Source organism: Physella acuta, unplaced genomic scaffold (assembly GCF_028476545.2).
Source record: "Physella acuta isolate Inbredline_101_S28 unplaced genomic scaffold, ASM2847654v3 ptg002446l, whole genome shotgun sequence".
Lineage (NCBI taxonomy): Eukaryota > Metazoa > Mollusca > Gastropoda > Physidae > Physella > Physella acuta.
In genome coordinates, this window is record NW_026733931.1 from 1 (window position 1) to 138,066 (window position 138,066).

The 138,066-nt window shown below is 38.6% G+C and overlaps 4 protein-coding genes across 7 annotated transcripts; 3 read left to right on the plus strand and 1 right to left on the minus strand.

Moving 5' to 3' along the window:
• Nucleotides 1-2,339: 2,339 nt before the first annotated feature.
• On the plus strand, nt 2,340-28,394 carry LOC131933306 (uncharacterized). 2 transcript variants are annotated; one of them, XM_059290085.1, is made up of 11 exons: nt 2,340-2,592; nt 4,004-4,187; nt 5,206-5,365; nt 9,386-9,413; nt 9,536-9,609; nt 15,347-15,439; nt 24,292-24,461; nt 25,990-26,184; nt 26,635-26,832; nt 27,196-27,357; nt 27,611-28,394. In XM_059290085.1, the coding sequence occupies exons 1-11, from the start codon at nt 2,381-2,383 to the stop codon at nt 27,791-27,793; spliced, it is 1,659 nt and encodes a 552-aa protein (XP_059146068.1). In that variant the 5' UTR covers nt 2,340-2,380; the 3' UTR covers nt 27,794-28,394. The 2 variants fall into 2 exon arrangements, with proteins under 2 accessions (XP_059146068.1, XP_059146067.1); XM_059290084.1 differs by lacking the exon at nt 9,386-9,413 and having other exon boundaries at nt 9,508-9,609.
• A 2,960-nt stretch (nt 28,395-31,354) lies between these two features.
• LOC131933307 (serine/threonine-protein kinase unc-51) lies at nt 31,355-66,586 on the minus strand. Of its 2 annotated transcripts, XM_059290086.1 has the most exons (27): nt 66,429-66,586; nt 64,603-64,723; nt 62,945-63,037; nt 62,657-62,707; nt 47,031-47,063; nt 46,865-46,901; nt 46,706-46,756; nt 46,041-46,163; nt 45,372-45,445; nt 44,630-44,790; nt 43,994-44,076; nt 43,795-43,839; nt 43,490-43,635; nt 41,106-41,216; nt 40,858-40,897; nt 40,560-40,623; nt 39,913-40,153; nt 39,406-39,505; nt 38,974-39,090; nt 38,002-38,250; nt 37,221-37,310; nt 36,055-36,290; nt 35,784-35,906; nt 35,180-35,348; nt 34,501-34,652; nt 33,851-34,001; nt 31,355-33,307 (listed from the first exon to the last, which is right to left on the minus strand). In XM_059290086.1, exons 2-27 carry the CDS (start codon nt 64,699-64,701, stop codon nt 33,195-33,197), a joined length of 2,952 nt encoding a protein of 983 aa, XP_059146069.1. In that variant the 5' UTR covers nt 64,702-64,723; nt 66,429-66,586; the 3' UTR covers nt 31,355-33,194. The 2 variants fall into 2 exon arrangements, with proteins under 2 accessions (XP_059146069.1, XP_059146070.1); XM_059290087.1 differs by lacking the exon at nt 38,002-38,250 and having other exon boundaries at nt 66,429-66,585.
• Nucleotides 66,587-72,983: 6,397 nt separating this feature from the next.
• LOC131933310 (A-kinase anchor protein 1, mitochondrial) lies at nt 72,984-88,428 on the plus strand. 2 transcript variants are annotated; one of them, XM_059290089.1, is made up of 9 exons: nt 72,984-73,134; nt 77,442-78,949; nt 81,435-81,654; nt 82,038-82,183; nt 82,635-82,815; nt 83,233-83,380; nt 83,841-83,908; nt 84,107-84,249; nt 84,998-88,428. In XM_059290089.1, exons 2-9 carry the CDS (start codon nt 77,480-77,482, stop codon nt 85,058-85,060), a joined length of 2,439 nt encoding a protein of 812 aa, XP_059146072.1. In that variant the 5' UTR covers nt 72,984-73,134; nt 77,442-77,479; the 3' UTR covers nt 85,061-88,428. The 2 variants fall into 2 exon arrangements, with proteins under 2 accessions (XP_059146072.1, XP_059146073.1); XM_059290090.1 differs by lacking the exon at nt 72,984-73,134 and adding an exon at nt 73,183-73,247.
• Nucleotides 88,429-89,540: 1,112 nt separating this feature from the next.
• On the plus strand, nt 89,541-102,461 carry LOC131933308 (uncharacterized). The gene is made up of 12 exons (XM_059290088.1): nt 89,541-89,638; nt 90,641-91,008; nt 91,618-91,818; nt 92,726-92,901; nt 93,766-93,822; nt 94,407-94,528; nt 94,938-95,074; nt 95,725-95,904; nt 97,990-98,039; nt 98,594-98,688; nt 99,185-99,273; nt 100,740-102,461. Exons 2-12 carry the CDS (start codon nt 90,670-90,672, stop codon nt 100,824-100,826), a joined length of 1,533 nt encoding a protein of 510 aa, XP_059146071.1. The 5' UTR covers nt 89,541-89,638; nt 90,641-90,669; the 3' UTR covers nt 100,827-102,461.
• The last annotated feature ends 35,605 nt before the right edge of the window (nt 102,462-138,066 follow it).

Here is a 138,066-nt window from a genome sequence, read left to right on the forward strand (position 1 = left end):
TATAGAATTTATATAGAAAATATATAATTTTACCAGTGTCCGCCCCCTTCCCCCCCCCCCCTTTAATGAAAATATCAAGTACCCTCCGGAGAAAAAAGTCTGGAGAGACAAAAAATCAGCGTCAACGAATTTACATCTTAAAAATAAAGCTTCATAAATTCCACTAAAGTGCGTTTATTGTTGTTGAAAAAAATAGGCTACATAAAAAAAGTATCGTTCCTATAATTTATTATTGAGCCTTATTACTATTAATTCCAATAATAATATAATTATATCGTAGATCTGTTTAATATGGGCCTATGTCTCACAGTGAAGTTACAAAAACGAACTATATTTTCCCTCGGAAGCGAGAGGCGATGTGGTTTGTTTACATTCACCTCAGCTGGTGGGCGAGTACTTCTTTATCCGAGCAGTGACTGGACGTGTAGATCTATGTGCCAGTTCGCATTTTGAACTTTTCAGTTTCTTTTCCACTGGAGAGTAAATTCAAAACGTGTTGTGCATTTTTTTTATGTGAACAAATTTAAATACATTCGTCCTTTGTGATTTTTAAAAATTAAGCGTAGACATGTAAGGGGAAAAAAACTTGTTTTTAAAGTACAATAAGTAGTGTATCTATTGAGTAATTGATTTTAAATCTAGGCTATTACAAGACTAAGTCTAGAATCTATATTCTTATAACTACGCCTTTGACCTTTGAAAGGAGCAATCGAGTATTTACTAATGTATATCGAAATATACTAGCAAATGATAGTTATAAGGCCTATTAATTGTGGTGTGTGCATTTTAAATCATTGTAGCTTTACCTTTTGTATACGTTTTTGGTGGTTTCCGATTTCAATTGATAAAAATATAACCCAATCACAACCCAATGACCTAATTCTTTTGGGCGTTGGTCCAAACCAACTGAATCATTGACATTTATCTTGCTCTTGCTGAATAGACAACAATTCAGCGATATTACACGGCTTACACGCATTTTAATTGAATAAAAAAATTGTTTTTTAAAGAGGTGTGGATCCCTATAGTGTGGGGTAATGTGAGTTGTAGGGGTTCATCATTAGATGACATCATGCTCTCTTTTTTTGACAATTTTTACCACCCCCCCCCCCCACTCCCCACCGTCACATGTCGTCACCAAAAGCCAGACCAAAGCCAGATGTCACACCTCAGCCTACAACCCCTTCCCATCAAAATAGAATAGCAGTTTGGCCTAATTATTTTTTTTTAAAACATCCACTTTTTTCAATAAGTTATTGATTGAGCTCAACCAAGAGTAAATAAATCAAATATTTTTTATTACAATTTAAAAAAAAATTAAAACACGAAATAACGGCTAAAATTCAATTTCTAGCATTAATTTTTAAAAATGAAAAAACATGTGACGTCACACTATTTGAACCTTCCCCCCTCCCCCTCATCATCTCTTTTTGTCACAAAATTACGCACCCCCTCCCTTATGAGTGTGACGTCATTTATGGACGACACCTAGGGTTTTATGTTATCTAATACTAAAGGACAGTTAAACTAATTTTCAACCCATTTAATGGGGATGGCACCTGCTTAGTTAAGCTTGATTGACATATAGACTTAAAGGCTTATAAAACCCAGGTAGTTCAACCTACTATGCCACTTAAACACACGTCAATCAATTGAGTATATGAGGCGGGGGTGGAGAGAGAAAGAAATAATTTTTATAGACTTAATACCATCACCATTAGGGAGGCAGAGTTTCTTCCAGGCATCTCTTTCGCTCCCCTCCCCCCCCCCCCCACTTGAACGAAATAGAATTTATAAAGAAAAAAATCCCCCCCCCCCCTCCCGGAGAAAAAAGTCTGGAAGAATCACTGGGGGGAAGGGGGGATATGTCGATAGAGTGACGCTCCTAGAAGGAAATGGGATTTCGACTTTCTAGACCGAGTCACAAATTTGGAGGGGGGGGGATTAAAACTACTTATATGTGACAGTGGCATAGCGAGGTCGGGTGTCACCCGGTGCGGCACTTAATGGTGTTACCCCCCCCCCCCCCCCAGAGGCCTAGAGACCCTTCCCGGGGACAAACTTTCAAGTTTTCGATTTGCAAACTTTCGATTTGCACCCCCCTCAAGTTTTTTCTCTATATATTTTGCTATTTTTTGCCTTGGTGTTACCCCCCTGAATGGTGTCACCCGGTGCGGTCCGCACCTCCCGCCCCCCCCCCCCCCTCGCTACGCCCCTGATATGTGATGGAACATGTTTTCTATTTATATATGTACCATCCTTTAGCCCATATCTCAGAATATTTAACAAAACGATACTGAAAACATAATCGCAGATAATGCGTCTGTTTTTATAAAAAAAATAAAATAAAAAAAAAAACATATTTAACAACAACGCCACAATGGCAATGACGGACTCGATGGACGAGGTGGATTACGTCACCGTGGACTTCAACCAGCTGGAAGACAACAACTTCGACAGCTACGCCGCCAGCATCAGACGGCACCCACCCTGGCTGACCGAGGGTCATTTTATCTACCACCTGTGTAGGGACGCTGAGGGCAAACTCGGCTTCGTCAAGGACCGTCAGGGGGAGCCACTGTGTTCTCCGCGGTGAGTTGTCAGTTTTGGTCCTCGTTGAAAAATACACACGGATAACCCGGTGAGTTGTCAGTTTTTGGTCCTCGTTGAAAAAATATACAGTGATAACCCGGTGTGATGTCAGCTTTGGTCCTCGTTAAAAAAAATATTCTTGCTTGACCCGGTGAATTATCAGCTTTATTCACGTCATAAACCACATATGTCCACCCACTTTCTGAAATTTTTGAGTTAGTACCAGTGGCGTAGCCAGGATCGTCTCAAGGGGGGGGGGGGGGGAATTCCAATTTTTACCCGGGGACAAGCTTTCGATTTGCACCTCCCCCCCCCCCTCAGACTTTTGATTTGCACCCCCCCCCCCCTCAAACTTTCGATTTCCACCCCCCCTCATACTTTATATATATATAGAGGGGTCTATGGGGGGGGGTTATGACCCCCCAACCCCCCCCCCTGCCTACGCCACTGGTTAGTACTACTGTATATATATCACGTACAACTATATGAAAGCGTAAAACCATCTCAATCCCCTCAATATTTAGCGTTTTAAAATCATGTCACAATGTAACAACAAAGGATCTCAAAAAAAAAATCAAATCTTTCTCAAAAGTAGAAAACTGTGGTTTATCCTCCGTGGTTACATAAATTACCCCGGTGAGTCGTCAATTTAGTTCACGTTATATAATATACATGTACAACTCAGTAAGTTGTCAATTTTGACATTTGTGTTCACGTTATCTACTTGCATGATCGGTGTGCTGGCAGTTTGCATAGCCTACATTTTAAAACGAACATAAAATGTATGCAAGCATTTACCCTGCCTTTTCAATGATTCAAATATCAGGTTAGTCATTACAAATCTACAGACGCGATTTGAATACAGACAATCCATTTGTTAACAGTATAACATAGACTTTACAATTTATTCTTTTTATATATACCACCTCTTAGCCTATTTCTCCTTCGCTCCTACCCACTCCCTCCCTTCAACCCCCCCCCCCCCCCCCACACACACACTCATTCCTCCCTACCCCCCCCCCCCCGATCTAATCATTTTTTTTTCTCCAATCGAAGCCCATCATCTCAATGTATACTGCTTGACACCCAACTCCTCCTCCCCCGCCCCAATTTAACCAACCCCTTTCTCCAACCTGACCCCCATCTCCACCCTCTCTCCCTTTCTACCCCTCTCTCCCTTCTACCCCTCTCTCCCTTCTACCCCTCTCTCTCCCTTCTACCCCTCTCTCCCTTCTACCCCTCTCTCCCTTCTACCCCTCTCTCCCTTCTACCCCTCTCTCCCTTCTACCCCTCTCTCCCTTCTACCCCTCTCTCCCTTCTACCCCTCTCTCCCTTCTACCCCTCTCTCCCTTCCATCCCCTCCACACAACATTTTGACTACCAGTCCACAAGAACACCTATTCTCCCCCAGAAAGCTCCAAGATTTGTGCCAGTGTGAGATGGTCTCCCAGCACCAGAGGTTAGAGAGCCTGAAGCTGAACTCCCTGCCCTCTGACCTCTACCCCTGCCTCATGACCGAAGCCATCCTACAGAGGCAGCTCAAATCTATCGCCTACCTCGTCTCCACCTGGCCTTTTCCCCTACTTCACGTGCAGGTAACTCACGCGCGATCTCACTGCGCATGCGTTGTTTCGGTAGTTCTGTACTATCTCGTCGGACTAAACAGTATCGTAAGAACAGATTCGTCTAGAGACGGTATCTTAAAAATAGATTTGTATGAGTACAGTATCGTAAGATGCAAATGTGTCTAAATAAAGTATTGTAAGGAGACGATTGTATGAATAAAGTATCGTAAGAACAGATTCGTCTTAAGACTGTATCGTAAAAAGTAAATTTGTATGAATACAGTATCATCAGAAGCAGAGCATCGTAAGAACAGGTTCGTCTGAATACAGTATCGTCAGAGTTTCTTCTCCCCCCCCCCCCCCCCCCCCGAAACTTTTTTACCGCCCCCCCCCCCCCCCGCCCCGAACGAAATGAAATTTATATAATTTATATAAAAAATATATACTTTTAACAGTGTCCGCCCCCCTCCCCGAAAATTTCAAGTACCCCCCCCCCCCCCCCGGAGAAAAAAGTCTGGAAGAAACACTGAGTATCGTAAGAAGCAAATTTGTCTCAATACAGTATCATAAGAAGTAGATATGTCTGAACACAGTATCATAAATAAACAGATTCGTCTAAATACAGTATCGTAAGAACAGATTTGTATGAATAGGCCTACAGTATCATAAGAACAGATTTGTATGAATAGGCCTACAGTATCGTAAGAAGCAGCTAAACTCGAGTTTAGACAGAATCAGGTCTAAGAATAACACAGCTCGGATCATTGTTATATCTCCAGAATAGAGAGAAAGAGTGAGAGAGGGGGGGGGGGGGAAGGGCAATTTTTTGTCTTCAGACGGTACTGGAATCACGAAATATTGTATCCATTTCACAATTGATCTATTCGGGTAAAAAATCGTCCCAAAAAGCGTGACGTCATTTATGGATGACCCCCCCCCCCCATTAGTCACATTTTCGCCTTCCAATCTAAAGCCTAAACCTGTCAATAGTTAAGCTTAATCCCAACCTCCTAAGACTTGACTGAATCACCAATCGCCCCTCCTACAGAGCCTGATCCCCAAGGAGGAACTGATCTGTAACGACTTCCTGACGGTGCCACTGGAGAGTGGGGAGTGCATGTCTCTGATGGACAGCCTCTCCCTCGGGCTGCTCAACCTCAAGCCCCACTCCCGGCTCAAGTGTGTCAACTTCACGGGCTTCAGGCACGGTGAGCTTAACGGTGGGGGGGGGGGGGGAAGAAGGACGGGACTGGGAGCTTAAGGGTGGGGGACAGGGAGTTTAACGTTGGGGGTACTTAGAGTTTAACTTTGGGGTTACGGGGAGCTTAAGGGTTAGGTACTGGGAGCTTAATGGTGGGGGTAACTGGGAGCTTAAAGGTGGGGGTACTGGGAGCTAAAATGTGGGGGCACGGTGAGTTTAACGGTGGGGGTAACTGGAGCTTAAGGGTGGGGGTACGATGAGCTTAACGGTGAGGTACTGGGGGTTTAATGGTGGAGGCACTGGGAGCTTAAGTGTGGGCGTAATAGGGGGAGCTTAACGGTGGGGGTTTAACTATGGGTTTAAAAGGTTTGTTGAAGATGTGAGTTTACGATTTTAACATTCTCCATGTTGTATCTGACAGACCGTTATGTTAGCCTGACATTCTGTATGTTGTATGTGACAGACCGTTATGTTAGCCTAACATTCTCCATGTTGTATCTGACAGACCGTTGTGTTAGTCTAACATTCTCCATGTTGTATCTAACAGACCGTATGTTGTATCTGACAGACCGTTATGTTAGCCTGACATTCTGTATGTTGTATCTGACAGACCGCATGTTGTATCTGACAGACCGTTATGTTAGCCTAACATTCTGACAGACCGTTATGTTAGCCTAACATTCTCCCTGTTGTACCTGACAGACCGTTATGTTAGCCTAACATTCTGCATGTTGTATCTGACAGACTGTTATGTTAGCCTAACATTTTCCATGTTGTATCTAACAGACCGCAGGTTGTATCTAACAGACCGCAGGTTGTGCCGTGAGCTACTAAGGCTACCTATTGTGTGGATGTTAGTCTAACATTCTCCATGTTGTATCTGACAGACCGTTATGTTAGCCAAACATTCTCCATGTTGTATCTAACAGACCGTTATGTTAGCCTAACATTTTCCATGTTGTATCTAACAGACCGCAGGTTGTATCTGACAGACCGTTATGTTAGTCTAACATTCTCCATGTTGTATGTAACAGACCGTTATGTTAGCCTAACATTCTGCATGTTGTATCTGACAGACCGTTATGTTAGCCTAACATTCTGTATCTTGTATTTGACAGACCGTTATGTTAGCCTAACATTCTCCATGTTGTATCTGACAGACCGTTATGTTAGCCAAACATTCTCCATGTTGTATCTGACAGACCGTTATGTTAGCCTGACATTCTCCATGTTGTATCTGACAGACCGTTATGTTAGCCTAACATTCTCCAATGTTGTATCTAACAGACCGCAGGTTGTGCCGTGAGCTACTAAGGCTACCTATTGTGTGGATGTTAGTCTAACATTCTCCATGTTGTATCTGACAGACCGTTATGTTAGTCTAACACTCCCCATGTTGTATCTGACAGACCGTTATGTTAGCCTAACATTTTCCATGTTGTATCTGACAGACCGTATGTTGTATCTGACAGACCGTTATGTTAGCCTAACATTCTCTATGTTGTATCTAACAGACCGTATGTTGTATCTGACAGACCGTTATGCTAGTCTAACACTCCCCATGTTGTATCTGACAGACCGTTATGTTAGTCTAACACTCCCCATGTTGTATCTGACAGACCGTTATGTTAGCCTAACATTCTCCATGTTGTATCTGACAGACCGTATGTTGTATCTGACAGACCGTTATGTTAGCCTAACATTCTCTATGTTGTATCTAACAGACCGTATGTTGTATCTGACAGACCGTTATGCTAGTCTAACACTCCCCATGTTGTATCTGACAGACCGTTATGTTAGTCTAACATTCTCCATGTTGTATCTGACAGACCGTTATGTTAGCCTAACATTCTCCATGTTGTATCTGACAGACCGTTATGTTAGCCTAACATTCTCCCTGTTGTATCTAACAGACCGCAGGTTGTGCCGTGAGCTACTAAGGCTACCTATTGTGTGGATGTTAGTCTAACATTCTCCATGTTGTATCTGACAGACCGTTATGTTAGTCTAACATTCTCCCTGTTGTATCTGACAGACCGTTATGTTAGCCTGACATTCTCCATGTTGTATCTGACAGACCGTTATGTTAGCCTAACATTCTCTATGTTGTATCTGACAGACCGTATGTTGTATCTGACAGACCGTTATGTTAGCCTGACATTCTCCATGTTGTATCTGACAGACCGTTATGTTAGCCTAACATTCTCTATGTTGTATCTAACAGACCGTATGTTGTATCTGACAGACCGTTATGTTAGTCTAACATTCTCCCTGTTGTATCTGACAGACCGTTATGTTAGTCTAACATTCTCCATGTTGTATCTAACAGACCGCAGGTTGTGCCGTGAGCTACTCAGGCTACCTATTGTGTGGATGTTAGCCTAACATTCTCCATGTTGTATCTGACAGACCGTTATGTTAGCCTGACTTTCTGTATGTTGTATCTAACAGACCGTTATGTTAGCCTAACATTCTCCATGTTGTATCTAACAGACCGCAGGTTGTGCCGTGAGCTACTAAGGTTACCTATTGTGTGGATGTTAGTCTAACATTCTCCATGTTGTATCTGACAGACCGTTATGTTAGCCTAACATTCTGTATTATGTATCTGACAGACCGTTATGTTAGTCTAACATTCTCCATGTTGTATCTAACAGACCGCAGGTTGTGCCGTGAGCTACTCAGGCTACCTATTGTGTGGATGTTAGTCTAACATTCTCCATGTTGTATCTGACAGACCGTTATGTTAGCCTAACATTCTGTATTATGTATCTGACAGACCGTTATGTTAGTCTAACATTCTCCATGTTGTATCTAACAGACCGCAGGTTGTGCCGTGAGCTACTCAGGCTACCTATTGTGTGGATGTTAGTCTAACATTCTCCATGTTGTATCTGACAGACCGTTATGTTAGCCTAACATTCTGTATTATGTATCTGACAGACCGTTATGTTAGTCTAACATTCTCAATGTTGTATCTAACAGACCGCAGGTTGTGCCGTGAGCTACTAAGGCTACCTATTGTGTGGATGTTAGTCTAACATTCTCCATGTTGTATCTGACAGACCGTTATGTTAGCCTAACATTTTCCATGTTGTATCTGACAGACCGTATGTTGTATCTGACAGACCGTTATGTTAGCCTAACATTCTCTATGTTGTATCTAACAGACCGTATGTTGTATCTGACAGACCGTTATGCTAGTCTAACACTCCCCATGTTGTATCTGACAGACCGTTATGTTAGTCTAACACTCCCCATGTTGTATCTGACAGACCGTTATGTTAGCCTAACATTCTCCATGTTGTATCTGACAGACCGTATGTTGTATCTGACAGACCGTTATGTTAGCCTAACATTCTCCATGTTGTATCTGACAGACCGTATGTTGTATCTAACAGACCGTTATGTTAGCCTAACATTCTCCATGTTGTATCTAACAGACCGTTATGTTAGCCTAACATTCTCCATGTTGTATCTGACAGACCGTTATGTTAGTCTAACATTCTCCATGTTGTATCTAACAGACCGTTATGTTAGCCTAACATTCTCCATGTTGTATCTAACAGACCGTTATGTTAGCCTAACATTCTCCATGTTGTATCTGACAGACCGTTATGTTAGTCTAACATTCTCCATGTTGTATCTGACAGACCGTTATGTTAGTCTAACATTCTCCATGTTGTATCTAACAGACCGTTATGTTAGCCTAACATTCTCCATGTTGTATCTGACAGACCGTTATGTTAGCCTAACATTCTCCATGTTGTATCTGACAGACCGCAGGTTGTGCCGTGAGCTACTCAGGTTACCTATTGTGTGGATGTTAGTCTAACATTCTCCATGTTGTATCTGACAGACCGTTATGTTAGTCTAACATTCTCCATGTTGTATCTGACAGACCGTTATGTTAGTCTAACATTCTCCATGTTGTATCTAACAGACCGTTATGTTAGCCTAACATTCTCCATGTTGTATCTGACAGACCGTTATGTTAGCCTAACATTCTCCATGTTGTATCTGACAGACCGCAGGTTGTGCCGTGAGCTACTCAGGTTACCTATTGTGTGGATGTTAGTCTAACATTCTCCATGTTGTATCTGACAGACTGTTATGTTAGCCTAACATTCTCCATGTTGTATCTAACAGACCGCAGGTTGTGCCGTGAGCTACTAAGGCTACCTATTGTGTGGATGAAGCCAGGAGACAGACAGTCGGGGTACCTGCACAGTTTGTTACGTAAGATACTAGGTGAGTTGTTAGCTCAGTGGCTAAGATACTAGGTGAGTTGTTAGCTCAGTGGCTAAGATACTAGGTGAGTTGTTAGCTCAGTGGCTAAGATACTAGGTGAGTTGTTAGCTCAGTGGCTAAGATACTAGGTGAGTTGTTAGCTCAGTGGCTAAGATACTAGGTGAGTTGTTAGCTCAGTGGCTAAGATACTAGGTGAGTTGTAAGGTCAGTGGCTAAGATACTAGGTGAGTTGTTAGCTCAGTGGCTAAGATACTAGGTGAGTTGTTAGCTCAGTGGCTAAGATACTAGGTGAGTTGTTAGCTCAGTGGCTAAGATACTAGGTGAGTTGTAAGGTCAGTGGCTAAGATACTTGGTGAGTTGTTAGGTCAGCTTGGTCATTTACTGGGTCAATTGTTAAAATACTTGGTCAGTGGCTAAGATACTAGGTAAGTAGTTAGGTCAGTGGCTAAGATACTAGGTGAGTTGTTAGGTCAGTGGCTAAGATACTAGGTGAGTTGTTAGGTCAGTGGCTAAGATACTAGGTGAGTTGTTAGGTCAGTGGCTAAGATACTAGGTGAGTTGTTAGGTCAGTGGCTAAGATACTAGGTGAGTTGTTAGGTCATCTTGGTCGTTTACTGGGTCAATTGTTAAAAAACTTGGTCAGTGGCTAAGATACTAGGTAAGTAGTTAGGGCAGCTTGGTCAGTAGCTCATTTACTGGGTTAATGGTTAAAATATTGGGCCAGTGGTTAAAATACTGGGCCAGTGGTTAAAATACTGGGTCAGTGGTTGAAATACTGGACCAGTGGTTAAAATACTGGTTCAGTCGTTGAAATACTGGCCTAGTGGTTAAAATACTGGGCCAGTGGTTAAAATACTAAACCAGTGGTTAAAATACTGGTTCAGTCGTTGAAATACTGGGCAAGTGGTTAAAATACTGGGTCAGTGGTTGAAATACTGGACCAGTGGTTAAAATACTGGTTCAGTCGTTGAAATACTGGGCAAGTGGTTAAAATACTGGGTCAGTGGTTGAAATACTGGACCAGTGGTTAAAATACTGGTTCAGTCGTTGAAATACTGGGCAAGTGGTTAAAATACTGGGTCAGTGGTTGAAATACTGGACCAGTGGTTAAAATACTGGTTCAGTCGTTGAAATACTGGGCAAGTGGTTAAAATACTGGGTCAGTGGTTGAAATACTGGACCAGTGGTTAAAATACTGGTTCAGTCGTTGAAATACTGGGCAAGTGGTTAAAATACTGGGTCAGTGGTTGAAATACTGGACCAGTGGTTAAAATACTGGTTCAGTCGTTGAAATACTGGGCAAGTGGTTAAAATACTGGGTCAGTGGTTGAAATACTGGACCAGTGGTTAAAATACTGGTTCAGTCGTTGAAATACTGGGCAAGTGGTTAAAATACTGGGTCAGTGGTTGAAATACTGGACCAGTGGTTAAAATACTGGTTCAGTCGTTGAAATACTGGGTCAGTGGTTTAAATACTGGGCCAGTTGTTAAAATACTGGGCCAGTGGTTAAAATACTAAGCCAGTGGTTAAAATACTGGGCATGTGGTTAAAATACTGGGCAAGTGGTTAAAATACTGGGCCAGGGGTTAAAATACTGGGCCAGTAGTTGAAAAACTGGGCCAGTGGTCAAAATACTGGGCTTAGGTCTAAAATACTTGACCAGGCGTTAAAATACTGGGCCAGTGGTTAAAATACTGGGCCAGTGGTTAAAATACTGGACCAGTGGTTAAAATACTGGCCAGTGGTTAAAATACTGGACCAGTGGTTAAAATACTGGGCCAGTAGTTAGAATACTGGGCCAGTGGTTAAAATTCTGGACCAGTGGTTAAGATACTAGGCTAGTGGTTAAGATACTAGTTGGGTTGTTAGGATAATTGCTCACTTGCTAAAATACTAAATGCAGAGGCGTAACTAGGGGAGGCCGCCCTCATGCGAAGACCCTGGGTGGGGGGGGGAGGGGGTGGCAAAACGGGGTATTGTTGAATTATATAGTCTACAGTGTGTTTGATGAAAATAGAATGCTACTTGGCTTTGTAGCAGTGAGTGGTAAAAGACGCCCCGACCTTACCGACTTGGAGGGGGGTTGCGATCGTGAATAACTATACATAAATAGGGGTGGGCTCAAAATTTATAGTTCGCCCCGGATACGGAATGTGTCGCTACGCCTCCGCGGTTGATTAAATAGTTGATAAGTTGCCTAATTACAATTAATTAGCTCTTATAAACTATTATATTACCTGTATCCTTCCATAGATCTTAATTACATGTGATGTACAACTAATTTACTAAGGGGCCGTGTATAAATAATGCCTTGTATTTTTTTCTTCCCTCATATTTAAATAAACCGGGAGTGATCTCCCCTAAACTTTCTCGAATATTCTTATATAAAATAACAGGGGATGGGAACTCGGGCTATAGACATGATTTTTAATCCATTTTAAATACTTAAAGTTTTAAAAATAGAATAAAATCTCGTAGACAAATTAATTGCACACCAAGTGAACGCCCAATAAAAAAGCGCATAATAGTGCGCAATATTATTAGTACTTTTAAAATTTACATTAGTTTTTTGATAAATCGGAAGTAGCGTAAATTACTACTTCCAGTCAACGGAAATTACTCAAAATTTAATAGAAGGTAGAGAATTAGATCTTTTACTTACGTATGAAATTTCATTTATCTATCTGAAATAGTACTCAAGTTATAGGCTTTTGAAAAATTCAAAGTAGAAAAAGTACCACTTCCGGTTGTCGGAAATCGCTCAAAAGTTGATACGGATCTACGATTTTGATAAAATACTTATATATGAAATTTCATCAACCTAGCTGTAACGGTACTCAAGTTATCGTGTTTACACACGGACACACACACACACACACACACAGACACACAGACATACGGACAAGATTGCAAAATTATGTTTTTCCGTATCAGTGAGATGCAAAACGTCGAGATTTGCAAAAATCTCGATTTTTTTTTTTTGCACGATTACAAGACTTTCTCTATACTTCGTATATACGAGAAAGTAAAAATGACACAAAAAAAACTATCTAGCCCTTAAAAAACCAAATGTAGCGAAAATCAACTAAAATTGTTTTTATTTTACAAAAAATAAATAAACTGTATGCTATTTTACACTTGTTGAGACTTCCCTTAAAATAAACCGGGAGTGATCTCCCCTAAACTTTCTCGAATATTCTTATATAAAACAACAGGGGATGGGAACTCGGGCTATTGACATGATTTTTAATCCATTTTAAATACTTAAAGTTTTAAAAATAGAATAAAATCTCGTAGACAAAATAATTGCACACCAAGTGAACTAGTGAACGCCAAATAAATAAACCGGTAGTGATCTCCCCTAAACTTTCTCGAATATTCTTATATAAAACAACAGGGGATGGTAACTGGGGATATAGTTATGATTTTTAATCCATTTTAAATACTTAAACTTTTAAAAATAGAATAGAATCTCATAAAAAAAACATTGCGCACCAAGCAAACGCCGAATAAAAACGCGTATAATAGTGCGCAATATTATTAGTACTTTAAAAATTTACATTAGTTTTTTGAGAAATCGGAAGTAGCGTAAATTACTACTTCCAGTCAACGGAAATTACTCAAAATTTAACAGAAGGTAGAGAATTAGATCTTTTACTTACATGTGAAATTTCATTTATCTATCTGAAATAGTACTCAAGTTATAGGCTTTTGAAAAATTCAAAGTAGGAAAAGTACCACTTCCGGTTATCGGAAATCGCTCAAAAGTTGATACGGATCTTCGATTTTGATAAACTACTTATATATGAAATTTCATCAACCTAGCAGTAACGGTACTCAAGTTATCGTGTTTACACACGGACAGACACACAGACACACACACACACAGACATACGGACAAGATTGCAAAATTATGTTTTTCCGTATCAGTGAGGTGTAAAACGTCGAGATTTGTAAAAATCTCGATTTTTTTTTTTTTGCACGATTACAATACTTTCTCTATACTACGTATATACGAGAAAGTAAAAAGTGCACAATAGCGCGCAATATTATTAGTACTTTAAAAATTTACATTAGTTTTTTGAGAAATCGGAAGTAGCGTAAATTACTACTTCCGGTCAACGGAAATTACTCAAAATTTAACAGAAGGTAGAGAATTAGATCTTTTACTTACATGTGAAATTTCATTTATCTATCTGAAATAGTACTCAAGTTATAGGCTTTTGAAAAATTCAAAGTAGGAAAAGTACCACTTCCGGTTATCGGAAATCGCTCAAAAGTTGATACGGATCCACGATTTTGATAAAATACTTATATATGAAATTTCATCAACCTAGCTATAACGGTACTCAAGTAATCGTGTTTACACACGGACACACACACACACAGACACACAGACATACGGACAGAATTGCAAAGCCCAGTTTTTCAGACTGGATTACGCATAAAACCTCTTAATTTTGATAAATCTGGATTGATAATTTTTGCCCGATTAAAATAAGTCCTCTATACTTCGGATGTGATGAAGGACTGAGGTGTAATACGGTGAAAATTGTTAAAATTTCAAGTGATTTTTGTGCACGATTACAATACTTTCTCTATACTTCGTATATACGAGAAAGTAAAAACATGTGATTTGACCTACCCAAAGAAATTCCACTTGCTACGGCAGATGGCCGACTGCTTGTCAGCAAGATAAAAAACTTGGAACCAGTTCTGCGTTAAGTAATCAAACTTTGTTGATAATCGGATGGATCAATTTGTTTAGGAGAAAGTTGATTGGTTGTTTTGTTTTTTTTTAAACACGTGGTGAGCGACGTCATGCTGCCATCGTCTGGATCTAAATATAGAAGCCGCCTACATATGAGCCTTTAAAGGAAAATGTAATAAACAATTTTGTTCTTATAAACTGCGATTAGGGTCCGGTTTTTTTTTATTTTTATTTATTAATCTTAACATTTTTTACTTTAGCGCCAGCCCTTAGCATTGAAATCAGCAAGTCATACACACATATGTATAGGTTCAAACTCAATGAAATACAAGTTTAATTAAACTCGCTTGAAAGGGGGGGGGGGGTGAGAGAGGGAGGCGTACATCGTTAGATCTGGTGACTCCGTACATCACTTGACCCGGGGGGGGGGCATAACGTGTGCCCCAGAGCAGAGTTGTAGACTTAAGTAACATTTTAATACCTGATGGTCAATGTTATCTCTACAGTAGTAGCCACAGTACCGTCAGTATCTTATCCACCCGTCCCATGGACAGGGGCGATCACGATTGACCGATACTTAAAATTTACAAGTAAAAAAGGCTATTGTCATTTGACAGCTAATACAGTCATCCTTCAGTTTTCGCGGTTTAGGGACTAAAACCGAACGTGATAAGTGGAAAACCGCGAAGTAGTGCTGCCCTATCATTTTAACCATACATAGGCCTACATTTTGTGTGTATGTATGATATCAATAAGTGTATATTACACCATATCACATTATCGTTATAACATTAAAATAGTGTCAAACATGTAAATAAACTATTATTAATATAAATAACATTCATAAAACAATGTATCAATAATATAAATATATTTTGAATTTTTTATAAATATTTTTTAACAATCCGCGATGTACTGGAGTCGCGATAAATTATCCGCGAAGTAGCGAGGGATGACTGTAATCAACCCAACAGAGACATTTCCTCACATAGACTCAAACACCTTTCTCGTTGACTTTATTTCAGCTATCAGTAAGGACAAGGTAGAAAGGTATCTGAACAGAATCTCGTGTATTTATTCTAATATCGATCCCCTAGTCCGACACGGACATATGTTTGGTGAGTACACACTTGTATCAGGTACAGTATATGAGCAGCATGTACACATTGTCTTTTAATGTACTGTTTTATATGATACAGTGGCGTCATTAGGCAGGTTTCTTTATCATTAAGATTTACACACATTGTATGAAATTATAATGAGGATTCCTCATTATAATTTGACATTTTTGTTCCTTTTTTATGTCCACTTTGATGGTGTCACCTAATGAGGTCCCCACCCCCCACCCCACCCCACTCCCTTGTGACGCCACTATGATGCACTCTGTTGTGTCAGATCATGTACTCGCTGTATTCTTGTATTGTGGGCTGTACCAATCAGAGTTTTTTTCAGACTTCTCATCGGGGGGGGGGGGGGGGGGGGGTGGCGCCTCCACACCCCCACCCCCGAAGAAGATCTTACCCCACTCCCCCCAAACGAAATATAATTTATATGCAAAGTACAAAGGCCTACTTCAACACCAGTCTGCCCCACTCCCCTCCCAAAAAAGGTCTTACCCCCCCCCCCCCCATTGATCGAAATAGGATGTATATACAAAATATATACTTCATCGCCAGTCGTCCCCCCTCCCCCTCCGAAAGTTTCACTCCCCCCACCCTCCCGGGAGAAAAATCTGAAAGAAACACCTACATCAATTTTAATTCATGTCATAACATGTTGTGTGTAGGGCTTTAAGTTATCTCGCCATGTTTTGTTTTCGTGTCATTTGTACTATCCGTGTGCACTAAAACAACTCAGAGCGCACTGTTCAGCAAATGCCAGTTCTACCGCGCGTGGACCTGGCAACCGCGATTACTTTAAGGTTAGAACTGCCGCTACATCCAGTTTAAAAAAAAGAATATCAGGCAGGGTGTAGGAAAATCGTGTATCGTTACCATGTGGTGGCGTCTTGTCAAGCTCATAATTAACCTGCGCTTTGTTGGGGGGGGGGGGGGGGATTTAGAGCCTCGATCTAGAAGAAGGGACGGGGGGGTGTACATACATTATATCAAGACATTAAAATGTGCTGAGGCATATTTAAACAAATTAGAGACTTGTTGAATGTGGTAGAATGTGGACGAAAAGTACCCGCACATATTAATACCAAACGGAGTTGTTTATCTAGGCAACCTAATTATCACTACCACACACTAAAATATGTGTTTATTTGTACATTTGTAAGTTATTTCCTTTTTTTAAAAAATCAACAATGAAATAGATTTACGTACACACAGGTCTAGTGTTATGTATGCCATATTCACGTGTATATATGTGTGTATAAGCATGTGTATATGCATTTTTATTTCGTTTTATTTTGTGGGTGTAGGACCTGTTTAAAATTTTTGATGATAAGTACTTTTGGGCTGAACTGCGACATCTATTTTTATGTGTAAGAAAATGAGTTTAATTTTAAATAACCATTAATTTAACTGGCAAAAAGAATTTTTCTTATATAAAGTTTCTTTTTTTACTTTGGTTTCACCCCCCCCCCCCTTTAATGGTGTCGCCCTGTCAGCGCCCCAGCCCCCATTTCCTCCCTCGCGACGCCTGCGTGTACATACGATTCTGATTTGATGCACCATTTGTGTTACAATAAAGAACTGGATTCTGAATGTCCTGTGTGTATTGTTTGTAGATTTGATTTGGATTAAAATCATCCTAAAATTCACAACTAGTTGATGCCGGCGAGTGCTACCCCGTCTCCTGTTTATACGAGTGGGGCGACGGACCCACCGCTCCTCCCCTGGATCCGCCTTTGTGTTGTGGGCTTGTTACGCAAGGTGTTGGTGCACACAGCAGTAGTTTGGTGCAGAAATGTTATTTGGCTTACGCCTTGCTGACGGTTTTTTAACCTAAACATTACTAGCAGACTCTGGTGACTTCATCCTGGGCATGCGCAGAGAATCTTTGCGGGAATGAGGCGTTAGTCATGTCGTCGCGTTAGGTAGACCTATCAGTAGTATCAGCAATGTTCCATCTAAGCTGCGTGCTTGCGCGGCCGCACATTAGTTTTGAACCTGCCACGCAGTCCTTTTGTGAAACACATATATCCTTGTATAAGAATTTTAGAACACTGCGCACACAAAATACTCGTTGCACACTAGCTTTTTTCCCTTAGGGGTCGTCCATAAATGACGTCACACTCTTAAGGGAATGGAGGGGTCCGTTATTTTGTGACGGTGTGTGATGAGGGGGAGGGGGGGGGGGGGTTCAGATGGTGCGACGTCACACTTTTGCATGATAAAAAGCAATTTTAGAAAACGACTTTTAGACGTTATTTTGCGTTTTAGAAAACTGTTTTAATAAATTGTAATAACAATTGATTAAAATACTCTATTTTGACAGAGTTTCGACAAGATTTTAGAAAAATATAGCTGTTTAAAAAATATTCAATTCAATTTTGAGGGGGGGTGTAGGCTGAGGTATGACGTCATTTTAGGGGGGGGGGTCTGGCTTTTTGTGACGACGTGTGACGGAGGGGAGGGGGGGGGGGGAGGTAAAAATCGTCAAAAAGCGTGACGTCATTTATGGATGACCCTTAGAGGGAACAGTGCCTATGACGGAGTGAAACGTATTCTGTCTGATCAATCTTCTTCACCCGTGGATAGCTAATCCAAGGACTAGAGACAATTTATTATTGTTTTAAAAACAATGGCGCTTAACATCTATGTTGCAATTTTCCACAACTGAATGTTGAGTACCAAAGTGGCGAGCAGAGGTTTTTTTAGGCGCCTCTCCCGTGTGCCTTTCCACTCCCTGGGAGTACATCTTCACCCCCCCCCCCCCCCCACAATGAAATATATATATATATATATATATATATATATATATATATATATATATATATATATATATATATATATATATATATATATATATCTATAATATAATCGGGCTGAGCGTGTCCTTCCGTCCGTCATCGCTATAGATTTTGGGACTATAAAAGTAAGCTACGCACCATGCTGTGCTTTTCAGTGCACCGCAGTGTCTTATTATAAGTATTAGAGTAGGGTTTGTTTATATAGCGGCATAGAGCTAATTTATAATTTCCACTGTTTGTACAATTTTGCATAACGTAAAGAGAATATTAAATACACGCACATTGCTAAAACATATTAAAAGGATCAATGTCAAATATAGTTTTCGTTAATATTCCCAGAAAAAGTCGATACATATTAATAACATAATAACAGTACGGTAGAAAAATCTAATTAAACTGCTTAGTAATTATGCCAATGGAGGTAATTCAAAGATAAATTGAACTCACGCTAAAAATGTGAATGCAAAATCTGCAAGACGGAATAATTGTTGGAATAATATAATTAGCAAAATGTGAATGCAAATTATGCAGACATGTAAGAGTAGATTATTGTTGGAATATTATTATTAGCATTGATTGATAAAAGGCTATCTTTTATTTATTTTATTCACTGAATGTACTGTTTACTAATTATAATTTTTAATCAACTATTCTCCATTACTATATTAAGTCATCACGTTCATTAGGTGCGCAATGGTTTTAGTCATGAAACTTTATTGTAAATTTTTAAAAGTACTGAAAAAAATGCATGAATTTATAAAGTGCAATATGGTCGGTAAAACACGGATATTCTAAATACTGCCTTTAATTTATTTGCGGAAAAGCTAGGGGTTTTATAACAGAGGCGTAGCAAGGGGGGGGGGGGAGGGTGGAAATCGAAACTTTGAGGGAGGTGGGAGGGTGTAAATGGAAATTTTATGTTGAGTGTTGTGTTTGTTTTTTCGTTTTTGTTTTTTCTTTGCGTTCGTTTGTGTTGTATTTAGTTTTGTTCTGTTCCCAACTTGGTACATTTAAAAAAGATTTACCGTGTGTTGTGGTTGTGGTTGTGTTGTGGTTGTTTTGTGGTTGTAATGTGGTTGTGTTGTGGTTGTGTTTTGTTTGTGTTGTGTTTTTGTTTGTTTTGTTCTGTTCCAAAGTTGGTATATTTTAAAAAGATTTACCGTGGCGGAGCACGGGATACAGCTAGTATATATATAATCAGAGGCGTAGCGAGGGGGGGGCGGGGTGCGGACCGCACCGGGTGACACCAAGGCAAAAAATAGCAAAATATATAGAGAAAAATGATAATTCCACTTAATTAAGTGATTAATTCGAATGTTAAATAGTGTTTTAAGAGGTGGAAAACGAAAATTTGAGGGGGGGGGGGTGCAAATTGATAGTTTGATTGATGGGGGGGGGGGGGGGGGTGCAAATCGAAAATGGAAAGTTTGTCCTCGGGAAGGTTCGCTACGCCTCTGGGGGGTGACACCATTAAGTGCCGCACCGGGTGACACCCGACCTCGCTACGCCACTGTAAATAATTTGTATAGAAAATATAGATCTATTCTAACCAGTGTAGTCCGCCCGCCACCCCCTCTCCGGAAATTTCAAGTGATCTCCCCCGAGAAAAATGTTTTAAAGAAACCCTGAGTGTTGTGCCACAAGTTTAGTTCAAATATGATATAATCTCATGGTAGAATGTGGACCAAAAGTACACGCACATATTAATACCAAACCGAGTTGTTTACCTAGGCAACATAATTATCACTACCACACACCAAAGTATGTGTTTATTGGTACATTTGTAAGTTATTTCCCTTTTTTTAAAAATCAACAATGAAATAGATTTATGTACATACAGGTCTAGTGTTACATATGCCATATTCACGTGTATATATGTGTGTATAGAGTCGTTTCATATGACGTCACGTCCGTTCGTGATACCTACGTCCGCCGCCACGGTGGTGTACACCAGACGTAAACACAATCAGCTGTTCACCAGCGCTGGACGCGTTCACTGTATGTAAAGAACCGCACCCGCGGAAAAGGAAAAATACGTTAAAAAACTTGAACTCTTAGGAATTGAAGATCCTTATACTGTTATTGACAGTTTCGTAGATAATATAAATATATATATATATATATATATATATATATATATATATATATATATATATATATATATATATAATCAGAGGCGTAGCGAGGGGGGGCGGGGTGCGGACCGCACCGGGTGACACCAAGGCAAAAAATAGCAAAATATATAGAGAAAAATGATAATTCCACTTAATTAAGTGATTAATTCGAATGTTAAATAGTGTTTTAAGAGGTGGAAAACGAAAATTTGAGGGGGGGGGGGGTGCAAATTGATAGTTTGATTGATGGGGGGGGGGGGTGCAAATCGAAAATGGAAAGTTTGTCCTCGGGAAGGTTCGCTACGCCTCTGGGGGGTGACACCATTAAGTGCCGCACCGGGTGACACCCGACCTCGCTACGCCACTGTAAATAATTTGTATAGAAAATATAGATCTATTCTAACCAGTGTAGTCCGCCCGCCACCCCCTCTCCGGAAATTTCAAGTGATCTCCCCAGAGAAAAATGTTTTAAAGAAACCCTGAGTGTTGTGCCACAAGTTTAGTTCAAATATGATATAATCTCATGGTAGAATGTGGACCAAAAGTACACGCACATATTAATACCAAACCGAGTTGTTTACCTAGGCAACATAATTATCACTACCACACACCAAAATATGTGTTTATTGGTACATTTGTAAGTTATTTCCCTTTTTTTAAAAATCAACAATGAAATAGATTTATGTACATACAGGTCTAGTGTTACATATGCCATATTCACGTGTATATATGTGTGTATAGAGTCGTTTCATATGACGTCACGTCCGTTCGTGATACCTACGTCCGCCGCCACGGTGGTGTACACCAGACGTAAACACAATCAGCTGTTCACCAGCGCTGGACGCGTTCACTGTATGTAAAGAACCGCACCCGCGGAAAAGGAAAAATACGTTAAAAAACTTGAACTCTTAGGAATTGAAGATCCTTATACTGTTATTGACAGTTTCGTAGATAATATATATATATATATATATATATATATATATATATATATATATATATATATATATATATATATATATATATATATATATATATATATATATATATATATATATATATAATCAGAGGCGTAGCGAGGGGGCGGGGGGTGCGGACCGCACCGGGTGTCACCATTTAGGGGGGGGGGGGTGACACCAAGGCAAAAAAATAGCAAAATATATAGAGAAAAATGATAATTCCACTTTATTAAGTGATTAATTCGAATGTTAAATAGTGCTTTAAGCGGTGGAAAACGAAAGTTAACTGAAAGTTTGTCCTCGGGAAGGGTTGCTACGCCTCTGGGGGGTGACACCATTAAGTGCCGCACCGGGTGACACCCGACCTCGCTACGCCACTGTATATAATTTGTATGGAAAATATAGATCTACACTTTAACCAGTGTAGTCAGCCCGCCACCCCCTCTACGGAAACTTCAAGTGATCTCCCCAGAGAAAAATATTTTAACCCTTAAATGCATACCGGTACAAATCTGCAACATACCAGTTACCTTCCCATAAAATATTAGCCTCAACATGTTTTATTCTGTGCATCACGTTGTTTGACTGCTACAATGTTAACCTACAGCTTGCGCATGTCTAAGTGACCTAGATTTGTTTTACCGCCAAGCCGATCTCAAATTTGTGCATGATCACAAGGTTTTTTATATCAGCATTTTTGGTTGGCGTTTCAAAGTTCATCAAAGTCAAATAAACTGGTTTTGGAATTTCAAAAAATATGTTTCTGACAACCTAAGGTATGTATTACATATTGTATGTGTTGTTTTGAAAATCAATTCATAATTTATTTTAAAATCTTCACAAAACTTAGGTTGCAGTGCTGCAACGTTATGCAAATTGACCTACTTTTGCACTATTTTTTTACTTTATACATCAGCATTGGTGATTATATAGTACCTTGTTTTTCTTCTAGTTTCAGCATAATCATTAAGAAATCAATGTGAATCAAGGTGAAGAATAATATGAAGTAGATGATCTTGGTGATCCAGAGTATCTTCCTGGATCTCCTGGACCAGTGTGGACCCTAGATATCCTGGACCAGTGTGGACCCTAGATATCCTGGACCAGTGTGGACCCTAGATATCCTGGACCAGTGTGGACCCTAGATATCCTGGACCAGTGTAAACCCTAGATATCCTGGACCAGTGTGGACCCTAGATATCCTGGACCAGTGTGGACCCTAGATATTCTGGACCAGTGTGGACCCTAGATATTCTGGACCAGTGTGGACCCTAGATATTCTGGACCAGTGTGGACCCTAGATATCGTGGACCAGTGTGGACCCTAGATATCCTGGACCAGTTTGGATCCTGGATCTCCTGGACCAGTGTGGACCCTAGATATCCTGGACCAGTGTGGACCCTAGATATCCTGGACCAGTGTGGACCCTAGATACCCTGGACCAGTGTGGACCCTAGATATCCTGGACCAGTGTGGACCCTAGATACCCTGGACCAGTGTGGACCCTAGATACCCTGGACCAGTGTGGACCCTAGATATCCTGGACCAGTGTGGACCCTAAATATCGTGGACCAGTGTGGACCCTAGATACCCTGGACCAGTGTGGACCCTAGATATTGTGGACCAGTGTGGACCCTAGATATCCTGGACCAGTGTGGACCCTAGATATCCTGGACCAGTGTGGACCCTAGATATCCTGGACCAGTGTGGACCCTAGATATCCTGGACCAGTGTGAACCCTGGATCTCATGGACCAGTGTGGACCCTGGATAAGTGTGGACCCTGGATCTCTAGGACCAGAATGGACCATGGATCTCCTGGACAAGTGTGGACACTAAGACTCGTGGAATAGTGCAATGACAGGTGCAAATTCACATCAAGCTCAAACAGTTTGCCACAAGTGCAACATATATCTTTGTTGTAACAAGAGCAACAACTGTCTTAACAAGTATCACCTTACTACATAATGTTGCAGACATGCAACATTTCGGATTTTAATTAAAGAACATGTTTAAACTAAAAATATTTTTTTACTTGACTATACTCTTCATATACCCACCAAAACAATATAAAAATATTTTTTTCAATCATTATTAAAAAGTCATGCATTTAAGGGTTAAAGAAATCCTGAGTGTTGTGCCACAAGTTTAGTTCAAATATAATATAATCTTATGGTAGAATGTGGACGAAAAGTACACGCACATATTAATACCAAACGGAGTTGTTTACCTAGGCAACATAATTATCACTACCACACACTGTAATTTGTGTTTATATGAAATCAAAGATAGCACAGCTACAGATTTACTTATTTCCATGTAGTGTTAATTTATTAAATAATGTCTGCTTTCATTTAGTGCAGTATAAAGAGAAAAAAAAAACACGCGAATAAAAGTACGCAGTAGAAAGTTGCGCTTACAAAATATTGCGCAAAGAAAGCTCAGGACAAAATATTGCGCTAAGAAAGTTCCACAGAAAAAAAATATTTTTCAAAGAAAGTTCCTGAAATAAAAGTGTTTCGCAAATGGAACTCCACTCAAAAAGTATGGCGCGAGAAAAGTTTATCGTGGAACTAAATAAAAAGTGCACGAAAACAGTAAAATTGACATTTCAGAGCGCTCACAATGCGCACACAGAAACAAGCGTGACAACAAAAAAAAGCAAAACTCGTTTTGTTAATATGCCTGTCCTGTGGTCTCACAAGTTACAATGATCATAGATTGGCTAAAATTTAGTGTTTCGTGTTGTTTTTACTGATTTGTATACTAACAAAAAATAGCAACTCTCATTTAAAAAAAAAAGGCGCAAAAAAGTCTAATCAAGGGTGCCTAAACATACTGTTATATAGATAAATTAAATATGCTACTAACTAACATTAAATTATTTTAGCTTATAACAATAAATATATAATTAACGCATTGTGCATGCATGCCTGTACTTGTCGTATATTTTAATCAACCAATCACACATCTCTCTAGGCCCAGTGACAATAGCGCTTGATTGCAAGCTAACCATAGATGACGTTCCTATTGGACTAGCTTTACAAGGCTCCTCCCCTTTCCGCTTTGTGTGTCAGAGGGCGTGGCTTGAAGTTCTGCCGGACGTTAGCCTGCCAGTTTCCCTAATCAACAAAGTTTTAAGTCCTAGAGTACGTTTTATCAAATCCCATTGAACGTTTTATCATCAACCACTACTAGAGACTGACCATCAACCAATCTAAGAGTTCGTTTCATCATTAACCAATCCAAGAATTCGTTTCATCACCAACTAATCTAAACGTCTTATCATCAACCAATCATCTAGGGTTTAATTAGTTTAAAAAAAGAGCATACAAGTTTACCCCGCAAACTACAAGACCCGTTGTTATCTAATGTTAACGACTTGAAATAAAAGGTTCTATCCTGTTTTTATGCTAGTGTTTAAAGGAGTTAAAATCTATATTAAAAAATTAACAAACTTTGTTGCAGGCAACACAGTAGTTGTGCATATAGGGACACTATTTATTATAAACCAAAAAATGTATACGGGGTCATCCATAAATGACGTCACGCTTTTTTGGACGATTTTTACCTCCCCCCTCCCCTCCAAAAAGCCAGACCCCCCCCCCCTAAAATGACGTCACACCTCAGCCTACAACCCCCCTAAAAGTTGCAGTTGAATTTTTCTTAAAACATCGATATTTTTCTAAAATCTTGTCTGAACTCTGTCAAAATAGAGTATTTTAATCAATTCCTATTGCAATTTATTAAAACGGTTTTCTAAAGCGTGAAATAACGTCTAAAATTCGTTTTCTAACATTGCTTTTTTATAATGCTAAAGTGTGACGTCGCACCATCTGAACCCCCCCCCCCCTCCCCTCATCACACACCGTCACAAAATTACGGACCCCCCTCCCCCCTACGAGTGTGACGTCATTTATGGACGACCCTGAACGCGGCCCCAGTCAAATATATTGTTATAATAACATTTCATTGAAGCACCAACCCTAATAATAATATAATATGTCACAATAGTAACACACCAGCACTGAGCACACAATTTTTTTTATGGATTACTACAACAACTGTCGTTTTTTTTTTTTTTTTTTTTTTTTTAATTAATGACATCCTACGTATCAATCATTTTAGAAAAAACATCATGGGCTACAACTCCATTCAGAGCATTTATAACAAAGCTGTATGTTGTGATCAAATGATAAAGTAATGCTAAAGTAAATACATGCGTAAGACAGCTGTGGCATCACGCTCATCCCACTTTTCTACATGGCAAAATAATATTTATAACTCCGAGGACATAAAATAAAAAAGTGTTATAGAGCATTGCCAGAGTTTCTTTCAGGCTTCTCTTCAGAGTGGCAACCCCCCCCCCCCCCCTTGAAGCAGACCCAGTTCCCCTTCCCTCTTAAATCAAGAGAAAAAAAAACATTTGAAATAGAAAATATATACTTTAACTTCCGCCCCCCCCCCCGGAAATTTAAGTGCGCACCATCTTAAAGTTTAAAGCGCCCCCCTCTGAAAAATATCTGAACGAAACACTGGACACCGCTCTATATGTAACCCCCATCCTTACCTTTATAACTCGATAATGTAATGTAACCAAACCTTCGCATTAAGCTTAGTATTTATAATACTGTGCGAGGTCTATTATACTTTAAAATGGATAATTTGTCTGCGCAGTATCTAACGCACATCGAGATCGAAGACAGCGAAGTCTGCTCAGACTCGGCTCGCTGGGAATGTCTGTTGGAGGGGATCTCCCTTCTGCCTGAGCTCCAATGTCTTTCTCTACCCAACTCCATCCACGTCAATCAGCTGCCTACAGCCATGTCTGACCTAAGTGTTGTCCTCAGGTCTCTGGGCAATCTAAGAAAGGTAGGTGTTTTTTTTTTTAAATACTTTTTGCTGTTTGCCTATTTTAACTATTTAACATCCTATAGGCTCATTTTTTTTAAATAACCGTTTAATAGGCTACTTCTGATTTTTTACATTTTTAAACTTCCAAACAGTAGGCCATATTCTTATTTTCTTGATCGTTGTAAAATAAAGGTAATTTTTTTTAAGCTGTGATTGTTTCGGAAAACTGATTCGCTCCTCAACATTTTTACTTTGTGCGGGAAAATGGAGAGATTCGTTTAATTACCGAAAGTCACATGTCTGACAAAAGCATCCTATATAAATCTAAATCTTTGGCGTAAATCTTAAAGTAAAAATAATTAGAAAAAAAAAGTTTTTCTTATAGATTAGGATTAAGTCAAATTGCTCATCAATGGAAAGAGAAGGATGGAGTAATAAATATGTCAACTAATCGAACTTTCCCCACAGCTGAACCTGGCATCATGTACACTGAGGGACACGCTGGGACATCTGTTCTCGTCTTTCGCCTGCGAGTTGACCTACCTCAACTTGAGGGACTGCAGGCTGACAGCGTCAGACATCGAGGCGCTTCTCGTCTGGTCCAACCTTTCCATGCTCAGAGAACTGAACCTGAGCAGGAATAATCTCAGCTCTCTTTCTGATCTGGTAAATTTTATAATTATTGGTATCAGAGGCGTAACTAGGGGGTGCAGTAGCTGGGGAGGGGTGCCACCAACATGAGAAGGGACAGCAACCAGATACTATTAATTTAACTCAATAGTTAATACAGCTGTAGGTAGTCTGTTTTATAAATGGGCAGTGTTACCATAGCAACAAAACCATAATGTGTTTAAAATTTAAAAACTGATAATAATAATTTAAATTATAACTTGCCTTAGTGTCATTTAGTACATAGGTGAAATAGTTACAGAAATACTTTATTGATTATAAAAAAAATTATAATAGACCATTTTTAAAAAAAAACATTTTAATGGTAAATTTGTTTTTAATTTAAAACTGCCTCAACAGATTGAAAACATGTTGACCCGAATGAACTTCATTTCCTGTTTTTCCATCTCCTACTGTTCCCTATCACTGGAAGGGATAAGAAAAGTTGTGCGTCATTGTTTGGACTGTCCATACTTGAAGGTTTTGTGTTTACAATCCTTTATTCCTCCACCGCACTATGAGGTAATTTTTTTTAAATCTTATTTTATTTATTATATGATTTTATGATTTTTATTTTTATTATATGATCTATACATCTGTTTTTACTCATTCAAATTTATTTATTAAAGCAACTTTGTTTATAATTTTAGGTTACATTTATTTATTACATTTATTCAAAGTTTTTAATGTTCTTCTATCAATTATTTTTACTGCTGCATTTAAAATTCATCTCTGAATAATAAATCACTCAAACATGTTTCTACTTATTGCACAGGTGAAAGCCATTTTAGAAGACTGTGCCAATATCACCACTCTACAAAAATGTGTTTTATTGCCAGAGGCATATGCCTTTCCTGGTACACATATCTCTCAAAGGGCAGAGAACCACAGCAGGACTGTTTTGCTTTGTTCCCAGTATTTGGATCAGCTTGGCAGGCCAGATATTGAACTTGAATGAAACAGGTGATCAAACTAGCAGTAAGCTGTTAAAGATCAGATAAAAATGCTGTGGCCAAATTCTGCTGTCACTTGTACATTTTGGCTTTTTCCAAGCCAAACCTGGGTTTTAATGTACACTTTGGTCAGCCTTTTTGTTTTTGCAGTAAAATGCAAATCTGGTGAAATTTGAAACATAAAACTATTCAAAGGAGGCAATTTTTCTGAATAAAAAGCCCCAAATTAAATGCTTGTCAACAAGTATATTATATAGATCCTGAAAATAAACTTTTCTCACATTACTGATTTAAACCCAAATACCATAAAACGAATTTTTAAAAAAACTGTGATACTATTTTTAGCTCACACTGAAGCCACAACTTATGTTGAGCTTGTTACACCGGCATGCAGATTTGCAAGCCTGAACCGCTTTAATAAAACTTTAGCGTCCTGTGTTTATTAGGCTGTTTCCATAGCTGATCAATCCTCTTTCTACACTTGCTGTATGAGCTAACTTAGCTGAGAAACTAATTCTCAATATTTGATGAAGCATGTTTCCTACTGTCAACCCTTATGTTTGCTTGGTTTACAAGGTTGATTAAAAAAAAATTCTGATTTGTATTTCTTCGTTACTTTCATTTTAGAATTATGAAGTTTTAAAAAAAAAAAACTATTAGATTTGTAGTTGTTCATGAATCTGAAATAATGGCGTTAAAGAAATAACTTCCAAAGCTGTACAACTTTTGAAATAAAATACCAGTACGACCAAAAGACTACTTGTAAGAAAACTGTTAAAGAAAATAAATGGTTTAATAGTAGATGAACCACCCAAATTCTACACAACTAGTCTTGTGTATTTAAAATTCAAAGCATTGTAAAAGGTAACTTGTAAAAATTAGTAGATTTATGTAGACAGACCATTTTTACATTTACAAACAGGAAAAAAGAAACGAAGATTTATTTTTTTGTAAACTTAAAAATTTATTTTTTTGAGAAAAACAAAATGACGATGTCTATAAACTATGGGAGAACAAATCTTGATGCTTCAATATGATGATGGAATGAGATTTAGATAAACCCACATACAAACAGACTGTCACTAGAAAAGGACAAGCAACATTCACACAAAACGTCCATCAAATCAACAATTCCCCTTCCTTAACTTTAAATAAATAATGATCTCATCTAGTTCTCTATTACATAGCTGTTTTGTCACCAAAGAATTACAATGTTCTGCCGTCACCCTAGAACTACAGTGTTCTTATCACCTTAGAATTTCAATGTCCTGACGTCACCCTACAATTACAATGTCCTGACGTCACCCTACAATTACAATGTCCTGACGTCAACCTAGAATGACACATTTCCTAACGTACTTAATATAGGTTAACTAAAATCTTATAACTTTAATCCACCTGCTAAAGTTATTAATTCATACAAAGTCTAGCAAAGTCAGGTTCAATGTTAACCCAAAAAAGGGGAAACATTTATTAAATTTTTGACAGACCTTATACCCACACTCCAAGTAATCCTTTGCTACTTTACCTTCACACGAACTTTTATATTCAAGAAAACGGGTTACAAAAAACAATTCCAAGAGTATTACATACCATAAATTTGAGACAGCATTCAGTTTAAAGTGAGACCAAACTGTGTACATTATTAACAACTAAAAATGTATTTGATAGAAAGAAAAAGTACCATGATATTTTATTTACACTAAAGAAAAAAAACAGCAGCTTTGATTAATACCATGATAATTCTGTCATGGTTTTACATACAAACCAATTTTAAGACTTCATCTCCTTAAAGCTAAAGTCAATTAGAAATGACATTTTTTTAAAAATTATTTTAAACCCTTTAGCATCATATTTTTCTGGCATTACTTGCCATTTACAAGATCTAGTAATAGACTCATTCCCATTGTTCTCATGTTCTATTTCTTCCATTTCTGTCAAGTTTGTTTTTGCCATTCTAGGCAGTTATTTAATCTTGCATATTGACACAATTGTCCTGAATGTAAATCAACACAGTGATTAGCCAGAGAGAAATGAGAATCAAGTTTAATTAGTTGAAACATCACTGGCCAGGATCTTCTCAACAACAAAAATGAATTCAAAGGAAATTATTTTTTCACAGGACAAAACTTAAACATTTTTAAAGAAGAGTTCAGTGCAGAAAATACATTTTTTTTTACTATTGGCTGGCATAAATTAAAATACAGGGGCAAGAACATGTAGCTGACTAGTGGCATGACGCTATGTGTAGTGGACTAATGCAAAGCTGCTTAGTGACCAACTCCGTGAACTAATGCAAAGCTCCATAGTGACCAACTAATTGGACTAATGCAAAGCTGCTTATTGACCAACTCTGTGGACTAATGCAAAGTTCCTTAGTGACCAACTAACTGGACTAATGCAAAGCTGCATAGTGACCAACTAATTGGACTAATGCAAAGCTGCATAGTGACCAACTAACTGGACTAATGCAAAGCTGCATAGTGACCAACTAATTGGACTAATGCAAAGCTGCATAGTGACCAACTAATTGGACTAATGCAAAGCTATATGTCACTAATGTCAATAAGCTCCAATTCAAATTTAAAAGCATTGCACCTTTAAAAAAGCATTTTGAAAGAAAACTGAAGGGCAGGTTTTAAATTTACATTTTTTTTTAAATAAATAAATGGTAAACTAGACTAGAATTCCATCGACAAAAATTTTGAACTAAATTACCTCGTAATCCGATGGAGGAATAAAGGAACTAAAATATTCGGTTTGTAGTTGCGATCTCCCAACACCCCACACCCACAACCCCATATTAAAAATTGGTGTTAAAAATTTAACTAACGTACATAATAAAAGCTGAAAGAAATAGATGAGATGTATGTTAACATATTCCTCATGACAGTAATGATTTTTGTCTTGTGGGTCTATCATCAAACTTCCTCAGTCCTACAAACTATGTCCCCCTTCATAATATGTATAAAAAAAAAATGACAACACCTTTAAAATGCTAAAAGAATGAAATATTTTTAAAATGCACAATATGGGAGAGGGGCAGCAAATAAAAACACCAGATATGTTTGAGATGACCAATGGTCAGTAATCAGAAATGGGCCAGGTGATTCACAGCACAATCACATCAAAGCCAGGTATCACAATAAATATGACGTACATATTGCACCAAAAAACTATTTACAATGTCTTCAACTAACTGCAAGAAAATAGAAACATTGGAAAATTATTGAAATTAAAAACACTGACAATGCTAAAGTGAATACACTGTTGAGGGGGGGGGGGGGGGGGGAGACAGAGTACACAAGTCAAAAATATATGAACAACATTAATTAAGGGTAATTATCTATGTGAATGAAGAAATATAAGGAAGTTGTCTATTTTTACCTTATGATGTAACGAATTTATGCATGCATTTAAAAATATAAAAGTTCTGTAAGATTTTCAAAAAAAGTATAAATAACTCAAGTTTTTGTTTTCTTTTTAAACCATTGTTAATTAAAATATTGTTTTTTTTTTTTAAATTAACTTTTCAGATGACATAAAAAAGTGTTTTTTTTTCTAGCGAAACTTATCTAGGAAAAATAGTTGCTATTGGCCAAAAGCAAAACAGTAAAACAATTATTCAATAATTACTAAGTAGATTGTTGCAAACTTTCTACTTCAAATGTACTAATGACATGGAAATAATGCAGTTATAGTTATGAAAGAACATGCATCGAAACAACACCAAAAAAGATGTGATTATTAAAAATGACTACTGTTTCTCATCAAAATTGTGATTATCAAAATACAACTTGTATATTTTACCAATAGCTTTTAATCAGACATAGCAGTAATGTTGCTACACTTAGGTTGGATGAAAGATTCTATCATTTTTAGTACTCTTAGTTTCAGATGGCAGAACAAATGGAGTACAGTAAAATATCTCTCTATACAAGTCTGACTTTATAGTTAGAACAAATGTAAGATTACAGTAAAAATGTTTTTCTCCATACATGTTTGACTATTTCATTAAAACATTTAAGAAACAAAAAACTCACTTAAAAGCTAGCTGCCAAATTGTAGCATTTCATATAATTAAGGAGAGAAAAAAAAAACTTTTTGACTAACCTTTTTAAAAATTAGTCAAAATCAGAAAAGTAATGTAATGCATGACATACGTTTACAAAAGAAAAACATTCACAGCTCCCTTCATGTATTGAAGGATAATTCACATTCACACAAATAAAAAAAAAAACAGTACAGTTGTGATACAAATAAGAAATGATATTTTGATTTGCATTGGAGTTGTACGAAGGGAAGAGGATGAAAAAATGAGATTCAGGCCCATTACGGTTAGTCAGGTCTGCCAGGGAATCATGAACTAATTTCTTCAAGCCCTGAAATGTTGATCAATGAATACATGTAATCGACAGTTGAAGAATGGCATTGATTTGGTGGTTTTAAAATGTGCACATTTAATTTCGTATTTAGCATGACATGTTTTTTTATTCAAATTTGTAACTACTTGTTACTAATTACAAACTTTATCTAAGGAAAATGTTTTGAAAAATTATTGCATTGAAATTACTTATTTACGAGTTTATAAAACAAGTTATTGAGTAAAAGATTGTTGAACCCCCACCTATACAGGGATGTTACTGAACAAGTGTCTCCTATTATACAATGTAACGCTACACAAACTTTAGCTTGATGATTCACTTAAATGCTAAATCTGTTCATGGTTAAAGCCTCCAGTAAATGAATCCAACAAACAGCATCCTGATTGGCCAAGACATTTCTATTCTCACAACAAATGTCTGCAAGGCCAGTTGTCATCTATTCTCACAAAAGGTGTCTGTACAAATTATAACCAACTAATAAAACATACAACTATTTAGTTTGTAGAGAACTGCTTTAATATTTTACAACTCAGCTGTACAAATTAAATATCCATTTTATTTTTGCTCTCAGGCATTATTCTTTAGAAGTTTGCAGATCATCTTTAATTATATACACAACCATTGTATGAATAGTGCTTCCTTAGGACACGCCTCCTGTAGAATAGATTCTTTAATGGATGGCTGGTAGCTGTTCTTCAGCAAGGTTTTGCTACACAACTAGGTGAAGTAGAATACTGAATAAATTCCTAGCCAGCAGTCTTCTGGAGCTGTGTAACACTAAATGACAGTTAGCTGTCATTTGGAACAGCTTAAAAACTGAATGACAGATGAGATTTCCAGCTGTTAATACAGTGAATAACAACCAGCTGTTGAAACAAAATGACATGCATCTGTCAGTAGGAGCTGTTGAAACAAAATGACATCCAGCTGTCATTTGGAGCTATTAAACCAAAATGACACCCAGATGTCATGTGGCGCTGTTGTTACACAAAACGCCAGCCACGGTGGATCTGCGTAGATGCTACAACTGCAGCTGGTACCTCTGGTTGTCAACATGCAGGTTCTGGTGGTGTCTGTCAAAGTGTACTCCATCTGAGGTAAGGATTGATAACCTGCTCTCCACTGATTTTCTGTCTAAAAATTCAAATAGAAAATACCATTAGATAATTATTTTAAAAATCTATTTAGTAATAATTTGTATGCAAATTTTTCACATAATAAACAGTACTAGTTATTTTTTATCAACAACTTCTTTTACTATTGGATGAATCTGACTAAAAATCATATGAATTTTATTAATTCACAAAAAAAAAATTTTTAAATTTATTTAAAATAATCATTTATAGTAGTATAATTAAAAGTTTGCAATTTAAATATGTAGACTGTTTTCAAAACTTAAAATGCATCTAAGGCTCTAATTAAATTGAGTTAAGTAGATTTTTGGAAGTGGCTAACATGGCGTGATCGGATGGTAGAGCTCACAACTGCTAATCGTAAAGTCTAGGGCTCTAATCTGTAGGATGTCAATGAGTAAGCCCAGCTCTGATATGGCTACCTAACTCACGTTAGGGAAACGAGCTCATGCTGACCATGGCTGTTGGAATAGATAAAGTCTACTTCATCTGCACCATGTGTCTTGTGGCACAAATGTGAAAAAGTGATGAAGTGTGTACTCACATTTGATTAACATGTGCTTGTCGTTCTCATTACGGGCTGTCTGGGCCAGACTGTGCAGCAGAATCTGAGCCACCTGGTAGCGCCGTACAACCTCGGATGTGTTCTCTGCTGATGGGTTCTTGGAGCACTCATCTAGAGCTGCTGTCTGACACTAGAGACAAAGGATTTACTTTATTTATTTAGTGAGGGAGTCTTACATGTTTATAGACAGGTGTAGGTAAAACAGTAAACAACCGTATTCTAAACAAACAGAAAAATGCACCAAATAATGAATATGTGTTAAAGACATTATGCTTCTAGAAGGGTCATAAATTTTATTTGGTAAAAACTATCATATAAAAACTACATATAATGTGACCTACGTTGGTGTATAAAAACAAAAAAGTACTTCACTATTAACTCTTTATTTTATTGATGATAATGTGTCATTTTTATAACTGATTTACTAAAGGTATTGCAAGGTAACACAAGGCTCAATTTATTGTTTATTTGATAGTATGAAACTTTTTCACTGAAAGACAACAAAAGTTGGTCATATACACTTATAACACAACTTGAAACTTGATTACACCCAAATTTCTCACAGATTAAGTATGTGTATGAGTGTGTATGTTTTACTTGATGTACACAAATATTTGTAAAAGACTCACCATATGTATTGCTTGATTGTATATAAGTTTATCTGCTGTGGCCATCACAAGTTTCTGAGTGAGTGGGGTCTTGCAGTTCTGTGTGAACTCCTTGTGAATGGTCTTACATTTGTCAACCACATGATGGTAGTAGGTGTTCATCTCACTCAACACTGCAGATACAAATAGGTCTGTTGATTTTTCTTAAGTAACCAGGCACATATTACTTTAAAATTTTCAACTTAAAAATATATGAAGGCAAATTCTAGAAAAATGGGGGGTTTTTTGTGCTCCAACAGCTAACATTCACATTTTTTTTTAAAATTCATTTTCAAATAAACGCAAAGAAGCAAGTATGCTCCACTTTGTTTCATAAGTGGTCAATCAGAAAGATAGAAAAATAGAGTATATCTATTTCTGTAACCACAGCATATGAAGTGAGTGTATGACCTGTACAAAACCATGCATTATCAAGCTGATGGTATCTTACAGGTTGTTACAAGATATTCTTAGACTTTCAAGTTAAGCCAGTTAGATATTCTACTCCCTAGACCACGCAACACCCTAACTTAATATGGTAGTAAAGCTACAACCTCACCACCCCCCCTTACTTAACATGACAATAAAGCTACAACTATGCCACCCCCTAACTTAACCTAACTGCATCCTAACTTAACATGATCGTAAAGTTAAAACCAACCATTTCTGAGACTGGTGGACTGTTGTAATCTGTCGTTCCTGATCTCATCCCTGGCCATGTGTAGTGCTGAGTTGAGCAGATGACAGGAGCGAGCATACAGCACCAGCTGCTCCAGGCTCCTCTGGGAGGACCTGTACTGGCTGTAGTACTCTGGTGACAGCTGCTCCACCTGGTGGGGGGGGGGGGAAATAAAATTTGGATTAGAACATTTCTAGAATATTATTAATACATCATAACAATTTTAAAAGCATTTTTTTTCATTTTATCCGCTTGTAATGAAATAATATTTAAGTTAGGCATGAGTGTTTTGACTTTTGAACAATACAAGAAAGAGAAAATGTGTATTTTTTAAGAGTAGAAACAAACAATATCAAGTAACTTAGAGATAGATACAAGGGATATTTTTAATTGAACAAATAAGGTGATATTAGCAGAAAATGAATTTTTTTTTAAATAATAAGACAATAGTTATAAGTCTGAATTAAATAATGTTTTAGTAATAAAAATGTTTTTTTTTTCAAGGAAGATGTTTTTTCTTTAATTTTAGCATTGGGACTTGAATGATTGTTAAAGCTCTACTGGATTTTTTTGTTTGGCCACTAACCTTTTTAGTTTCACCGGGATCAATACTGCGGAATGCACTGCCCAAACTTCTGGCCAGGTCCAGAATACATTCAACCAGGTCTAGGACAAATGACAACTTGCCAAGAGTCTCATTGTGGTTGTCCTGAGGAGATGGTTTGTTAAAAGGTTATTGAACTTCTAGGATTATAAAAAGTAGCCTTTTGTCATTGTAAAATTAATACATTTGGATTCAGACTTTACTATCTCAAATTACTAACAATTTATTTTATAACGAGTATTATAAAACTTACATCCATTAAAGTTTCTTCTGACAACGGCTGGGGAACAAATCTCAGGGGAGGGGCATTTGACCCTGCATTTGGAGGGGACGCCGACATTAAAATGTGGTGCGGGGGTGACATTTCAATGGCGCTGTTCCTCCGACCAAACGAGGGGGAACGATCTCTTTCCAGGGAGCCAAACCTGGCCTTGTCACTGTCCACAGAAGAGATTCTCTCCCTGCTGCCCCCATAAGCTATCATCATGCCTGGCGGAGCAAACAAAAACATACATTCAGTTTTAGCCCAACTTTGATGCATAGAAAATAACACATACATTCAGTTTTAGCCCAACTTTGATGCTTAGAAAATAACACAGACATTCAGTTTTAGCCCAACTTTGATGCTTAAAAAACAACACAAACAGACATTCAGTTTTAGCCCAACTTTGATGCTTAAAAAACAACCCATTTAACAGACATTTTAGCCCAACTTTGATGCTTAGAAAACAACAAAAACAGACATTCAGTTTTAGCCCAACTTTGATGCTTAAAAAACAACACAAACAGACATTCAGTTTTATCCCAACTTTGATGCTTAAAAAACAACCCATTTAACAGACATTTTAGCCCAACTTTGATGCTTAGAAAACAACAAAAACAGACATTCAGTTTTAGCCCAACTTTGATGTATAGAAAACAAAACAAACAGACATTGAGTTTTAGCCCAACTTTGATGCTTAGAAAACAACACACAGACATTGAGTTTTAGCCCAACTTTGATGCATAGAAAACAACACACAGACATTGAGTTTTAGCCCAACTTTGATGCATAGAAAACAACAAAAACAGACATTCAGTTTTAGTCCAACTTTAATGCTTAGAAAACAACAAAAACAGACATTGAGTTTTAGCCCAACTTTGATGCATAGAAAACAACAAAAACAGACATTCAGTTTTAGTCCAACTTTAATGCTTAGAAAACAACAAAAACAGACATTCAGTTTTAGCCCAACTTTGATGCATAGAAAACAACACAAACAGACATTCAGTTTTAGCCCAACTTTAATGCATAGAAAACAACATAGACAGTGAGTTTTAGCCCAACTTTGATGCTTAGAATCTACACATTGATAACAAAAGGGTAGAACAGAATACTGAGCTAAGAGATCAACCAACATGAGAAAGAAGATGACAAACCTGGTCTGTTTTGATTATGTAACTGCTGTGCTAACAGGTTGGAATCAGTACTGACACGATGGTACTCCATGGGCTGAATCTCACCTAGAGCTTAAAGGCAGAAAGAAATAGTTCAAATGTTAGTTAAACTTGGTTTAAGTTAACATTTAGCTAGAAAAAAAAAATCACTGATTGTTAATTAATCATACATGTAATTGAAAATAGTGTTTGAACCGAGCCAAAAAAACAAAATCTAATTGTGAAGTTATTGATGATTATTGAGCATGTAGTTCTGTTTATACATTTTTAAAATAATTATTTAGTCTGCTTTAGTTTTACTAGCAAAGTAAATTAAACTGTCAAGAAATTTCAGATTATGAGAAAAAAAATATTTTGATAAAACTATTTTTCAATCAAATAAAAAAATTAAATGAAGTTATACAAAATGTGAAAGGGGATAAAACAAAATAAATGAAATTGTTAAATGTGAAAATGTGCTTAAGATAAGAAAATGAGAAAATTCTGTTTTGATTATAAGTATAAACTAAACTCTGTATTAGCCAAATTTTAGTGTTCCTTTACTTTATTCAACAGTTAACATTTTTACAAAAAGTGCTTTAAACTATGATGTCGTGGAAAAAGAAATTTTTTAGTTCATTTCTTCAGTAGCTTATTTATTTTAAATTACTATTAAATTATTAGGTATAATAATGTGTATAAGTGTTTCACATGTTACATTTGGGTAAAAACTTAGTGAAGGATGCAATGTTAGAAAGATGCAAGCTCTTTAGTCTGGACCTACCATCTCTCTGTCTGGACATGGCTACAAGGTTGTCAGGTACGGTGCTGGACGTGTGGTAGCCAGGGTGGTAGCCCGCCGCTGCAGCAAACGGGGCATGAATGGGCTCGGGGGAGTTGTCATGGGGGGAGCCCAGGTGAAACATGGTGGGCATCTTGTTAGGGGAGCCCATGATGGTAGGCAGGGAGCCGGGGTGGGAGCCGAAGGATGGGTTTGATAACTGCAGCGGGGAGAAGTGGGGGGAGTTGAGGGCTGTGGACAGAGGATGTGGTCAGGTCAAGCAAAGCTGGCTTTAAAATGATAACATTTTCAAGTGCAACTGCCACCAAACAATTTTTAAAACATGCAATTTTTTTTAAAAGTAGTTCCTGCTTATCAGCTTTGCGTACTATATTTGTAATTTTTTAAAAGTAAACAAAAGAATCTATAACTTTGAAATCTTAAAGACCACAGATGAATTAAAATAATTTTAGTCGTTGTAATGCTTTAGAATTTAGTAGTAAAATATTTTAATTGACAGAAATTTAACCCTGGATTGAATGTTGCATTAACTACTTGTTCGTTATTTTCAATAGTAAATTTGTTTTAATTGGTGAGTAAAAAAAAAATGTTTAAATACAGATATGTAAATCTTGAAATGTTTTAATCTCTCATCAATAATAGAAACTTTTTGAATATGTAATTATGGCATCAAAAAATTCTTATCTTACAAATAAACTGATTTTTAAAGTGATGGAAATTTTTAAAACTTTTAAATGCTGTAATATTCAATTATATTAGAATAGTGTTGATGTTTATCAGATTATTTACATGTATTCAACAGGCTGTTCTTCTAGCAGATAAGCAGGCTTTCTACAATAGATAGTGCCAATAATAAAATTTTAAAATGGTTTAAAACTGCCCATGTTAGATCCCTAAGCATTAGCCTCTGGAGAAAAATAAGCAGTGCAAGGCTACAAAAGTTGAGCTACATACATGGTTTTCTGTGTGGTGACCCTGGAAGAGTTGATGAGTAAGGTGGAGGGGTGACAACACTGGACCTTTTCCAGGATGGTCCATTTGTGTTTGGTGGGGTGCCAACACAGAATTGAACTGAAAAGTACAATTTGAATTGAATATCATGCTGTGTGGAGGTTAAACTGAGTGATTTTATATGATTGCTATATTGATACATATAAGAAAAAATAACACAATTAAATAGGCAACTGAACTATCATTTAATCAATAACACAATGTTTTGAGTATTAAATGCTGTTCTTTAGATTGTGATTTAAACAAGCATGAAAAACTGTGCACATAATGCTGTCATTATCTAATTAGCATTTTTGTTATTAGTTCAGAAAATAAACTGATCTAATTTAATTAATTGTAATTAATTGTTTACTTTGTTATTTAATTAGTTCTCACCTGCAGGGGGAGAAAACGAGCCAGCATCAACAGCGTCCACACCTGACAACCTGTTCTCTGAGCTTCTCCTTACTATAGCTAGTTCCTGACTGTCGCTCTCCTGTAGGAAAACACAGTAATTTCTTCTATTCTCAATGTGTTTTATATTTTATCCTCAATGTATTTTATCTTCTATTCTTAATGTATTTTATCATTTATTCTCAATGTATTTTATCTTCTTTTCTTAATGTATTTTATCATTTATTCTCAATGTATTTTATCTTCTATTCTCAATGTATTTTATCTTCAATGTATTTTCAAAGCCCGCAAAATGGGCTGGAGTCACAAATTGCAATGAAAAAAATGCTCAAATGCAAACTCATCTTGATGGTTCCATTTAGTCATATGTCTTTGAAATATTGATTAAAAACAAATTAACATTCCGCACTGTTGCATATTTTTCTGGTCACACACAACCTACAATTCCCACATATAACAACCTACAATTTCACACATAAAACAACCTACCATTCTCACATCTGGAGATTTCACTTTCTGCTTGAGACTGGAGTTGACATCACCAGCAAACAGACCAACACCCTTCATATCAGATGGCACAGTGATGGGGTCTGACTGCCTGGGAGGCGTGGCCATGGATAAAGTGACAGGTCTGCTAGGACTCCCAGGGGTTGCCACGTTCTCTTTGTTACAGATGGCGCCAGTGTTGCTCTGAATGCGGATGGCTTTAGGGGATCGGTGGGGTGAGGAGCTGTAGAGCAAACAGAAATCAAATATTTGAAATACTACACTTGATCTTTTCTGGGTATTTACGATGTTTCAGATACAGCGTACTTTTTTTAACCTAGAAAATTAAAATTATTTTCTTAGATATTTTAGTAAAAAAAAGTAATGTTCACTTTTTTAACCTGATGGTCCATGGGGCAAATGAAGTAGAGTTCACCTGCTACTGTGAACTCGGCATATGAAGGGATAGTGTGGTCACCACTACGCCCAAGAGATATTAACCCAACTTCTAATCTCCAATATTTAAAACACAATCTGTGTTACTTATAAAATTTGTAAAAAAAATTATATTCAACTCCCATTGCTATTTGCATGTTGTGTTCAAGGATTTAAAGTACAAAATAATTAAGAAGGTAAAGCTTAATATTAACCTGAAGGATGCCATTTCTTCCTCAGCCAAGGGGGCTTTCTTTATGTGTACACTTTCTTCTCCATCTAAATATCAAAGTTAACAACATTTTATCATTTATACAAGTTTACTATTAATGAGGGTATGCAATGAAATTTTAAACATTCAATTATTTAAAACAAGTTTATGTTTCATGGTAAATGCAAGGAATTTTAACACAAAGTTGTTTGTAATAAATGTGTTGTCTAGTCAAACTAGCCATGTAAAGAAACTTCTCAGGTGAGATACATCTAACCAGGTGAGAAAAAAAGTTGACCAACCTGACTCTATACATAATGCTTCTGGTACCATAACAAAATCCTGAAACAGAAATACAAGTCTGAAATATACTATTATTAAAACTGATAATACCAGTCTGAAATATACTATTATAAAATCCTTAAATAACTATCCTTTAATACACATAAAAAATACACCATGCAAAGTGTCAGAGAATTAAAAATCATCAACACAATAATGATCAAAGTCTTTGTCCTATTAACTAGAGATGTCTTCTAGAGAGACTTACATCAGGTGTTGAGCGTCCTGACCTGCCTTTCACCTCTTCCTTCTCAACCTTCGTGAAGCCAGCAGCCTCAGTGAGTGTTGTCACCATGTCCTCCTCTTTATTCTCCCTCACCTACATTGTAAACACAAACATCTATTTATAGCTCACTATTACACCATTACGAATGTTATAAACCACGGGTTCCCAACCTGGGGGTCGCGACCCCCATGGGGGTCGCGAAGGGCTTTCTGGGGGGTCGCCAACTGGTATACTAAACCTTAGTAATTTGAAACAAAACATAAATATTTAAAAGAATTTTTGAAATTCGGCTTTACTAACATCACTGGAAAGGGAATAGAGAAGAAGCAAAGCGTACTGTACAAAGTTGTTCTCAGTCACGAGTTTATGAAATCTTCAAAAATAAACGTCATTTTAGACGAGTCATTCGAAACACACAAAAAAAAGATATGGAGTTCTTTCGTCGGTATAAAGCTAGTTGCAAACGTCAGAGACTTGATCGAACAGGAAGTTTTCACCAAGGAAACACAGCATTAGTGCAAGCATCACATGAAGTCACGACAGAAAATGCCAAACAGAAAAAAAAAAACACAATAGGAGAAAAATCTCATCAAACGCTGCATGTTGAAGATGGTGAAGTTAATTCTTACATGTCCGTAGATGTTATTAAATAACACATTTTTATTGAAATTAAGCTTTCACCATTATTTGATTTTCAAGTTGATAAATCAACAGACGTGAGTTCGTGTTCGCAGTTGCTGGTCTTTGTCTATATTCATTCAGATGATAGCAAAGAAGAGTTGCTCTTTTGTGAAGTTAGCATGGAGAAAATAAATACGTTTTTTTTTTAAATTGGATGATTAAAATGGGTTAAAACGGCTGTGAGGGTTTGTACGGATGGTGCACAATCTATGTTTAGGTCAAAATCGGGCTTTCAGAAAGCAGAAAAGATTTAGCTCCTTAACCACTGCCCTCACCAATCGCCATCAAGACTCCATTGCTAGTATAAGTCGTAAATTATGTAAAATCTGGAGCCTTCAAAGAACTGAGCAAAGACCTGAATAAAGATCACGAGGTTCTGCTCTTCTACACTACAGTTCGCTGGCTGTCAAACGAATAGTTGTGAATCGTGTTTTTGAATTGAAATCTGAAATCAAATTGTTCTTGGAAATGCAAAGGAAACAAGACCTTTTGGTATACTTAAAACGACATAGAGTGGTTGGACAGAGTATCATACCTAGCAGATGTGTTCGAACATCAACATAAGCATAACCTGAAGCTTCAAGGAAAATGAACGAATATTATCACTTTCCATGATAATCTCGGGGCATTTTTATCAACGCTGCAAAATCGGCGAAGAAAATTAATCTTGGAAATATTGTAAATTTTAGAAACTCTGCAGTGTGGTAGATAATTGAAATTTTGATAGAAGAAATTTCTGGGCATCTTGAATCTATTGAAAACGAACTGCAGCGCTATTTCTCTGAGCTGAAAAAGAAGAATCTGCATTGACGCATTATCCATTCTCTTCTTCCCTCGATGTTGCCAGCATTCCCGATGAATTACAAGATGAATTCTTTGATTTGTAGAATGATTCCGCGTAAGATGAAAAACTGCAGACACAATTTTGGTGTAGTATTCACCATTTATATCCAAACGTAAAATTGATTGAATTTTCGAGAATATATTTTGAACACTATTTTTCAATTAAAACAAAATTAAGATAATGATAATGATAATGACATAGGTTGGCGTTAACAAAAAAAAAACTTTAAAAAAATAATTAACCGCGAATGTTTAGTGAATAGTATGCAATTTTACTCATGGTATTAAAAGTTATCAAGAGTAGTTCATATTGAAAATCTACTTGAAAATCTTATTTTAGTGCTTATTAATTTCCATACTAATTTCGGCTTTTTAATTCTATGGGGGTCGCGGGTCGCTTAATTTTTATAAAAGGGGGTCGCCACTATAAAAAGGTTGGGAACCACTGTTATAAACAGATGACTGTTATACAACACACTACTACAATTTAAGGTTTTTAAAATATAAGGATTATTTTTGGCTAATGTGTGATATTTCTTAGAAACAGATGTATCTACTTTTACTATATCTGTTAGATGTTTCTTGTAAACAGGTCAATCGTATAACAGTTTTGTGTATTTTCAAACAGATCTAATAAATTACATTTTGATGTGTCTTCTGAACAGTTTACTCAATAATTTAAAGCTCACAAACTGTTAAATGTTCTGGTTTAGTTTTTTTAACAAACTATAAAATAGATTACATTCTTTAATTGAAATACTTTATTCAATGAGAACAATAAACATTCTATTTCACAGTGAACAAAGATTTCACACCAATGCCGACTATAAATATTCACTTACGGAGGCTACTTTTGGTTGCGGAGCCGGTGATGGACTTCTTTTAGTGCGGGATGGCGATGGTGATTTACCAGGTGACTTGCCTGGTGTTGAGCTGTCAGAAGAGGAACTAGACCTGCGCTTTGGTACTGACACAGGGGGGGACATGGCTGGAACAAAGATGGACACACTTAGTTAAACATGTTCAATTATGCAATCATTAATTAGGCTTGAAAATTATTTTTTTTAATCAGAAAAATTTCTTTCAACTCTCTACTTTATTAACTAAAATGTTTATATAATTATAATAATTAACATCTTGTGTTTACCTTTCGGAGTTGGCAGTTGTAAAAAACTGTGACTGAAAAACTCCTCTGCAGAAGATAAAATAGTATTAAAAATTATTAACAGTTTAAAACAGTTTAAAAATTGTTTTCATTGAACCTATTTTTAAAAAAAAAATTTAACTAAAATTAATGTTGTAATTATGAAAGATATCCTGCGAACAAGTAAAAACAGAAAATTTACCAAACGATATCCTTTCCTCTGCATCTCTCTTCAGCATTCGCATCAGTAAGTCCCTCAACTCTGGCGAGGTACTGGATGGGATGCTAAAAAAAGCAATTTCAAAATTAGCATGATTCACTCAAGGTTTAGATGACTGTAAACACTTAGTCACAATTAATTATTCACTAGGCTTGTAATTTTAGATTTTAAGAATATTGAAGAAGAAAAATCCCAACATCTTTACTGCAGAAACAACTTCTTTAATTAAGTTAAAATTTGACGACATGATTGAGCAGGTACATAAAATTCAAAACTTACTTAGGCTTCAGGCCTGGGCTCTTCTCATATTTCTTCTTCAACTCCTGGCTTCTTTAATTAAGTTAAAATTTGACGACATATAATTGCGCCCGTACATAAAATTCAAAACTTACTTAGGCTTCAGGCCTGGGCTCTTCTCATATTTCTTCTTCAACTCCTGGCTTCTTTAATTAAGTTAAAATTTGACGACATATAATTGCGCCCGTACATAAAATTCAAAACTTACTTAGGCTTCAGGCCTGGGCTCTTCTCATATTTCTTCTTCAACTCCTGGCTTCTTTAATTAAGTTAAAATTTGACGACATATAATTGCGCCCGTACATAAAATTCAAAACTTACTTAGGCTTCAGGCCTGGGCTCTTCTCATATTTCTTCTTCAACTCCTGGGGGTTCTGGGCCTGGAACGGAGCTCTACCGGTCAGACACTGGTACAAGATGGTCCCTATGCTCCACAAGTCTGCTTTAGCACTGTACTTCACTGACATGATTACCTCAGGGGCCTGGAAGTTTACAAAACACAGAATGACAATCTTGTTCCAATCACGCGTAGAGCAAAATATAAATATCAACTTACTCCAGTCAACCAGCACAACTACAATAACAATTTTAGTCACAAACATGGGATAGTGTGGTCTAGCAATAGAGCGCAAGACGACTAACCCAAAAGTATCGAGTTCGAATCCGGGTACCTGTCAGTAGAATGTCCCTGAGTCCACCTAGCTCTGATGGGTATCTAAATCGCAATATGTGGCTATGCACTATGTGGCTAGGCATAGTGCCGAGGTCACAGAAACAGGTTAACCCTATTTCACTAGCCCCATGGACCTTCCAGTTCAAAAAGGGAACTTTACTCACTAATACAACTATAATACTAATTTACTTGTAACAGGAAGAGCAATATACAACTTTATTACCAACTTATTACTGTCAACAAATACAACTACAAAAACAACTTACTTTAGCTATAGCAACACACAAGAACAGTACCAACTTCTTTAAGTCACAAACATAGAAACAATTTAAAAAACAGTATGAACATTGAGATCAAATAATACATGCATTCAATAATTTTTTAGCTTACCATATACATTGGGGAACCACATAATGTGGTGGCCATCTCAGCCCCAATTATAAATCTGGCAAAGCCAAAGTCAGCTGATGAAAAAACAAAACTGAAAGCTTAGAAAACTTCAAGAAACAAATCTTTCAACAAATACAAATCTTTCAACAAATACAAATCTTTCAACAAATACAAATCTTTCAACAAATACAAATCTTTCAACAAATACAAATCTTTCAACAAATACAAATCTTTCAACAAATACAAATCTTTCAACAAATACAAATCTTTCAACAAATACAAATCTTTCAACAAATACAAATCTTTCAACAAATACAAATCTTTCAACAAATACAAATCTTTCAACAACTACAAATCTTTTAACAAATACAAATCTTATAACAAATACAAATCTTTCAATAAATGCTAATCTTACAACAAATACAAATCTTACAACAAATACAAATCTTTCAACACATACAAATCTTTCAACAAATACAAATCTTTCAACAACTACAAATCTTTCAACAAATACAAATCTTTCAACAACTACAAATCTTTTAACAACTACAAATCTTTCAACAATTAAACATCTTTCAACAAATACAAATCTTTCAACACACACAAATCTTATAACAAATAAAGTAACCTAGTCCCTGTGTACAAACACAATGCAAACATACAACACACCTATTTTTAGCAGCATCTCTGAAGGGTGGGGATACTTTGAGCCCTCATAGCACAACAAAATATTCTGGGGCTTCAAGTCCCTGTGGACTATTCCCTTCTGCTGTAGTGCTTTCATAGCTTCAGCTGAAATAAAATACAAGTCAAATAAAGATAATATCTAATCTTAACATTAGTGATATTTCTACTAACTCTAAACAATAAGTTTATTTTAATAAACCCACTCAAATACTACAGAAGCAATAGGCATACAATTTAAAGTATTAACAGCAAATCTTCATTAAAAGTAAAGTTCCCTGTTCAAAACCTGATGGCCTATGGGCAAGTAGAGTTCACCTGTTTCTGTTACCTCTGCATATGAAGGGATATGCCCAGCCGCCTTTATTTTCTCTAACATATGTTAGGTTCCTATCAGAGTAAGGGGACGTTCTACAGACTTAAACCTAGATTCTAACTCAAGACTTTCAAGTCAGCAGTCTAGCGCTCTACCTGCTAGGCCGTGCCATCCCATTACAATTTTCATTTCAAGTTATTTGATAGTTAAATTAAGTTTTAAATAAATATAATTATATGCACATTGTCCCCCTAATAACCCAGTTACTGCAGATTATAAAAACGAATGCCTGTTAAATATTTAGTGGGTTGGCGTATTCATCATGTTGACTTACCAATCTGTTTGACATATGAACACAAGGTGTCTTCACTGAGGGTTCCATTACCTAAAAAAAGAGGTTAAAGTTCACTTTAACAAACTGTAGTGGGCAAAAATAAGCTCATCACATTCTTATATTACACAAAAGTCTGTAAATAATCCAATGTCAACTTACGATGAAGACAGTCTGCCAGATCTCCTCCATTACAGTACTGAAATCAAAATTATACGTCTATTAGAATATAGTCATATAAACCTTTCAATAGTATAGTTAAACTAGGTTTTACAGTGTTTGTTAAAGTAAGTTAACCATATCAATGTTAAGACAGTGTAAAACTTACCTCCATAACAAGACAGACATCATCTTTTAATTCCTGGGGGAGAGGAAAAAACAATTGTTTTTAAAGCAAAACAAAGCAAAGAGTGTGCAACATTCTTGAAAAGCAACTGCTGTAGATGAACAACTGAGATGCAACTGAGTAGATGAAGATATTATTCACATTTTTAACCCCAGAGAAGTAATTAGTTAGAGGAAATTGTAATTATATAATGTAATGTTATCTAAAGTTAGACAACTTGATGAACCCGGCTTTGCACATCTATAATCTATATCCAACAACTTAATCAACTTGGATCTTTCTACCCTTCCCCTCATTCAAATTAACAATGGTATAATTATTGTATGTTTGTAATTCATTTCAACTTCCAATGCTAAGCAAATAAATCTCATCCTTGGGGGTGGGGGGCGACAATATATCAAACACAACCCGGGAGGGGATGGATATAGACTTGTGTGACATAAAAAAAAAAAAGAAAAGGGGCCTTGCTCTGTCTGTGGTCGTAAATAGTCAATAAATGTTAAATTTGTTAATTTTGAATTATGCGTACGATAAAGCAGGATAGGGGTGGCTTCACCACAAAAGGGAGTGTGTTTAAGGCTAAATTAAGCCACGTCTTTTTTATGTTTTATAGCCTAAACAAGAGTGTGTGACATGACTACTTCAGATCAAAACATTCCCAGCTTAATGATTTAACTTTATCTAATACGGTGCTGAACTTTTACAGCAGCAATAAAGGATGGCCCACAAACCTCGCGTTGACAGTACACGGGCGGCGCTTTAAACGAGACGCGCGAAACACGCCTGACGACCTAAACTAGAACACAACTCTTTTTTTTTTTAAAGTGGAGCCCGCATACATTTATTTTTAGCGCTGAGCAAGGCCTCCTTTGTTGGTAAACAAATCACAGCTGATACCGCGTCCCAGCCTACATGGCAACCAAGCGTTGACTTAGCCTACAAGGCAAGGGAGGCTACTCCTATTTTAACTACATGACCTTTTCTGGTTAAAAAAAATCAGTCGCAATTTCAATTTTAATTTGTTTTTCAGGTATTATCGACAATCCTTACGGGGAGTTTTTTTCCACACCTGTAAGAAAGTACATCTAGTTTTAAATTTACTTTTAAAGTTTGTTTATAATAACTGGACGCTTCGTGTTGTGCGTGACCTTGACATGTGATTGTGGTACGTTAAATAAACAAAAGAATCTTAACAGTCATATTTTTTCAACAAACTTTAAAATATATTTGATTTAATCAATTTAATTACACAATAAATAAAGAGATCAGCTTTGTTTTTGGTCAATCTAAAAACGTCCGAAATCAAAACATCATACAAAAATTAAAATCGATTTTGATAAAGGATTTTTTAAGACGCAATAAGGTTTATCCAAAGTAGCCTCTATCTACAGCAGTGGTTCTTAAACCTTTTTTTGCAGGTACCGAACCCCACCAGTTTCATATGAACATACACCGAACCCTTTTTAACAGTTATATCGTCCGCACTGACAAAACCCGATCGTGAATAATTTGAGTCGGGTGTGTGTCTTGACCTTCGCCGAGCCCCTGAGACCGACCCACCAAACCCTTGGGGCTCGATCGAACCCAGGTTAAGAAGCACAAATCTATACAAGTAGATCTTGAGTCACTGTTCCTGTAACGGCTGGACTGTTGACTAACAAACAGGCTATATTCACAATAAACGGGGTGACAGTTGGTTAACTGCATTGTAAACAGTTGCATAACTATGACAGGGGAGGTTATCTACGCAATTCGGGCCACGATATGTGCACTGACTACAGCGTTACATAATGGCCATAAACCAGTACACTGTTGTTGTGGTTGTACTAAACTCGGTAAATGGAGTTCAAAAAACATAAAAAAGATTAAACTTCAGGGAAGGGCAATTTCGAGGCCATCGTCTGACCTTGAACTGGTAACCGACTTTCCAGAATTTTTAAACGATTTATCAACATACAATTAAATATAATACTCTTATATGTGTATATATTACATAATTCGGTTCTTAATGATTAGCCATACCCATATAATTAAGTCAGGTAGAAGAACAATACACACGAGTCTGTCTCCAAACAATGGGTTAACTTCGGATAAAAACTAAACTAGGATCATTATTTATATACCAAGTAGAGTATCATTTCCGTTATAGGGTACCAGATGGCCATTACTCAACAACTGTAGCAACTCGCCAAGCACGTAGTCATACAAGTAATAGATCTACCTGTTATCTGTCAGTGTTTGATTTAAATGCGGTTAAAGCAGTGGCGTAGCGAGGTCGGGTGTCACCCGGTGCGGCACTTAATGGTGTCACCCCCCCCCCCCCCCCAGAGGCATAGAGACCCTTCCCAGGGACAAACTTTCAAATTTTCGATTAGCACCCCCCCCCTCAAGTTTTCGATTTGCACCCCCCCCCCCTCAAACTTTCGATTTTGCTATTTTTTGCCTTGGTGTCACCCCCCTAAATGGTGTCACCCGGTGCGGTCCGCACCCCCCGCCCCCCCTCGCTACGCCCCTGGGTTAAAGTATCGGTAAATGTAAATAACAGGTAGGTGGGGAAAGACCAATATAGCACATTTATTAATAGAAAAGGCGTTTCGCCTTTCCAACGGTGAGTAAAGCGTTTACACACGCCCAACTCAAGATCGTCCAATGTAAAGTAGCTTGAAAGTAGGTCATCGTTACAAACAAAACAGAGTAGATTCCCTTTGCGTTATTTATAGATCAACGCCAGTGATCGAGCGAGCAATGGAAATTTTTTTTTGAGGTCGCTAACTAACCGCATGACGCAATGTTAACATTTTGTGGCGCGATTTTCCGTTGCAACGAAAGTAAATACTCGGGCTCCTAATCCTAACACAGACTCCTGACAAGACAGCGACTCATTTTTACCTGTTCACCAGCCATTGTTTATTTTATACGCTTGCCATTGTTTTATTTTATTTGATTTTTTTGCAATATGTAATAAGGATGTTTAAAAGCTGTTGCAATCGTCTAATAAAATATAGTTTTTTTGTGTGTTTAAAATTTTACAACTGTTTAAACCGAAGGAAATGCAAATGGACGAACCATGTTAGAATCTCACCTATTGTAACAGAAATGGACCTAATAAAACCAACATGCAATTTTTTGCCTAAGAATATAATAACAGTGATTAGTCTGTAATGTTTCGTCGTTTTGCGCCATGCTGGCGATGTACATAGAGACGAAGTTACCATTACTTAATTAAACTTTGTGAATCTGGCCTGTAACATAAGCCTGAATAAGTCTGATTCCCAATGAGGAAAGAGGGGGGGGGCAGATAAGAAAGATGTACTGGTGTGGAGGGAAAATCGATTTATTCATTTCAATTCTTTCTGCAATGGGTTGCCGTTCTTAGAATTTTAACTTGTCTGGTATATTTAGATCTCTATGCCTTTTCTGGCGGCTGAGGAGTTGACAGAAGACAATCAGTTTCTTCCAGGCATCTCTTCGCCCCCCCCCCCCCCCCCCCCCGAACGAAATGAAATTTATATAGAAAATATATACTTTTAACAGTGTCCCCCCCCCCCCCGAGAAAAAAGTCTGGAAGAAACACTGAAGACAATGAACCCACCACCATTGTGTAGGTCTTAAGTCTAATGTAGAAACAAAGACTGACGCTGAACTCCACAGTAGGAACACATTTCCTGTTGTTCTTTTTTAATGACTGTCTTCATTCGTGATGACAGAGAATTAAGTAAACAAAAATATAAAGGTAAATAAACACAAGGGCGAGAAATAAGGTGTCAATGAAGTAGATAGAGACAACAGGCAGCATTGGCCTGCATCAACAATAGGTGGCGGATTTCATTGGACGAGAAAGGAAATGGGAAATAATCCTTAGGCCTAACAAGCATTTCAAACAATTGTAGAGGTCATGCCTAGACCTGGACACTTGGTAAGAACCAGACAAGCACACACCAGTGTAGCCATGGTGTCAAACAAAGCCTTCACATTCCCCCCCCCCCTCCCCCTACAACACAACTGCCTGGACAAACAAGTCTGGACGTTGGCTACACGAAATGAGGCCCAGACATTTTTACAAAACACCTGCAAATAGCCCGTTGTTAACAACGAAGGAAGGAAAAACTCGGCAGGCTGCCTCCTCCTCCCTTCCGTATTTACTCACTCACAAGGTCACGACAACACACCCAATCGATATCCCTGTAATGTCAGTGACGTCACAAATTCGTCTACACTGGCATTTTACGACACATTTTATTTAATTATTTTGTGCACGTTTAGTTGGTTGATTTACAAGATCCATCATATCCCCACTCTCAACACATACACACCGACCCCCCCCCCAACCCCCACCAAACTGCACTAGGATAGGAACCCACAAGTGATCGACACAGCAATGGCGTGTTTCCAATATCGATCTAGCTCAAGACCTTGGTCCCGCATCCAACACAGAGCCTGCCTGCTCGTTGTAGTTCTACTGGGGTAAATGATCTCGCTCTGGTCTCATATTGTGCCACGGCACTACGGGGAAAACACGTGTGAGAGCACTACAGGGAAAACACGTGAGAGCACTCCAGGGAAAACACGTGTCAGAGCACTACAGGGACAAGGTGTCAGAGCACTACAGGGACAAGGTGTCAGAGCACTACAGGGACAAGGTGTCAGAGCACTACAGGGACAAGGTGTGTCAGAGCACTACAGGGACAAGGTGTCAGAGCACTACAGGGACAAGGTGTCAGAGCACTACAGGGACAAGGTGTCAGAGCACTACAGGGACAAGGTGTGTCAGAGCACTACAGGGACAAGGTGTCAGAGCACTACAGGGACAAGGTGTCAGAGCACTACAGGGACAAGGTGGCAGAGCACTACAGGAACAAGGTGTCAGAGCACTACAGGGACAAGGTGTGTCAGAGCACTACAGGGACAAGGTGTGTCAGAGCACTACAGGGAAAACATGTGTCAGAGCACTACAGGGACAAGGTGTGTCAGAGCACTACAGGGACAAGGTGTGTCAGAGCACTACAGGGACAAGGTGTGTCAGAGCACTACAGGGACAAGGTGTCAGAGCACTACAGGGACAAGGTGTGTCAGAGCACTACAGGGACAAGGTGTCAGAGCACTACAGGGACAAGGTGTGTCAGAGCACTACAGGGACATGGTGTCAGAGCACTACAGGGACAAGGTGGCAGAGCACTACAGGGACAAGGTGTGTCAGAGCACTACAGGGACAAGGTGTCAGAGCACTACAGGGACAAGGTGTCAGAGCACTACAGGGACAAGGTGTCAGAGCACTACAGGGACAAGGTGTGTCAGAGCACTACAGGGACAAGGTGTGTCAGAGCACTACAGGGACAAGGTGTGTCAGAGCACTACAGGAACAAGGTGTCAGAGCACTACAGGGACAAGGTGTCAGAGCACTACAGGGACAAGGTGTGTCAGAGCACTACAGGGACAAGGTGTCAGAGCACTACAGGGACAAGGTGTGTCAGAGCACTACAGGGACAAGGTGTCAGAGCACTACAGGGACAAGGTGTGTCAGAGCACTACAGGGACAAGGTGTCAGAGCACTACAGGGACAAGGTGTGTCAGAGCACTACAGGGACAAGGTGTGTCAGAGCACTACAGGGACAAGGTGTGTCAGAGCACTACAGGGACAAGGTGTCAGAGCACTACAGGGACAAGGTGTCAGAGCACTACAGGGACAAGGTGTCAGAGCACTACAGGGACAAGGTGTATCAGAGCACTACAGGGACAAGGTGTCAGAGCACTACAGGGACAAGGTGTGTCAGAGCACTACAGGGACAAGGTGTCAGAGCACTACAGGGACAAGGTGTCAGAGCACTACAGGGACAAGGTGTGTCAGAGCACTACAGGGACAAGGTGTCAGAGCACTACAGGAACAAGGTGTCAGAGCACTACAGGGACAAGGTGTGTCAGAGCACTACAGGGACAAGGTGTCAGAGCACTACAGGGACAAGGTGTCAGAGCACTACAGGGACAAGGTGTGTCAGAGCACTACAGGGACAAGGTGTGTCAGAGCACTACAGGGACAAGGTGTCAGAGCACTACAGGGACAAGGTGTGTCAGAGCACTACAGGGAAAACATGTGTCAGAGCACTACAGGGACAAGGTGTGTCAGAGCACTACAGGGACAAGGTGTGTCAGAGCACTACAGGGACAAGGTGTCAGAGCACTACAGGAACAAGGTGTCAGAGCACTACAGGGACAAGGTGTCAGAGCACTACAGGGACAAGGTGTCAGAGCACTACAGGGACAAGGTGTGTCAGAGCACTACAGGGACAAGGTGTGTCAGAGCACTACAGGGACAAGGTGTCAGAGCACTACAGGGACAAGGTGTCAGAGCACTACAGGGACAAGGTGGCAGAGCACTACAGGGACAAGGTGTCAGAGCACTACAGGGACAAGGTGTCAGAGCACTACAGGGACAAGGTGTCAGAGCACTACAGGGACAAGGTGTCAGAGCACTACAGGGACAAGGTGTCAGAGCACTACAGGAACAAGGTGTCAGAGCACTACAGGGACAAGGTGTGTCAGAGCACTACAGGGACAAGGTGTGTCAGAGCACTACAGGGACAAGGTGTCAGAGCACTACAGGGACAAGGTGTCAGAGCACTACAGGGACAAGGTGTGTCAGAGCACTACAGGGACAAGGTGTCAGAGCACTACAGGGACAAGGTGTGTCAGAGCACTACAGGGAAAACATGTGTCAGAGCACTACAGGGACAAGGTGTGTCAGAGCACTACAGGGACAAGGTGTGTCAGAGCACTACAGGGACAAGGTGTCAGAGCACTACAGGGACAAGGTGTCAGAGCACTACAGGGACAAGGTGTCAGAGCACTACAGGGACAAGGTGTGTCAGAGCACTACAGGGACAAGGTGTCAGAGCACTACAGGGACAAGGTGTGTCAGAGCACTACAGGGACAAGGTGTGTCAGAGCACTACAGGGACAAGGTGGCAGAGCACTACAGGGACAAGGTGGCAGAGCACTACAGGGACAAGGTGTGTCAGAGCACTACAGGGACAAGGTGTCAGAGCACTACAGGGACAAGGTGTCAGAGCACTACAGGGACAAGGTGTCAGAGCACTACAGGGACAAGGTGTCAGAGCACTACAGGGACAAGGTGTCAGAGGACTACAGGGACAAGGTGTGTCAGAGCACTACAGGGACAAGGTGTCAGAGCACTACAGGGACAAGGTGTCAGAGCACTACAGGGACAAGGTGTCAGAGCACTACAGGGACAAGGTGTGTCAGAGCACTACAGGGACAAGGTGTCAGAGCACTACAGGGACAAGGTGTCAGAGCACTACAGGAAAAGGTGTCAGAGCACTACAGGGACAAGGTGTGTCAGAGCACTACAGGGACAAGGTGTCAGAGCACTACAGGGACAAGGTGTGTCAGAGCACTACAGGGACAAGGTGTCAGAGCACTACAGGGACAAGGTGTGTCAGAGCACTACAGGGACAAGGTGTGTCAGAGCACTACAGGGACAAGGTGTCAGAGCACTACAGGGACAAGGTGTCAGAGCACTACAGGGACAAGGTGTCAGAGCACTACAGGGACAAGGTGTGTCAGAGCACTACAGGGACAAGGTGTCAGAGCACTACAGGGACAAGGTGTCAGAGCACTACAGGAACAAGGTGGCAGAGCACTACAGGGACAAGGTGTGTCAGAGCACTACAGGGACAAGGTGTGTCAGAGCACTACAGGGACAAGGTGTCAGAGCACTACAGGGACAAGGTGTCAGAGCACTACAGGGACAAGGTGTCAGAGCACTACAGGGACAAGGTGTGTCAGAGCACTACAGGGACAAGGTGTGTCAGAGCACTACAGGGACAAGGTGTGTCAGAGCACTACAGGGACAAGGTGTCAGAGCACTACAGGGACAAGGTGTGTCAGAGCACTACAGGGACAAGGTGTCAGAGCACTACAGGGACAAGGTGTCAGAGCACTACAGGGACAAGGTGGCAGAGCACTACAGGAACAAGGTGTGTCAGAGCACTACAGGGACAAGGTGTCAGAGCACTACAGGGACAAGGTGTCAGAGCACTACAGGGACAAGGTGTCAGAGCACTACAGGGACAAGGTGTCAGAGCACTACAGGGACAAGGTGTCAGAGCACTACAGGGACAAGGTGTGTCAGAGCACTACAGGGACAAGGTGTCAGAGCACTACAGGAACAAGGTGGCAGAGCACTACAGGGACAAGGTGTGTCAGAGAACTACAGGGACAAGGTGTCAGAGCACTACAGGGACAAGGTGTGTCAGAGCACTACAGGGACAAGGTGTGTCAGAGCACTACAGGGACAAGGTGTGTCAGAGCACTACAGGGAAAACATGTGTCAGAGCACTACAGTGACAAGGTGTCAGAGCACTACAGGGACAAGGTGTCAGAGCACTACAGGGACAAGGTGGCAGAGCACTACAGGGACAAGGTGGCAGAGCACTACAGGAACAAGGTGTGTCAGAGCACTACAGGGACAAGGTGTCAGAGCACTACAGGGACAAGGTGGCAGAGCACTACAGGGACAAGGTGTCAGAGCACTACAGGGACAAGGTGTCAGAGCACTACAGGGACAAGGTGTGTCAGAGCACTACAGGGAAAAGGTGTCAGAGCACTACAGGGACAAGGTGGCAGAGCACTACAGGGAAAAATGTGTCAGAGCACTACAGGGACAAGGTGTCAGAGCACTACAGGGACAAGGTGTCAGAGCACTACAGGGACAAGGTGTGTCAGAGCACTACAGGGAAAACATGTGTCAGAGCACTACAGGGACAAGGTGTCAGAGCACTACAGGGACAAGGTGTGTCAGAGCACTACAGGGACAAGGTGTCAGAGCACTACAGGAACAAGGTGTCAGAGCACTACAGGGACAAGGTGTGTCAGAGCACTACAGGGACAAGGTGTGTCAGAGCACTACAGGGACAAGGTGTGTCAGAGCACTACAGGGACAAGGTGTGTCAGAGCACTACAGGGACAAGGTGTGTCAGAGCACTACAGGGACAAGGTGTCAGAGCACTACAGGGACAAGGTGTGTCAGAGCACTACAGGGACAAGGTGTCAGAGCACTACAGGGACAAGGTGTGTCAGAGCACTACAGGGACAAGGTGTGTCAGAGCACTACAGGGACAAGGTGTCAGAGCACTACAGGGACAAGGTGTCAGAGCACTACAGGGACAAGGTGTGTCAGAGCACTACAGGGACAAGGTGTCAGAGCACTACAGGGACAAGGTGTGTCAGAGCACTACAGGGACAAGGTGTCAGAGCACTACAGGGACAAGGTGTCAGAGCACTACAGGGACAAGGTGTCAGAGCACTACAGGGACAAGGTGTCAGAGCACTACAGGGACAAGGTGTGTCAGAGCACTACAGGGACAAGGTGTCAGAGCACTACAGGGACAAGGTGTCAGAGCACTACAGGGACAAGGTGTGTCAGAGCACTACAGGGACAAGGTGTCAGAGCACTACAGGGACAAGGTGTCAGAGCACTACAGGGACAAGGTGTCAGAGCACTACAGGGACAAGGTGGCAGAGCACTACAGGAACAAGGTGTGTCAGAGCACTACAGGGACAAGGTGTCAGAGCACTACAGGGACAAGGTGGCAGAGCACTACAGGGACAAGGTGTCAGAGCACTACAGGGACAAGGTGGCAGAGCACTACAGGAACAAGGTGTGTCAGAGCACTACAGGGACAAGGTGTCAGAGCACTACAGGGACAAGGTGTCAGAGCACTACAGGGACAAGGTGGCAGAGCACTACAGGAACAAGGTGTGTCAGAGCACTACAGGGACAAGGTGTCAGAGCACTACAGGGACAAGGTGGCAGAGCACTACAGGGACAAGGTGTCAGAGCACTACAGGGACAAGGTGTCAGAGCACTACAGGGACAAGGTGTGTCAGAGCACTACAGGGACATGGTGTCAGAGCACTACAGGGACAAGGTGGCAGAGCACTACAGGGACAAGGTGTGTCAGAGCACTACAGGGACAAGGTGTCAGAGCACTACAGGGACAAGGTGTCAGAGCACTACAGGGACAAGGTGTCAGAGCACTACAGGGACAAGGTGTCAGAGCACTACAGGGACAAGGTGTGTCAGAGCACTACAGGGACAAGGTGTGTCAGAGCACTACAGGGACAAGGTGTCAGAGCACTACAGGAACAAGGTGGCAGAGCACTACAGGGACAAGGTGTCAGAGCACTACAGGGACAAGGTGTGTCAGAGCACTACAGGGACAAGGTGTAAGAGCACTACAGGGACAAGGTGTGTCAGAGCACTACAGGGACAAGGTGTGTCAGAGCACTACAGTGACAAGGTGTCAGAGCACTACAGGGACAAGGTGTCAGAGCACTACAGGGACAAGGTGTCAGAGCACTACAGGGACAAGGTGTGTCAGAGCACTACAGGGACAAGGTGTCAGAGCACTACAGGGACAAGGTGTGTCAGAGCACTACAGGGACAAGGTGTCAGAGCACTACAGGGACAAGGTGTCAGAGCACTACAGGGACAAGGTGTGTCAGAGCACTACAGGGACAAGGTGTCAGAGCACTACAGGGACAAGGTGTCAGAGCACTACAGGGACAAGGTGTGTCAGAGCACTACAGGGAAAACACGTCAGAGCACTACAGGGACAAGGTGTCAGAGCACTACAGGGACAAGGTGGCAGAGCACTACAGGAACAAGGTGTGTCAGAGCACTACAGGGACAAGGTGTCAGAGCACTACAGGGACAAGGTGTCAGAGCACTACAGGGACAAGGTGTCAGAGCACTACAGGGACAAGGTGTCAGAGCACTACAGGGACAAGGTGTCAGAGCACTACAGGGACAAGGTGTGTCAGAGCACTACAGGGACAAGGTGTCAGAGCACTACAGGAACAAGGTGTCAGAGCACTACAGGGACAAGGTGTGTCAGAGCACTACAGGGACAAGGTGTGTCAGAGCACTACAGGGACAAGGTGTGTCAGAGCACTACAGGGACAAGGTGTGTCAGAGCACTACAGGGACAAGGTGTGTCAGAGCACTACAGGGACAAGGTGTGTCAGAGCACTACAGGGACAAGGTGTGTCAGAGCACTACAGGGAAAACATGTGTCAGAGCACTACAGTGACAAGGTGTCAGAGCACTACAGGGACAAGGTGTCAGAGCACTACAGGGACAAGGTGGCAGAGCACTACAGGGACAAGGTGGCAGAGCACTACAGGAACAAGGTGTGTCAGAGCACTACAGGGACAAGGTGTCAGAGCACTACAGGGACAAGGTGGCAGAGCACTACAGGGACAAGGTGTCAGAGCACTACAGGGACAAGGTGTCAGAGCACTACAGGGACAAGGTGTGTCAGAGCACTACAGGGACAAGGTGTCAGAGCACTACAGGGACAAGGTGGCAGAGCACTACAGGGAAAACATGTGTCAGAGCACTACAGGGACAAGGTGTCAGAGCACTACAGGGACAAGGTGTCAGAGCACTACAGGGACAAGGTGTGTCAGAGCACTACAGGGACAAGGTGTCAGAGCACTACAGGGACAAGGTGTGTCAGAGCACTACAGGGACAAGGTGTCAGAGCACTACAGGAACAAGGTGTCAGAGCACTACAGGGACAAGGTGTGTCAGAGCACTACAGGGACAAGGTGTGTCAGAGCACTACAGGGACAAGGTGTGTCAGAGCACTACAGGGACAAGGTGTGTCAGAGCACTACAGGGACAAGGTGTCAGAGCACTACAGGGACAAGGTGTGTCAGAGCACTACAGGGACAAGGTGTCAGAGCACTACAGGGACAAGGTGTGTCAGAGCACTACAGGGACAAGGTGTGTCAGAGCACTACAGGGACAAGGTGTCAGAGCACTACAGGGACAAGGTGTCAGAGCACTACAGGGACAAGGTGTGTCAGAGCACTACAGGGACAAGGTGTCAGAGCACTACAGGGACAAGGTGTGTCAGAGCACTACAGGGACAAGGTGTCAGAGCACTACAGGGACAAGGTGTCAGAGCACTACAGGGACAAGGTGTCAGAGCACTACAGGGACAAGGTGTCAGAGCACTACAGGGACAAGGTGTGTCAGAGCACTACAGGGACAAGGTGTCAGAGCACTACAGGGACAAGGTGTCAGAGCACTACAGGGACAAGGTGGCAGAGCACTACAGGAACAAGGTGTGTCAGAGCACTACAGGGACAAGGTGTCAGAGCACTACAGGGACAAGGTGTCAGAGCACTACAGGGAAAAGGTGGCAGAGCACTACAGGAACAAGGTGTGTCAGAGCACTACAGGGACAAGGTGTCAGAGCACTACAGGGACAAGGTGGCAGAGCACTACAGGGACAAGGTGTCAGAGCACTACAGGGACAAGGTGTCAGAGCACTACAGGGACAAGGTGTGTCAGAGCACTACAGGGACATGGTGTCAGAGCACTACAGGGACAAGGTGGCAGAGCACTACAGGGACAAGGTGTGTCAGAGCACTACAGGGACAAGGTGTCAGAGCACTACAGGGACAAGGTGTCAGAGCACTACAGGGACAAGGTGTCAGAGCACTACAGGGACAAGGTGTCAGAGCACTACAGGGACAAGGTGTGTCAGAGCACTACAGGGACAAGGTGTGTCAGAGCACTACAGGGACAAGGTGTCAGAGCACTACAGGAACAAGGTGGCAGAGCACTACAGGGACAAGGTGTCAGAGCACTACAGGGACAAGGTGTGTCAGAGCACTACAGGGACAAGGTGTAAGAGCACTACAGGGACAAGGTGTGTCAGAGCACTACAGGGACAAGGTGTGTCAGAGCACTACAGTGACAAGGTGTCAGAGCACTACAGGGACAAGGTTTCAGAGCACTACAGGGACAAGGTGTCAGAGCACTACAGGGACAAGGTGTGTCAGAGCACTACAGGGACAAGGTGTCAGAGCACTACAGGGACAAGGTGTGTCAGAGCACTACAGGGACAAGGTGTCAGAGCACTACAGGGACAAGGTGTCAGAGCACTACAGGAACAAGGTGTCAGAGCACTACAGGGACAAGGTGTCAGAGCACTACAGGGACAAGGTGTCAGAGCACTACAGGGACAAGGTGTCAGAGCACTACAGGGACAAGGTGTGTCAGAGCACTACAGGGACAAGGTGTCAGAGCACTACAGGGACAAGGTGTGTCAGAGCACTACAGGGACAAGGTGTCAGAGCACTACAGGGACAAGGTGTCAGAGCACTACAGGGACAAGGTGTGTCAGAGCACTACAGGGACAAGGTGTCAGAGCACTACAGGGACAAGGTGTCAGAGCACTACAGGGACAAGGTGTGTCAGAGCACTACAGGGAAAACACGTCAGAGCACTACAGGGACAAGGTGTCAGAGCACTACAGGGAAAACACGTCAGAGCACTACAGGGACAAGGTGTCAGAGCACTACAGGGAAAACGTCGACAGCAGAACAGGAAAAATGTTCAAAGAAACAAAGAAAGGTATTTGCACGGTCCATATTTCAACGCAATGTTATTGTTAAGGTACAAGTATGGAGCACACAACTTAAACTATCTGATAGCCCACGGCTAACATCCAAGTAATAGCTGAAAGTCACAAATACCTGCTCGGTTGGCTAACTACTTGATCTAGGTCACTCATACCTAGTTCGCTGGCTAATTTTAGGTCATTACTACCTGGCCTAATCATGGTCAGCCTGACACTACCACTATCTACACACAGCAGCTTCAACTTTAAACCTACACTGATTGACACATCACACGTGTGTCTAGTGGGTTGTTGTTGTTTTTTTTTTAAACAGAGGAGCAGACTTTCATTTATCCTACGGGACAAGGGGAGGATTGAAAATTTGGGAGGGGGGGGGGGGCGGACACCATTAAGAGATGCATGAAAGAAACACTGAAGGGGACAGATTTAGCCAACATCACCACCAGCATCCAATAACAAAAAAATACTTCTTTAATTGGTGACAACCACCACGCCTGTTAAGTAGATCAACACTACTTCTTAACTAATCTTCGTGAGGAAACACCTCTGCACATATCATTATAACAGGGCGGTGTATTTTGTCCTGACTTTATAACACTTAACCGGATTTTAAAAAAAAAAAACGAACAAAGAAAATTTAGATCCTACACACCCTCCCAGTTCCCACCCGCCCCTTATTGTCATGTAGTCTCGTTGGATTTGTAATCAGGGTTGCTTCAGTGAACTAAGTGTCTGACTGATGACCCCCATACGTCACAGGGGCGACGCGTGGCCCAGACAATGACCCAACTGGCCTTCACAAGTGTACAAGCGAGGCACGCTACATTTATTGTTATTGGTTTAAAAAATAAGCAGTTGGACTACATCTGTCAGACACAGCTATCTGGCCGAGATTTAACTGGTTCACGGTGGCATGCCAGATTGCGTGAACTTGAGATGACACATTTTTCGTCACAGGTCGAGTGTGTGGTCCTCCACACACACACACTGGTTTAAACTATGCAGACAGTGAACCTTCCCTCACACACACACACTCAGGTGGATTATATGGCCCACACACACAGAGGAGGATTATATGGTTATCCATACATACACCTCAATATATCCCCCTACTAGATCCAAGACAACCCTGAAACAACATACAGGTCAAACTACACAGACATTGACACCCCCCCCCCCACATTCATGACAACCCTGCAACAACATACAGTTTAAACTACACAGACAGTGACACCCCCCTCCATCTTCATGACAACCATGCAACAACATACAGGTTGAACTATGAAAACAGTAAACTAGGTGACAAACTACCCCCCCCCCCTCCCAAGCTAATGGCAACCCTGCAACAACATAAGGATTTAACTACAGTGACACCCCCCTCCCCACCTTCAAGACAAACACTGCAACATATAGGTTAAACTATGAAAACAGTGAACTGGGTGACAACCCCCCCCCCCCATCCCCAGCCCATTAAATAACATACAGGTTCAGACTATGCAGACAGTAAACTGGGTGACAACCCCCCCCCCCCCCCCCCCCCAGCCCATGAAATAACATACAGGTTTAGACTATGCAGACAGTGAACTGGGTGACAAGGTGAAGTTACTAGGTAACTGGGTATGTAGGTCACTGTGGAATGTGCAGTAAACAATGTTCCTCTGCACTAGGGCACTCTTTAATTTTTAAAGGGGAACAAAGGTAGGGGGATGACCAAGAAGTGCTTCTAGAGGCAGGTTGTCATGAGAGCAGGTAGAATCCTTCTCATAAGGTTACCCCCCCCCCCCCAATACTAGTGTACATACAAAAACTGCACAAGGTTCTCAAAACACATATATACCTTTAATTAAATGGGCTAACATCTGTATGACCCAGAAGTATCAAAATGTGTTAAGATTAATCTTAAACAACTCTAAAGATATTGGCCTTATAAATGTCAAATATGGATATAGAAGATAGCACTCAGCAGTGCCAGATTTGAATCTAGCTCAGTATCAGAGCTGTCAGGTGACAAATAGAAAGTGAGATTACAACGCTCCAAAGTTAGGTCATTGACATTAGACCATCTTGATAAATAGAGTCAAGCTTGACTCTAAGAGCATGTCTATTAAACCGTTATAATAGCAAACATTTTACTGCAAAAATAGAAGTACTTACCACACAGTCTAATAGACCAACCACATTGCGATGATGAAGACTGGATAACTCCTAGAAATACACAATATAAATTATTTTAATTATAACTAAACTAATGATAAGTAAGAAAAAATGTTAGCATAAAAAGGATACATGGGATTGAAGATGAAAATCGACCTAGGTTTTAATAGTTTCAAGTATTATATGGCAAAGTAACTGTTTTACATACAGTTACAGTGATTTTACTGAGAAGTTAACCAAATCAGTTTTTTAAAGGTTTAAACATAAAGAACAGTAACTGTGTTTTACCTTGAGTATAGTGATCTCCTTGCTGAGCAGCTGCTGAGACTTGAGGAAATTCTTCTTTTTAATTGCTTTGATGGCTACCAGTTGTGATGGGTCCTGTGGAGGGTTTAGAGAGTGTTTAATGTAAACTTACTGGATGGTTTAGAGGTTGTTCAATGTAAATTGGATGGTATAGAGGTTGTTCAATGTAAATTGGATGGTATAGAGGTTGTTCAATGTAAATTGGATGGTTTAGAGGTTGTTCAAAGTAAATTGGATGGTATAGAGGTTGTTCAATGTAAATTGGATGGTATAGAGGTTGTTCAATGTAAATTGGATGATTTAGATGTTCAATGTAAATTGGATGGTATAGAGGTTGTTCAATGTAAATTGGATGGTTTAAATGTTGTTCAATGTAAATTGGATGGTTTAGAGGTTGTTCAATGTAAACTGGATGGTTTAGGTTTTGTTCAATGTAAATTGGATGGTTTAAAGGTTGTTCAATGTAAACTAACTGCATGATTTATTGGTTATTCAATTTAAACAAAATTGCAGGTCTAGAGGGTGAACAATACAACATAACTTGTCTAGAACTCGAGAACGAGTGAGTTTCAGTAACAACAACAAAGCTTGCAATGTCCTAGTAATGTTGCTCAAACATGTACTAAATAATGAACAAGTTTTACAGAACCAAATATAAACAGGCCACTAGTCTGAGAAATATTCTTGGCCATATAACAACATTATGTGTAAACTTTAAACATGCTTAATAATATTTAAAACTTATTACCCATTGTTTTTTTAAGAACTCAAATTGTGGAATAGTATGCTCACATAGTAGGCTCACATCTGAACTCAATTTAATTTACCAAAACTGATTTAGAACCTCATTCTGCATATAAAAGTAACTAGAATAGCCACACATGAGCAGAGTTTTGTATTTTTGTTTAAGGAGGACAGAGAAGAAAACTGAAACATTCCTTGTCATAATAATATAATGTGGTAACAGGCCTTATTTTAAGGATATAAAGATATAGTTTTAAGATGATTATTTACAATGTATAGGATATAAAGATATATATGCAAGATTATTTATGTGGTATACAGATGTGTAAAACATATGAAACAACTAGGGCCTACAGAAACATACTTATTGTTTACATTAGGTTATGATTGTAGCCAAGCTTTGTTTTGTAAAGACAGAGAGTTAAAGTATAGCTACTGCAGAACAGAGTTTACAGTGAGAACCCATATTTACACTATCATTCGTGCTACAAGAGGTAATTTTCAAGGTTTTCAGAACAAAGAAAACTACAACCAGCCCATTGCAGGGCTGTGAGGCAACACCCCAGCTACACCAGACATAAAGAGAAAAACTTTGGGGGCTGTTCCGCTTCAGCGCACTCTCATAAATCAGCTGAGATTCATAAACAAACTAGGCCAACCTGGTAACACGAGCACACCTTTCTTTGTGAAGGTTATAAATAAAGAATGATGAAATCTAAGTCAAACTTGTGCCACACCATCAATAACAACAGAATAACATCCTTAACTGAGAATTCAACAGAACTATGTACCAAATAATATAAATAGAAACTTAACAAGGATATAACTTCACAAATACAAAAATAAAAAAAAACAGATCTACTTAATTATGACAGTTTTAAACACTAAAAACTCACCTTTTTTGCACGACCTTTCCACACGGTGGCGAAGGCTCCAGTTCCCAGCACACCACCTTTAATGATTTCATATTCACCAATATCTGTCTCTGAGATCATGGTTGATGGTGTTGTGGGATGGCTACACATATAATTTTAAAATTATTTAATCCAGAATTCACACACGTGTTATGGATGATTAATTACTTTTTTTAAAGTAGTCCTATTTTTAAACTACAAATAACAGAAAAAAATTAAAAACACAACTGGTCATTTTTTAAACCCTACACTTCCTTCATATATTCATTTTAACTTAGTTAAAACCTGGGCTTTGTGTTTATCCCCCAACTAAGTGTTGTTTAAGCAATGGGGGTTAAGTAGGCACTAGTATTGTATTGAGAAGCTGTAGAGAAAGATGAAGGCACAGAAACGATACTAAACCAGTAAGTCAAATACTGAAATATATTTAATATTTAGTACAACTATAACAACATAAACATAGAAAGAATTAAATATAATTGCTGATTGAAAGAAGTAAGATATGTAAATTATAATCAAAACTGGGTATCGCCCACCCATATTCCAATGCCATAAATAATATGTTTTATGAGTGAATATTAATAGTTAATATTGATAGTTGCAGGCCTAAAATAATTTTTTTTAAATTTTCTATTCTTGTTCTCCTTGGCTCACACTAGATTAAGGTCTACATTGTCATTAGCTTTAACTAGATTTGGATGATATTTATAGAATCGACCCTTTGAATCCCGGCCAGAACGTCCCCCCGGCGTGGCCTCAACCAACCGGCGGGCTCGTTGCATTGAGTTAAATATAAATTCAAAACAATAATATAAACAATCTCCTTTTAGGTTGGTCAGGCCACATACCACGCACGCAGTGTTGTGTGTTGTGCCTTAACCAAAGTAAACTATCTCCCTTCATTATCGTTAGACATTAGGGCATTGCAATGGTAGGATTTCGGTTGGGGTTAAGATAGGGTTAGCATTGACTTTAGTGGGGGATTTCTTATACTAGTGCCTGATGATAGAATGTTCTGAAAAAAAGAGTTTTAGGTTACTGGTAGTATCTAAATTCTAAAATACACACATGGCTTGCTAATCTCAATACTCAATGCTAACCCTATCCCTAATTTCTAACCATAAAACTAGTCTAGATTAGAATACTACTAACAAGCTAACATACCTATTTTTGGATGAGTCTATTGAAATATTAGAGTATGTTTGTGAGTTTGTTATGTTAGAGATCTAGTTACAAGTAGATCAAGGACGTGTAGACAATCGAAACAAGAAAGCGAAGAAAGTATTCCATTACTAGCTAGATCTATATGGGTCATTCCATTAAGCTTGTCTTTACTAATTGACAATTGTCTAGATTTTACTTTAACTTTACTTACTATAAATAACTCCAGCCAGGACTTAGATCTAGATCTAGAACTCTACTCTAGATCTCTAGGTCCTAAGGCCTAAGGCTAAGGCCCTAAGGTCCTAGAAATTCACAAATCATCAAATGAATGTGAGTGTACCTTACTCTAAAACTAAAATTCTAGCTTATAGACTTCAGTAGAGACTTAATTTCAATAATTTGTATAGATAAGTCACTAATCTATATCTATTATCTAGATTATAACTCAGTTAAGTAAGTAGAATCTAGATTCTAAATGTACTAAAATCAGTGCTCAGTCACAGTCTCAAACTCAAGTTTACTCAACTCCAATACTCACGATATGATTCAATATGAATAAAAATATAAAAATATTTATTTAAGAATCTATTTATTCTAATCTAGATCTATAGTATTCTATAGTTACATTACATTTTAGTCTTTACCTTTAATTAATCAAAGCATGTTTCGTCAAGCCATTTATTTTAAAATAACAGTAAACCACACTGATTCATTTCGCTGTTTTATATTCCACTCATGGTCTCTCTGTTAGAGAAGAAAGTGATTATAATTTCTGAAATGTAGCTCCACCTGATTATGTTTGGGTTTGGGCCAAATCACATAGTGTCAAACTGTGCCCGAGGAAAAGTAGTGCCAAAATCTTTCAGTAAAAACAAATAAAGCAACTGAGTGAATGAAAATTATTTTTTTAATAAATTTCAATTACAATTTATTAGTGTTTAGATAAAAACAGATAAATAAGAATAAATAACACATTTATTATTTTATGTAATTGCGTCATTACTACGCTTTCCCTTTCATAATTTAGCTAGGCCCTAGCTTGAACTTTTATTGTGTGTCTTTTAAGGCTACTCATTCAACTTGAGCCCAAAAGACAAATTATTTTTGTTATTTAAAATTAAAATTGAATGGCTATTTTTATAATTATATAATCCTTTGATGTTGTTTAAAAACGTTAAAACAGTCTTAATTTAAATATATCCTACGTTTTTGTCTTATTTATTAGTCTTATTCACATAAGATCTCTCTTCTTAAACGATTTTCACCATCCCTTCCCAAAAGTCTCCTCCCTCTCACCCCCCCCCCCACACACACACACTCACCCCACTCCAAATACCGTTACATTTCAGTCTAACAGTCCCCTCGAAGTTGCCTTTTTTTCTTTTTAAACCGATATTTCTTTCTAAAACATTTATTTCGTTCAACATCGGGTGTGTGCTTGTGATGCTAGATCTAACTATTCTCAAAGAAAGTCTTTTTAAAATGTGTATTAACTTTAAAAAATGATGATTTTAAAAATTACTTTTTAAAATGCAAGTGTGTCGCAAAAATCTGTTTTAACATAGAAGTATTTTGATGTTAAATTAAGCGCAGCGCGTTGTGGAACCAAAATGTATGTCTGCACGCGTCCACTCAAGTCGATTTTTTTATGACTCCCCTTAAATGAATATCGAGCACTTAGAATCTTGATTTAAAATATTCATTTTGATATGATATGAGAATATTCTAAAACTCCGTAATTCAGCTGAGTTTTTTTTTTTTTTTTTTTTTTTTTTTTTTTTTTAATTAACAAACAAGATTAGATTATTTTTATGTAGGTAATAAAAATAATACTAGATCTAGTTAGTTTTTTTTTCTGAAGTTAGTTTTCTCTGCACTTGTTATGTTTGAACTGACTTTTCAAATTAAAAATTATGACTGTAATTGCTGTGTTTAAAAAGTAATAAAAACATAAAGCCCAAATCACAAATGGCTAGAGCAGGATTTCAATTCAAGGGAAGCGACCCGATAAAAAAAATCAGTTTTGCTGTTGCGTGTCAGATTTTTAAAAACTCGTTCATCGCGCGACCAGTGCTAAAATATGAAAACTTAATATTCTGAACGGGGCACGCTTTTGCAAATTGGTACGTGCACAAAATAAAAAAATATCTCATGGTTTTTGCACATAAAAATCGAGTTTCATTATTATTACAAAGTTAAGTGTTCTGATGTGTGCTTATATTGTGTTGTAAAAAGCCTCCAATAAATTGGCACGGAGAGGCCAACATTGCCTATTGCTATCTTTCTCTAAAAATTCATCTTTCGTCAATAGGGAAAATGGCTACCATCTATACGTCTAGCCCCCTCTAGCTACTATATTCATAAAACGCCCCCAACAAAGCGACTCACGATAATAGTGCGACTCAGGGGTCATCCATAAATGACGTCACGCTTTTTTTTTGACGATTTTTACCTACCCTCACTCCCCTTCGTCACACGTCGTCACAAAAAGCCAGACCCCCCCCCCTAAAATGACGTCACAACTCAGCCTACAACCCCCTCAAAATTGCAGTTGAATTTTTTTAAAACATCGATATTTTTCCAAAATCTTGTCTCAAATATGTCAAGATAGAGTATTTTAATCAACTCCTATTATAATTTATTAAAACTGTTTTCTAAAACGCCAAATAACGTCTAAAATTCGTTTCCTAACATTTCTTATCTATAAAGCAAAAGTGTGACGTCGCACCATCTGAACTCCCCCCTCCCCCTCATCACACATCGCCTCAAAATTACCGACCCCCCCCCCCCCCTACGAGTGTGACGTCATTTATGGACGACCCCCTAAGTAAAGACGGCTTTGCATAGTACCGACCACACTATCCAGTCTTAAGTCGTTACAGAAACAGTTTAACTCTACTTCACCTGTCCCCGTGGGCCGTTAGGTTCGATAAGGTAAGTAACCCCCTTTACATAGCGTCATTTATGTACGACCCCATGGGGATCCAGTCCCGCAAATGTTTAACCATAATCACCCAGTCACGTAAATGATTAGCCAACATCATAAAGTCACGTTTCTAGGTCGGGTGTCACCCGGTGCGGCACTTAATGGTGTCACCCCCCCCCCCCCAGAGGCGTAGCGACCCTTCCCGGGGACAAACTTTCAATTTTCGATTAGCACTTCCCCCTCAAACTTTCGATTTGCACCCCCCCCCCCCCCTCAAACTTTCTATTTGCACCTCTTAAAAGACTATTTAACGCTCGAATTAATCACTTAATTAAGCGGAATTATCATTTTTCTCTATATATTTTTTCTATTTTTTGCCTTGGTGTCACCCCCCCCCCCCTAAATGGTGTCACCCGATGCGGTCCGCACCCCCGCCCCCCCCCCCCCGCTACGCCTCTGACCAACATCACCCAGTCACGTAAATGGTTAACCAACATCACCCAGTCACGTAAATGGTTAGCCAACATTCAGCCTTGTAAATGGTTAACCAACATCATCCAGCCTTGTAAATGGTTAGCCAACATCATCCAGCCTTGTAAATGGTTAGCCAACATCATCCAGCCTTGTAAATGGTTAGCCAACATTGCCAACATCACCCATTCATGTGCGGTTAACCAATATAACTATTATCCAATGTGTGATCCAAATTGTTAGCAAACCATGTTACACCTAGGGGACTAAGGAGATATAAATATGTATGCGATCCCCACCACGTGGCGTCACAAGGCGGTGGCGGGGGTGCGGTAGAGGCGTAGCGAGGGCGGGGCGGGGGTGTGGTCCACAGCGAGTGACACCACGACTAAAAATCGTAAAATTTGCAGTCAAGCCAATGTTTTATCGAATTAAAGTAACAAAATAATGGAGGAACAGGGGTGACACCAAAACCAAAAAATTCAGTTGCCGCACCGGACGACACCAGACGTAGTGACGCCACTGTCCCCACCCAAAACAGTTATAATCAGAAAACAACTAGTCAAGTTAGGATGTCATTCAACTCTATAAATTATGGTACAGCACAAACAATTAGAGGATTCAAATTATGTAAAAGCGCATTGACATTCTTGTCCCATCAAACCAGATTAGTTAAGGCAAAGAGTTCGTTGCTATGGCGTAACTGCGCGTCAATAAAAGATTGCGTGTGGTGCGTTTATTGAAACCCATAATTTAAGACCAGGTAATGTGGTGACATGGGATTTGCCAAGACGAATAAAGCAATTGAACAGAGGCGTAGCTTTTTTTCTAAGCCCAGGGCAGTGGCGCAGCGAGGGGGGGGGGGGCAGACCGCACCGGATGACACCATTTAGGGGGGGTGACACCAAGGCAAAAAATAGCAAAATATATAGAGAAAAATGATAATTCCACTTAATTAAGTGATTAATTCGAGTGTTAAAAAGTCATTTTAGAGCAAATTTGATAAATCCCGACAAGGGTGGAGGGGGTGCAAATCGAACGTCTGACGGGGGGGGGGTGCAAATCGAAAATTGAAAGTTTGTCCCCGGGAAGGGTCGCTACGCCTCCTCTGGGGGTGACACCATTAAGTGCCGCACCGGGTGACACCCGACCTCGCTACGCCACTGACCCAGGGTGACACTATCAATGTTGCGCCCCCCCCCCCGCACATACTTTGTTATTCACGACGGCGAAAAGCCCCTCTCCCCCCTTTTTTTAGAAAGTTCTAGGGCGCTTTTACCAGTCACTCATGGACCTTTAACGTTTTTTTATGTTACACAATTGTTGTAAAACATTGATTAAGTCATCGAAACCATGTAGTAGTCACTTATGATTCGACTTTCTATAATGTAATTTAAATCAGGATTAGCTATATATATTTTCCTACTCTGTTTGGCGCCCCCCCCCCCCCGGGAAGGCGCCACCCGTCCTCTCATTGCTACGCCTCTGCTATTAAAAGTTTAGCTTGAGCTATGTAGTTTTTAAAAAGGGATTGTTTTGTTTTGCCAGTGACGGTTATAATTTTAATTAGCGTTGATTTTTCAGGGAAGAAAAAAAGTTAAATTAATAATCCAAAATGCGGTTCGTGCTTTTTTAAAGTAGTAATTTAAATAAAGATAAGTGATTTTTACAAGGGATAAAATAGTAAATGGAATCGCATATCTATTATAAAAACAGAACTGGTTTGCATTGTCTTTAATTATTACTTTAAATAGTAGGGTCAAGCTTTTAATTTATTTTATTTGTAATAAATGTTAAATATTTCTCAATTCTAATTATATTTTGGGGGTCGCACCGGGACTAAACATTTTATTTACAAAATCATGAGAGTATTTCTTGGATATGGTTTAATATCTTAATATCTTATGCCAAGGGCTGTCGTAGTGCGCTATATAGGAGGCCACCTGTTGCACTACATAGTGGCGGGTCCCGCCACTGGTTCAGTGTTTCTTTCAGACTTTTCTCTCCGGGTGGGGGCACTTGAAAATTTCGGGGGGGGGGAGGAAGGTGGACACTGATAAACAGTATAAATTTTCTATATAAAATCTATTTCGTTCAGGGGGGGGGGGGGCGGGGAAGACGTGCTTCGCCCCCTCTCAATCCGCATCCGATTTGTTTATCGACTGTAGTACTCCATTGTCCCCCTATTGTAGGGCGCTCTTTAAAACGAATGTAGTTGCCATAGTGTCCATGAAGACCAGAACCGGGGCACCTGTAAGATTCACCTGGTACTTTTTAACTGTAGATTCAAATAGTAGTACTCCTGACCCCTATGTACGACGCCAAATCAACAGACCTCATGAGCTAAGGAAACCTTGATGGAACTCGGGGCGCACACATGCACACTACCTTCGGAGCGCCGCCTGTCCGATATTTAAATAATTTGCCAGAAGCCTTTTGGGCAGAGTTTCTTCCAGGCATCTCTTCGGGGGGGGGGGGGGGGGGGGGGGGCCCGAAAAATTTTTACCGCCCCCCCGAACGAAAGGAAATTTATATAATTTATATAGAAAATATATACTTTTAACAGTGTCCGCCCCCCCCCCCCGAAGAAAGTTTACCGCCCCCCCCGAACGAAAGGAAATTTATATAATTTATATAGAAAATATATACTTTTAACAGTGTCCGCCCCCCCCCCCCGAAGAAAGTTTACCGCCCCCCGAAGATTTCAAGTGCCCCCCCCCCCCCCCGGAGAAAAAAGTCTGGAAGAAACACTGCTTTTGGGGAGCGTAGGTATACCCTACAATTTACCAAAGTTTCGTGATGATCTGATGAATTGCAAACACTTTTCGTAATATTAATAGAAATGTCAATTGTATAATGACAAGACTCTGGACAACCGGAGAAAACCAAAATAAAACGTACTCTGAAGGGGTCATCCATAAATGACGTCACGCTTTTTTTGAAGATTTTTACCTCCCCCCCTCCCCTTCGTCACACATCGTCACAAAAAGCCAGACCCCCCCCCTAAAATGACGTCACACCTCAACCTACAACCCCCCCTCAAAATTGCAGTTGAATTTTTAAAAAACATCGATATTTTCCAAAATCTTGTCTAAACTATTACAATTTATTAAAAAAGTTATCTAAAACGCGAAATAACGTCTAAAATTCGTTTTCTAACATTGCTTTTTTATAATGCAAAAATGTGACGTCGCAACATCTGACCCCCCCCCCCCCCCTCCCCCTCATCACACATCGTCACAAAATTACGGACCCCCCCCTCCCCCCTACGAGTGTGACGTCATTTATGGATGACCCCGAATAAATCGACGGAAAATGAGACCAACCAGAACCCTGAAAGGCGAGATTTGTTTCAATACAAAGTATGTATTAAACATTAAGATGTTAAAGATGTTAGACCATCAAAACTTTGTTCTAGGTCTAGATCTAGATCTAGATCTGTGTTTATAATAGATCTACTTTCAAACTGCGCCTTCTATTTTGGTACTTTTGGAAGTCAAGATATTGTCAATATTGATTTCGAATCTAATAAGTTGTTTGTGTTTTTTTGAATGAACAATCAAGTAAGACTTAGTAAGATCTAGTTAAACCGTTGGAACCATATATATATAATTCAAAAGACAAGCGGCTTTTAACACTTTTTTTTTCAAACTAATCAATTTTTAGGCAAGATTAAATTTGAAATTGAATTTTTAATCCTTCCCTGTCCTCTGGAAGTGTCGATTCTTCCGTAATGTTTCGTTTTCTTGCAGGATAATTCCAAAATTTAACACTATTTTTGTCCAGTGTTTTGCGTGTTTTTCATTGCACGTGGTAACAACATTGAATTAAAATGCACACAATAATTTGATCCTACGCTGTTGTGTAAATGTTTATCTAGATTTCCTACAATCATTATTTTTCTGTTCAAGGAAAGTTTGATTACGAATCTTGCAATTCAAAAGAATAAAATCGTAAGTTTCTTCCATTCACCACTGCACTAGTGCGAAGTAAAAGAAACATTTTTTTTCGACATGAATGAAGTTCGGGTGATCCTTGGTGACATTGGGCTTGGGTCGTTAAAACAGTAAGAGTTAATGTCACCGGACTAATACAATTTAGTAGAATTATTCTGATTTAAATAGCGTACATTTATAATTATCAGTCATATCCAGGCCTAGTCATTGTCTAGATCTAGTTTGCAGAAGTTAGAGAGAGTTAAACTGGTTCTCTTTATTTACATTTTGAAAACTTGCCACAGCCATGTTTGTTTTGTTTTCCCAATCAATTTCATCAGGTTGAAACTAGACTCTAGACTAGATCTAGATACTAGTCTAGATAGATCTATTCTGATATTATTATATTGATATAGAATTCTAGTTCTATCATGACTAGATCTAATCTAGATCCAGAAGTAGATCTAGATTCTAGAACCTAAGTCTAGAAGAAATTTTTCCTAGCCTCTAGCTAGCTTAAGGCTTAAGCTAGTCTAGATTTCATCATTCTTTATTCTATGATCATTCTGTCTATGAAGTCTGTGACTGTGTGATCAGAGCAGCAATGTGCTGGCTATTGGCTATGATTTACTTAAGTCAGAAGTGTTGCATCAATTAAAAAACAAAATTTAGGCTTATGAGGCTTATGCAAATAGTAAAGGCTAATGCTAATAAAATTTGGGCATAGATCTAGCAGCTAGATCTCTGGGCCCATTAATTATTATTATAGCAAAGTGACTAGATATCTACTTGGAAGAAGCTTCCCCCCCCCCCTTCAGAAAATGCAAAATGCAATGTCCTTAGTAGCTGTGCAATGGGCTCAAAAGGGCCATTTGCCTTTTAGCCTTCAGTTATTCTTCTGACAAAACTATCTGTACAGAGGTTGAGCAGTTGTGGGTCGTCGGAATTTGAGGGTTCATAGTATAGTTATATCCAGTAAAGCGTTCTAGTCTATAACTATAAGTAAAGTAAAAAATATATTTTAAAAAATCTATTTGAATAGCCTATTTAAATCTACTATTTAGGCCTAAGTATTATTGTGTTAATACCTGTCCTATCATGACAACACTTAGCCCTAAACTTCGAACGTTTAGATGACAATAAAAACAAGGTTTTAAAGCGCTATGTGCATCTTCTTCAGGTTAGAATTAGCCATATTAAAATCTAAGTGAGGTAGGGAACCTATGTTTTACTGTTTTATACCAGTGTCCGATAATGCCACATTTATCATAATGGAATCTTTTTTAAAAATTGTTTAATTTGGCTCAGTTAACCTAAATACAAATTTGCCTTGCTAGATGGCAACACTGGTCCCACCATTGCCCTACCCTAACCATTTCTGACCATCAGCACTAAACCTTAGATTAAAATACTACAAATAACCTAACAAGCCTATTTTCTGAAGAGTCATACATTGGTGATACCAAAAGTCAATACTCATTTCATAACAATAAAAAATTAGGCCTGTCCTGGTGATTTAGTTTTTATAATTTTAAATTACAAAATGTTGTAGTTGTAGTCTGAAAAGTACTATAGTCTAAGACTAGGTCTAATGGACCTTTAAATTTTTTTGTAATTTATTCTTCAGTTTTAGACCTACTCACCTAGTTATGTGCCTAATTTGATTAAAAATTATTTTTGCCTAAACATAAAACAGCAATATTATAATTGTCTAATCTTTGAAAATCCTTATTGTTTTGTTAAGACTTAAATTAAGCTGAATTGTTTTAGGGATAAACAAAAATAATCCTTTGCTAGATTGAATATGGCCTAGGCATATATAAATACTAAATACAGCTTTATGGTTTGTACTAAACAATATTGAAATAAATGAGTTTTTCCTGCCTGAATCACTTATGGAAAATGATGGCTAGGGTTGAATTAGAAGGGTAGTGATGCTAGGAAAGAGTTTTGATCATGTCCTGACCATATTTAAATAGTGTCAAATGCAATAACCTATTTGTTGACTATGACGTTTAAAAAAAAAGTTGTTTGGCTCCTTCTCCTTAAGTGTTCATACCTAGGCCTACACATCAGTACTGTAAAGAGATCATTTAATAGTTTATTATATACTATTACCAATTTCATCACAGTAAATTGTTTTAACAATTTTGTAGGTCCTACTAGCACTGTGTAATCATTATTTATAAATATAGTGCTAAGTAACCTTATAATAGTATTCTGTCTTTGGTTTTTTTTTACTTGTATAAAAAATATTTAACAATGGTAAAAAAATATGGGATAACTTTTATAAAGCTTGTACATATGGGAAATTTTGTTAAGCCCATAAATAGCTTAAAACAAGCATTCCCCAAGTCTATGTATTCCATATATTTTCATAGCTGTTGTCTTTTAGAACCAAAGAACCTGCAATACTAGCTTTATAGAAATAGAAGTATTAATATTTGAAAGATAAATGTAAATATTTAAACTCATAAGAGGATAAATCTATTTTTTTATGTTTTAGTTTTAGCCATAATAATAATACTATAGCTTTAACCCTGAAAGCTCGCTAAGCTACAATTGTGGCTTTGCTGTTACACAACTTATAACGCGTAAGGCCACGTAGCGCACAGTTTAAGGGTTAAAAACTAACCATTTAGTATTTACCTCCAAATTAGAATTATTTTTGCTTCTCATTTACTGACATTACATGAAAATGACTCTGGCTTGATTTAGCTAGATTTTTTTTTTCATTTTTATTTGTCCTAGTATTCACAAGGCAGATTATATTTGCTACTATGTCAGCCATTAGTAATTTGTCACTCAATAATTTAACTTTATACCTTGAACTTATTATTATAATTACAAAATTGTTAATTATTAGCTTATGTGCTATAAAATGGGTTGTAAGATACAATTTCAAATAGATCAATGTATAGGTTGTGTCTAACAGGGGTTAGTGGGCAGGAGGACAATTTTAATGGCTGTCATAGGATGAATGTTTACAAATTTTGTTTCTAGAAATTACACAGTATTTGTAATTGTTTAATTTAACACTAGATGGTTTATTTACAATAACGGGAAAATTCTGCTTATCATGTGTGTTTCCTTGTTTATGTGGTCAGTTGCTTGATGGATGATTGGCCCACTCATCAGTCAAGATCAGCTTTTCAATGTGATAGCTAATCCACGGCAATAGCTCTTTCTTTTTGCCTTAGGCTATAGGATTTTTTTCTAGATAGTTTTGTACAGTTGTGTGAAATTGTAACATGATCAAAAGTAGGAAAAAAAACCTAATCATTTGTCCTAAGAATACTAGCCAGTTAACATTTACTTGAGTTTTTTGTTTTCATATATAAGCCTTAGAAGATGTTAAAATTGTGTAAGTACTTTCATGCAAAATAAATTCTTATTCTGGCCTTGTTAAAACTATTTCATAATTCTACAGATATTTCTTCTGTGTTCTATATAAAATCTAGTCTAGATTTCACCTTATAATAAACATCCCTCTAATCACAAATAATATTTTTAAAAGAGATATTTTAACATTTGTAAATGTATTATTTATTATATATTTATTAATATATAGGGTTATATAAGATGTTTTTTAAATTTATTTTATATGGGAATTATTTGTCTACAAAAATGAGGATGTCTCTAATGAATGTTGGGAGTTCCATTATAAATCGAACAAAAAATTGCTCAGCTACGCAGTTTTGTGCAATAGCTATGTTGTAATCCTAGTTAAAACATGAGTGGTACCATCTGTTGTCATCTTACTGTTAGCCATCTGTTATTGATTTGTTTTCTGTATATTATAATTGGAGTTTACTTGCATTCACATTGCTTGCATTTTGTGTGTTGGTTATTTTTGGTTATAGATTTAGATGGGTAAGTTCTGTTATAAAATTACTTTTAGTGAAATTTATTTATTTTGTTGGGGTAGGAGTGTATATATTAAAAATCTTTTGTCAAGCACATTTTCATAGAAAGATTTAAAATGGTAGCATATGGTTGATTTCGTACATTTCTTTTTGGTTAAATCTTGTGTACCTTATGTTTGTGAGCCTTGGTTGTTTCTCTTAATCTTCAGTAGAAGTATTATTAGCAGCATTCTAGTTTGCATATTATTTACAAGAAATGCAATATTATTCAGCAACCATAATTTTACATAAGATAACCTTTTATGATAGTTTTTCTTGCCTGATACTTTTTTAGAATGGTGAGGTTGGATTTTCTCAAATTTGTATTTCCATTTGTTTGTATTTTTAAAAAAACTTTTGATGTTTTTTAAAACTTAGTAAACTTAGTTACTAAATTAAATTTCTTTTTTTCTTCTTTAGATTTTATCACTTTAATACCTGAAGGTTTAACGACCATCATGAAAGATTTCAGAGTACCTTTTACTCTGGCAGTTCCGTTGTCCTTAGCTTTGCTGGGTGTCTTATGGATTGTTAAGAGAAGAGCAGGGAAAAAAGATGGAAAGAAACCAGTTAAACCTATCCTCAAGGACACCAAGGAGTCTGACTCTGAAAAACAAATTGAGGTTGAGAAAGTGGTTCAGACTAAACCCGTTGAAACAGAAGGCATTACTTTAACTCAAAGAAAAATACCAGACACCTTTGCCAGAGATCGTGGTAGCTCAGATCTAAGTTCTCCTGGTCTGAAAGCTGGAGTACTTGATAAAGAACTTATCTTGATGGCCACTCTTTCTGAAACCAAGTCAAAGGAATGCATAGTGTCAGGGAATTTTGGTCAAGGAGATTCTTTAAGCACAATTCAAAAAGAACAAATTGAAGAACTAATCACCTCAGCAATGGGTGACGGTCTTCAAGAAGCTAAAGCTGTTCTGGCCAAATCATCCAACTCACTCTCTGCTTCATCAGATGTAACTGATACCTTTGTCTCAAGTCTTAATGTATCACTATCTTGTGGTAATAATAATGCTGATCTACCTGAGGCTCTTGAAGTTGTGGAAACAATATCTGTTGCTTCTGATGCCACCCAAGTTAGCCAGCTAGAGCCTCATTTGCTTGAACCACTGAGTGAAGATGAAACAGCCTGTCTTGATCTAAACAAAGAACCAGAGATAAGTGTGTCCAACATAAGCAGTGATTTGGATGATCACACATCTTTCCCTGAAGTTAGCAACCTTGTCACTGATGTTTCTTTCAGCTTCTCAGAAAGCATTACAAGCGAGACCAACATAACAGAATGTGTACAATCTCCAGACTGCATTGATCCAGTAATTTCAGTTGAAGGAGATGGATCAGATAGTGCCCAGTCATTTAATGGCAGTGATGGGGAGGATAGTGACATTGTTAAGTCATCAGACGCTCTTGATAGCAATCTGGATTTGAAAAGCGACCAGCAAGCCGAAACAAATCCCTGCCAGTTTGTCACCCATGAGTCTTCTAACCACGCTCCTTGTTCTGAAAGTGCAAGCCACCCACCCACAGACAGTAACTGCACACCACCACCTTGTGACCAGCATGAGGCTGAGTCTGGAGCCCCAGAAACACCAGCTGTGGCATCAGTAAGCTTAGACAGTTTGCCTGAAATGTCCTCCGGCAAGGTGTTGGACTGGAGCACAGAATGCGGTGACCTAACTTTTAACACAGCCGCTGAAACATCTGTCTCCCCCTTGGATGTCAGCACTTCATCAAAGGGAGTTTTCGTCGCCAGCAACTTGGAGGTGTCTGACAACTCTGACGCTGTTTCCTTCTCTAGCTACCATAGCAGCAGCAACGTGACTCAGAACTCAAGTGATCAACATCTGTCTCCAGCTGAGGAAAATAAGGAAGAATCCCCTGCTAAGTCCATCTCTCCTCTTTGTGATAACAATAGTGAGGTGAGTAGGGAAAGACCTTTATTGTCACTAGATATTTAATATTTTTCCATTTCTATGGGAAAAGGTATAAAATACAAGTAATTAAGTCAGTCATACTTCAAAAAATAATTAAAAATGAGATATATTGAAAAAACATTAAATGTGACAGACTGACATATGTACATCTGTAGTGATATTGGATAGGTCTGTTTTAGTAGGCCATTAATCAATGCATTCTATGATTAGTTAAGAAAAAATATGTATTTGTCTACAGCATGCTACTGTAGGTTATTTGTATGAATAATTTTGTGTTCTTTTTCTAACAGTTTTTGTCAACCAGCAAATGTATTTATTTACTACAGACTTACAGGAATAGATTTAAATGTTCACACAGTAAAGCTAGCTTTCACTAATCTTTTAAAACAAAAACTTCATACAGCTTTTACCTATCACCCCTTCCAATGGTGTGAGGATTACCATAAATGTCATTCATTTATGGACATTTTTTAGTGAATTATTTTGATGCTAAAAGTCCTCAAAAAATTTAATGCGTAACAGTGCTGTATTAGAAAACATAAGTATTATAAGTTACTAATCTTAAATTAATATTACTTTTAATAAAATAATAGTAATTTTCCATAATCTTTAGTATACAAATAGTAAATATGTAGTATCAAAAGTAAACTTCTCTGCAATTGAAGTCCTATTTTATTTCTGATCTTTTGAAATAAAGCAATCACAATGGATGCGTAGGATATTATATATAGAATTATGGAGGCTGTACAAAAAAGCCTTAGTTTGTCTTTTTAAAAAAACACTTAATTTTTTAATAAAAAAAAACTTGGCAGAAATTTCTGAATCACATCTTAGACTAATATATTTTCACTAGCTGCATCCCGTGCTCCGCCACGGTAAATCTTTTTTAAATGTACCAACTTTGGAAAAGAACAAAACAAACAAAAACAACACAAACACAAAAAACACAACCACAAACACAACACAACCACAACACAACCACAACACAACCACAACAAAACCACAACACAACCACAACACAACCACAACAAAACTACAACACAACCACAATACAACCACAACACAACCACAACCACAACACAACCACAACAAAACTACAACACAACCACAACACAACCACAACTTCAACACAACCACAACACAGCCACAACACAACCACAACACAACCACAACACAACCACAACCACAACTACAACACAACCACAACAAAAACACAACCACAACACAGCCACAACGCAACCACAAAACAACCACAACACAACCAAAAATCAACCACAACACAACCACAACACAACCACAACACAACCAAAAAACAACCACAACACAACCAAAAAACAACCACAACACAACCACAACACAACCAAAAAAAAACAACAACACAACCACAACATTAGAATCACCACCAAACAACACGCTTTTTTAGGCGTCCGCGCCCAAAGACAGCCTTTCCAACATTAAAAATTTAAGTCACATAAATAGATCCTACTCCATAACTTACAATAAAACAATGCGATGCAAATGAATGTACGGCAAGTGGTGTTTACTTTTATGGTTCTAAGAAAACACATTGGCAATGTAATTAGAATTACCACCGAAAAACACGCTTTTCCCAGGCGTCCGCGCCTAGAGAGAGTCTTTCCAGCATTCTCTATACTATAATTATAAAATTTCACCATCTGTTAACACCAAAAAACAAAAACAAAAAATAGTGATTTTGAGAAATGATAGACTAATTAGAAAATAGTATAAATAATCTTAACATTTTTCTCTTTTAATTATGAACCTTAACATAGACTAATCAATGCGGTAGTAATAAAAAAAAAGATTAACTTAAATTATTGTTGAGTTAAATATATTTTCAAATTACCTCCCTTGAAAAAATTACCACAAAAAAAAGTTGAATTAATTAGTTTTTTCGACCTACTTTTATGGAAATGTATCCACTTTTTCTGGGAACCTAAACGAAAATGATATTTGACATTAATCTTTTTAATACGTTTTAGCAGTTTGCGTGTATTTAATATTTTCTTGACGTTATGCGAAAGAGTAAAAACCGTGGCAATTATAAAATAGCTCTATGCTGCTATATAAACAAACCCTACTCTATTACTTATAATAAGACACTGCGATGCACTGAAAAGCACTGCATGGTGCGAATGTTTACTTTTATGGTTCCAAAAGCTATAGCGATGATAGAAGGAAGGAAGGACTGACACACGCTCAGCCCGCTTATATTATAGATTTGTCAAAAAAGTAGTATAAGATAATTTTAACTCAGAAGTTGCTGTAACTCACTGGTGAAGAGTCCTATACAACCATATTGCCAATTGATGTAGCAGTAACAAACTTCATAATTTTAACACTTGCTCAAAACGTAGCTTCTGTTAGTTGTTTAACAACTTTTGCTACTTTATTTTACCTATTTTTCCCACAATTAATATTCACATTGAAATGCCTTTTTTACTCTTAGGGCTCTAATGATAGTGGTAGAGGAGGTAGTGAACATGATGTGGTCTGCCATGGAGGCGACTCCCTTGTTCATTTTGATTTCAACATGCCATCTGATTTGTGTGGACGCTTTATCGGAAGACAGGGCAAAAACATCAATTATCTGAAGAGTAAAACAGGGGCAAATATCTCTCTTTCAAACAACCCCTTCACTGCAGATTTCCAAATTTGCCAAGTTGTAGGTAGGAAATACAAATTGTAAATTAATATCTGAAATTGAATAGCTATGTGTAAGATCCTTTTTATGCAATTAACTGGCTGCAGATTAAATTGAGGTAGATTGGCAAAGCACATGTCAATGTATTGTATTAAAGTGGGGTTCAAATCTAGATGGTAATCCCATTGGATTTGGCTTATAGGATGTTCATATATTTCTCATAAAAACGTGTTGCTCTCAGTGGCTCACCATACTATGGTGGGTTAAAATTTATTTTAATTAAAAGCATTACATAGAGAAAACTATTTTTAAAAATTCATTGGTTGTTGAGTTTAAGATTCTTTCTTTGAAAACATCTCTAGTTGTTGGTTCAGCAGACTATGTACATTTTATCTGCTATCATTCAAGGTACACAAGCAGAAGTGGATGAGGCTCTGACCATGATTAGAAGGAAATTCCCATTAAATGAATATCCTCTGTTGACAATGGTTCCAATTAACATACCACAGACTCCACAAATAGAATATCCAGTAATTGTGTCTGATGTTATGCAGGTGTGTTTATAAAACCTTATTCATTCTAGTCATTCGTAATTGAGCTTAATGTTTTCATTTAATGGTTTTTTTTTAATATTATTGTTAGAATGTACTGATATAGAGTAGATTTTTTCATTAGTCTGTCTTTTGACAGTGCGTGTAAATAAGATTTGATGTGATTTAGTAGTATAACGCTCACTTGCCAACCAGAAAGTCCAAATTTGGTACCTGGTCTCTCTGCCACCCCACCCGTATCCAATCCAGGTGTAGCAGTGCGCTGAGGAGTAAATAAAATCTAGGCAGAAACCCATGGGTTGGCAAAATATGTGAAAAATGCTAGATTATTAGTCCTGTTGCAGTCTGAATAACTCAGGAGCAATGCTTGATCCAGTTTCTCCTCATGCTTAAATCTGTTTGGCACTAGAAGAACTTGTCATTTATATCACACATTTATTTCTCAATTTTTTAGCTGAGTTTGCCAGAAGGTGTTTCTGTGGATGTTTACGTATCAGCCATTGTAGATGCCGGCCATGTCTTTGTCCAGCAGCCAACACATCGGTCATTCATGTCTCTTGAGAAGCTCACTTACTTCCTGAACACAGTGTATGGTCAAGATCCCACAGTCCCATGCGTCCCAACACCTTTAGAATGTAAGAGTTTTGTCTATTGTTATTTGCTGGATTACTTTTGATTAAATTAATACATAATACACGTAGTGGTAAGATATACATATTTAAACTGTAGTTTTAGATCATTTATATATTTAATAGTTAAAGGGTTTCTAAACTTTGTATCCAGTTATATTCACAACTCTAAAATTTTAGAATTTACAATATTTATTTAGAAATTTATTCTAATACTTTGTATGATCATAAATTTTATTTATTCAGTTATCGATATGTCACTATGGTTAAGGTGGAAAATTTTTAATTATCATTTTTAAAAGTTTATTAATGAGAAGTCCAGTTAAACAATCTTAATGGTTCATGTTATGAAGATATTTAAAGTATTGTCATTGTATCCCACTATTGTGATTTTTAAGCTATTTGAATTGATATGCTCCCCAGGTGGCATCATCTGTGTCTGTGAGAATGATGGCTTCTGGTACAGGGCTATGATCATGACGCCAGAGAATGAGAATGGAGAAGCTCAGGTCAAGTTTGTTGACTATGGAGGGTATGCTGTCATGCCTGTCACAAGCCTCAAACAAATTAGGTATGATGTAGAACAATGATACCATGGTTTTTTTTCAACTACAGAAAGGAAACAAAATTAAATTCTTGTAGTTGGATACTACTTCTTTTTGTTTGACTACCATCTTCCATGATTAATGATAAAATGTTTCTGCTATTAAATATTATGTCTGGTGATATTGAAAAAATGCACAAACAGAATAGTAGGAAAATACAAACTAACTATACTGATATACTTTAATTTTGTCATATTTTGAGGAAATATGTTTTATTATGCTACAGTGTGCCCTTGCACACTTTTCCATTGTGCATCTTTCCAATCACTGATATTGTGATTAGGGATTCATAATCCCCTACCTCCCTTTTTTGTAGTACCAGTGAAATAAAATTCAAATGCCACTGATATATTGATTCTGATATTGATTTTAAAATGTATTTATTATTTATTGTATTGCTTCTTACTTCTTTTTTTCTTTCTGTAGAACTGACTTTATGTCCCTTCCATTCCAAGCTGTTGAATGCTTTATGGCAAATATTACACCAAATCAGGGTGAGTGGTATTAAATCTTATAGATTAACAATTTAGTTTCCAGGATTTTTAAAACTATTTCTAATATCTCTATACTGTTCCTTCGACATTGCCCGTCACTTTTTTATATTATTTATTGTGAATGTAAAATAATAGTCCTTGTCATTTCTCAGTATATCTGGTTAACCACTTTTGTGATTTTATAAATTTTTATTTTAGGTGAACAGTTTTTCAGTGAAGAGGCAACAATGGCTCTCGGCACCATGACATCATGTAAACTTTTGCAGTGTCAGGTTGTTGCGAGAACTGAAAATGGCATTCCCTACATCCACTTGTATGAAATCAACCCTGAAACTAACAGCGTAAGCATATTTTAATCTTTCCTTCATCAATCTGTCCTTACTTGAGACTGCTATAGTTTTATTTTGTTAGATTTTATCAAGGGGTGGGGGCTTGTTTGTAACCTAGTATCACTAATAATGAAGCACAGTTTTAATGAGTAATTTTTTAAATTTGACTTAAGGGGTGCAGCTAGTTTAACCCTTGACAGTTGCCTGATAGTAAAATAAAAAAAAAAATTACTAGCAATTTATTTAGTGATATTAGATCTGATTTAAATGCCTTTGCATTTATATCTGCATATTTATAACAGTTATATTGAAAAAGAAAATAGTTTTTTAGCATCTAAAAAATGTTTTTATAGAAATATGATTAGAAGTAGCATTTTGTTTACATTTTTCTGGGATTAATGTAATATTTTTTTTATTATTAGTAAACTATTATATTTTACCTTATACATAATAAACTCAGAACAGCTGTGTTTATACTGCTTTTTTTTTTTTTTAAATGTTGAAAAAATGTTGAAAAATGTTGTCTTTTTGCCTGGACGTAAGTCAAGTAAGTAAGGGGTTAAATGTGATGTCACTATGCTGTTCATTTTACAAATGAAGCATCTTTAAGAAATAACTAAATATGAGCAAGTAGAGGTTTTTGTCTTTTTTAATAAAGAGTTTAAAGCTCTGAGAAAGCACTTTAATATTATATTATGTATGTACAGATTTTAAAGCAATTTGTATTTTACGATTAAAAACCTACCATGCTTTTTTTCAGGCGGTGATGATAAATAGGGCACTTGTAAACAGCAGGCTTGTCAGATGGATAGAGATTCTTTAGTTGTGGCTTCACTGGTGTGACAGAGTGTATGAATGGAAGAAGATTTTTGCATATAGTTTTAGTTTGTGTGGATTTCCTTGTGTACTCATTAATAACCCACTGTGCCTCAAATCCATAGAATTTTTTTGCATAATATTAACTATTGGGATGGGGAGTAAGTGATTCTACTAAAATGCAATAAGTGTTTTCAAAATTTGCAGTTTATGGTAGTTGAGAATATTTTTGAAGCAGTTATTTGCAACCAGAAGTCTTGTATACTCAGTTGGCACAGGGGGTATTTAGCCAATGGCATTAAGCTTTTATTCAAATAGTATCTTGCCATAAATGTGGTTGTAACAATAATATTGTGTACAATTCCTCCATTATCTTGTGTTGTGAGTGTGGACTTTTATCCTTACCCTTAGTGTTTAGCACAGGAAAAACACCTTTTAAAATTATTATTTTTACACATATTCAGCCAAATTAAGCTTTTAATAAAATGTAACTATATATCTAATAATTTTTTTTTTCTTACTGTCCAAAGCAGTTGAACCTAGATCTTGAAAAAACCAATTTATATTAAAACTTAAAAACATTAGCTTGAAAGTTCTTTGGGCAATGTTTGTAACATTACAAAGGATTATAGGATTAGATGCTAAATGCTTCTATGAAGGCTCCATTTTGTTAAGCCTTTTTAGTATTACAACACAAGGATTTTAATTGACCTCAAACGTTAAAATATCACAAAAATTGGTTCTAGAAATATCTTGAGTGCTTAGAATTTTGTTACATTTTATTACATCACTTTTGTTTTTTGCTTTCCTACTTGCTTAGTTTAATTATAAACTGATTCAAAAATATTAATTGCATTCATTTTTAGATATTTTACTAAGTGTATAAGGCTTTAGTATATTATTTTTGTGCATTGATTAATTTGACTGCTTGAGCAGTAAGTTAAGTATTAAATGAAAGTGTTGTAATTTTTGAAAAAAATTGTCTCTTCCATTTGCGAAACACAAATTTTCCGCTGTCCATTTTACAACTGAACATTGATTTTATTTTGATGTTGGCCTGTATCAAAGCTGTGTAGAATTTTTTTTTTACACTTTGTGTCTTGAACAAACGTTGCAGCAGACTTATTTTTATTTTTATAATCATTCCTTATAAACAATCAAAACTAAATGTGAATGTACATACATTTTTTAAAAAGAAAATCTAACTGATGAAAACATGACAAATTTTGGCACACATTTTGATACCTCAGTTTCTTTTATAAACCAATCAGTAAACTAATAATTGGCTGACTTTAGTGAGAAAACTTAAGTCTTTTTCTAATTCTTTAAATCAAACTTCCTGTAAGGAAACCATTTAAAAGTTTAAAACATCTTATTTTTTAAATTTGTCAACAAAAATGAACTTTTTAAAAATCACTCAATGACTACAATGTAAATGTTTCTGGTTTAAATTATCTGCTGATTTGACAAAGATAAGAGTAATTTTAAAAGATGGAATTGATGTGTATTTCCCTCTCAAATTTCATATATAAATACAGTGCCACTAGTAATGAAACGCATTTCATATCTTTGCTTAATCAGAATCCTTGCATTATTTGTTTTGTCCTCTGCATATCATTTATTTATTTTCTTGTAGTTAAAAAGATTTTATTTTAAACAACACTCAAGATGAATACATTTTTCATGTGATAAAAATGTATTAGTATAACCATGTATTTTTTTTTAAAGAAAATTCCATGTGTTCCAAAACTGACATTTTAAACAAGACGGTCAAATTTAACTCTATGTAAACTTACAGAATACACCCCCATCTTCCTTGCTTACTTTTTGCTAAACTTATAAAAACAAGCCAATCAAATACTGTTAAGAAATAGCCTTGATTTAAGAATGTAGCTTTTTTAAAAATAAATATTACATTATACAAATGTACGTGGTCGACATAATTTTAACAGTTTTAACACTTAGCTGAGGATAAGCTATTCCCCACTATTACTTACTTTTCTGAACTACATACATCTTGAGTAAGTTACTGATTTAAAAACTATTTTTCCTGTATTATAGTTGGTTACATGAAAAAAAATTTCCTATGTTGTAGAAGTTTGCAAGTTTCTGTGTAATGTTATCTCAATGTTATTTTGCTTTCCTTTAGAGTTTGTGCGTATAATTAAATTATTTTAATCCACTTTTGATAGTTAGCCCCTTAAGGAAGAGATGGCTAACATCATTGTTTAATAGTTTGATATATCAGGGTCTTTTGAGTTGTGTTCAGTTTTGAAGTTGTCATTTATATTTGTTGAGCTGTATATATAAAATAAACTTTTTTAAAAATTAGTTTGATTCTTTAATTTAGTGTTTGCCTTCTGACTCATAGTTGTAAGTTTAATTAGTTTGAAGTAGCCAGTATTATTGCATGACATCCTAGTTTTACTATACATCCTAGTTTTACTATTAGAAACTGTTTAAAATACTATTTACTGTGTATTTTTGTTTTCCAACACACCTATCAGTAGGTGTTTAACGAACTTGTTTGAGATCATGCTTATTTATAATCTGTCTGAATCAAATATTATTATTCATACTTCTCAGAATTGCAGTAGACCTACTTTTCATTGAGGCAGTTGGTTTTAATTACTAATGCAAAATTACTTTATTACATATCACAAAAAGTGATTATGTATATATTGAAAAATTGTTTTTAAGTAAACATTAGTTTTGTGAGCAATGATTTTTTTTTTTAAATTTGTAATTGATATGCATATTGTAAAAAATACCTTTTTAAAACGGTGAGCTAAGAATAAAAGCAAAATGACCAAGTATTGAAAATGTAAATTGGTTTATATATAAAATATTGGTATAATGACCTTTACACCTTCATTTTTAGATAAAGTTATGCATTTTGAAAATGACACAAAAGCATTTTTTTTAACATGTTGGACCGTTGTTTTAGACAAATAATTTGACCTTGTAAATATTCATGTATAAAGAATTAGGCCAGACTTGTTTTAAACATTTTATTAAAATTCCTAAATGCAGCATTTTAAAAAGAAATACGATTGTCAAGTCACTACTGACAATTCAGTGATCGCAAAAAACTAAAAAAATAAAATTGTGATGTATTTTTAAAAAAATTAAATGAATAGAAAAGGTTGTTACAAGTGATTGCAAAGAGAGTTGGTTGATCTGAATACTGAGAGTCTTCAGTTAATTATTACAAAGTTAAATATTGTGTAGCAGGTACTGCATTATTTTGTGCTTGTATATTTATCTTGTTAGGATGTCATTTGTAAATAGTTTAAGCCTAATTATTCTAAAACAATCTTTCCCCTGATTTTTGAATTTTTTTGTGTGCTTCTCCATTAAAGCATTTAATTTTAAGCTTTTTTGTTCAACTTAATCTTGTTTTGTGTTGGTAAATAATGTTTACTGTTGTTTTATTTCTGCATTACAAAATGTTATCATAGCCAGAAAACCAAAATCAGACAGACTCTAACTTTTATACCACTTAAAAATTGTAGTTCAAGAAGCCTGAAAGAAACTGCTAGAAGCAACAAAACATGTCTGCCTGATAAGTATAGACAGACTACTTTTAATATAGAACTGAACTTTGTTACCAAACAAGCATTTTGCCAATGCCACCTTGTGAAATGTGGGTGTATAGTTCTATTGTCATGGGTGGACGAAATGGAATTTATATAGAAAATATATAATTTTACCAGTGTACACCCCCCTTGGAGTCTGTGCTCCCCCCCCCCCCCCAAAAAAAATATCAAGTGGGCCCTCCCACCCCCCTGGAGAAAAAAGTATGATGGAAACACTAGTCAGGACATCTGTCCATCTCTATTGAAGTTGAAGTCAGTTCTCTGGACCAAGATCATTTGATGGAGACGATGGAGAGGGGGAGATACAAATATTTAAAAAGCGTGACACCCACAGCCCTTATGAAGTTGGATGACCTGGGCATTTATACCTGGAATCTTCATTGTCTTAGAATTATATTATTGCGCTATTAATAGTACGCTACGTTAAGAGCTAGATATTATTTGTATAGAGCCTAAATTAGATAGATCTAGAATCTAGATCTAAATTATAAATGACAGAATCAGTTTTTGAAAGCGGCAAATATTAATATACCAAACTGCAGATGATATGGTAATGATAATGAATAATAGTCAAACAGTAAAATTGACAAAACGGCAATAGACATTGCCATTATGCTACTAATGTAAATGTAGGCCTACATGTTTTGTGTAATTTATATTTTTCTCCAGCATCAGTCCACCCTGTCTTGGAAACGCAATAAAATAAACGTATTATAATTATTGCAACCAAATAAAACAATGACGTATTTTTGGACTAAATGAATTATTGCCGGTTTTTTACGGACAGTTGGTTTTTTATAGGGTTTTTCCGTTCTTAAAATACACTTGCTTGCTTGTTGCTATTCTTGTTCTTTATCTCTATTTTTTATTTATTAATATTATATTATTAGTAATCTACACAAGAACTGTATTAAATGTGCCCTCAACTCGTTCATATGTTATGAAGTTTGTTTAATCTAAATTGGATGTTAATATTTTTTGCTTAAGTGAGTTTAGCAAAAGTGAAGCTTGACACTACTTCAGTCCATAGGCCGCAGATGAAGTAGAGTTCACTTGCTTCAGGCGCCTTCCCATTAATTCAACATATTTAAAATATTTATTTATTATTCACACTACAGTCACTACAGCATGTATCAGTTAGAATCATTAATTAACTTGAGTCAAGTACCCATCACCCTTAATGACACTTTATATCTCCTTAATATGTATGTATTGTTAAGAACAGTTAAGGCAAAAGGTATCACACATGCCACACACACATATATTCACATTGTCATAAATATATATAATACTAGAGCTATATATTATATACAGTATTATATTATATAGGCATATATATATATATATATATATACATATATATATATACCAGTGGCGTAGCGAGGTCGGGTGTCACCCGGTGCGGCACTTAATGGTGTCACCCCCCCAGAGGCATAGAGAACCTTCCCAGGGACAAACTTTCAAATTTTCGATTTGCACCCCCCTCCAAACTTTCGATTTGCACACCCCCCCCCCCCTCAAGTTTTCCATTTGCACCCCTCTCAAACTTTCGATTTGCACCACACCCCCCTCGAGTTTTTCTCTATATATTTTGCTATTTTTTGCCTTGGTGTCACCCCCCCTAAATGGTGTCACCCAGTGCGGTCCGCACCCCCCGCCCCCCCTCGCTACGCCCCTGATATATACATATATATATACATATATATATATATATATGGGCCTATATATATATATATATATATATATATATATATATATATATATATATATAGGCCTATATATATATATATATATATATATATATATATATATATATATATATATATATATATATATATATATATTGTATATAGTCTATCTTAAGAGTTTAACGAGTTAGTAAATTAAACACATACACACATATTTGATATAGTCTATGTAGCTCCTCTTAATTAATAACTAATAACCCTATCCAGATACCCAAATTTCATGGATTTTTCTATTTTTAGGTTTAAATGTGTTAAAATACATTAGAAAAATGGCAGATGGACCATCACCAAACAAAAAATTGAAAGTAGACGATTCATCACCACTGCCAGTTTGCCCTTACGGAGCAAGGTGTTATCGCAAAAATCCACAACATCATAAAGAGTTTTCACATCCAGCCGCCTCAAGCAGTGTTACAGATGTGCCACCACCCGCCCCTGCTCTGTCTGTACCACCAGATGCCAGTTTACTTCCACCCTGCAAGTATGGGGCAAGCTGCTACAGAAAAAATCTACTGCACTTTGCTGAATTTTCTCACCCGACATCAGGCCCGGTCAATGACGAGGATGGAGGTGATACAGATGTCTATAGTTCAGAAGAAGATGATAAAGTAAGGAAAAATAAAATTATTAATTTTTTTTCCATTTACAGTCATCTGTCTCACTTTCCTGTTCATTTATCATTGCTTCAATAAATCACGAATTTTTCAAAAGTAAGGCGTCAGCGTGGTCGAGTCAGTAAAGCTCATGGTTGCTAAACCGAAAAGTCTCGAGTTCGAACCCTTGGGCAGATGAGGCTTGTTAGCAGGGGACAGCCACTCTTCTAGGAGAGAAAACTCTAAAATCAAACAAATGCTGCCTTGTAGTTTGTTCTTGGTTGGACAAAGGCTATGGAAGCAAATCCAAAAAGAAAAGCAGGCTCAAATCGTAGTCAATGTGGTGCATAACCAGTTGACACATATATTTAATTGTGTTGGAGGGGATCCCTTCCAACACTAAAATTAAGAATGAAGAAGAAGAGTTCAAAAGCATTAATAAAAAACTCAAAACTGATAAAATATGGCATTTCATCAATGTTTATAAAAATCAAGCGAAGGGAAGCTAACATAGCACTTCATAACAAAAGCCCAAACCATCACACGGAATGTGTGATATAATTTATGGAAAATCTATTACGTCAATACAAAGTTTATTTTAATTTAGGTATAAACTGTTTTCAGAACAATAAACCTGTTCAAAAAGATGATATACTGAGTCGGGGGATGTCCCTAGTGAAAAAGTTTTCCCAAATGACTGACGAAGAACGCAAAGAGCTAATCAAGAAAGCATTTGAAGAAAAGTTGCGGTTACAGAAAGAGCTTGAGAATGCCAAAAAAGTTGTAGCAGAGAAGGACAAGGAGCTGGAGCATCTACAGAAGCAGGTAGTAGAAGACATAACTGCAACATATACAAATTTAACAAACATTAAAGAATTATTTACAGATTATCTTTTTACCATTCATTTTTTTCCTTGTTGGTGCCCAAGACACAAGGGGCAGATAAGACAGAGTTCATCTGTTTCAATGACCTTGGTATACAAAGGGATAGTGTGGTCAGCATTACATGCAGCTGTCTTTGTTTCCCTAAGAGGTACTCATTAGAGCTGAGTGGACTCAGGAACATCCTCTAGACTTGAGTGGTATTCAAACTCAAGACCCTCTGGTTAGAAGTTGTAAAGCTCTTACTGCTATTAAAAATGTACATTTTTTTTTCAGTCTTATATTATCTTTTTAACATTGAGTTCTGAATTTCGTTTAGAATTATTACTACACAGTAGTTCTCATTGCTGTAGTAAAAATATTTCAAACTTGTTCATCATTGTCTTCTTATATCCAGCATGCTGCCACTTGGCTTATGCTTAGACATTGCTTGTTTTATTTTTAGTAGCTTCTCAGCAATGATTTATTTATACAATTCAGATAATTAGATTATGATGATTGGCTCACCCACACATCAAAATAATTAATGAAACATTACTTTGGATATTGTCTTATCATTTAGTACTAAACATGTACTATTTCTTGTTGTGAGTTAATGTGAAAAAAAAAACTGGATAAAATTTAATTTATTTTTTGTTATGTCAGAAGAGAAAAAACAACAAAGCAAAAAAAAAAAAAAAAAAAAAAAAAAACCTTGTTCTCTAATTGGTTTTATTTTTAGACTTTTGAGCCATAATAGAAGAAAGTGTGAACGACACTAAAAAACCAAAACCTTCAAAAAGGGACTTAAGCAGTTGTGAAAAAGACAATTTATACTGTAAAGTAACCATTTACTTATCTTCTCTTAAAGCTGAACAATGGTTTACTTATGTTGGAAGGGGAGGAGGAAGCCTTGAAGCTAACTACCACAACCTATTTTCCTCTTTGGCCAGAGAGAGCTTACAAAGAAGGATCTGCCAGCCAAATACATTTCAGACTGGCAGAGTCACAGTTCTACAGGCTGTTGACAGGGGATGCTGCTTCAGTGTATGTATAAAACTCTGTTTACTTGGTCCAGTCTTAACAGTAAAAAAAAGTAAAGATTCCTCTTTAGGCCTAACAGTCCATTGGGCAGATGAAGTGGAGTTCATATGTTCTTGACCTCGGCATATAAAGAGATAATGTGGTCAGCACTATACCCAGCCATCTTTACTTTCCCTAACATGAGTTAGGTACCCATCACAGTTGGGTGGACTCAGGGACGTTTCACAAACTTGAACCCGGATTTGAACTCAAAACTATCGGGTTAGCAGTCTAGCGCTCCACCGATAGGCCACGTTATCCCATCAGTCTTACCGTAGGGAGTGTTTTAAGTCCAGTGTTTGGTTTAATATTTGAGCCTTGTCTAGGACTTGGATTCTATCTACTAAAATACAGTGCATAACAGTTATCCTTTAGGACCTTACGATCTTTTTGGCAGATGAAGTAGAGTTTCTTTGACAACGGCATATGAAGGGAAAGTGTGGTCAGTTCTATTCCCAGTTGCCATTGCTTTCTCTAGTTATAAAGGTACCCATCAGAGCTGGGACATCTTACAGATATGGGTCAAAGATCAGAACATGAGACCTTCAGGTTAGCAGTCAAGCTCTCTACCACTGACCAAACCGCCCCTTGTAATACCATGCATAAAGATTAATAATTTTATGCTGATAGTTAAAATTAGAAAATTGTTTTAAAACACAACAAAAACAGGTAACTCTCCATTTAATTATATATAAAAAATAATTAACTGTTGCAACTCAGGGACTTGAAACAAACAAAGTGGGATAGTTTTTTGAACTCTGTAAGTCATTTAAAAATATTAATGCTATTGTCTGATCATAATTATAATTCAAATCCATTACATTTCAGCATAAGAGTAACAAAAGTTGAATATGTTGTGTCCCCCAAAGTTGTGAAAAGGTTTAGGTAAGGCTTGCTTGTTTTTACACTTTATCTCAATTATTGAATTAGGTAAACCTTTTTGTGCTGCTTACACCTAAGCTCCAATTATTGAAAACAGCTGATAAGTCAGGGCAAAGGAAGGAAGCTGGTCAAAATAAACTCTACTATACCTGTGTTATTGTGTCAAAATATTTCCTTTCCACTTACTGAAGTAGCTATTCTAGTACTTGCTGAAATAAGTTATTTATGTTGGTATTAAATTATTAAAATAAGATTGAACATACAATGCTTTTGTTGTTGTTTTAGCTGGTTCAGATCATGTGATACCTATAATTAAAAAAAAATTACTACTAGACATTTAAACGGTTGCTAAGTGATATGTAATTTCTTTTTTTTTTTTTTAGTATTTTACTTTTTATTAGGATTAGCTGAAAATGTTTTTTAGTTACAGATACATCACTTTTTAAAATAATGTTTTTAAATTATCCTGTTTTGTTGACAAGTGTGAAGAAAAATTAAAATTTAATTTAATTAAAATTATTGAAAAATTTGTCTTTGAAACATAATATTTTATTTCATTTTATCAACTGCTTTTTTTTTCAAAATAGAGAATATCAAAAAGAATTAAAAACAACAAGAGGTGAAGAATTCTCATACACAGTTCTAGGGTTTCATGGCACTGATCAGAAAAATATTAGACCTATTTGTGAAAATGGTTTCAAAGCACCAGGTTTGATTGCATTGCATTTTCTTCTACTCAACTTTTAAATTTAGGGGCAAGTTTTTTTCTTTTTTTATATTCTTTTTTTTTTTGACTCTTCATTTTCTAGTAGCTTCTTTTAAGCTTGAGGGATGGCATGGTCCAATGGTAGAGGATTCACCTGCTTACTTCAATGTCTTGAGGTCAGATCCCAGACTCGGGTGTGTAGGACTTCCTTGAGTCCACCCAGCTCTGATGGGTACCTGACTCAAGTTAGGGAAAGTAAAGGTAACCGAGCAATGTCCTAACCACACTATCCCTATATATGCCGAGTTTAGGTGAACTCTACTTCACATGCCCCATAAGGTTTGAAAGGGTATTTCACTTTTATTTTCCTTTAAAAAAATGTATGCTTAAACAGTCCAAACTATACATGCAGGTGACAAAGGCTTCAGACATAAGACAGACGCAGGCTGGTACGGTGCCGGGGTCTACTTCAGTGAGTTTACGTATTATTGTATGGGTTACATCGCAGGATGCTCAGAGCTTATGTTGTGTCAGGTTCTGCCAGGAAAGGTCAGCAGACATTATGTTTTAAAATTGGTTATATAGTTTTATACCAAATAAGTAGGTTCATTAATCATATCTGGTGATTTCAAACAAAAAGATGCAGGTTCCCCAATTTTCATATAAACGGTTGCAAAGTGATATGTAGTTTCTTTTTTAAAAATATTTTATTTTTTATTAAGATATATATATATATATATATATATATATATATATATATATATATATATATATATATATATATTTCTTCCTAAATTTTTGATAAGGGACAGCGTAGTCGAGGGGTAGGGCTCTCAACAGCTAACCTGTAAGTCCCAAGTTTGGATCACGGAATTGAGTATCTGTCAGATGTCCTTGAGTCCACTCAGCTCCAATGGGTACCTGACATGCGTTAAGAAAAGTAAAGGCTGGTAGGCATAACGCTGAGCACACTATCCCTTCGTATGATGTGGTTAAGAAACAGATAAACTCTATGTCACCTGCTCTAGGTGTTATAAGGTGCTGAAAGGAGAAATTAACTTATAAACTTTTGTAAAAAAAAACAAAAAAAAAATTCAAAAGAGACAAAAGAAATAAACAATTGTATTGTAGGTGTATGAATGCCCAAAGATCATCAATAGTGCATCTGCCCAAAAACACTTTGCACAATTGTATTGTAGGTTTATGAATGCCCAAAGATGATCACTGGTGCGTCTTTGAAGCCTGGCTATGATTCGCACATGTCACCCTGTAAAAAAGAGCTTGTTATTTTCAACACGGCAGCCATTTTGCCTTGCTACATTATTTACTTCTGTAATGCAGAGGGAGCTTTCCAGTACACCTCACCAGGGGATAGTCCAGTACGTTAAACTTTCTTATGTTGTTTGTGTTAAAGGTTCTACCTTCTTTTGTTGTATGTGTGGTGAGTCTAGTTTCTAATGTTGTATGTGTGGAGAGTCTATGTTCTTATGTTGTTTGCGTGGAGTCTAGTTTCTTATGTTGTATGTGTGGAGAGTCTAGTTTCTTGTGTTGTATGTGTGGAGAGTCTATGTTCTTATGTTGTATGTGTGGAGAGTCTATGTTCTTATGTTGTATGTGTGGAGAGTCTATGTTCTTATGTTGTATGTGTGGAGAGTCTATGTTCATATGCTGTATGTGTGGAGAGTCTAGTTTCTTATGTTGTATGTGTGGAGAGTGTAGTTTCTTATGTTGTATGTGTGGTGAGTCTAGTTTCTTATGTTGTATGTGTGGAGAGTCTAGTTTCTTATGTTGTATGTGTGGAGAGTCTAGTTTCTTATGTCGTATGTGTGGAGAGTCTAGTTTCTTATGTTGTATGTGTGGAGAGTCTAGTTTCTTATGTTGTATGTGTGGAGAGTCTAGTTTCTTATGTTGTATGTGTGGAGAGTCTAGTTTCTTATGTTGTATGTGTGGGGAGTCTAGTTTCTTATGTTGTTTGCGTGGAGAGTCTAGTTTCTTATGTTGTATGTATGAAGAGTCTAGTTAAACATAGCTATGTTGTATGTGTGGAGAGTCTAGTTTCTTATGTTGTATGTGTGGAGAGTGTAGTTTCTTATGTTGTATGTGTGGAGAGTGTAGTTTCTTATGTTGTATGTGTGGAGAGTCTAGTTTCTTATGTTGTATGTGTGGAGAGTCTAGTTTCTTATGTTGTATGTGTGGAGAGTTTAGTTTCTTATGTTGTATGTGTGGAGTCTAGTTTCTTATGTTGTATGTGTGGAGAGTCTAGTTTCTTATGTTGTATGTGTGGAGAGTCTAGTTTCTTATGTTGTATGTGTGGAGAGTCTAGTTTCTTATGTTGTATGTGTGGAGAGTCTAGTTTCTTATGTTGTTTGCGTGGAGAGTCTATGTTCTTATGTTGTATGTGTGGAGAGTCTAGTTTCTTATGTTGTTTGCGTGGAGAGTCTATGTTCTTATCTTGTATGTGTTCAGAGTCTAGTTTCTTATGTTGTATGTGTGGAGAGTCTAGTTTCTTATGTTGTATGTGTGGAGAGTCTAGTTTCTTATGTTGTATGTGTGGAGAGTCTAGTTTCTCATGTTGTATGTGTGGAGAGTTTAGTTTCTTATGTTGTATGTGTGGAGAGTCTAGTTTCTTATGTTGTATGTGTGGAAAGTCTAGTTTCTTATGTTGTATGTGTGGAGAGTCTAGTTTCTTATGTTGTATGTGTGGAGAGTCTAGTTTCTTATGTTGTATGTGTGGAGAGTCTAGTTTCTTATGTTGTATGTGTGGAGAGTCTAGTAAGTTAAACTTTTTTATGTTGTTTGTGTGAAGAGTCTACGTTCTTATGTTGTATGAGTGGAGACTCTAGTTAAACTTTCTTATGTTGTATGTGTAAAGAGGCTATGTTCTTATGTTGTATGTGTGGAGAGTCTAGTTTCTTATGTTGTATGTGTGGAGAGCCCAGTAAGTTAAACTTTCTTATGTTGTATGTGTAAAGAGTCTATATTCTTATGCTGTATGTGTGGAGAGTCTAGTTTCTTATGTTGTATGTATGAAGTGTCTAGTTAAACATAGTTATGTTGTATGTGTGGAGAGTCTAGTTTCTTATGTTGTATGTGTGGAGAGTCTAGTTTCTTATGTTGTATGTGTGGAGAGCCCAGTAAGTTAAACTTTCTTATGTTGTTTGTGTGAAGAGTCTATATTCTTATGCTGTATGTGTGGAGAGTCTAGTTTCTTATGTTGTATGTATGAAGTGTCTAGTTAAACATAGTTATGTTGTATGTGTGGAGAGTCTAGTTTCTTATGTTGTATGTGTGGAAAGATTAACCAACCAAATTTTTAATGATGTCATAGAACAATGACATAAATCATTGCTTAAGTTCAGTTGTGTGAAGCCAGTTTTTTTTTGATGTATGCTGTGGATGTTTTTCATCATTGTTTAACTTTTGGGAGATATCTTTTTTATGATTTTAAACCTTTGTTTTATCAGGACAAAGTCATTCAAGCATACAATGATGCTATGCTTGTACCAGTTAGCAAGTAAGTTTAAAACTTTGCACAGAAACTAAAATTGTTAAAGGATTGTAGGCCTACGTAAAAAAATGTAATACAAGTTTTGTTTTTAAACCCCCGTCCCACTTCCCATCACAGTATGCCTCAACACAACAAGCCTCCTGGCTGTACATTGTTTTAAGTTTTAACAAAAACATCTCTCCTAAATAATCTTAATTCTAATTTTTAAAAAAAAACCACAAGTATTTTATAATATAATTTTTTTAATGAAATACAAAATATGCTTGGTTACATTTTGTCATAAAAGTTAAAATTACCCACTCCTTGTTGAGTAATACCAATTATGGATAATCTTTTAATGGACTAATGATTGTTCAATTAATGCGAGAAATATCAAATTTAAAATTAATTTTTTTCTAAAAGACAATCTTTTGCACTAAATACTAGTTTTGTGTGTGAAGGAAATTTATTATTCCTTTGATATGGAACAGTTCAGTGAGTTTAATCTGAATGTAATTTATTCACTATTTTAAATAAAGTAAAAACATTTTAAATCGTTGAAATCTATCTTCTTCTCCTAGAATTTTTGGAGGCATGACGGTTATGGTGCTGGGTAAAATGGCAACCACTCAAGCCAATTTGTTTACCTTGGTTACCAAACATGGTGGGAAAAAAGGTACTTTGAGTAAGCTACCTAATGGTAAAGTGTATGTTGTGGGGCTGATTCTATAATAACATCACGGCAAGTTTGGTTTCCATAAAGGATTCCTACATTTCATAAAACATTTTTTTTTAAAGAAATCTCTCTAAATGTGGCTGAGGTTTGTTAAAAATTATTATTATAAAACAAAAATTAATCTTTAGCGAAGATGAAGTAGAGTCCATTTGTTTTGATGACTCAGTCAGATAAAAATTGAGTTGGAACAAAAAATACTGTTTTCCACTAACTTAGGTTTTTTTTTTTTTTTTTTTTTTTTTACCTTTTTTACTTTCTTGCATATATGAAGTATAGAGAAAGTATAGCAATCGTGCAAAAAAAAAAAATTGAGATTTTTGCAAATCCCCTGTTGTTTTATATAAGAATATTCAAGAAAGTTTAGGGGAGATCACTCCCCGGTTTTTTCTACTTAATTCCATGCTGTAAATACCAAACTTTTTTTTTTTTATGACAGGCTCCAAGTCAAAGTTTGACATACTGGTTACTACACCTGACCAATACACTGGAACTGATTCTCTTGTCCTGAAGGCCAAAGATCTTAAGGTGGGTTAAGGACAACTATCCCATAGCTAATCAACCTGGAACAGTGATTCTTAACCTTTTTGGAGGTACTCAACTCCACCAGTGTCATATGGGCTTTTAACAAACTCTTTTTAATTGATTATCCTCCACATTGGCAAAAATCTGTGTATTATATAGTCAGGTTTCAGCCTTGACCTTTGCCAAACCCCTGGGTTCGGTTGAACCCAGGTTAAGAATCACTGGTCTAGAACATTCTCAAACAGCTTGCAACTCTTGATAATTTTTTACATTTTTAGGTTCAAGTTTTTTAGTGAAATATGCCATCACATTCAACCCTGAACAGCTGTTAGATTTATATTTTAAACTTTACCTTTAGCAGGAAAAGTAAAGATATGTGCCTACATATTTAACTTTAAGAGTTTTTCACATTCTTATTCTATAATATAAGATTAAATTAAAAGTACATAGAATCAGAATTTCCTAAAAATAACTATTATAGTACAGAGGCTAAAAAATTTTTTTAATTCAAGGACATTTATTTTGAATGGTAATTAGACAGCATTATACATTAATTTCCAGTATGATGTATAGCTTAGCATGACCAATACCCATATTGGTCCTAGTTTTAAATAATGATTAAATGGTCATTTAGATATCCTGTCCAAGTTGACTCTACTTTGTAAAAAGTTTTATATCATTAACTGCATCCTTCATAAATTTATATTTATGTCTTCCTCAGGTCCTTATTGTTAAAGAATCATTAACTGCATTCTTCATATATGATATATTTTTATGTCTTCCTTAGGTCCCTATTGTTAAAGAGTCCTATATCTACCAGTCAATTATTAAACGTATTCTTCATAAATGTTATATTTGTATGTCTTCCTTAGGTCCCTATTGTTAAAGAGTCCTATATCTACCAGTATATCTTTAACTGTATTCTTCATCAATGTTATATTTTTATGTCTTCCTTAGGTCCCTATAGTTAAAGAGTCCTATATCTACCAGTCCATCACATTAACTCCATTCTTCATACATTTTATATTGTTATGTCTTCCTTAGGTCCCTATTGTTAAAGAGTCCTATATCTATCAGTCCATCATTTACTGTATTCTTCATACATTTTATATTTTTATGTCTTCCTTAGGTCCCTATTGTTAAAGAGTCCTATATCTATCAGTCCATCATTTACTGTATTCTTCATACATTTTATATTTTTATGTCTTCCTTAGGTCCCTATTGTTAAAGAGTCCTATATCTATCAGTCCATCATTTACTGTATTCTTCATACATTTTATATTTTTATGTCTTCCTTAGGTCCCTATTGTTAAAGAGTCCTATATCTACCAGTCCATCATTTACTGTATTCTTCATACATTTTATATTTTTATGTCTTCCTTAGGTCCCTATTGTTAAAGAGTCCTATATCTACCAGTCCATCATTTACTGTATTCTTCATACATTTTATATTTTTATGTCTTCCTTAGGTCCCTATTGTTAAAGAGTCCTATATCTACCAGTCCATCATTCAGAAGAAGAAACTTCCACCAGCAGGTTTCCAGCTTTCTGTCTAGCAGTCTGGCTGGTTTTAATGATGCTCTATCTTTCTAAACGTGAACCAGGAAGTAATTGCTGGTTTTAATGATGCTCTCCCTTTCTAAACGTGAACCAGGAAGTAATTGCTGGTTTTGAACTGAAAACCCTTCACTGCCTTAGATGTAGGTGCTGTTGAAAAGTAATGCTTTAAGTAATAAATAGTTGTAATATAATGAAGAAAAATTACTGTATAAGAACAAGACCTTACTTTTCTGTCTTGAAATATGGAAAGGCTTGTTTTCTGTCCTTTACACAGGTCTAGCTTTAATATACAGTGCCTACCTCAAAAAGATAGTCCACTAATTTCATGCAACATTACACATTCACCCTGGTCCCACTAGTAGTCTATACAGCAGTTCACAAAAACAATAGCAGGATCATACACTAAAACACTGATAGTTCAGAAAAACAATAGCAGGATCATACACTAAAACACTGATACAAACAGGCTTTGTTTTGTCAGGTATTGCCCGAGGTTTTGCATGCTCTCTGTCTGTACATGAATTTCACAATGTTGTGACATGGGCAGTGAGTAAAGTACCCTCTCAGTGATCCATAGCAGTTTTCCCTCTCAGCTGCGCACTAGTTAAGAACTGCCACTCAGTTATTTTGTAAAATTTATACATCCTTGTATAGAACTTTTAGAACACGGCACACACAAAATACATAAACACATGATGCACATTATCTTTTTCCCTATAAGTCAGATATAGTAGAGAGTATCTGTTTTCTCTGTTTAAGAAGATATAGTGTGGTCAGCATTACAACAGGTTTTCTTTTAACATAAGTCTGATGGCCATCTGAGTTAGTTGGACATTGTATGGATTCAATTCTTGTAAACTAGAAAATTAGGGGTGGGTAGTATGCTCTTGACAACACTATCAAACATGATGGGTAACATCAAGTGATATCCCATTGTCATGTCATCTGTGCATCATTGTACCAAATATCTTTAAGTCAGTTCACGCTTGCACCATTGTAGGAAATATCCCATTGTCAGTTCATCATTGTATGAGATATCCCCTTGTCAGTTCATCATTGTAGGAGATATCCCATTGTCAGTTCATCATTTTAGGAGATATCCCATTGTCAGTTCATCATTGTATGAGATATCCCATTGTCAGTTCATCATTGTAGGAGATATCCCATTGTCAGTTCATCATTGTATGAGATATCCCATTGTCAGTTCATCATTGTATGAGATATCCCATTGTCAGTTCATCATTGTATGAGATATCCCATTGTCAGTTCATCATTTTAGGAGATATCCCATTGTCAGTTCATCATTTTAGGAGATATCCCATTGTCAGTTCATCATTGTATGAGATATCCGATTGTCAGTTCATCATTGAATCAAATATCCCATTGTCAGTTCATGCTTGCATTACTAAAAGTCTATTGTTGCAAGAATACATTCCTTTTGTTATAAATATTATAATAATTCATTGTTATATTTTACACGCAAATACAGTTAGGTGTGAAATAATTTTTAATTATATTAATTATATTTTATTTAATGTGCTTAGTACAGAAAATTATACTGTGTTATAGTTTCTAATATGCAATATAAAAAATGTGATACACCCAGTTTACTTACTTTGCTTTTTTTAAATTTTGTTTTTTTTTACAGTGCCAGAATTTTTACATTATTTATTTTAAAATATAAAATGTTTTTAATAAAGAGTAAAATACAGAAGATTAAAAAAATACCACTTCTTAAAACTGTTTTTTTTTTTAGCCTTAGCTGTTAGTTCTGTTTGTGAAATGTTAGGTGTTTTTCTTATTCATTACAACATAATCTAGGAAATAGAAAATTTACTATGTAAGCCTATATAGATTTACCCTGCGAGAGGGGAGTAAGGGTGTCACCAAGACAAAAATAGCAACAACATAAAAAATGCTTTTTGTTTGTTTAGCTAATGATTAATTAGAGTTAAATAGTTAAATAAGTCTTTTATGTACAAATTAACACTCCAGACAATGGGGGGATGGGGTGGGGTTCACACTATCACGCAAACCTGCTAACTATAGAAAAAACAATGCTACATACAGCCGTATTAACAACCAACTGTAGATAAATGTCTATTACCTGTGCACACTTTAAAGCTATCACCCGGTGAGAGGAGGGTGACACCAACTGCAAAATTTACATAAAAAAAAATCTAGTTGAATATTTTCAACAACTAATTAGTAAATGAATGACCAGGTGGGGGTGACACCTTAGTACTATGAAAACGTTGCTTTTTTTCACTTGAATTAATAGGTGGATTAAAATAATGTGTGCATGTAGGCATTATATATCTCTAATATATAAAGCTCAGTTCTGTATGTAACGCATATGTTTGTCGTTGGTGTTCGATGGATTTAAATGTTAGATAATTAAAGTCCTTACGGTCTACATTTATGAGTTTAAAAATTAATATTGAAAGTTTTGGGAAATAATTTTCATTTATCAAACTGAAAGTAATAATTTTCGGCATGTTTATTAAACACAAATTTAAAAAAAATATCATCTTTTACAACAATTCTAATTATGTCTTTATTTAGTCCTATAGCACTTACTTCCCTTTGATAAATTAGGAAAACACAATTACTTCCCTTTATAAAACCATTGCATTTGCGGAAACAAATTTACTTTTTAATTACTTTATTTTGGTGTTGGGAAAAAAAATAATTACATAATTAGCGGGGATTGATCAAGTGCAAATGTTGTAGGTATTTTACGGATAAGCTGGGATTATTAAAATTGTTCATTAAATTGAAACAGGCGCGTTCGTTTAAGTGAGTGCAAAAGACTATGAATAAGTTGGGGTACTACAGTCGTTCATTAAGCTAAAACAGGTGATTCCGCCCCGGGCGTTTATGTTCGCGTTAGTGGTTTCTTTGTGTTTAGGTGGGTTTGCGTTAGTAGTTGCGTTTTGATTTGGTTCGTTTTTGTTCTTTCTTTTTTCGTTTTTGTTTGTGTTTTTTTTTTGTTTGGGTTTGTATTTGTGTTTTTGGTTGGTTTTGCGTTTGGATTTGGTTTGTTTTCGTTTGCTTTTTCGTTGTTTTTTTTTTGTTGGTATTGGTGTTTGTGGTTGGGTTTGTTGTTAGGTTTTTGTTTTCGTTTGCTTTTTTGTTTGTTTTTTCTTTGTGTTTGTATTGGTGTTTGTGGTTGTGGTTGGATTTGTTGTTAGGTTTTTGTTTTCTTTTGTATTTGTAATTGTGTTAGCGTTATGTTTGCGTTTTGTTGTTTTGGTTGGTTGTGGTTTGGGTGGGCAATGCCGGGTTTATGATGATTACTAAACACACAGGTAATGGTCTTTAACAGAAAGGTTTTTCACAGAAGCCAGAGCAGGGCCTGGCCGGGACGGCTAGTATATATATATATATATATATATATATATATATATATATATATATATATATATATATATACATTGTCTATACATTTTTCTTTTGATAGTGGGGGGGGATTACACCATGTGTTGCAGCACCGGGTCACCGGCAGTGTTTCTTACAGACTTTTCCTGGGGGGGGGGGGGGGGGGGGGTGTAGGGGCACTTGGAATTTTCGGGGGGAGGACAAAAATTTTGGTGGGACGGTGGGCTGACACTGTTAAAAGTATATATTTTCTATAAGAATTTCATTTCGTTCGTGGGGGGGGGGGGGGGGGGGGGTAAAGAGATGCTTGGAGGAAACTCTGGTCACCGGGTGACACCCGACCTAGCAACGCCACTGATTATAATGCCCCCCCCCCCCCTATGATATGACGCCCTATTTTTAATCCAAGCCTGTAATCTTTCATCAATTCGCGTGCAACATTCCTCGGGACCAAATTTGAAAAAAAAAAATGTGTGAGGGCGGACTGTGACGTTTCCACTTAACATTTCCCCCTCACCGTCTCGACGTCGTGTGTGCTGTCTGAAGGTGAAGGATTGTTTCATCCGTTCCTCTTGCATCACCGGCAGACATTTTGGAGAGGAAAAAAAATTGTTTCGCAAACTTAACAGCGGAAGTGTTGTGTTTTCTAATTGCACTGTAAACAAAAGCACCTGCTGAAATCAAATGCTGCGCAGACGATTTTTTTTTTCTTCTTCTCTTTCTTTCTGTGCTGTGGAATAAAAAAATTGGTTTAAGGCCGTATTAAAGTTTGACAATCGCCGGAGGAAACCATATTTTACAATTTAAAATTTTGACACCTAATTAAGGACAGTCCGTTTGACATTTAAGAAGACGTTGACCTATTTTTAACCTCTCCTTCCCCCTTCCTTTTATTTTTATGCTTACAGGTCAAATGAAAAGACAAATTAAATTATCCATTTATAATGAATGGTTGACACATTTTATATGCCCTTTGGGCACCGGTCAGAATTAATGGGGATTTTAATTAACGACAATAATATAGTGAACACGACAGCATTAGAAAAAGATATAATTTTACAATATTTTTTCCGGGGGAGGGGGGGGGTAGGCTTCTCTCGGGGAGGGGGGGGGGGCTCCGTCCCCCACCGAAGAGATGCCTGATCGGGATTGGTGGATACCAGTGTTTCTTCCAGACTTTTTTCTCCGGGGGGGCACTTGAAATCTTCGGGGGGGGGGGGGCGGTAAACTTTCTTCGGGGGGGGGGGGGGGGCGGACACTGTTAAAAGTATATATTTTCTATATAAATTATATAAATTTCATTTCGTTCGGGGGGCGGTAAAAAATTTTCGGGGGGGGGGGGGGGGCTTCGCCACCCCGAAGAGATGCCTGGAAGAAACTCTGGGGATACACAGTCACAATCTCCAACTGGTTTTCGGTGAACTTGACTTAAATAAGGATTGACTGAAAACAGAATTTGTGTATATACTATATGGGGCGGACTAGATCAAAGAATCTCTACCCCCCCCCCCCCCTGAAGTCAGACTTTATACATGAGCCCGCTCAGTCGACTCGTGAATCTGCCTCACCATACAAAAATAGGCTTTCTACATTATGACAAGCTACAGGCATGTAGGTACCTGTAGGGAGGTTGGGGGTGGGGGGGGGGGTGGGAGAGGGGCAAATTGTCCCCTCACCGTCCCCGGATTACGTCAACTGCTCCACTCTCTATCGAGGACGAAATAGAAAAAAATTATAATTCATAGAGAAAATATACACTTTAACCAGTACCAACCTCCCCCCACCCCCCCTACAGTGCCCCACCGAGGAAAATGTTTAAAAGAAACCCCTACATTTATTGTAATCAGAGGCATAGCGAGGGGCGGGGGGGGGGGGGGTGCGGACCGCACCGGGTGACACCCTTTAGGGGGGTGACACCAAGGCAAAAAATTGCAAAATATGATAATTCCACTAAATTAAGTGATTATTTCGAGTGTTAAATAGTCTTTTAAGAGATACAAATCGAAAGTTGGGGTGGTGGGGGGGGGGGGGGGGTGCAAATTGAAAGTTTGAGGGGGGGGGAGGTGCAAATTGAAAATTGTCCCCGGGAAGGGTCGCTACGCCTCTGGTTGGTGACACCATTAAGTGCCGCACCGGGTGACACCCGACCTCGCTACGCCACTGATTGTAACCCACTACATTTCCATCTACCAGCCTTACATTTTACTGTAATCACCAGATTTTTATCCCATTCCCTTATACCCCCACAATAGCTTTACATTCCATATAATTTTATCGTGCGATATATTCCATTTTTCGCCGTTGGTAAAAGCAAGAAAAATAGTCCGAACCATGAGTTATCTCCCCAGCCGCTGTAGTTCTATAAACTTATTGACTGTTCTATAACATTATTGACTTAACTTCATACATAATCCCATAAGGGATCGTCAATTCAGAACTTCTTCTTAACAAAATAACAAATTCAACAATTTTGCACCTCCCCCAATCCCATAATTTCATACTCTCATCTTCTTTTTGCCACTTATTGTCTGGACATGGGTGGTAAGTACCCCCCCCCCCCTCCCCATGGGCCGTAGAGCCATGGTATTGTATGGATTAGGGAGAGAGGTGGATAGAACTTGGTGGCAGCGTTTCATGAGGAGTCAGGCTTTTTATGACGATGTGACCCCAGGGGGTGGGGATAAAGATCGTCTAACATACCATGACGTCATTCACAAACGATATTTGACTTCATATTATTATTAAGCAATTTTAAGTATACCTTTTTTTTTCTTTTTTTTTAAGGCAACGCCTATTATTTTAATATAATCTTTTTCAGAAAAAAAAACGAGGAAACGCTGCAATTCTAATTAAATTGTTGAAAAACAATAGCAGTTTGTTTTGTTAAAATGATTTGTAAATTTTGTAGTTATAGTTATAGCCTACACGAACTTTTGGAACGATCGCATAACACACCATCACAGCTAACATTGTAACATTGTGTGTGTGGGGGGGGGGGGGGATAGATCTACACGTTTTGCTATGGGATCTCTAAACGATCATATAACACATCGCAGCTAACATTTGGGGGGGGGGGGGATCTGAATGAGTAGCTACCAACACCATCCAATATCACATACATGTTTTTGCTATGGGATCTCTGGACGAGAACTGACAAGCCAATCGTTTTGAATTATGTAGCCCACGTGGTTTTTCACGGCCATAGTTATTATTCATCATCAACATCGTCATAATCATCAACATCATCAACATCATCACAATCAACATCATCATCAACAATATCATCTTCATCATCATCAACAACAACAATGTCAACTTCATCATCTTTATTATCATCCTAATCCTCATCATCATCAACAACAACGTCATCATCATTCTCATCCACATCATCATCATCGTCATCCTTCTCATCATCACCGTTCCTGTAGACACCTTGTATAGCATAGGGACGCAGCCACACCTCCCCATCGTACTTGGTATTATGTATTTCTCCAATTTGGGTCCATAGCTGCTTCAAACTGCCCCTTTACAACTTTGTTTTGCCCTACCTACTTTCCTCTTTCCTTAGGGATTCCAGTCTAATGCTATTTTGGTGATGTTGCTACTTGCTAGTCCAATCCCTCCAAATTCGCACTGTTATACTTCTTCGCCCATAGGGTTTGCCCCGTTTTTCCCTTCACGACTCATAGCCACCTATAAATAAATACTTAAACAGCTATCAGCATAGGTCATAATTTGGGCACGCGCGATACAGGCTGTAAAACAAGACATTGATGGCAGTGTGAGTAGCCGTGAGGGGAATATCAGGGCTGTTACATTCAATAGTTATTGCTGGTTGCAAACTGTCTGCACTAGCTGGAACCTCCCAGATACAGACACAGCATAAACACAGCGAACCCAACCACTGACACACACACACAGCCCGAACCCCTCGACACACACACAATGCGAACCCTCTGCTGACAATCACAAACCGCGAACCCCTGACACACACACACAATAAACCCAGCGAACCCCTGTTACTCACACACCGCGAACCCCTGACACACACATAATAAACCCAACGAACCCCTGTTACTCACACACCGCGAACCCCTGACACACACATAATAAACCCAACGAACCCCTGATACTCACACACCGCGAAACCCTGACACACACACATAATAAACCCAACGAACCCCTGATACTCACACACCGCGAAACCCTGACACACACACATAATAAACCCAACGAACCCCTGATACTCACACACCGCGAAACCCTGACACACACACATAATAAATCCAACGAACCCCTGATACTCACACACCGCGAAACCCTGACACACACACACATAATAAACCCAACGAACCCCTGATACTCACACACCGCGAAACCCTGACACACACATAATAAACCCAACGAACCCCTGATACACAGCACGAACCCTCTGACACACACATAATAAACCCAACGAACCCCTGATACACAGCACGAACCCTCTGACACACACACATAATAAACCCAACGAACCCCTGATACACAGCACGAACCCTCTGACACACACGAGCCCCAGACACACACGAGCCCCAGACACACACAACGCGAACCCCCTTACACCGACACAGGACGAACCCCCTGACACCCACACATTAACCTAACGAACCCCTTACATCCACACAGCACGAACCCCTTGAACACACAGCAGCGTGAACCCCCCCCCCACATAAACCCCGCGCCGTGACTACATCGTACTTGCATGTCTGGCTGCTATGTCTATGGATGCCATAAACGTGAAGTCTAGCACCAGCAGATCTCATTACCCGCATTCATTCACAATGTCGGTCCATCTCAACCCCACCAGTCTCTCTAATACACGCAGCCAACATGGAGGACATCTTGCTGAACTTAAACCTACGAAAGCTGACCATAAACCTATGTAAGCTGACATTAAACCTATGTAAGCTGATCATAAACCTATGTAAGCTGACCATAAACCTATGTAAGCTGATCATAAACCTATGTAAGCTGACCATAAATCTACGAAAGCTGACCATAAACCTGTGTAAGCTGACCATAAACCTACGAAAGCTGACCATAAACCTGTGTAAGCTGACATTAAACCTATGTAAGCTGACCATAAACCTATGTAAGCTGACCATAAACCTATGTAAGCTGACCATAAACCTATGTAAGCTGACCATAAACCTATGTAAGCTGACCATAAACCTATGTAAGCTGACCATAAACCTATGTAAGCTGACCATAAACCTATGTAAGCTCCCATAAACCTATGTAAGCTGACAATAAACCTATGTAAGCTGACCATACACCTATTTAAGCTGACCTTACACCTATGTAATCTGACAATAATCCTATGTAAGCTGACCTTACACCTTTGTAAGCTGACAATAATCCTATGTAAGCTGACCTTACACCTTTGTAAGCTGATCATAAACCTACCACCTATTTAAGCTCACCAGAAACCTACAACCTTTGTAAGTGGACCATAAACCTACTGTCTATGTAAGCTGACCATAAACCTATGTAAGAGAAATATCTTTTCATTACATGATGCAGTAGAATGGTAAATTTGATTAGTGTATTATACCAGTAGTGGGGGGGGGGGAGTGAGGGACGTGGTAATGGTCTGCGCGGAAGTTGAGTTAGCCTGAATGGGCAATTATTTAAAATAAAGCGATGCAAATAAGTTTATTATGAAGCTATAGAGTAGAAATTATGAGCTGAAGTTATTTTTAGTCATGACGCGACCAAAGTTGATGTTGAACTAGTTCACAAAGAACTCGTTTGGTGAGATATTACATGCGAATTCTCTACACACTAAAAAAAAAACAACAAACAACAACACACATTAACAACGAAAATGACACACTCACTAAAACGTCACATACACACTAAAACAACACACACACACATACACACACTTAGGCTACTCTGCCAAATTTACTCACGCGTTTCCGTAAACAATACTCATTTATTCTGTGATGGAAAAGTCACAGCTTGACCACAATGATGAGGTCACAATGATAACGTCAGCACCCCACATGGTTGGAAATGCCAAAGTTTGACCACCAGATTTGGATCAACTCAGTGTGGTCTGACCGTCTCGAGCCAGGTACCCATCAGAGCTGAGTGAACTCAGTGTCACCTGACTGAGTCAGGTACCCACTAGAGCTGAGTGAACTCAGTGTCTCCTGACTGAGTCAGATACCCTCTAGAGCTGAGTAAACTCAGTGTCACCTGACTGAGCCAAGTACCCACCAGAGCTGAGTGAACTCAGTGTCACCTGACTGAGACAGGTACCCACCAGAGCTGAGTGAACTCAGTGTCCCCTGACTGAGCCAGGTACCAACCAGAGCTTAGTGAACTCAGTGTCAGACCGAGCCAGGTACCCAACAGAGCTGAGTGAACTCAGTGTCACTGAGCCAGGTACCCAACAGAGCTGAGTGAACTCAGTGTCACTGAGCCAGGTACCCACCAGAGCTAAGTGAACTCAGTGTCCCCTGACTGAACCAGGTACCCAACAGAGCTGAGTGAACTCAGTGTCACCTGACTGAGCCAGGTACCCAACAGAGCTGAGTGAACTCAGTGTCACTGAGCCAGGTACCCACCAGAGCTGATTGATCTCAGTGTCCCCTGACTGAGCCAGGTACCCACCAGAGCTGAGTGAACTCAGTGTCACTGAGTCAGGTACCCACCAGAGCTGAGTGAATTCAGTGTCACCTGACTGAGCCAGGTACCCACCAGAGCTGAGTGAACTCAGTGTCACCTGACTGAGCTAGGTACCCACCAGAGCTGAGTAAACTCAGTGTCACCTGACTGAGCCAGGTACTCACCAGAGCTTAGTGAACTCAGTGTCACTGAGTCAGGTACCCACCAGAGCTGAGTGAATTCAGTGTCACCTGACTGAGCCAGGTACCCACCAGAGCTGAGTGAACTCAGTGTCACCTGACTGAGCTAGGTACCCACCAGAGCTGAGTAAACTCAGTGTCACCTGACTGAGCCAGGTACTCACCAGAGCTGAGTGAACTCAGTGTCACTGAGCCAGGTACCCAACAGAGCTGAGTGAACTCAGTGTCACTGAGTCAGGTACCCACCAGAGCTTAGTGAACTCAGTGTCACTGAGTCAGGTACCCACCAGAGCTGAGTGAATTCAGTGTCCCCTGACTGAGCCAGGTCCCCACCACAGCTGAGTGAACTCAGTGTCACTGAGTCAGGTACCCACCAGAGCTGAGTGAACTCAGTGTCCCCTGACTGAGCCAGGTACCCACCACAGCTGAGTGAACTCAGTGTGGTCCGACTTACACAACCCAGGTACCCATCAGAGCTGAGTGAACTTAGTGTCCCCTGACTGAGCCAGGTACCCACCACAGCTGAGTGAACTCAGTGTGGTCCGACTTACACAACCCAGGTACCCATCAGAGCTGAGGCGACCCGCTTTTCGAATTTCTCTCTACATATTTTACTTTTCACTTCAACGATTCTCAGCCATGGAAATGTAATGTTGGTAGTAACCTTTTACAAGATTGCGCCGTGGGCTCAATAGCCTACTGTCATATGTAGAAATCGTCAACGGCCAGGTACCCATTAGAGCTGAGTGGTCTCAGGAATCCGAGAACCGATCACGTGACTTGCATGGTGGCAGACTTGAACAGTGTTTCTTCCAGGCTGTTTTCCGAGGGGGGGGGCACTCGATATTTTCGGGGGGGGGGGGGGGAGACACTTGTAAAATTATGTTTTCTATATAAATTCCATGTCGTTAGTGTGGGGGGGGGGGGGGACTACATTTGCTGGAGGGAGTGCGCACACATGTAAAAGTATATATTTTCTATACAAATTCTATTTATTTTAATGGGGAGAGGGGTGATGGGGAAATGAAAGAAACTCTGGTTGTCTTCAAATCTCAATAAAGAGTTATTACATAAAAACTAACTGAAGGTACATCTAAGTATCGAAAAATATAATATGTAATATATAAAACATAAGAAAACTCTACATATTCTGCTGTCGGTTGGCCAATTTTTCTTTGCCAATTGCTTTGATCAGCAGACGGCTGTGATCGACTGGCCGCTGTTTACTACCGCTGTTGTCTGTCTCTCCCCCTCCCCACGTTTTGTGTTTCTGACACAGAAGAGCGGGTCTCCTCGGCTGAGCCGGCGATGTGCCGTTTTGTTTCGTTTATGAATTGTGTGGTTGTACTTTTTAAAGAAATGCTCTACACCTGATATTTTCTGAGACATTTTTTACAAAAAAAAAAAACAACAAACTTGGAACACATGATATATCTAATAATTCAGGATACTTAACTGTATAAATAGAGATTTGTGTTCTAGAAATATGTATGGTTAATTCGACTCAAAATTGTGATGGAATAACATAACGTTTATAAAGAAAAATTAACAATGATATTGGAATTCGAATGGTAAGTAATCAGTAATTACTTGTTTATTAATATTTTAGTAACATTTTAAAGTAAGTAATAAATAAAGTTACCCTTTCTAACCTGGCGGTCAATGGGGCATATGAAGCAATAGTGGGGCCAGCACTATGCCCAGCCGCTTTTACTCTTCCTAACGTGAGTTAGGTACCCAAGAGAACTGGGTGGACTAAGAGACGTTCTACGGAGTTAAACCCGAACTCAAACTCGAGACTTTCGTGTTAGCAGTCGTATTCTCTACCATTCGACCACGCCGTCCCATAATACAAATTTTAGCTACCTACAATTAACAAGTACATTTAAACATTACAAATTTTCCGGCTTAAACCCTTTTCACATATAGTATACATGTAAATCGGGACGTCGAATTAAAAATAAACATTTGTAATCTCTCCCCCCACACCTCCGCCAATATCGCACCCCTCAAGCGTATCAGCCATTAAACCAACTCAACATAGCATTGACTATTCTAAAGTGACCCCCCCCCCTCCCCGCACACACACACACATACTTAATTTCTGTCGAATTTGTAAATTTATCAAGAGGATGCTATTAGTAAATGGTTAATGACCTATGTTTCTTTCAGAATATTTTTTCCGAATGGGGAGAGGGGCAACTTAAAACGTTCGAGGGTGGGGGGCGGAGACACTGGTAAAAGTATACATTTTCTATATAAATTCTAATTCGTTCTGGTGCCCGCCCCCCTTCCCTCCCCGAAAAAATGCCTGAAAGAAACACTGTTTATGATGCAGCTAAATATAGTTACATTTTTAGTATATGGTTAATGAAGCAGCTAACACTAATTAGTTAAAATTCGAACCCGATTAAACACTGCTTTCTTAATTAGTTTTTCTCGTAAGTGTCACCTGGTGCTATCCGCCCCCCCCCCTTTCATGTTACACCCATATCTCAGGTGTATTTGCTAATGCCAATCGTATCCTATGGATACTCTATGGGTTAACACGTCTAGACTCTAGATGTATCCTATGGATTAGGTAGTCTAGATGTATCCTTTGGATTAACAAGTGGGTATATCCTATGGATTATCTAGTCTAGATGTATCTTATGGATTAGCAAGGTTAGATATATTCTATGGATTAGCTAGTTTAGATTTATCCAATGGATTAGCTAGACTAGTCGTATCCTCTGGATTAGCTAGTCTATCAGTGATGACGGATAAGGATGTGGGTTTCTTTCAGTTGATTGGTAAACGAATTGACAGCTTAAATAGACCAAAACCCTAACACCCTCCATATATAACAAAAAAAAATAAACAAAAACAAACTCGAAGGCTAGATCCACACATTGACCAAGTTCATTGACCACACAATGACCAAGTTATTTGACCACACATTGACCAAGTTATGTACAATTACCATACATTGACCAAGGTATGTGCTATGACCACACATTGACCAAATTAACATAACACTAAGACCACATATTGACCAAATTAACATAACACTAAGACCACATATTGACCAAATTAACATAATACTATGACCACATATTGACCAAATTAACATAATACTATGACCACATATTGACCAAATTAACATAATACTATGACCACATATTGACCAAATTAACATAATACTATGGTTACATATTGACCAAATTAACATAATACTATGACCACACATTGACCAAAGTTATGCACTCTGACCACACTAATCATTGACTTCCATGAATAGGATGTACTCGACACTATATAGAAGAAATAGAAAATTTGGTCTAGCCCAGTAGACTCCAAGAGTAGACAACCCACAATGTTGTTTTCCCTCTCTTTGAGACTAGAGCAATTTAATTTAGACACGGAGGGAAGACGTGGTGTGCCCGGGGGGGGGGGGGGGGGGGGGGGTGTACTTTCCACTCTATTAAAATTATGCTGTGAGGTCATTGGTTTGTCTAGCAGACGATATTCATGCCCCCCCCCCCCCCCCCCCAGGGGAAAGTAATCCTTCATGATATTTTTATACAGGTACTTGTATTTCCTGTGGGAAGTTTGGCAAATGTAAAGAATTTTTTTTTTGGTGCTTCCCTGTCCGTCTGAAGCGGAGATGACGGTATCGATACGCTGGATGGGTATCGCTGATAATGATACATTAGCCTAATCCAAATGCGAGAATTAAACTTGGATTAAAACTTGGGAGTTTAAGCTTTATTATTGTTTTAATAAAAGTTCTTAAATAGTTAAAAAATGACGTTTTCAAACTATAATCTGTAGCTTAGATAATTCTGTTTTTACTTCACTTTATGGCAAATGCAGAGGCGTAGCGAGGGGAGGGGGCGGGGGTCGCACCGCACCGGGTGACACCATTTAGGGGAGTGACACCAAGGCAAAAAATAGCAAAACGATAATTTCACTTAATTAAATGATTAATTAGAGTAAATTAAATTAAATAGTCTTTTAAGAGCAAAGTGGACAAATCCCGACACGGGTGGAGGGGGGGGGGGGGGGGTGACACCATCAGGTGCCGCACCGGGTGACACCCGACCTTGTTAAGCCACTGGGCCAATGTGTTTATTTGATGGCCAGCACCTTTATTTTATGGCCAATGTGTTCACTTGTTGGCCAATGTGTTTATTTGATGGCCAATGTGTTTATTTGATAGCCAATGTGTTCACTTGATGGCCAATGTGTTCACTTGATGACCAATGTGTTCACTTGATGGCCAAACTTGATGGCCACTGTGTTCACTTGATGGCCAATGTGTTTATTTGATGGCCAATGTGTTCACTTGATGGCCAATGTGTTCACTTGATGACCAATGTGTTCACTTGATGACCAAACTTGATGGTCAATGTGTTCACTTGATGGCCAATGTGTTCACTTGATGGCCAATGTGTTCACTTGATGGCCAATGTGTTCACTTGATGGCCAATGTGTTCACTTGATGGCCAATCTGTCCACTTGATGGCCAACGTGTTTACTTGATGGCCAATGTGTTCACTTGATGGCCAACGTGTTTACTTGAGGGCCAATGTGTTTATTTGATGGCCAATGAGTTTATTTGATGGCCAATGTGTTCACTTGATGGCCAATGTGTTCACTTGATGGCCAATGTGTTCACTTGATGGCCAATGTGTTCACTTGATGGCCAATCTGTCCACTTGATGGCCAACGTGTTTACTTGATGGCCAATGTGTTCACTTGATGGCCAACGTGTTTACTTGATGGCCAATGTGTTTATTTGATGGCCAATGAGTTTATTTGATGGCCAATGTGTTCACTTGAAGGCCAATGTGTTCACTTGATGGCCAATGTGTTCACTTGATGGCCAATGTGTTCACTTGATGGCCAATGTGTTCACTTGATGGCCAAACTTGATGGCCAATGCGCTCACTTGATGGTCAATATGTTCACTTGATGGCCAAACTTGATGGCCACTGTGTTCACTTGATGGCCACTGTGTTCACTTGATGGCCAATGTGTTCACTTGATGGCCAATGCATTCACTTGATGGCCAATGTGTTCACTAGATGGCCAACGTGTCCACTAGATGGCCAATGTGTTCACTTGATGGCCAATTTGTTTACTTGATGGCCAATGTGTTCACTTGATGGCCAACGTGTCCACTAGATGGCCAATGTGTTCATTTGATGGCCAATGTGTTCAGTTGACGGCCGATGTGTTTACTTGATGGCCAATGTGTTCACTTGATGGCCAATGTGTTCACTTGATGGCCAATGTGTTCACTTGAAGGCCAATGTGTTCACTTGATGGCTGATGTGTTCACTTGATGGCCAATGTGTTCACTTGATGGCCAATGTGTTCACTTGATGGCCAATGTGTTCACTAGATGGCCAACGTGTCCACTAGATGGCCAATGTGTTCACTTGATGGCCAATTTGTTTACTTGATGGTCAATGTGTTCACTTGATGGCCAACGTGTCCACTAGATGGCCAATGTGTTCACTTGATGGCCAATGTGTTCAGTTGACGGCCGATGTGTTTACTTGATGGCCAATGTGTTCACTTGATGGCCAATGTGTTCACTTGATGGCCAATGTGTTCACTTGAAGGCCAATGTGTTCACTTGATGGCCAATGTGTTCACTTGATGACCAATGTGTTCACTTGATGGCCAATGTGTTCACTTGATGGCCAATGTGTTCACTTGATGGCCAATGTGTTCACTTGATGGCCAATGTGTCCACTTGATGGCCAATGTGTTCACTTGATGGCCAATGTGTTCACTTGATGGCCAATGTGTTCACTTGATGGCCAATGTGTTCACTTGATGGCGAATGTGCCACTTTAAGGCCAATATGTTCACTTGATGGCCAATCTGTCCACTTGATGACCAATGTGTTCACTTGATGGCCAATCTGTCCACTTGATGACCAATGTGTTCACTTGATGGCCAATGTGTTTACTTGAGGGCCAACGTCATCATTTGGTGACTCAAGCCTAGAGATTAAAACATTTGATGTTGTTATAAACTATCTTTTACACAATCAATGAAATTATTATTATTAATACATTATTCCCATCGCCTTAATTGCATGAGATTGTTATTTATATCCACTGGGGGTAATGATTGTAATTTTTTCCAAAAAATAATTCGTTACCCGGGATGTTCGTATTCTGAAACACGATTTTTGTAATTTGAAACAAGATTTCTGGAATCTAAATCTCGAGTTTTTGGAATCTAAAACACAATTTTAAAAATCTGAAACACCAACATGGATTGGAAACTCGATGTTCGTAATTTGAACCACGATTTTCCCAAAGGAACAAATGGGCTATTTTATCTGAGACCAAATTTACACCCTCTTTTCATCATTCCTAAACATCAGGTTAATTTTTGTTGTGAAAGAAAAGGCAACGGAAATATTCTTACAAAAGATAACCCGACAGGGATTTGAGGCTGGTATTCAAATTTCGTTAAATCATTTTTTTAAACACTCTATTTGTTCATATTGTTGCGCATCCCCCCCCCCCCCCCCAACATATAGAGGCGTAGCGACCTATTCCGGCGCCCTGGGCGGACTATTAATTTTGCGACATTTCCCTCCCATTTCTATTTATAGTTATTCATATCTGTGGGACCCCCCCCCCCCTCCTCCAACCAGTAACATTTTCTATTTCGGTGTCACAAAGTTGTTAAATCAATGTGTAAAACCCTGTAGTTTATTTTCGTAAATTTGACAGTGTATATTTCAATACTTCAGCTTAAAATGAGCTTTTTGATTAATTTTTATACCCCTTATGGCGCCCCCCCCTTAGGGTCGGCGCCCAGGGCGGCCGCCCCACCCACCCTCTCCTAGCTACGCCACTGCCGACTTACTTTGTACATAAGCACAATATAACTATCGGTAGTTCTTCAATTTAGCAGCCGAAAGGATTGGAAATTAGCTTCAACAAACATTTGTTCCTTCCGGGATAGGGACACGAGTTAAGACAGGATTTATTTTTGGTTACCAGACATCTGCGAAAACATTAAGTTTGAATTGTGCCTAGCTCGACCGCAACACAACTTGGTAGTTCTTTAAGACATCAAGTTTGAACTCTGCCCACATCGACAGCAATACGACTTCAGTCTACAACTATCCAATTCCTGTATCACATACAGAAGGCATACCAGCACTAAATCAAGTACAACCAATAGCGTAGCGAGGGGGGGGGGACGACGACATATGTCCCCGGGCGCCGACCTTAGGGGGCGCCAAAGTGGGTTGGAAAAATAAATTGAAGTCTTGAGGGGGTGCAAATCGAAAGTGTGAGGGGGGTGCAAATCGAAATCTTGAGGGGGGGGTGCAAATTGAAATCTTGAGGGGGGTGCAAATCGAAAGTTTGAGGGGGGGGGGGTTGCATATCGAAATCTTGAGGGGGGGGGGGTGCAAATTGAAAAGTTTGTCCACGGGCGCCGGGAAGGGTCGCTACGCCTCTGAGTACAACTCACATAACATCACTATATCAACCCAAATACCATCACTATTTCTACGAGCAAGACATTTTTTACGAACAAAATACGTAGCAAGGTGGGGGGGAAGGAAATCAACTCCACAAGCAATAAAAGCATCATTAAGCCGGGGCCTAAGACAGAACAAAACACGTAGCAAGGTGGAGAAGGAAATCAACTCCACAAGCAATAAAAGCATCATTAAGCCGGAGCCTAAGACAGAACAAAATATGTAGCAAGGTGGAGAAGGAAATCAACTCCACAAGCAATAAAAGCATCATTAAGCCGGAGCCTAAGACAGAACAAAATACGCAGCAAGGTGGAGAAGGAAATCAACTCCACAAGCAATAAAAGCATCATTAAGCCGGGGCCTTAGAACAAAATACGTAGCAAGGTGGAGAAGGAAATCAACTCCACAAGCAATAAAAGCATCATTAAGCCGTGGCCTAAGACAGAACAAAATACGTAGCAAGGTGGAGAAGGAAATCAACTCCACAAGCAATAAAAGCATCATTAAGCCGTGGCCTAAGACAGAACAAAATACGTAGCAAGGTGGAGAAGGAAATCAACTCCACAAGCAATAAAAGCATCATTAAGCCGGGGCCTTAGAACAAAATACGTAGCAAGGTGGAGAAGGAAATCAACTCCACAAGCAATAAAAGCATCATTAAGCCGTGGCCTAAGACAGAACAAAATACGTAGCAAGGTGGAGAAGGAAATCAACTTCACAAGCAATAAAAGCATCATTAAGCCGGGGCCTTAGAACAAAATACGTAGCAAGGTGGGGAAGGAAATCAACTCCACAAGCAATAAAAGCATCATTAAGACAGAACAAAATCATTAAGCCGTGGCCTAAGACAGAACAAAATACGTAGCAAGGTGGAGAAGGAAATCAACTCCACAAGCAATAAAAGGATCATCAAGCTGGGGCCTAAGTAAGACAGAACAAAATACGTAGCAAGGTGGAGAAGGAAATCAACTCCACAAGCAATAAAAGCATCATTAAGCCGGGGCCTAAGTAAGATAGAACAAAATACGTAGCAAGGTGGGGAAGGAAATCAACTCCACAAGCAATAAAAGCATCATTAAGCCGGGGCCTAAGACAGATAAGATCTCCCTGGCCGCGACGAGAGAGAAAAATCCCTCGCGACGTCGTGTGCCGTCGTGTGCCGCACGTCCATGACAGGTCCTTGATGATAATGCTCATTAGAGGTCAATTACCGCGCGTGCGTGTTGTGACATAGCTGAGTGGGGAGGGGAGGTAATGGGAGGTCCTGGCCAGCGAGACGATGGGAGTTGGTGGGAGGGAGTGGGAGGCAGGGGAGGCGACCCTGCACGATGAGGGAGTGGCATGATAGTCTTCACAAGGAGGATGTAAGGTTTTGTTTATAAAGGCTTGTAGGTTCTTGGGTTGTTTTTTTTTTGTTTTGTTTGTTAGTTGAGGTTTCTGTAGTTTTATTGAAGTTTGTTGACGCTTTTGGCGATTTTGTAGGAGTTTTTAGGTCCAGTATGGGTTTGTAGGTTTTTGTAATGGTTTGACAAAGATCAGAGGTTTTGTATGGGCTTGTGGGTTTTGTGTGGACTTGTGGGTTTTGTATGGGCTTGTTGGTTTTGTGTGGGCTTGTTGGTTTTGTGTGGGCTTGTGGGTTTTGTGTGGGCTTGTGGGTTTTGTATGGGCTTGTTGGTTTTGTGTGGGCTTGTTGGTTTTGTGTGGGCTTGTGGGTTTTGTGTGGGCTTGTGGGTTTTGTGTGGACTTATGGGGTTTGTGTGGGCTTGTGGGTTTTGTGTGGGCTTGTGGGATTTGTGTGGGCTTGTGGGTTTTGTGTGGACTTATGGGGTTTGTGTGGGCTTGTGGGTTTTGTGTGGGCTTGTTGGTTTTGTGTGGGCTGGGCTTTGTGTGGGCTTGTAGATTTAACAAAGCTAGAGGGTTTTTGTAGGAGATAGTGGGTTCCTGACAGGGGGATAATTGGCAGGTTACTCCGTGGGGGTAATTGACGGGGGGGGGGGGGTAATGTCCTGCTACCCCCTCTACACCTCTTACCCCAATCATTGTCACGATACGGGCTCGGAACACTCTTTAAGACTGTTAGGATTTCATTTCTCTTATGCTGGATCTATAAAGACCCCATTCGTTCTGTTATTCTAAGCTAAACTTTGGAAAAAAAAGTTTTAATGTTTTAGTAGTTTGGACTAATTTAGCTGCGGCTGGACGGCCATGGGGTTAACTGCTGGACGGCCAGGGGTTAACTGCTGGACTAGCTTTTGGACTGGGTTAACTGCTGGACGGCCAGGGGTTAACTGCTGGACGGCCAGGGGTTAACTGCTGGACGGCCACGGGGTTAACTGCTGGACGGCCACCGGGTTAACTGCTGGACGGCCACCGGGTTAACTGCTGGACGGCCACGGGGTTAACTGCTGGACGGCCAGGGGTTAACAGCTGGACTAGCTTTTGGACTGGGTTAACTGCTGGACGGCCACCGGGTTAACTGCTAGACTAGCTTTTGGACTGGGTTAACTGCTTGACGGCCACCGGGTTAACGGCTAGACTAGCTTTTGGACTTGGTTAACTGCTGGACGACTACAAGACTAGCTTATGGACGGCAACTAGCACTGGGTTAACTGCTGGACGGCCATGAGACTAGCTACTGGACGGCCACAAAGCTAGACAGTTCAAGATGACGGGATATTCCACACAGACTAATAGTAGAAGCTTATGAATAATTCGTTATTTGGGCGTGTTTCGCTTACCCACGCGGGGGGTGTGATATTTTGTAAGTGTTGGCTGTCGTGGGGAATGTCTGGTCAATTCAATTATATTGGTGCGTTTGTGTGTGTGTGTGTGTGGGGGGGGGGGGGGTTGGGCGAGTTCATTTATTTGGGATGAAGGCAGGGGTGGGGTCAAGGGGGGGGGGGGGTGGCAGGAGGAAGATTAAATGATGTGGTCACGTTGACAAATGGTCAGTGTCTATTATTTGGGCCACGGTCAAGACAGGAGGAAAGACAGGGGGAGGGGAGGAGTAGGTGACTGACTGACACTTCTATTCTAGCACTGTGTTTGCCCCGTCTACACTGACCGTCGGGAATACTGAGGGGGGGGGGGGGGTAGGAGTTTGGTGTATGTGGATGGGGCTAGACTAGACGAGGGTTTGTTGGAGGGGGGGGGAGTAGAGACTGATATGGATATTGTGATATGGTTAATGTGGTCAACCGTCTGTTATGTGTGTGTTTGTTGGTGTGTTTATATGTGGGTGTATGTTTGTGTCAGTATGTTGTGTGTATGTGTTTATAGGAATGGATGTTTGGGTTAGTGTTTTTTGTGCTTATGTTTTTGAGTGTATGTAGTGCATATTTATGCTTGTGTTGTCTGTACGTATGTTTGTGTCCGCATGTACATGTGTGCATGTGCAGGTCTATATGTTTGTGTTTTTTCTGTATATGTTCGTGTGTGTGTGTGTGTGCTTTCAGTGTGTATGTTTGTTTACTGGCGTAGGTTTGTCTGTATGTGTGTTGCCACTAATGTCATTCCGCAACCTATCAATTATTCTCACCCCCCCCCCCCCCTCAGGCAAGACAACCAAGTAACTATATTCCAATAACAAATACCAGACACCTACCACACGACTGGTATTAACAATGAATGAACAACGGTCCATTTGATAACAACTGTATTACACCTAATCATTGATGGTAAAAATAACAGGGTATAGAATACTTTCCCTGGTAATATATACTTGTCTGTATGTTAATACATCATAAACAATTGGGTATTTTTGTTGTTGACTGAAGTTATTTAATCTAGGGGATGAGGGGAGGATAGGGAGGTGCAGGTAAGAGGAATGTATTACGATTGTTCTAAATACTGCACTAGGATATAACAAAAAAAAAAACAAGTGCTACAAGGTTTAAAAAGTAAGGGTAATATGAATTAGCGAGGTAGTGTAATAGTTTAAGAAAATATCGTTCTAAGATTTAATAGAAGAATGCACACTGTTTAATAAACTGAACGGTGTAATAGAACAGTGATGCGCACGGCCTATGAAATCAAAGTTTCGAGATAGGACAAGTTCGTGAGACCCCCTGAGTCCACTCAGCTCTAATGCGTACCCGACTCAGGAAAAAGTAAAAACGGCTGGACACAGAACCAAGCACACTTTCACTTCATATATGCCGAGGTCGCCGAAACACAGAGGCGTAGCGATGGGGGGGGGGGGGCAGGGGGGTACATTTGTCCCCGGGCGCCGACCTTAGGGGGCGCCAAAATGGATTGGAAAATAAATTAAAATGTCATTTTAGCTACATTTTTCCCTTATGAGGGGGGGGGGGTGCAAATAAAAAAATTGAGGGGGGGGTGCAAATCGAAAATTTCCCGGGCGCTGGGAAGGGTCGCTGGGTCGCTATGCCTCTGCCGAAACAGGTCACTCTATCCAATTTGTTCTACATACTAACTTAAAAACGGGATAGAAACTCACAGTTTGATAAAATAGTGAGACCATAGATATTTGATTAAAATAGAAATTAGGTTCACATTTGACACTAATTTTTAGAACAAAATATCGTTCAAGCATAGCCGTCTGATCATGATATATACCTAAATAGTTTTTTGTAAACACATGCCGACTTTTATTTTAACAGCGGTAGAAGTGTTTCTTCCAAACTTTTTTTTTCTCCGTGGGGGGGGGGGGGGGGGGGGGGGGAAAGGGACGGCACTTGATATTTTCGAGGGGGAGTAATTTTCCGGGAGGTGGTGGGGGACGGACACTGATAACAGTATATATTTTCTGGGGAAGGGGGTAGACTTTTTTCGGGGGGGGGGGTGGCAGAAACTGACAACAGTATATATATTCTATATAAATTCCATTTTGTTCGGTAAGGGGGGGGGGGACTTTTTTCGGAGGGGGTGGGCCCGCCGAAGAGATGGCTGGAGGAAACTCTGAACGGTATTGTTAAAACCTATGATCACTTTAAAAAAACAAAACCTTGCTAGCTTCACTTACACAACAAATATTGTCCGTCTCATGTTTAAAAATATTTTTTTAAATTCCATTTTGCAATATCTATAAAAATAAATGTCCCAGATTGTTAAATCTTTTCAGACATTTTTTTATGGATACGTGCAAATGTTTTTAAGACCGGAAGTCATCCTTTGCGTGTCGTGGATGAGATAGGAGGGGGGGGGGGGTGGGTGGGGTGGGGTGTTGGCAGAACGGAAGTGATCTAGAGCTGAAGTCCGGAACATGGACATGCTGGTCTCAGAGATAAATCTTCGATGTAGTCTCCATCTTGTCTTACAAAGCCTCAAGTTTAAGCTCCCGTGCGTGTATTCATTACATCTGTTTTTGAAATCTTAGATGGGTGTATTCATTACATTTGTTTTTGAAATCTTACATGGGTGTAAGCATTACATTTGTTTTTGAAAATCTTACATGGGTGTGTTCATTACATTTGTTTTTGAAATCTTACATGGGTGTAAGCATTGCATTTGTTTTTTAAAACCTTACATAGGTGTAAGCATTACATTTGTTTTTTAAAACCTCACATAGGTGTAAGCATTACATTTGGTTTTGAAACCTTACATGGGTGTAAGCATTACATTTGTTTTTGAAATCTTACATGGGTGTAAGCATTCTATTTGTTTTTGAAATCTTACATGGGTGTAAGCATTACATTTCTTTTAAAATCTTACATGGGTGTAATCATTACATTTGTTTTTTAAAACTTACAGGGGTGTAATCATTACATTTGTTTTTGAAATCTTACATGCGTGTATTCATTACATTTGTTTTTAAAATATTACATGGGCGTAAGCATTACATTTGTTTTTGAAATCTTACATGGCTATATGGGTGTAAGCATTCTATTTGTTTTTGAAATCTTACATGGGTGTAAGCATTCTATTTGTTTTTGAAATCTTAGATGGGTGTATTCATCATATTTATTTTTAAAATCTTACATGGGCGTATTCATAACAATTGTTTTTGAAAATCTTACATAAGTGTAATCATTACATCGGTTTTGGCTTACACTGAATACTTTACTTCTTGTAAATAATTCTTAATATAACTTTACTTACACTGTTCAACATTACTCATACAACCTTTCCCCCACCCACATTATATGACAATGTGTGTGTGGTGGGGGGGGGTGGGGTGGGGGGTGGAAGGGGCTAAGTCTACAAGTTATGCCCGTGTGTGAAGAGTCTACGTCATTTGACCTTTGAACTCACCAACTGCTGAATAAGTAGCTTAATCTATGGTAACTGTTCATCAGATAGGTTTAGTCAACTGTTCATCAGATAGGTTTAGTCAACTGTTCATCAGATAGGTTTAGTCAACCGTTCATCACACAGGTTTAGTCAACGGTTCATCACACAGGTTTAGTCAACCGTTCATCAGATAGGTTTAGTCAACCGTTCATCAGATAGGTTTAGTTAACCGTTCATCAGATAGGTTTAGTTAACCGTTCATCAGATAGGTTTAGTCAACCGTTCATCGGATAGGTTTAGTTAACCGTTCATCAGATAGGTTTAGTCAACCGTTCAACAGATAGGTTTAGTCAACCGTTCATCAGATAGGTTTAGTTAACCGTTCATAAAATAGGTTTAGTCAACAGTTCATTAGACAGGTTTAGTCAACAGTTCATCAAATAGGTTTAGTAGGTTTAGTTAACCGTTCATCAGATAGGTTTAGTCAACCGTTCATCAGATAGGTTTAGTTAACCGTTCATCAGATAGGTTTAGTTAACCGTTCATCAGATAGGTTTAGTCAACCGTTCATCGGATAGGTTTAGTTAACCGTTCATCAGATAGGTTTAGTCAACCGTTCAACAGATAGGTTTAGTCAACCGTTCATCAGATAGGTTTAGTTAACCGTTCATCAGATAGGTTTAGTCAACCGTTCATCAGATAGGTTTAGTCAACCGTTCATCAGATAGGTTTAGTTAACAGTTCATTAGACAGGTTTAGTCAACCGTTCATCAGATAGGTTTAGTGAATCGTTCATCTGATAGGTTTAGTCAACCGTTCATCAGATAGATTTAGTCAACCGTTCATAAAATAGGTTTAGTCAACAGTTCATTAGACAGGTTTAGTCAACAGTTCATCAAATAGGTTTAGTAGGTTTAGTTAACCGTTCATCAGATAGGTTTAGTCAACCGTTCATCAGATAGGTTTAGTTAACCGTTCATCAGATAGGTTTAGTTAACCGTTCATCAGATAGGTTTAGTCAACCGTTCATCGGATAGGTTTAGTTAACCGTTCATCAGATAGGTTTAGTCAACCGTTCAACAGATAGGTTTAGTCAACCGTTCATCAGATAGGTTTAGTTAACCGTTCATCAGATAGGTTTAGTCAACCGTTCATCAGATAGGTTTAGTCAACCGTTCATCAGATAGGTTTAGTTAACAGTTCATTAGACAGGTTTAGTAAACCGTTCATCAGATAGGTTTAGTGAATCGTTCATCTGATAGGTTTAGTCAACCGTTCATCAGATAGATTTAGTCAACCGTTCATAAAATAGGTTTAGTCAACAGTTCATTAGACAGGTTTAGTCAACAGTTCATCAAATAGGTTTAGTAGGTTTAGTTAACCGTTCATCAGATAGGTTTAGTCAACCGTACATCAGATAGGTTTAGTAGGTTTAGTTAACCGTTCTTCAGATAGGTTTAGTCAACCGTACATCAGATAGGTTTAGTCAACCGTTCATCAGATAGGTTTAGTCAACCGTTCATCAGACAGGTTTAGTCAACCGTTCAACAGATAGGTTTAGTCAACCGTTCATCAGATAGGTTTAGTCAACCGTTCATCAGATAGGTTTAGTTAACCGTTCATCAGATAGGTTTAGTCAACCGTTCATCAGATAGGTTTAGTCAACCGTTCATCAGATAGGTTTAGTTAACAGTTCATTAGACAGGTTTAGTCAACCGTTCATCAGATAGATTTAGTCAACCGTTCATAAAATAGGTTTAGTCAACAGTTCATTAGACAGGTTTAGTCAACAGTTCATCAAATAGGTTTAGTAGGTTTAGTTAACCGTTCATCAGATAGGTTTAGTCAACCGTTCATCAGATAGGTTTAGTTAACCGTTCATCAGATAGGTTTAGTTAACCGTTCATCAGATAGATTTAGTCAACCGTTCATCGGATAGGTTTAGTTAACCGTTCATCAGATAGGTTTAGTCAACCGTTCAACAGATAGGTTTAGTCAACCGTTCATCAGATAGGTTTAGTTAACCGTTCATCAGATAGGTTTAGTCAACCGTTCATCAGATAGGTTTAGTCAACCGTTCATCAGATAGGTTTAGTTAACAGTTCATTAGACAGGTTTAGTCAACCGTTCATCAGATAGGTTTAGTGAATCGTTCATCTGATAGGTTTAGTCAACCGTTCATCAGATCGATTTAGTCAACCGTTCATAAAATAGGTTTAGTCAACAGTTCATTAGACAGGTTTAGTCAACAGTTCATCAAATAGGTTTAGTAGGTTTAGTTAACCGTTCATCAGATAGGTTTAGTCAACCGTTCATCAGATAGGTTTAGTTAACCGTTCATCAGATAGGTTTAGTTAACCGTTCATCAGATAGATTTAGTCAACCGTTCATCGGATAGGTTTAGTTAACCGTTCATCAGATAGGTTTAGTCAACCGTTCAACAGATAGGTTTAGTCAACCGTTCATCAGATAGGTTTAGTTAACCGTTCATCAGATAGGTTTAGTCAACCGTTCATCAGATAGGTTTAGTCAACCGTTCATCAGATAGGTTTAGTTAACAGTTCATTAGACAGGTTTAGTCAACCGTTCATCAGATAGGTTTAGTGAATCGTTCATCTGATAGGTTTAGTCAACCGTTCATCAGATAGATTTAGTCAACCGTTCATAAAATAGGTTTAGTCAACAGTTCATTAGACAGGTTTAGTCAACAGTTCATCAAATAGGTTTAGTAGGTTTAGTTAACCGTTCATCAGATAGGTTTAGTCAACCGTACATCAGATAGGTTTAGTAGGTTTAGTTAACCGTTCTTCAGGTAGGTTTAGTCAACCGTATATCAGATAGGTTTAGTCAACCGTTCATCAGATAGGTTTAGTCAACCGTTCATCAGACAGGTTTAGTCAACCGTTCAACAGATAGGTTTAGTCAACCGTTCATCAGATAGGTTTAGTCATTCATTCAACATATAGGTTTAGTTATTCATTCATCCGATAGGTTCAGTTTTAAGCATGACCTTAAGCAACAGAGGTTGCGATCGTAGTCCTCCATGGCTCCCAGAGGTGAAGGTCACCCTGCCAGTCAACGTGTTAGAGGTGAAGGTCACCCTGCCAGTCAACGTGTTAGAGGTGAAGGTCACCCTGCCAGTCAACGTGACGTAATTTACGGGCGCCAAGTTAAGTGCTCTGTCCAGAAGGGAGATTTAACACCCGGGCCGTTGATAAACTACACGGAGAGCCTTTCAATAATTGTCAGATTAAATATGTATCAATAAATAAGCGAATCGATCTATATTCACGATCATTTTTTTTTAATTACTGAAACTGTGTGCGTGTGTGTATATGTGTGTGAGTGTTGTGGAAAAAGGGTAATCGAAAAGCTGTTTAAGAATTGGAAACGATAAAAAAACAAACATTGCGTTCTTTTAAAATAGAACGTCCTATCCCATAGCAATTAAATTTTTAGCTCATTCCATATTCCATTTTTTATTTTTGTTAACTCCCTTGCGCCTTTTAGGAAAATTACTTCCCTTTTACAGCTGTGTCGGACAAAAATGGCCCCCCTCCTCATCATGGGCTCAAAATTTTAGAAGCTCATTAATCCTCTCGTTAATCCTATCGTTAATCTTTTCATTAATGCTCTCAAAATTCGCTGTCGTAATCTTAAGTATGATTGGAATTCTATTAACTAAACATGTAGTTTGCCGTTAAAAACTATCAGAAATTTTCCATCGAGCGATTGATTTTAAAGTAGATCGATTGTAAATTCAGTTTTTTTAGGAAGTGGCGCAAAATAAAATATTCGGTTGATGCGGAAAGAATTTTTATTGTTAAACTAATTTCTACATTGATTTGGCGAAAACTACAGGTCATGACCCCCTTCATTAACAACTACTGGTCATGACCATCAAAATTAACTACAGGTCATCACCCCCAAAAGTTACAACTATAGTTCATGACCCCAACATCATTAATTACAGGTCATGAACCGTGCATTAACAACTACAGGTCATGACCTCCAACATTAACAACGACAGGTCATCACCTACAACGTTAGCAAGTACAGGTCATGAACTCTGACATTAACAACTACAGGTCATGACCTCCAACATAAACAATTACAGGTCATGACCCCTTCATTAACAACTACAGGTCATGACCCCTTCATTAACAACTACAGGTCATGACCTCCAACATTAACAACTACAGGTCATGACCCCTTCATTAACAACTACAGGTCATGACCTCCAACATTAACAACTACAGGTCATGACCTCCAACATTAACAACTACAGGTCATGACCTCCAATATTAACAACTACAGGTCATGACCTCCAACATTAACAACTACAGGTCATGACCTCCAACATTAACAACTACAGGTCATGACAACTTCATTAAACTCATTAAACTGAAAACTCCCAACAAACCAACAACATGTGCTACTATAGGTTCAGTGACTAAAACATTTGTTTAAAAATATTTAACTGTTTTATCCCTTTCTATTTGACATTAACATGAAGGGCTTTCCCACACATCACCATTCCCCCGTTCGTGCCAGGTGAAGTAGAGTTCACATGTTTCAAAGACCTTGGCGCACGATGGAAAGTGTGTTCAGCACTATGCCAAGCCGTCTTTATTTTGCCTATCGTGAGTCAGGTACTCATCAAAGCTGAGTGGACTCAGGGAGGTCATACAGACTCCCGCCCGGAATCTGAACTCTGGTCTTTCCTGTTACCAGTCGTGAGCTCTACCATTCAACCATTCCGTCCCTTTGTCCACAAATGGCACTAATTTGAGCCGATATTACCCCCCCCCCCACTACCACACGAATATGACGTCATTCGCATCTTTCTAATTGTTAATTTTACTCAAAAATTAATCATCGTCACAACCCCTTCCTCTCCCGCCTCCCCCCCCCCACGTTGAACATTCTCAAAAAAATGAGAACTACCCCCCCCCCCATATATTACCGTGATGTCATTGACCAAACCCCACCACCCTCCTCCCAACTTGACTCACCATTCATCTGCCCCACATTGCAATAGTGTACCCTGATCTAGATATTTATTACTTCAGTAATACACTAGCTCTGTGTTGCGTTTCCCCCACATCTAATGTGTGATGTGGACATGGGACAAGCTTCAGGAATACAAAAAAAAATATTACATTAACAAAAAGATAGATAAGCCCACAACACGTGTGTAGTTTTTATTATTCCAAACACCATTAAACAATAATTAGATTTTTATTGCCCCCCCCCCCTTCCTATCCTACCCCAACTATTTATCGATTTAGTTTTAAACCAAACTCTAATCACATAAAACATCACCAGACGGTCACGTGACCGGGACAGCGAGTCATCACCAGACGGATGACATAAGTAGGTCACGGACACAATGAAGCGAGACGTGTCGGTCAGACTTGAATTACCCGATAGGTCGCGTTCAGTTTCACCATCTGTCGGCTAGACTTTGTGTAATGTGAACACCCCTTTGTTGTCGGTTCTTATGATTGGATCTCGGTGTAATGTGAACACCCCTTTGTTGTCGGTTCTTATGTTTGGATCTCGGTGTAATGTGAACACCCCTTTGTTGTCGGTTCTTATGATTGGATCTCGGTGTAATGTGAACACCCCTTTGTTGTCGGTTCTTATGTTTGGATCTCGGTGTAATGTGAACACCCCTTTGTTGTCGGTTCTTATGTTTGGATCTCGGTGTAATGTGAACACCCCTTTGTTGTCGGTTCTTATGATTGGATCTCGGTGTAATGTGAACACCCCTTTGTTGTCGGTTCTTATATTTGGATCTCGGTGTAATGTGAACACCCCTTTGTTGTCGGTTCTTATGTTTGGATCTCGGTGTAATGTGAACACCCCTTTGTTGTCGGTTCTTATATTTGGATCTTGGTGTAATGTGAACACCCCTTTGTTGCCGGTTCTTATATTTGGATCATATTGTAATGTGAACACCCCTTTGTTGCCGGTTCTTATATTTGGATCATATTGTAATGTGAACACCCCTTTGTTGCCGGTTCTTATATTTGGATCTCGGTGTAATGTAATGTGAACAACCCTTTGTTGCCGTTTCTTATATTTGGATCTCGGTGTAATGTGAACACCCCTTTTGTTGGCCGGTTCTTATATTTGGATCTCGGTGTAATGTGAACACCCCTTTGTTGCCGGTTCTTATATTTGGATCTCGGTGTAATGTAATGTGAACACCCCTTTGTTGCCGGTTCTTATGTTTGGATCTCGGTGTAATGTGAACACCCCTTTGTTGCCGGTTCTTATATTTGGATCTTGGTGTAATCTGAACACCCCTTTGTTGGCCGGTTCTTAAAAATGGACGATTACATTTGCTGTATTATTTTATTGTGGACCACCCCCCTTTCCCTTATATGTCGTCTCATGTAATTATTTCTTTGACGCCAATCAATTAGGTCATTAATTTTGGTAACGGCCGATGATTAAAAAAAACAACTTTAATATAAAAAAAAAATAGCATGTTCGAACACAAGCTAGCGTCAATAGTTTTAAGTCTACTATGTAGATTTCTTTTTTTCCCCGTTCGTGCCCAAGACACTTGGGGCAGATAAAGTAGAGTTCATCTGTTTCAATGACCTCGGCATACAAGGGGATAATGTGTTCAGCACAATGCCCAGCCGCTTTTGTTTCTCTAATGTGAGTCAGGTGCCCATCAGAGCTGGTTTGAACCCGGATTCGAACTTTCACAGTCTAGCTCTTAACAGCCCGGCCACCACGCCACTTAGTATGAATGCGAAATATTTTCACCTTGTGGGCGTAGGTTCGAATCTCACTCAGACATATAATCTATACTAATAGTTATCGGGAGTGTATTTTTCATAACATCGTTTGATTGTGATACTAAGTTCTCAAACTTTGGTGTAAGATTACCAGTAGTGAATAGTTAACTCACAATACTAAGTTTAACGTTAAACCCGTCTTTATTCTTTGTCCAAAACACATCAAACACTGATCTTGATACTCTATAAAGTGATATCATAACAATATAACACTACTATTAACACTACTAATATATTTACTACTTTTGTGTTTTGGAAGAGTCCATTTTAAGACACCGGTTATAAGAAAATCATTAAAAAGTTCCAAAATGTTGATTGAATTTATCCAAATATTATCCGGCTAAACACAAAAAGCTGTAAGGCTTTGTGAACACCCCAAGAAATATCCACCCATAAAAATAAACCGGGAATGATCAAGCCCTAAACTTTCTTGAATATTCTTATATAACTACCGGGAAGGCATCACGGGATATAGACATGATTTTCAATAATTTTTTTTACATACTTAAACCTTTTAAAATAGAATAGAACCTCGTAGAAAAAAGAATTGCGCACCTAGTAAACAGCAAACAATGCGTATACAATAGTGCGGAAACATTAGTACTTTATAGATTCATATAGTTTTTTGAGAAATCGGAAATAGCGTTAAGTACTACTTCTGGTCAACGGAAATTACTCAAAATTTGAAAGAAAACTGAGAATTAGGTAATACGTGAAATTTTGTCTACCCAGTAGCGTAACGAGGGGGGGGGGGGACGGGACATATGTACCCTGGCGCCGACCTTAGGGGGCGCCAAAATGGGTTGGAAAAATAAATTGGAAGGTTGAGGGGGGTGCAAATCGAAATCTTGAGGGGGGGGGGGTGCAAATCGAAAAGTTTGTCGCCTGGCGCGGGGAAGGGTCGCTACGCCTCTGCGTCTACCTACCAGAAATAGTACTCATGTTACGGGCTTTTGAAAAACCGAAAGTGGAATAAATTCCACTTCCAGTTACCGGAAACAGCTGAAAGGTTGATACAGAACTAGATTATTTGATGTTATACTTATATGAAATTTCATCAACCTAGCTGTAACGGTTCTCAAGTTATCGTTTTCACAGACACACACACAAAGACAAACAAACGGAATTGCAAAGCCCAGTTTTTCCGACTCGATTACGCATAAAACGCCGAAATTTTGATAAATCTGCATTTAGAAATTTTGCCAGTTTAAAATAAGTCCCATATACTCCGTATATGATGAGTAGGCTACTAAGGTGTAAAACGGTGAAAACGCTCAAAAGCATGTGATTTTTGTGCACGATTATACTCTGCATATAAGAAAGTAAAAACGGGGTGAAAGATTTAACGGATTGTGTGATCCAGTGGCAAAGTTTTTGTAAGAAAAAAAGTCACAGAAAAAAGTCAAAAAAAAAATCACAAGAAAAAAGTCACAAATTTGTATTTGCATGGAATTTGTTAATACTTTTATGCATTCAGTATTCAGAAAGTGCAAACAGGATAATTAAATGCAGGGTAATATAGTCTGTGGGCCGATAAAATGGTTGAGTACAGGTTTTGTGGGACGGCCCTATGGTTTGTACGATGAAATGAAACACTAGAGATTGTAACATAGTGGTGACAATGGTCTGTGGTCCAGTACGATGAAATGATACACTAGAGATTGTAACATAGAGGTGACAGCTGTCTGTGGGCCGACTAACTGGTTACGAACAAGTTCTGTGTGCCGGCCCTATAGTTTGTTCGATGAAATGCTACACCAGATTGTAACATAGAGGTGACAGCTGTTTGTGGGCCGACTAACTGGTTACATACAAGTTTTGTGGGCCGGCCCTATAGTTGGTTGATAAAATGATACACTATACTGTAACATAGAGGTGACAGCTGACTGTGGACTGACTAAATGGTTAAGTTACGCACAAGTTTTGTGTGCCGGCCCTATGGTTTGTACGATGAAATGATACACCAGACTGTAACTTAGAGGTGACAGCTGTTTGTGGACCGGCTAACTGGTTACGTACAAGTTCTGTGGGCCGGCCCTATAGTTTGTACGATGAAATGATACACTAGATTGTAACATAGAGGTGACAGCTGTCAGACTGTAGCGAGACTTACCGACTAGGCAACAGATGGGAACGTTTAGAGCCTTCGTGTGTACGACATAGTGTTGTAACCACATATGGGTTACTGTGCTGTATATGTGTGTAAGGATACATATGGTCTACGTTGATATGTGTGTAACCGTACGAATATCTAATGTGTATGTGTTTCAAGTGCGGCGTCCTTGATATTTTATTTATACCCACATGCCGTAAGTAGTTAAAAACTTTCCTGCTTATTCAACACATAGTCATATCCTTTACCTACTCACTCTTTGATGGCCTATTATTTGGACGTTGAGTATGGCCAATGCACGTGTTCTATACCACGAGGTTAGTGTGTGTGTGTGGGGGGGGGGGGTGTCATTTGTTAAAATATTCTGGTGGTTTGGGTGGTTGTGGTGGTGTATTGTTTTATAACGCATAACACTGTCGGTGTTTTTCTTTATTCTGATGAATACTTAGTCATACATCTGCCACGACAATGGTTGGAGGCATAGGTTGACACCTTGGGGTACACCGTTTTTAATTGAAACTTCGTTTTTTTTTGTGACAACACGGTTTTGCACACAATAATATGACGTCATTGATTCTCGAGTAAACATTGAATTAAAAAGCCAATTTTGTCTAATCTTAATAGTGGTTTGCCTGAAGAGTTTCTTTCATACAATTGTTCGGGTAGTGGCGAAGCCCCACCCCCACGTAAGAACGTCTAAGCCGCCCCCCTCCCCACTTCAAAAGAAATTTCTAATCTAATTACCTCCTAATTCATGTGTCTAATCTAAAAAAGTGGTTTGCTTGCAAAGTTTCTTTCATGCATCTCTTCGGGTAGGGGCGAAGCCCAATTACCCCCCCCCCTTCCGGTAGAACGTCTAATCCCTCCCCCTAAAAAAATGAAATATAATTTATATAGAAAATATATTATATTTTTACCAGTGTCGGGCTCCCCCGACCCGGATAATTTTATTCACCTCTGCAAAAATTCAAGTGCCCCACCCCCAGAAAAATATCTGAAAGAAACACTGTATGCGAGAATGAGGTTTCTCGGACAAAAGAAAGAAACGAGGTCTAAATTATAGAAGCAGGCTCTACCTTTAGTCTGTATGCTATGAGCAACAAATACGATCAGTGTTTCTTTCAGACTTTTTCCTCCCTTGAGGGGGAGGGGGGTACTTGAAATATTCCGGGGTGCGTGTGGACTAAATATTCTAGCAGGGGGCGTACATTGGTAAAGTATATTTTCTATATAAATTCTATTTTGTTGAATAGGATGGTAGATGTGCTTTAGGTGTGTGTGGAGGGGGATGTGGGGGCAAGTAGAGTCGCCTAAAAGAAACCCTAAATGCGACTTTTGTCATTATTGAAATTAGTTGCATGGTTTAGGAGTATGGTCACAACTATATTTAGTATCAATGTGCAGTAACTACGTGGAGATCAAGCTTAAATCCGATTAAAGTACCGATTCTGGATAAAAAATCCGTTTTCAATGTCATTTTTCGTTTCCGGTTAAACTGAATTAAGGTGGTGATTTTTGTTTTGGATTTAGTTTAGAGAAAAGAGACAGCACTATCAACCTAGCGCCGGTTGTATCCTTCCTCAACGGGCCACTTTTCTCGTATATATATATTTATATATATATATATATATATATATAGGCCTATATATATTTAGGCCTATATATATATATGTGTGGGGGGGGGTGATAAAACTAAAAGAATGCATTGTAGTGGTCGATGTAATCAGTATCGATCATCTATGTATGTACATAGCTGTATCGATCAGATCAAATATTGCAGTATTGATTACCACCAATCGATTCAGTGAAAAACAAAATCAAATAGTGGTGAGTTTTTTCGCTCGGTGACAGCTGGGGTCGGTTGGTCGGGGGCGGGGGGAGATGGGTAATTGAGAGCGTATGGGGTTACGATAACCCCTGACACGTCATGTGTTGTCTGGTATGTGGAGATGGGGATGGGTGGGGGTTGGGTGGGGGTCAAGAAGGATATAAGAGTATGATGACCTCTGAACTATACTGTATTAGTGTCTAGGTGTTGGGGTGATGACGTCTGAATTATGGTGACTTTTAATATTGTATGTGACGGCGTGGTGGAATGGTAGAGCTTTCGACTGCAAACCCAAAAGACTCTAGTTCGAATCTGGGTTCTACTTTGTAGAACGTCCCTGAGTCCACCCAGCTCTGATAGGTACCTGACTCGCGTTAAGGAAAGTAAAGGCGGCTGGACCCCAATCAGGTTCGAACTTTACTTATTACTTCTTGTATATACACATGTGGAAATAGGTGGAGGGGTCAGTGTGGCTATGATGACCCCTGGTATTGGACAAGTGTGAAAAGGGGTGGAGGTGTCCATGTAGAGGTAGTGGCTATGATGGGTAAAAGGGGTTTGAATTGGACGTAGGGACAATGATGACCCCTTTAATTAGAGTGTGGAGATGAGTGGAATGGGTAAACATGAAGTTGCAAAGATGACCCCTGTTATTGGACAAGAGTGGAGGGTTGAAGGGGTCAATACGTAGGGGCTATGATGACCTCTGGTTTTGGAAAGCGTGAAGTATGGGTTGAAGTGGTCAATACGTAGGGGCTATGATGACCTCTGGTTTTGGAAAGTGTGAAGTATGGGTTGAAGGGGTCAGTACGTAGGGGCTATGATGACCCCTGGTATTAGAGTGTGGAGATGGGTGGAGGGGGTCAATAGGTAGGGACAATGACGACCCCTACGTAGGGTGTTATGATGACCCCTGTCACAAGCTGTTGTTGTTCCGAACTTAATGAGGTCCAGATAAGAAGACTCATCAAACATTAACCTCTCCAGCTGATAGGGTGAGGGGAGACAGAGAAGGGAGGGTAGGCGAAAGGGAGGGAGGGAGGGGCGTGTATCACTTTTGTCGTGGCTAATTCACCATGTGTAGATACTCAGTGCTTGGTGGTATTTTGCCTGGGCCGGTGGTATTTTGCCTGAGCCGGTGGTATTTCGTCTTCATACAATATTCAACTTTAGGGCTGACAGAGAAGGTTAGCTGAGAGAAACATCTATAAATAGAATAATTTTGTTTAGTTTATCGAGATGTAGAAGGTTAGCTAGAGCAACATCTATAAAATCATATTGTTGTTTATCGAGATATAGAAGATCAATCTAGTGAAATATTTATAAATGAAACATTTTTGTTGTTTATCGAGATATAGAAGATTAGCTAAAACATCTATAAAATCATTTAGTTTAGATTATTGAGAAATGGAAGGTTATATAAGAAAAAACATCTATAAAATAATTTAGTTTAGTTTATCGAGTTAGATGACAGAAAGCATCTATAATATCATTTAGTTTAGTTTATCCAGATACGGAAGGTTAGATGAGAGAAAGCATCTATAATATCATTTAGTTTAGTTTATCGAGATACGGAAGGTTAGATGAGAGAAAGCATCTATAAAATAATTTAGTTTAGTTTATCGAGATACGGAAGGTTAGATGAGAGAAAGCATCTATAAAATAATTTAGTTTAGTTTATCGAGATACGGAAGGTTAGATGAGAGAAAGCATCTATAATATCATTTAGTTTAGTTTTATCGAGATACGGAAGGTTAGATGAGAGAAAGCATCTATAATATAATTTACTTTAGTTTTTATCGAGATACGGAAGGTTAGATGAGAGAAAGCATCTATAAAATCATTTAGTTTAGTTTATCGAGATACGGAAGGTTAGATGAGAGAAAGCATCTATAATATCATTTAGTTTAGTTTTTATCGAGATACGGAAGATTATCACATGGGAAACTTTTATGAATAAAATCACTTTCTTGCTTAGTTTATCGATGTAATAATTGACGTAAACGTCTATAAAATCAGTTATTTGTCAAGAATATTGATAAAATAAAGGTAGTGAAAAAACAAATAATTATTTTTTTCGTTTATTTTATCACACCTATCATTATTGTCAAACATTTTAATGAATAGTTCCACAGGTTTAATATACTTGTGGAGAAAACTTTGTAACAACAAAAAAAAAATATCAGTGGACATGTCCAATTAGAGCATGGGCCAAAGATTGATTTTAGTTTCGCATATCAGCCCCCCCCCCCCCCCCCCCGCCATCAGTGGACGTCATGATCTTGATACTCTCTTGTCTACTACACGTCATTATTTTTTTTCTACGTAGTAGGTCGTTAGCGAGGGCAACTGATAGTTGGTCGTTAGCGAGGGCAACTGATAGTTGGTCGTTAGCGAGGGCAACTGATAGTTGGTCGTTAGCGAGGGCAACTGATAGTTGGTCGTTAGCGAGGGCAACTGATAGTTGGTCGTTAGCGAGGGCAACTGATAGTTGGTCGTTAGCGAGGGCAACTGATAGTTGGTCGTTAGCGAGGGCAACTGATAGT

Excerpts from the sequence above, each read along its gene's own strand:
- LOC131933306 (XM_059290085.1), top strand. The coding sequence starts at position 2,381 with ATGGCAATGACGGACTCGATGGACGAGGTGGATTACGTCACCGTGGAC. Across the intron at positions 4,188-5,205 it reads TTCCCCTACTTCACGTGCAG|AGCCTGATCCCCAAGGAGGA; the intron begins GTAACTCACGCG and ends CCCCTCCTACAG. Across the intron at positions 15,440-24,291 it reads CCGACACGGACATATGTTTG|GCCCAGTGACAATAGCGCTT; the intron begins GTGAGTACACAC and ends ACATCTCTCTAG.
- LOC131933307 (XM_059290086.1), bottom strand. The coding sequence starts at position 64,701 with ATGATCTCAGAGACAGATATTGGTGAATATGAAATCATTAAAGGTGGT. Across the intron at positions 63,038-64,602 it reads GGAAAGGTCGTGCAAAAAAG|GACCCATCACAACTGGTAGC; the intron begins GTGAGTTTTTAG and ends AACCCTCCACAG. Across the intron at positions 37,311-38,001 it reads CATGTCCAGACAGAGAGATG|CTCTAGGTGAGATTCAGCCC; the intron begins GTAGGTCCAGAC and ends TCTGCCTTTAAG.
- LOC131933310 (XM_059290089.1), top strand. The coding sequence starts at position 77,480 with ATGAAAGATTTCAGAGTACCTTTTACTCTGGCAGTTCCGTTGTCCTTA. Across the intron at positions 78,950-81,434 it reads TTTGTGATAACAATAGTGAG|GGCTCTAATGATAGTGGTAG; the intron begins GTGAGTAGGGAA and ends TTTTACTCTTAG. Across the intron at positions 81,655-82,037 it reads CCAAATTTGCCAAGTTGTAG|GTACACAAGCAGAAGTGGAT; the intron begins GTAGGAAATACA and ends CTATCATTCAAG.
- LOC131933308 (XM_059290088.1), top strand. The coding sequence starts at position 90,670 with ATGGCAGATGGACCATCACCAAACAAAAAATTGAAAGTAGACGATTCA. Across the intron at positions 91,009-91,617 it reads GTTCAGAAGAAGATGATAAA|AACAATAAACCTGTTCAAAA; the intron begins GTAAGGAAAAAT and ends AACTGTTTTCAG. Across the intron at positions 99,274-100,739 it reads TGAAGGCCAAAGATCTTAAG|GTCCCTATTGTTAAAGAGTC; the intron begins GTGGGTTAAGGA and ends TGTCTTCCTTAG.